The 144,179-nt window shown below is 37.6% G+C and overlaps 3 protein-coding genes, 1 long non-coding RNA gene and 1 other non-coding gene across 6 annotated transcripts; 3 read left to right on the forward strand and 2 right to left on the reverse strand.

The window, feature by feature from the left end:
• Nucleotides 1-6,278: 6,278 nt before the first annotated feature.
• Nucleotides 6,279-11,031, reverse strand: PTP4A1 (protein tyrosine phosphatase 4A1). 2 transcript variants are annotated; one of them, XM_077903513.1, is made up of 5 exons: nucleotides 10,810-11,031; nucleotides 9,680-9,772; nucleotides 9,231-9,361; nucleotides 8,183-8,257; nucleotides 6,279-7,733 (listed from the first exon to the last, which is right to left on the reverse strand). In XM_077903513.1, the coding sequence occupies exons 1-5, from the start codon at nucleotides 10,912-10,914 to the stop codon at nucleotides 7,463-7,465; spliced, it is 675 nt and encodes a 224-aa protein (XP_077759639.1). In that variant the 5' UTR covers nucleotides 10,915-11,031; the 3' UTR covers nucleotides 6,279-7,462. The 2 variants fall into 2 exon arrangements, with proteins under 2 accessions (XP_077759639.1, XP_077759638.1); XM_077903512.1 differs by having other exon boundaries at nucleotides 7,605-7,737.
• Nucleotides 11,032-11,169: 138 nt separating this feature from the next.
• Nucleotides 11,170-14,966, reverse strand: LOC144317306 (uncharacterized). The gene is made up of 2 exons (XM_077903514.1): nucleotides 14,739-14,966; nucleotides 11,170-11,357 (listed from the first exon to the last, which is right to left on the reverse strand). The coding sequence occupies exons 1-2, from the start codon at nucleotides 14,775-14,777 to the stop codon at nucleotides 11,262-11,264; spliced, it is 135 nt and encodes a 44-aa protein (XP_077759640.1). The 5' UTR covers nucleotides 14,778-14,966; the 3' UTR covers nucleotides 11,170-11,261.
• An 88-nt stretch (nucleotides 14,967-15,054) lies between these two features.
• Nucleotides 15,055-92,105, forward strand: LOC144317304 (uncharacterized). The gene is made up of 5 exons (XM_077903511.1): nucleotides 15,055-15,153; nucleotides 15,393-15,807; nucleotides 17,390-17,482; nucleotides 70,054-70,128; nucleotides 91,263-92,105. Exons 1-4 carry the CDS (start codon nucleotides 15,142-15,144, stop codon nucleotides 70,125-70,127), a joined length of 594 nt encoding a protein of 197 aa, XP_077759637.1. The 5' UTR covers nucleotides 15,055-15,141; the 3' UTR covers nucleotide 70,128; nucleotides 91,263-92,105.
• Nucleotides 92,106-98,945: 6,840 nt separating this feature from the next.
• On the forward strand, nucleotides 98,946-99,052 carry LOC144317908 (U6 spliceosomal RNA). Its single transcript, XR_013383795.1, has one exon. It is a non-coding gene; the product is annotated as a U6 spliceosomal RNA (small nuclear RNA).
• Nucleotides 99,053-129,046: 29,994 nt separating this feature from the next.
• Nucleotides 129,047-141,604, forward strand: LOC144316842 (uncharacterized). The gene is made up of 3 exons (XR_013382679.1): nucleotides 129,047-129,376; nucleotides 137,535-137,603; nucleotides 139,956-141,604. It is a non-coding gene; the product is annotated as an uncharacterized LOC144316842 (long non-coding RNA).
• The last annotated feature ends 2,575 nt before the right edge of the window (nucleotides 141,605-144,179 follow it).

A 144,179-nucleotide genomic window follows, 5' to 3' on the forward strand; every position in this document is an offset into this window, starting at 1 on the left:
TCTAGTTTGAAAACTTCTAGTAGGTTTTTGATGAACACAGACAACTGAATAAAAGAATTATAGTGAGTCGCACCTATTCAGATCTCATTAGATCAAATAGAAGGTGAACTCTTGCTTATTCCTTCAGACTAGGAGCTCTTTTTAGCTATATATTCATTATTTGAGTCTCTATGTAAATTAAGTCCCAGGGAAGCAAAATACAGTATTTTCTTTTTTCTTTTTTTTTTTTTAAAGATTTTATTTATCTATTCATGAGAGACGAGAGAGAGAGAGAGAGAGAGAGAGAGAGAGAGAGAGAGGCAGAGGGAGAAGCAGGCTCCATGCAGGGAGCCTGATGTAGGACTCTATCCCAGGACTGCAGGATCATGCCCTGGGCCAAAGGCAGATGCTCAACCACTGAACCACCCAGGTTCACCCTTTCTTTCTTTCTTTTCTTTCTTTCTTTCTTTCTTTCTTTCTTTCTTTCTTTCTTTCTTTCTTTCTTTCTTCTTTCTTTCTTTCTTTCTTCTTTCTTTCTTCTTCTTTCTTTCTTTCTTTCTTTCTTTCTTTCTTTCTTTCTTTCTTTCTTTCTTTCTTCTTTCTTTCTTTCTTTCTTTCTTCCTTCCTTCCTTCCTTCCTTTCTTTCTTTCTTTCTTTCTTTCTTTCTTTCTTTCTTTCTTTCTTTCTTTCCTTTCTTTTTTTTCTTCTTCTTCTTCTTCTCCTTCCTTCCTTCCTTCCTTCCTTCCTTCCTTCCTTCCTTCCTTCCTTCCTTCTTTCTTTCTTTCTTCTTTCTTCTTTTTTTTTTTTTTTTTTTAAAGATTTTATTTACTTGATGAAAACACAAGAAGGAGGAGCTGTAGGCAGAGGGAGAGGGGAAAGTAGGCTCACCGCTGAGCAGGGAGCCTGATGTGGGAATCCATCTCAGGACCCTGAGATCATGACCTGAACTTAAGGCAGACGCTTCACTGACTGAGCCACCCAGATGCCCCTGGGTATTTTCATTAATGAACATCCACTTATAAAATTATTCTACAAGTATTACTCCCTAATTAACAGTAGCATTGTGAATTACATTCCAACCCATTTGTTGGTCATTTTCTTGCCAGTGTAGCCAACAATACAATGTGAACATATGCAAGTGAAATTTATGTTTCAGGATTGTATGATGTCAATGAAAGTGCTTTCGGAGAATTGTTCAAATCCCACAAAAGTTATTATCACATAAGTTTCTGGTAAAGTTAAATCAATTAAAAATTGGAAAGAAGAAAATTTATATGGATGCCATGGTAGATGCCATAGTAGCTTCAAGACAAATTATCTGAATAACTGGTTAAGAAAGATCTTTGGGAACAGGTCTTGGAATATTTTTTCTAGAATGACCAACTCTGTGATCATAGTTTGTAAGCAAAAGTGAAATGGGACATTATGCTGTCCCATTTATCTTACCATTTTGTTGGAGAAATTATACTCTGCTCCCCCCAAAATTGACACTTGATTAAATTGAAATTGAATGAATGAGCTGTTTCATATTAGTGTAAATTCTTCCATTGTCACTTTTTAAAAAGTGTGCTCATATGTATTACTTCGGTTATCTATAAATGGACAATGTCAAGTTTTCTGAAAACATGTTCTGCAGAATACATAGTCCCGGGATGCCTGGGTGGCTTCAGTGGTTGAGTGTCGGCCTTCAACTCAGGTCATGATCCCAGGGTCCTGGGATCAAGTTCCACATCGGGCTCCCCGCAGGGAGCCTGCTTCTCTCTCTTTCTCATAAATAAATTAAGTCAAAAAACAAAACAAAACAACAACAAAAAACCCAAAAACTGTAGTCCCAAGCAGTCAGTCATCTGTGAAAAAAAGGAATCCACACTTGTACAGAATATTTTGTTTCCCCCTCTCTCCTAGCTAGTATCCCTTCTGCTCTGTGCTCAAATGGTCATCTTAGATTCCAGGTTCCTTTGTCCTCCTCTCTGCCTTCCTCTTGGGGTTGGGCTAAAGGGGAGGAGGGCTAAGGGAGAATGGGGAGATAAGCAGGACATTAAAGGAGATGGGGAAATGGAGATAGCTATTCATTCCTGGGTCTCTCACCTCCCTTCTGCAGGATCGCCACGAGTTAGTTGGCTGTCTTCCTACTAGAGTCACGGCTTCTGTGAAGCAGTCCTCTCTATTCAGCTGTTCTCTCCAGTGTTAACTGCTCTCCCCTCCTTTGCCTCTTATGGCCTGGAGATGGTAGCAGTACTGCATTCTCCCTTGTTGGTTTCCGTCTATTAAATGTTTCAATTGCCCACTGTGAATGTACCATCTGTTTCCTTCTGGGAGCTGACTTACTCAACAATTATACATTATATTGTATGCTTGGAAAATTTCAAAATTCACATTAACATATTAAAGGCACTAAATAATATAGCAGTAAATAATGCCTAAGTTTAGGTTAGTGTTTGCCAAACTTTTTTCATGGCACCATTTTTCTAAGAACATCCCTTGAACATTTTCTTTTTTAAGATTTTACTTATTTGTGAAAGAGAGAGAGAGAGGGAGGCAGAGACACAGGCAGAGGGAGAAGCAGGCTCCCTGCAGGGAGCCAGATGCAGGACTCATCCCAGGATCCCAGGACCACAACCTGAGCTGAAGGCAGACGCTCAACCATTGAGCCAACCAGGTACCCCAAACATTGTAATTATAAAATTTCTTGCCTTAAAACATACAAAGCCAAATGTATGGTTTGCAGCTTGATGATTCAGGGTAATCAGAAATACCTGTAATTGCTCTGTGCTCTGTGTGAAACATTGAAGGACTGAAGGTCAACGGAGCTATCTAAGCCTAAGCCTAAGGCTGTTAGTTATACCATTGGTTGTGTCCCAAATGGCTGTGCTTTTTGAATCCAGCTGTTTTCATAGTTCAAGTCTTTTAGTATCAGGTTAACAAGTAAGTATATCTTGCCCATGTGCTTCTTTCCCCATGTTCTGCATCATATCTACTACCTCTAGTCAGTCAGGAAACCAAACTACCAAAGCTGGCTAGTTAATATAAAACAAGATTAAATAGGCTTAGATAAGCACCTTTGATTCCCTAATAAGCACACACTTGGATGCCTAAACTTCATGACATCTATTTTGGTTGCTCGAAAACTTTCTCTCCCATGCTTGATATTTCAGTTATGTGGGATGTTACTGTGGATATACTATTTAAAAACAAATTTACTGTGGGGGGCACCTGGCTGGCTCAGTGGGTAGAGGATGTGAATCTTGATCTCAGGGTGCTGAGTTCAAGCCCCAGGTTGGACATAGAGCTTACCTCAAAAAAAAAAAAAAAAAAAATTATAAACTCTGATGTGGTAGCAATTACTGCTGTGTGTTTCTAGCTTTCTAGCACAATAAGATTGCATTTTTTTGTGCTGGTGACTGTGACCAGTTCTGTCCAATGTGTTATGAAGGATTTCTTAGTCAAGTTTGGCCTTTTGTCACAACTAGCACTGTTCTAGAGAGAAGATGCTCCATCAGGTGGGGTCCCTACAATGGATATGAACTTAAGGAATATCTAAATTTTCTGTTTATGCAGCATTAGCTTATCCTGCTTACTTCAAAAGGGTCTTTTTTCTATAAAAAAGGGTAAAAGTTCAATCAAAATGAAAACATTTGCAAAATCACATGGTATTTTCTTTCAAAAAAGGAGTTCCATAGACAGTTCGAAAACTCCTAAAACCTTTATTATTTTTTTAAAGATTTATTTATTCATGAGACACACACAGAGAGGCAGACTTAGGCAAAGGAGAAGCAGGCCCCCCGCAGGGAGCCTGATGTGGAACTCAATCCAGATGCTCAACCACTGAGCCACCCAGTCATCCAAAGAACTCCTAAAACCTTTAACTGATTACATAAATAAGGTCAGAGATATGTAGTCATAGCTGTGTGTAGTGTATAGTCACATGTTTGAATCCCTGCATTTTTGAAAGATTTTGAGAGTTGAGGGAGAGCAGAGGAAAACTCAAGCAGACTCCCTGTTGAGGGTAGAGCCCAAAGTGGGGCTCAATTCAACAATCCTGGGAGGATAACCTGAGCCAGACTCAAACTCAGAAGAGTCAGATGCTCAACTTGCTGAGCCACTCAGGTGCCCCAAATCCCTGCATTCTACTTATGATAGTCCCGTAAATGGAGGCTTATATCCTTTATGTATAAAATTGGGAAATACAGGATTTTAAGATATCAAATTATGAAAATTACCTGACAGTAAGATCCTTAATAAATATTAAATAATAGTAATTGGTTAACTTGGGAATATAGAATTGTAGAATTACTGTTAATCCTTCCATTTATAACTTACTGCACAAAACTGGCTTAATTCATTGAAGGCAAACATATTTTCCTTCCCGGGTTCTGGTGAGGCTAGTTACACCAAGCATGATGCAGAAACATGGTGTCAGACATTTTCAAACCAGTCTTTTAATTTTCGATTCAGGTGTAAGAATGCACCACACACACACACAATTTATTCAAAGAAATCAGGGAATGTACAGTATAAATGTGTACAGCAAATCCTACTTCATGTATTCTTTTCAAAACCTACTTTTAAAAGAACTTGTCTACATGTAAAAAAAAATACTTTATCCTGTCATTTCCCTTTGAAATTACATTGTCTTAAATTCCAATAGAAAGTGTTCTTAATTATGGAAAGGGCTGGAGTATTTATTGTAGACCAAAATCTGGTGACACCATCTTTGTTTTCTGCTGTACTTTTATGGGCCTAAAAACAGATGAATAGAATGACATTTAAAAATAAATCCCAGAGATCAAGATTCTGAAGCCAAGTTGATGGGGACATTATCATTTTGAAGTGCTCTGGCTAGAAAGGTGATGTAACCAGATGTGATCACATGCCTGGGCTGGATACTTCAAGGCATAGAGCTGTGTGAAGGTGTGGGAATAAGAGCACTGTTCTAGGAAAAAGGGGGCTTAGGAATAACAAATGGTTGCCCTGCACTGAAAAATGACCAACCTTATTTCTAGGTTTTGCTTTCAACTAAAAGACTGCATTGTGTCTTGTTATGATTCAGTACTCACTTTACTTGTCAGCATTATGGTTCCTATAAACAGACCTATTCAACTAGTTACTATTTACTACTATGATAGCAGTTACTATCATCCTACTGAGGTAAATTGTTATCCAAAGCCAAGTAACCAAGTTTTCAAACATCATCTGATAACTTCTTATATTCAAGACCTCATTATTTCTATTTTATTTCTTATTAGATATAAGGAATCTCCCAGAATGTATAATGGGTATTTCTATAAGTAGTCATATTTACAAGACACAAAATATCTGGATAAAAAGCAAATTTCATAATTTGTATACTGTACAGATGAGGTTTATAAATCGATTTTTAAGCACCATACACACACACACACACACACACAATCCAATACTGCAAACCAACAATGTTTCAAACTCGAGATGTTTCATTAATCATGATGGCATCTCCTTTCAATAAACAAATGCTGTTTTATGGGCTGTGTGATAATAGCATTATCAGTTATCAATTACACAAAATTATCAAATTACCCTCAGGGGTAGGCTCTTTAAAAAAGAACAAAACAGTAATAAAAAAACCTAGGTTAAATAACTAGCCCCGATTACAAAAGATCTAAGATTTAAGGAACTAAAGGATCCCCAAAGACCTTTTCTTATCTCTTTTGCCAGCTGTAAAGTTTCAACAATGGTGTATATTAAGTGCTAAACTGGCATAAAGAGACAGAAGCAAAAATCTTCTGTGGACTACCATTTTCTTTTGCATTTTACTCAGTTGTAACATATTAAAAATAAAAATCAGACAGACACATCTCTCCCTTTTAGATTAACATGAGCTATATGCAAAGGAAGTACTTCAGATTACCGAATGGAATTTAACAGTTATTAAGCCCTCACGTGCCAAACACTGTGTTCAAATATCAAAACCTATAAAGACATCTATTACTTGCAAATGAGAAAACAGGCTCAGAAGTTGCCCAAAATGGAGTTATTATTTGGTGGAACTGAGCTTCAAATTAAGGCCTTCCTCTACAGTTTCTCCATACAGCATAGTACATTGGTTCAAAACAATGTAAACCTTTAAGTCTATAATGGAAAGTATTTTTAATATTAAGCAGTTCTCATGACCTTAAATTGTGTAAAGAGCTTACTAAATATCAACTTCATTTAATCCTTCATTTGTTAAAAAAAAAGAGGTCATACTTCAAATGGCACTAAGTGAAGCATAATTCATTTATATCATTTTCTACAAAATAAGTTAACTTTAAGCCAAACAATTTCAATGATGATAAATGCATTTCATTATTTATTTAGATGTTTAAGCTCTCGCACTAGATTTTTACAAGCTGGTGAACACTGACAAATTATTTCTCCCACAGAACTATAACCACACATTCCCAGACAGTATAAATATATGGTTGAACTAACATTAATACACATCACCATTTTATCAATTACATAATAAAACAAATTATCAAGTATCCAAATATTAAGTTACACAGCTCAAAAGGCATATAAAATATTAGATGTCTGCTCAATTCATTAGCAGAAACCCACTTTTTTTTTTTTTGCAAGAGAGGTTGGGAAGAGAAAAAAAAAATCACACTTCAAACAAAAATAAGTTGGTAAACAACTTCAGATAAGAAAAAAAATACAAGAATTTCAGAAATTTTATGATTAAGAATTGTTTTAGCTACAATAACAAAGCATCTCTACGTTTTAAAAAAATATTTACTAAATTAAAGAGCATATTCTACATGTTCTGCACAAGACAAAGGCAACATTTACTAAAAATACTTAATAGCCCCCTCCCACTCTTTTTTCAGGCCCTCCCTGTAAGTTGCACCCCAAAGTGCAAACATTAAAATTAACTGTAAGGCTTTTTTGTCTGGAGACATTAAAGACATGTGCTTCTGTACAACGTAGATTTTCAAAATGGAGGTTTTCCATAACAGCACAAAATGAAGTTTGTAGAAAGACATGAAATAATCATTTTAAGACTTAGTAAAAATCCCCCCACCCCCAAAAAAAGGAAAAAAAAAAAAAAAAAAAGAGTTGAGCAAACCTGATGTATACTGGTATAAATGTGGGAGATGTAAACATAAAGTGAGCAGGCAAATAACCATATAGGCCCTAATTTCTATGTTTGAAATGACTGAAGGAATAAACCACATAAGGTCCAGAGTGTTCATAGTTCCTGGGATTTTAGTTCTGTCTGATACTAAAAATATACAACAAGTATTGTGCTGGGTATTTTGGCACCTAATCTTTCTAAATTTCTTATATATTGATAAGATTCTGGCATGGGAATAGATTTAAAGACATAACTCAATACTGCATGATTTCAGGAAAGGTCAATTGGTACAAGTGATAAGCACATTTTAAATGCTGTAAAGCAAGAAACTTTTGCTAAGTGTCCAAATAGTTTGATCGTAACCCAAACATAGAGGTTGCAATTCCATCAAACTTGTGGCCTGATAAAACTGCTTTCCAATACTCCTATGGAAGCTTCATTAGACTTAATCACCAAGCCAACATATTGGCTAATATGTATATATGACAAATTAGGTCCTGTTTCAAGTTCCACTTCCAAGGCAATGACATCAGGCACCCCAGTTTTATTGAATGCAACAGTTGTTTCTATGACCATTGGAGTCTTTGAAGCGCAGCCGCATTTTAGGACGATACTTCTCCAAATACAAAAGTTGCTTGCTGTTAAAAGCTCCACGCCGCTTTCTGGATGAAGAGAAACAAAAGATGAAGTTACTAAAGCAAAATCCCTCCATGTTACTGTTTACTATGCTATACACCAATTATCATCTGCCTTGGCAATTTATCTTTTATTCATATGCTGTGACTTTATGCATAATGTATAGTTTGGCACACATGTGTAAATGGAAAAAGGGTACTAAAAAAATCCCAAATTCTCGAGTGTTGGTTACAATAGTCAAAAATTTATATATCCACTTATATGAGAGCCAAGAAAAGACAAATTTATTGATTAGAATCTCTGTAATAGGAGCATTTACATGGAGTGCAAAAAGAGTAAGATCTTATTTCCTGGTTTTAATACTATCTTAAAAATGAACATAATGGATAGATAGGCTGTGGGAGAAAAAACTGGTTTCTCAATAATAAAATTCACTGACAATGCAGAAATGAAAATTCATTATATACTCACTGTCTTATGAACTGTACTGCATCTTCATATTTCATTCCACCTTCAATTAATGCTAGGGCAACAAGCACTGGAGCTCTGGTAAGGTAAGAGTTTTGATAAATCACTTTTTCAAAATCAAATCCTGAAAAATTCAATGCTCTAATAAACATTCATTCCTTAACCTAAAAGTACTATCATTTACTACCCTTCCTATGTAATACCTTATAGCAATAATGTTAAAAAACTAATAAAGCATCAGCATTTCCCTACCAAATTCAGATTTTTATCTAGGACCAAAAATGAACGATGATGCCCTTAATTGTTACAAATAATTTTAGTAATTAAGACTTGTATTATTTGAGGTCAACCTTGGGTGGGTGGGGGGGGGTAAATCTTGATAAATGCAGACAATTTTTTTCTGACTCTAAGCAGCGAAAAAAATTTTTTTTAAAGGTCATGAACTCCTTTTCCTAAAGATCTGGAAATGTCTGCTTCCTTTTTTGTTTATTATCAATGAGATTGTGACACAGTTGCATACCACCCTTTCCAGGGGCATCAATGTTCATTTTACTGTTTTTTGTTTTTTGTTTTTTTTTTTTTTTTTTTTGCTGGTGGGGATGGTGGTAGATACTCACAAATCTGGATATGGCTATTTTGGCATTACGTGGTTGAGTTCCCACTGAGTTGGAATCTCCAGGATCAAGAGTGCTATCAAAAGCAACCCATATGCAGCGCAAACTACCTTAGAAACTGTTTTTAATTTTTTCCCCCAATGAGCTTGGACAATGATTCCAATATCATTGATATAACCTAGCACACACGATTTATTCTGTGAGCAACTGTGCTCACTGAGACAAGTATAAAATTACAACTACAGCATTTGTTAGTTCCAGCTGTCCTGGAATACATTATTCTATTACATTCACCTACTTTTAAATTTAGTTTAATATGTAACCTAACAAAGCAAACTGACTCACAAAGTGATAACTGAATCTTTACTAGACCTAAAATCAAGTTTTTACTAGAATCACGACCAATAGCATTAAATAGATTTAAGAAATCGCCTTACCTCCCAAGGCCTGCAACACAATGGACAGCAATACAACAACCAGGTTCTTCACGAAACTTAATTTTTACAAGACTTAACCAGTCATCAACAATCTGGTTGGATGGTGGTGCACCATCATCAAAAGGCCAATCCTAAATCAAAAGAATGAATAAACATTTTAGATTTTTAAATATAAATGTCAACTAATAATTCTAACACTCAAGTACCTTCAAAAGCATGTTAATATGCTTAAACATGTATTTTATGAAACCCCACTGTCCATGAAATGCAAATAAATGCTGATTCTTTATAAAGATCTCATTACTTCAAAGCTTTGCTTAGCTTTCATCTTTATTTAGAAATTAAGATGCTGCACACTTTTGTAATAACTTAAAAAGAAATCAAGTTTTTTGAAGTTGGTCACTTTGTAGCACTATCTCATAAACACATAGAAACTATTAAACACTTACGAGAACATGGATGCCTTCTTTCTCCACAAGAGTAGTGTCATAAGTTGCTTCACATACTCTAACTATTGTTGTAACTCCATACTTCTTAAGTTCCTGGATAAAACATACATAAAAAACACTTAACGAAGTCTTTTATAACTACGTTATTATTGCTCACCAATTGTCCAAAAGGTATTGCTAGTTGACAGAAAATCATGGAATGAATGGTATAACCTAAATGTATGTTTTATAGGAAAGTGAAATCTTTCTATTTTTATTTATTTATTTTATTTTCATACCCACCCACATTCATGACTCAACCCTGGGAAGTTAATTTTTGTTTTAAATGACAACATTAGAATAACATAAAAGGGGAATATTAGACATATGTTTAATAAATAAGAAGTTAAAAGAAAAAAAAAATCCTGTGGCCCTTCATATATGGAAGTTGTTTATAGTCATGGTAACACTGGCTAGATGGAGATGACAGAAGCAAATCAGGGACAAAGGTAAACAGAATCCAAAGGAATCACTCATGACCACAAGTAATCTGACTTGGCTTGATTACATTAACTCTTTAAACTTTTGCTCATTCAAAGTACACACTGTAATTCAGAACCTTAAAAAGTACATCCAAAGATTCTAAAACCCTGTAAGTACAGTGAAAAAACCCCACAGCATTTAAAACTACAAGCCTTTTTAAGGTTCATAATCCATTATTACTAATTATAATTAGTAGCTAAAAGTCGGCTTTTAAGCATCAAATTGGGTCCAAGATATTAACTAACTCTGGTTACAGTATTAGTCATTAGACTACATAAATCATCTCTTAAGTGGCAGCCTTCCTCCTATAAATTTCTTGTACATGAGAATCATACTGTTATACTGCCCTTAATATAGATTAAAACAGGCAAACTGTGAGGCAAGAACTAGATGATCTTATTACAAATCCAAACTAATTCAAGTACATGTCCTTTTTGAAATGTACAGAATTATTTTCCTGTATAACTTAAAGAAGAAACTGGTATTTCATTTCTGGGACCTGAAATATAGGTATACCAGTAAAAATTTCCTAAACTGTTTAGTTTGATAAAAAGCCCCATCATAAACCGCAATCAGTTTAAGACATTAAAAAAAGTATCAAACCTTACCTCTATAAATTTGTTTAAGGTCGCATTGGTTGGATTGTGTGTAATAAGAAATCTCATGTTCTTGTATGTGACTTCCACAGGAGCTGGGCGGTTCATTCGAGCCATGTTAATTTAATTAAAAAACACTCAATAGGGTTATGAAAGAATTTAAAAAATTGAATACAGAAATGATGCAAAGAAACTGAGTCTACTTCAATATACTCCACTTGAAATTCTCAGTGCTTTGAGTATGAAGTTGGGAGTAATGGGAAATGAAATGAACCTCCTAACAAGAAGCAGCAATTCTTCAATCCAGTAATACTGAGGCAATAGAAAGGAAGTGCACTGAGGTTTACCCCATCCAGGTCAGAACTCTTGTAAAATGCTCTGTGGATTTCAATTCAACACTTCTGTGTCCAGGTTAACCACTCTTATGGGGGCTTCTTGGTGGAGTAGTAATGAATTTCTACAGTTCACTTGTCTGCATAGAGGTCGTGCTGTGCCTGGCAGTAATCTCCACTGCCCTTCAGAAACTCCATAAATGTGTGACCAAGAACACCACAGAACTGCTGTTTAAAAGAAAAAAAGAGAGAGAAGAAAAAAGTTGTTTTCCAATTCAAAGGAACACGTTATATGCTTTTGTAGTATTTAAGTGCACAATCACCTTTTCAAATTTGGGCCCAAGCCACCTTTTCAACTTTTACTTAAATCACAGAAATACAAGGGTGATTGCAAATTAAATCAATAACCATAAAACAAGCACCCACAAGTAGATTACTTTTAATTGAAATTAATGACCTAATACATAGACCCCTCGAAGAACACCGGCGTTATATTTAGACAAGATCACCTACACATACTGTTCCATTATTTATTCCTTTTAAATAGTTGGTGGCTTTACAATGTTATAAAATCTACAAACGTTCTACATTGATTTTTCCAATAAAATATTTCTACATATTGTAAACTTAATGAAAACTTTGCATAATTTACTTACACCTCTAAAGACTCAACCAATATACTTCTTTTAATTTTTAAAGTAATCTTCACATCCAATGTGGGGCTTGAACTTAACAACCCCACGTTGTACTGACTCAGCCAGCCAGGCACCCCTCAACCAATATGTTAAGAGGAAAAAAAGAAACTGGTTTTCAAAATGCTTCCACATAACACTATTATCTCATTTGATCTCTAGCAACCTATTAATTTATAATTCCCTTTTAACAGATTTTCCTTATCTGAGTCTCTGGAAGTTAATGAACTTGTGTGCGCTTAGGAGTAAAGAGAGAAGTAAGAAAAACTGATAGGTTAACAAGAGCACCAAGTGCCAGCCACTGCCCCAAACACTGTATGTACACTCAAGGGCAAATTACCAAACAAAATCTTTTAACGAAAGATTCCCTTAGTTTAAATATAAGCATTTCAAAGGCTTAAAGTTAAACTCAAACTATCTGCTATTTTCATTTTGCACCTTTAAATAGCATTTCGCACCATGCTAGTTACAGTTTCTAGAATAGTTTTGCTAGATTTCGAAGAATTCATATGGAGGTCTGGCAGATCATTGAAAAACATCAAGTCAAAAAACCACTTCATTTTTCTGTCAAAGGAACTAAATCAAGAGTCATTTCTTACAAGGTTGTCTCAGAAGAAAGAGGACTTTCCAAATTCCAAATTTGTTCAAATGAGCCCTCTGAGACTGTACCTTCATGTATTCGCGAGCTGGGTTAAAACATTAGTGACTACCATTAAGGACGTGGCTCTATTACAGACTGCAGTAATCTGGAAAGTAATTTGTTACACTTCCACCTCAAATCCTAAATACTAACTTCCTCAGAATAAATGAATTTTGGCAGCCTTTCCGGGACACACAATGAATTAAAGAAGTCATTTGTGAAGCTGTTCAGTGCAAGGACTCGTAGCTCGGTATTCTGATTCACAGATTCTATCTTTATTCAATTGAAAGCAGATGTTTGAGAAAGACAGTATTTCACATCAGGACTTCCACGCTTAATAGCTAAAATTCCTGTTACAGCTGAATTTGGCCCTCTCTATTCACAGAGGCTAGTTTCATCAGTAGGCAGGGAAAGCAACAGAAATCACTTAGTGGAGCCATCCAGTGGCCGGGGGGGAACTTCCACCGACGGAGCAGTGACCGCAACTCCCTAACATCTGTTCTGCCCCAAGCATTCATTCCCTCATTACCAATTTCCTCGCCACAGGAAAAACTATCCACAATAGGCAGCTCGGAAATACCAAGGCATTTCTTTCCCTTCCCACCTATCATTGGAGATAATCACAATAACACACGCGAGGGGGGAAACAAAGCAATTTCTGTGCAGCTTAAGTCTGGTTCTCAGACTGCAGAGTCAAAGCCCTTAATCCGTATAATCACTGTGCGCAATAGTTGGTTGGAAAGTTTGCCCCAGATCTACTTAGGGTAACGCGTCTAGCCTAGAGCATACATACAATGCTGCTTTCCTCTTGGGAACTACCTAGCTTTTTTGGTTTTCAACTGATTTACTGCCATCAAACACAATTCGTTAAAAAAAGGAAAAGAGTAACAGGAAGCATTGCCTCAGAATCTGGATCCCAGGCAGGTCGGCGGTTCCAACTACAGCGCAAATAACTTAATACTCTTGGAATGGCAGAAGGCTTCCACGGAGAGAAGATAAACCTCAGAATTCTGGCTCTGGCCGGCTACTGTTGCCACAAGCCAAAAAAGCAGGCAAACAACACATTACACCAAGGATTTCGGGACCAGCTCTAAGTCGTCCCCGATTAAAAGGCGCCGTCCAGGGCCCCCAGGATTGGCAGGCAAAGCGCACACTGGGGCCCGGCCGTGGACTCCCTCGCTTCGGTGCAACAGTAGTCCCGGCAGTTCCCAGGGCGCTCAGACCCGGACCATCTCTCTCTCCGCGACTCGCCCCAGAGAAAGGACAAGACTCGACTTGTTCCCATTATCCACGGCCCGAAGTGGGGCGTTAAATCCGGAACAGCTCGAATTACCAGGTGGAGGCTGAGGGCGCAGGGCGCAGGGCGGGGCGGGGCGGGGAGGCGGCCTCCTCACCTACAGCGGCGCCGCGCTCCAGCCCCCGCAAGGCGGCACCTCGCGGAAAGCCCCCGAAGGCCGCAGCTCCGCGCCGGGGCCCGCCCGCGGCGCCCCCTGTCCGCGCCGCAATCACGGGTTCGCGCCGCGCCTTCAGTCAGGCGCGGACGCCGAGGCCATTTTGTCTGAGGCGCCGGGCCGGGCCACGGAGCACAGGGGTGGCCGCGCCAGGCTCGCGTCCCGCGCCGGCCCCCGCCCCCGCCCCCGCCCCCGGAGCCCTCTCGGCCGAGACCGTTATCAGCCTCGCCGGCCGCCCCGGCTCCGGTGCGACCCTGCCGCCGCGCCCTCCCCGTATCCGGCTCCGCAGTGACACGCGCAACCCTCGCCCCACCCCGGGCCACGTCTCCCGCGCCCCAGGCGGGCCGCTCTCCTTCGGCCGAACAAAGGGGCCTCGGGACGCCGCGGAGCCCGCCGGGCCCGGACGGGCGCGCCAGACCGGAGGGCCAAGGGCGGAGGCGGCGGTCACAAAGCGGCTTTTGTGCCGCCCCGCCCGGCCTGCGGCGGTGGCCGAAACCGCCCCAGCCGCCGCGCAGGCCCGGCCCCGCCGCCCCCGCCGGCCCCGCCGCCCCCGCCGGCCCCGCCGCCCCCGGCTCGGCAGGGACGAGGAGGCCGGTGCCTCCGGCGGCCAACCGCCGACCCGCAGCGCCCTGGACCCCGGCGTCCGCCTCCCCGCAGCCGGCCCCGCCGTCCGGGCCCCCGCTGCCAGGGGCCGCCGGAACCGCGCGCCGGGGCGGAGGGGCGCGGACGCCGGGCTCCGAACAAAGGGGCCGGGGGGGCCGGGGGGGCCGGGGGGTGCCGGCCGCGGAGCCCCGGCCCCGGGGGCGGCGGTGCGACGGATACTCACAGGAATATGTTTACTCATTGAAGATTGTGGCCTAATCATACAGCCGGTCCCGAGGCGGCGGCGACACAGGCGGCGGCGGCGGCGGCTGCAGGGCAGGGGGTAGCGGTGGTCGTCGCGGGGCGGCGGCGGCTTCGCAGGCGGCGGCGGGGGCACCAGACTCTACCATGCAGTGAGCGGCTCCCAGAAGAGCGCGTCGCCCAGCCGGCCCGCAGCACAGGGAGCCAATACGCGCGGCGAGGCGCCCTTGCGTCACGAGCCCTCCCTTTTATAGCCGGCGCGACGTGCGAGCTCCCGGCCACCAATCAGGGCCGGGGGCCCCGGGCCGGGCGCCGACGAGCGGGGGCGGAGGCCCGTCCCCCGCGGACGTCACCGCGCGGCGGCCGCTGCCGGTGTGAACCGGTTGATGAATGGCGAAGTGCTGGAGTCGTAGCATCTCCCGGGCGGGGCGGGGCGGGGCGGGGCGGGGCAGGCGGGGGGCACCCGGGGGCGGCTGGAGCCGGGGGTGGGCGAGCGCTGGGAGCGGGGTCGGGCGGCGGGGAGCTTCCCGCCGATCGGCCGGAAACCCGGGTTGTCATAGTTAAAGCCGCCGAGGGGCGCGCACAGGTCACGTGCGCAGCTTTGAAGTTGCCTCCACTTAAAACGCAATCCCTTTAGGGCTGCAAGTGTGTCTCCGCCGCGACCCTGCTGCACTCTGCCCGGAGTCAAACCACAGTCCTCTTTGCCAGCGGTTTACCTTGGCACCTGCGCCACTGCCGTCTCCGTCATCAAACCGTATTTATGTCGCACGACCGACCGCTGGAGCCGGTGACTCAACACCGTGGATGCCGCGGCCCTAGGCTTGCGCTCGGTGAACCCTTGTCCCCGGGGGCACTTCCCAAACTTTTGCTGGGGGAGCCCGGGAGAGTCCCCGGTGAGGCGGACGAAACCCCACGCTCCCCGGAGTCTTCTTGTGGTCACGCCTCCATACTCCATACGCGGGCAACTGCAGTTGGCTCCGTCGTGGCGTTTCGAAATCCCATGCATCCTTTGTACTGCTGCTCACTTGATGTGTTGTCACAGATAATGAAAGGTTAGTCATTGCTAAAAGGAAGCGTTTTAAAACTTAAGAATCTTTGGTTATGTCAAGGACTGCTGTAATCCTTTGCGTCAAAGCTAAAGCTTTTTTTTTTTTTTTTTTTTTTTTGGTTCATTTTCAGTTCTGTGGCTCCACTGTGTTCATGATTTAGGCCCTTAAGAAGTAAAGCCTCATCGTAATTGTTTTGTGCTACACAAGGGCAATTTTGTCACTTATGATCCGGAAACCCCCTCTCTCCTCTACTTGATGGAAGGGACCAAATCGGACTTTTACCTGGCTATGAAGAACTCGGGTTTTCTACTAACACTGAGGCCTTTTGTTTGCTGTTTTCACTGAGCAGTAGATTGATTGGAAAGGGCTTCAGGGATCAGATTATTGTGTCCTCGGTCAGTGTACTGCAGCATTTTAGGACTTACTAGTACTATTATTTAGAGACGGTGCTTGGGTCGTTACTCAGCACTCTTATAAACATATACTCTGTACACAAAGTGAGCACTTTTGAAAAAAGGAATTGGGTCAGGCTTTTACAGAAGCAAAAGTAAAATCACCTTCGCTTTAAGGAAATTACTCGCTTAGGAAACTTGAATGCACCTAAATCAAGGAAAACTAAAGAGCTTGAGAAACAATGTCCTTTTACAAATAACTTTAAAGGAGTAAATATTTTAAAAGTGTTATGTCAGAAAGTTATGTGGAAAACATCTTGGGGTGGGAGGGTCCTTCCTAAGTAGGTCAGAGAAATTCAAGTCACAAAGAAAAGGGCAGATTTCATTATATAAAAATTAAAAATTTTTCATAGGACAGAGACTTTTGATAAAGTTAAAATGTTAATGGGACACCAAGAGAAAAATATTAATAGTGTGTGTCATGGGCAGAATTAACTTCATAATAAACAAAAAGCTTGACCAACGCATACGATGGTGCAGCTGAAAAACATTCAATCAGCTGCTCTCACTCCAAAAGTTGGTCAGCACAGTGATGCTAATTGGAGTGGTGAAAGTTTTTCATGTAATGACTTTTCAAAAAATGAATTTGCTGGGACAAGATATAAACTCAACAAATGGTAAGCGGAGCCAAATCAGTATTAGCCAGTTTTCTTGTAGAACTTGTGATGCAAGTTGTGAGCCTTGTGATGCACACATCTTGTAATTACCACAAGTACTGCTGACATGAAGTATCCAGTCAGCTATGCTTATCAGGCTCTAAAAGCCAGGCTCAAACTCACAAGTACATTAGTCAGCTTCCAGAGGTCTTAGTCTCTCAGATGGTGTACCCTCTTCTTCTGCTTTGAAAAGGACATAGTTCTAGGATGGAAAACTAGAGAAAGCTTTTGCTATTGAGAGAAAGAACACGCTTTAAGCGAGGTACAAATATGGTCTTGCTGACCAGTTTGCTAAATTCTCTCAGGGTAGCTCTCGGCCTATCACTCTGGCAGCTGCCATGGTGGTTCACTACAGTGCTAAGGGTGTATGGTCTTCTCAGCCTAATAGTGTAAAGATGTTGATTCTCAGCAAACAATAGTCAATCCCAATACTGGTCAGGAGACTCCTGTGGTCTGAAGATCTACTAACCTCCACAGATTTTCATTTGGAGCATCAGCACCTGCATTTATTAGCAGAAGGTCTCCAGACTGAGCCAACATGTTTGCAAATAGTGGTCCAGACATCCAGAGGTAAGAAAACCCAAAGCTGAAATCCAGTGCTTATTCTAAGCTACAGAAGAAGCCCTGAGATGGAAGACTTCTCCTACTAAATAAGATGCCCAGCTGTAAGTTACTTTTCTCAGCAAAACGTATCCAACATGTCTCATCATGGTAGGCAGGACTTTTTATCAGCATATTCAAAATGCAAAATCCAAAAGTTGAGAGATAAAAATGACTATAAGACAGTTATGAGGAAGATCCTTAGGGAAGATGAAACACTGCAGAAGACAACAAATCAGTAAATTCTGATGATAGCAAATAGAGATATCCTTACAGGGGTGGCAGATCTAGTAAACATAGAATGATTCCAGTTATAATAGACATATAAAAAGAGTGGACGATTTCATCCCTTTCAATCTCCTCAGACTGATTGACACTAGAGAATGATGATTCGGGGCTATGAGGATATCTGATTAAAAAAATTCAATATAAAAATAAATAAAAATTCAATATAGTATGTATATTACCATTGCAATGATAGAAAGATCAAATGTGATGATATCCACCCAGAAACAAACAGACTGCAAGGCATAATATGCCAACTGTACTTTGGGGCAAATACCCTAAAGGGTGTCTAGGTGTCAGACAGGCAATCTTAAGTATTCCTGTACTTAAGAAGAAGTGTCCTAAAAATTTAGGGACACAAACACAGTTCCTATCAACATTGTAAAGGTCTATTTTTCTTTTGCTGTTATAGAATACCTTATTTTATGTCTAAAATTAATCTTCTTGTGTGATTGTAAAAAATGTTTAAAAATGTAGAGTACATTTACATTTCTATGAACATATAATGGTCAGTATAAATGCTTAAAACTAATGCTCAATGTTAAAAAGTCTTCTTCCCTTAAGACATTGATTTAAAGTTTTATGAAGACCTCCCAAAAAAGTTTTATGAAGCCTTTTTTCAGATCTGTTTCTGTGTACTTATTTTACTGAGGTATAAATTATACACATCATATTAATTTCAGGTGTTCAACCTAGTGATTCAATATTTGTATACATTGTGAGATAATCACCCCAGTAAGTCTAGCTAACATCTGTCTCCATACATAGTTACATTTTTTTTCTTGTGATGAAGATATCTAGTCTTTTTAATAAGTTTGATGAATAATAAAACCAAACAGCAATGCTACATCATCATTTCTGTGGGAATTTTAAACACAGAGATCTCTAACAATTAAGCTTGTCATAACATTCCAAGGACAAAGTCCATAGGCCAATAGCTGTACTTGGGCTGCTGTGTTTTGTACAGGTCAGACATAGGAACTGCCAGTTACTGACCCAAGTGGGTGCTAAAGATGTAAATATCTTTAGATAAATGAATCCTGCGGGATCAGAAGTCAAAATTTTATTAAGCCATCAAACCCAATCATTACAAGTAATATTATCTCAGTAAAATTAAATTTTTCAAACAACCTTAAAAATATTGTCCATTTAAAAAAGTAATTCTCTCCAGTTAATATCTATTATGTCCATTTTCTGTCTCTTTACTTTCATGACAAATTTTAATCGACTTAAATATAAGCCTGGAAATTGCATAGGTAAGTCTTCAAATCAGAGGAAAATGTGTTTTCACCTTAGAAATCTTGCCACTTAATGTAATATTTACTTCTGTGGAGGTTCAGCATGCACATTACAATGTGATGGACAGATTAGTCAAAAGAATAGTTCCATTTGCATGTTGAAAAGAACTGTTTCCTTGGGACACTGAATAAAGGACTTATGAACCTATAATAATTTGCCACATTTTCATAGCATGCCGTTATTATGACTGATTCACATATTTTTACCTGGAGGAATTTAAGAAAATTCTTATTTTTAGTGAGCTTTGAAAAATTTCTTTTGCTTTTCCAAAGTCTGAATGAAAATTACTTGGGAATTGGAAATCAGACGGGTTTCCATGTAATTATTTAGAACATATTGAATTATGCCACAGTCTGGAGTGAGTAAAAAATTGCTTAGGAAAGGAGAATTTAATCTGGCCAGAGAAAGGGAATGGAGTATAAATAAATTTTAAAGGTTGGTTATGCATGCTATGGCAAAGCTGTCACTTGACAGGTTTAATTTACAGAGTTGGCATTTAGGCTGCAGATAATCCAGATAGACACTGACCTAAGCAGCATTACTGGGGTAAGCCTTACATAAGGAGAAATGTTCTTGAACAGTTCCTGACAAACATAATAACATTTATTTAACTAAAAGCTATAGTAGCCATACTTTTTTTCCTACTCTAACACAATTTTTTTTTGAACTGGCCATGTTGAACAAACATTGCTATCTTAGTACATTTCTCATTGGATGACAGCAAATAGGTGAAATAAGTAAAATCACAGAAAAATGAATACCACATGATTTCACTTCTGTGTGGAATCTAGAAAACATATAAAAGCAGAAAGAAGCAGACCCATAAATATGAAGAACAAACTAGTAGTTGCTAGAGGGGAGGGGATGCAGGGGTCGGTAAAATGGGTTTAGGGGAATGGGAGGTACAGGCTTCCAGTTATGGAATGAATAAGTCACAGGGACAAAAAGATAAAGCATGGGTAATATTGTCGGTGGTACTGTAATAGCATTGTTTGCTGACAGGTGATAGCTACACTTGTGGTGAGCACTGCATAATGCATAGAGCTGTATAATCACCATGTTATACTCCTGAAACTAATGTAACGTTGTGTGTCAACTATACCTCAATTAAAAAAAACAAGAGGTAAATTAGTATAGAAGCATTTCAAGATTTCTTTTAATTAAAGATAGTTGTCATATGGCTCATGAATCCTCAGACATATTAATAGACATATAAATGTTTGTTTGCATATGATCAGGTTACTTTCTTACCTAAAATCCTTTTGGGGGCATCTCATTCCCAGTTTTCCTAAATTTTCTTTGTAGGCTGCTTTAAAGATGGTGTTCACTAGTTTTGTCCTAAGGCCTCTTGGCCCCAGTCTGCAAGCTCCCTGGGGTTTTCACCTGCTTCCATAGCTTTTAGCTGTTGATCTTCCCCTCCTCCTCAATACTTATTTTATGCATTAAATGCCTAGCATATACTAGGCACTCTGCTATCTTATGAAGAACATAAACATTGTTTTTGCCTCCGATAGAACTTATACACAGATGAGGAAAGAGAAAATAACAAGTGACTAAGCAAAGAATATAATTATAAGTTGTAATATGTGCTGTGAAGGAGGTAAGCAGAATAGCTGGCGGGGTGACTTACTTTAGACATGAAAGTCAAGGGTGGTATCTCCCAGGAGACCCAGACCTAAATGATGAGAATAAATCATGGAAAGAGGGAGAGAGAGAGATATTCTTGGTGGAGGAAATGGTGAAGGACCTGAGAACTGCAGCAAAATAAGAGAAGAAAGCCGGGAATCAGCCTGGAGATCTGACAAGGATTAGATTACACAGGTCCTTGTAGGCCTTGGTAAGAATTTGGATTTTATTTTAAGGACTATGAGCAACGATGTATAACAGGAAATGCATGTTTTCAAGAACATAACTTTTCCTATTCTGTGGAGTATGGATTGGAAGGAGTCCTAGAATGGAATTAGTGTGATGGGGTCCAAGACTTGAGGTTTCTATCTTGCTAAATGGGGTACAACAAAAGGGTTGGCTATCATAGGACAGCAGAAATGGTCAAAAGTGGCTAGACAGAGATACGGAATTAGAACTGAGAAGACTTCAATCAAAATATGCCCATGGCTTCCAAAAAATTTTTGTTAATGTTCCAACAAGAATATAAGGCCATTATTGTAAGCCTATTTTACGCTATGATGCTGAATGGTGGAGGCACACTGACATACAGTTCCATAATTCACATGATCATTTGTATTAGCACTGTGTTTGTGAGGAAGACACTAGAAGCTTAAAAGAAATAAAGGTACTCAAAGTATGCTCGGAGAAAGGCTCTATTTCTGAAGATTTTAAAGAACAGAGTGGGAACTCCTAAAAATTATATATTTAATTTGTTTTAGAGAACAATCAAACTCCTGTTAGATAACTATAACTAAGAAAAGCTTGGGGTGCCTGGATGGTTAAGTGTCTAATTCTTGATTTTGGCTTAGGTCATAATCTCAGGATAGTGAAATTGAGCTCAACCCGGGTTCTATGCTGGGTATGGAGCCTGCTTAAGATTCTTTACCTCTGCCCATCTCATTTTTTTTTTTAATTTATTTTATTTATTTTATTTTATTTATTTTATTTATTTTTATTTATCATTATTTATTTTATTTATTTTTTTAGATCTAAAAAATAAATAAAATAAAATAAAAATAAATGAATGCAAGCTAAAATTTATTGTGCCCTTATTGCTTTCCAAGCTGTGCTAAATACACATTTGCATTTTTTTCTTGAAATTGTTAGAAAAATCAGACTGAGAGATTCTTTAAAGGAACCAATGCATAGTAGTAGTGATACCACTTGAGATATCTACATAGTGAAACATCTGCATAATGGCATATTCTTCAGATATTAAAAAAGTATCCTTTAATGACTTTAACATGGAGAAAATGCTTACTTTGTAATGTTAAATAAAAAGAAACAGAATGCAAGTTATATAATTGTATAATTACAACTATGTAAAATAGAAGTTAAAAATAGAAAAAAGATAAGCCAAATGTTAACCATGTTATAAGTGACATTTAAGTGCTTTGCAGGTGTCACTGAGAGATGGGATGGACAATTTTTTTCTTCTTTTCTATATTTTCTAATTTCTTTCCCAAAATGCCACTCTTATAATGGGAAGAGAGATCAACTGAGTGCTTAAAGGAATTTAATTACACCCAATATTATTTTTAAAAGATTTTTATTTATTTGAGAGAGAGGGGTGGGGGGAAGGGCAGAGGGAGAGGCAAACTCCCTGCTGAGCAGGGAGCTCAACAGAGGGGCTTTATCCCAGGACCTCCGGGGATCATGACCTGATCCAAAAACAGACACTTAACTGACTGAGCCACCCAGGTGCCCCTCGTATCTAATGTTCTTAATGTTTTGAGAATTTCAGGGAATATTTTCTGAAAATGAGTGTCTAGAATGTTATTTACATGGAAGCAATTTGAAACATAGTTGCACAATGATTATTTTGAAGTAGAAGTGGCTTTGTCCAAGAAAAGGTTGTTCTGATAGGTCTGAAGCCTTATAATCTCTGCAGCAGAAATGGAGGCACCAGTCAGGTAATCCTGACTCCAGCTGTCAAAACATCACAAACATTCTTGTTTTGAGTACATGTTCCAGAGAATTAATCTCATTATAATTTGCTTTTAATGTAGATTTATTTTCCATCAGATGTGGGAATGTAATGCCCAACCAGTGAGAAGCTCTCTGGGAACTTGAAAAAAAAGAAAATATGATTGCCTTTGGAGAATTAAAATAAACACTGCCATAATGAAGGTGTTTATATCCATACTGTGGTTATAAACCAAAGGATTGCCTATAAATGTGTGACTAATATTTGGAAATATCTAAAATTTGAGTCAAGGTGACTCAAATGTGATCTCAGGGAAGTAGTACTGGGATGTGTAAGCTGAAACGCAATCAATTTTTTTGTGTCTGTCCAGAGGAAGATTGTGAGAACAGAAGGAAGATGATGATTAGGTACATAGAAGAGTAAAGTCGAAAGATTTGAAGGTTGTCAGTGTTTATCTAGCTCTATCTAGGGAAGAAGTACCAAATCTGTACACCATGAACATGTTGCTTGTTATAGAGAGATCTATTATTTAGGATGGTATTAATATCAACTGACATTTATTGAATGCTTACTATGCACTGGATACTGCATTAAGCACTGTATTAATCCTTTGATAAATCCCTCCACATTGACATTACGTCCATGATAAAAATTAGGACATGGAGCCTTGGAAAGTTTCACGTCACACAAATATTGCATGATGCAGTTGGGATTCAAATCCTAGTGGCTTGAATGCAAGAGTCTCTGCCTCTACCACTCTGCCAAGCTGTTCTCCTTGCCTTGAATACTCCTTTAAGGTTATTTCCTTCCTTCCTCCTCCTCCTCCTCCCCTCTCCTCCTTCTTGTTTTTTTGTTTATTTACCTATGATCTGGTTCTTTGCTCAACAAACTTGTATTTATTTATTTTTTTAGTAATCTCTTACGTCCAAAGTGGGGCTCAAACTCACTACCTCAAGATCAAGAGTCAGGTGCTCTTCCAACTAAGCCAGCCAGGTGCCCCTCAACAAACTTTTGTTAATTTGGATTCTCACATATTCTAATCCTAGAAGGGATTATCCCATTGCAAATGAATTTGCATTCTAGTTTGTATGTCATCTTTCTAAGAGTGTAGTATGAGTGAAACATAAAGTATGATTATATAGTAAGTTACTAAAAACCTCACCTCTCATGAATATTTCAAGAGAAATTGTCCTCTAGACCAGTGCTACTCAAGACGTAGTTCGTGAACTGGTGCCAAGTAAAGAAATGATAAGTATAGAAGTCGAGAGTAAGCATTTAAAAACTTTTATAGTTAGATGCTTGGTGTGGCTCAGCGGTTGGGCGTCTGCCTTTGGCTCAGGGCGTGATCCTGGTCTGGGGATCAAGTCCCGCAAATCGGGCTCCCTGTGGGGAGCCTGCCTCTGCCTATGTCTCTCTGCCTATGTCTCTGCTTCTCCCTGTGTCTCTCAGGAATAGATATATAAAATCTTAAAAAAAAAAAACTTTTATAGTAATTTGATAGGGTAATTTTATGCCTATTTAATTTTAGAAATTAGATTTGTATTTTTACACACTTTAAAATGTTCTAACAGATGAAAACTATGGAAGTTAGTTATAAAAAGCAATACTGTGAGTATTTTCCTTAGTCTTTCATGAATGATGCCACTCCATGATGTTTTACAATATTGTTTATTCTTAGTCTATCCATCCTGGGTTGCTTTCACCAGGAAGAAAGAAACCATTTATACTCTTTCTCAGCTTCCTTCAGTAAGCTTTAAATAAGAATTATGGTTGTGGTTTTACAAATATATGAATGTATTTTTGTTACTACATCAGTGTTCAAAAGGAAACCGAAAAATTATTTACAAGAGATGACAGGAAAACTATGTCTACAACAAACTTATAGACCAATAATTACAATACTTTTTTACTGCCATTTAAGCTTTTTTTTCCTTTTATTCAATATTCATTGTGCAAAGTAAATTCAATGTTTAAAAAGTAATGGTGGAAATGGAACTCTATTGAATAGCTTTATATACTATTACTTCCCCAAATAACTCCATTTAAGTCCTTGCTGTTTACAAGAGTCATCATGATCCTTTTCATTACTTTGGAATGGCCTTAAAAATTTGTTACAAAGGAGTATTTATAGTTATAAGATTATTTGTCTTCATTAGTGTGTTATTTGTAAATATGAATTCATTTTGATGAAACTCTACTAGTTAATTCCCCACTAATAGACATTATGAATAGCAATGACTCATCTCCTGTGTTCTTTCATTTTAAAAATATTTTATTTATTTACTTCTTTGAGAAAGAGAGGAGGGAGGGGCATCGAGAGAGAGAGAGAGAGAGAGAGGGAGGGAGGGAGAGAATCAAGTGGACTCTGCTGAGCATGGAGCCTGAGACGGGACACTTATCTGACAATTCTGAGATATGACCTGAGCCAAAATCAAGAGTCAGTCACTTATCCACTGAGCCACCAGTTGACCTTCTGTGTTCTTTCTACTAAGAAAGGAATCAAAGTGAGCAAAATTATCCCCTGCACTGCCATAGAGTCTTAATGCCTTGGATATTTCCTGCCCAAAACTAATCATCCTACAATATTTATTCAGTACTTACTACATGCTGGCTTTGTGATGAACACTTGATGAGCATTATCTGACAACCTACTTGGCACATAAAGAAACTCATTTCTTATCTTTATTTCCTTCTTGAAACTCTCTTGTTTCACCGGCCTCTCTAGGGGCTCCAGAGATGGCTTCTTCCTCTACCTTCCTGCCCTACAAGTGTCGGTATTTTTAAGAATATTTATTTCTTCTCTGGCATTCTCTTAACACTTTACAGTCTCAGAGCGATTTAGAGAGGACTTCTTTGGTCTCATCTTCCAAAACATTCAATGATAATTAAAATGTGCTTCTAGTAATGACTTCTCTCTTGAGTCTTGGATATATATTTCAATGGGATATACTCCAAGTACTTCGTACTCAGTATGGTAGAGCTGAGTCAATAATCTCTTTCCTTCTGCCATGAGAGCTGTTCATCTTACTTTGTTTTAATACCAGTAAATTGCACCTCTGCCCCTTAGGTTTTAAAGCTAGAAACCTAGCAGTCATACTAGACTCCTACCTTTTCCTCCTTTCTGTCTGATTGGCTACCAGTTTCTACTGAGTCTACCTATCAGTATCTTGGAAATTGTCCCCTTCCATTTTTTTGGAAATTGTCCCCTTCCATTTTTTTACTAGGAGGTCGGTCGGCCCTCCCTCCCTCCTTCCCTCCCTCCCTCCCTCCCTCCCTCCCTCCCTCCCTCTTCCTCGCTATCTCCTTTAATTCCTTTAATAAGATTTACTAAGTTGTATTGAAATAGTTTGATTGAATAACTTCTAGTCTTGTATCTACCTAATCCATCCTGTATTTTTGTCATTCTCCTATTTAAAATCCTCCAGTGGCCCTCCATTAAGTTTTGGAGAAAGTCTAAATTTTAGCAAGATATTTGCCTTATCAGCCCTACCTTCTGCTCCACTGTTACTCTTCTTGCCTTTGAAACCAATTGTGATTTCCAAAAGAATATATATACCATGCTTTATTAAACCACCATGGTCTGTAATTCCTTTAACCTGGAAAATTCTCTTTTTACTTCCCTTAAAACCTGCATATTAATTTCTTTTTAAAAAATCTTATTTGAGAAAGAAAGAGCACAAACATGCATGAGCATGGGGAAGGGCAGAGGGAGAGGGACAAGCAGACTCCTCACTGAGCGGAGAGCCTGGCTTGGGGCTTCATCCCAGGACGTGAAATCATGACCTGAGCTGAAGTCAGATGCTTAACCAACTGAGTCACCCCAGTGCTCCTGAAAATCAATTCTTTTATGAAGTTTTCTTAACCTCCCTATCAACATAGATACTGCATCCCCTGTAGTTTCATAGTACCTTGTGCATACCTCAATTGTAGCATTTATTACATTATGGTAATCATTTTTGTAAGCTTCATCTGTCTCCCTCATATCCCATGAAGCTCTCCAAGGCAGAGGCCATGTCCTATTGATTTCCCTCTGCCTAACACAGTACTTGGCATATGGTAGGTATTTAATGAGCAACTAGTGTGTTTTGCGCTATTATTGTTTTATGCCTGATTTAAGGATGTTTGGAGGACAATGCTGATGTTTGGTAGGCACAAAAACACCGAGAAATAGGATCTGGCAGCAGACAATGAGATTAGAAGGTGAAATCAAGAAAGTGATGATGATAACAGGCTGACTTATCTTGGATAGTATCACCCAAGAGGACAGATTGTTTCCTATCTTTTTATTTTTATTTTTTCTGTATTTGAGAATTTCTCCAACAAGACTATAATTCGCTTTTACATTACTGTTTAGAATAATCTCACTTTTTATTCCTTGAAATGAATAACGAGGCAAAAGAACTGACAAATAGTATCAGTGACTCAGGAATAAATTATTGATTGAGTACAGATTCACCCAAAGTGATAGTGACATGCTGATCTCTTTGGCAGAGCCTTTGAACCGAGAATTCTAGACTTAACTTCCCCTCTAGTATCATCCTCCAATTCATACACTATAAGGCAAACAGAACGTGTGCCCTGGAGAAATTATTTAACCTGGCAAGCCTAAAGCAAGTTTACTGTAATATTTCAAAATTGTTATATTGTATTAGTGATTAAACTTTTAGATTAGGAAAAATGTGAAATGGACGACTGGACTAACTTTTTGGAATTTTATGGGAAATATTTCCTTTATCTCTATTTGTTGGTTGTACCAAAGAAATACTGATTAATATTAAAGTTTAATTGGGAAGAGTATGGCACATGTTAAGTTGGCTGTTGTGTAATGTTTATATACACTGAAATTGCTGATCAATCAGTGGTAGTGATGATTATTTAAGAAAAGATTTTACAGTATTTTTATTTTTTAAAAATTAAAACCAAATCATTTATTTATTTATTTATTTATTTATTTATTTATTTATTTATTTATTACTTCTCTATGCTCAAAATGGGGCTGAAACTCACAACTCTGACACCAAGAGTCACATGCTCTACTGACTTAGCCAGCTAGGTGCCCCCAGATTTCACAATACTTCTATTAGTTTTCCACTAATTATGCCTTTTTTGAGTGGGAAAAATCCTGGCAGGTGACTATTGCACATATAGAGATTAGTTCACAATGGCAAATATCTTGGGAGTAGTTGCATCCTATTTAGAGTTTTATCCTGAAATCATGCACAAAATGTATAATATTATGGAAATCATTAAAAATGGCCCTTTGTGGTTCTTGGTTATTTTTTATTCTTGGACCCCTGGCTTCTACATAATAACCTTTCATTTTTAAGGGGCTTTTATCTTTTCAAAGCACTCTAACTACATGGCTCAGCCTCTTTCTCTGCTTGCCATGGTCATTGTAAGGGGGGAAATGGTGAAGTGTTTATAACTGCATGCTGTTTTGGAGGCACTGAGATTCCAAAGCTGTTAGAATGATGAAAGGCAGGAAATGCAGCAAGGGGTTGGAGAATGGAGTTTTTCCAAATATAAGAAGATGAAAGAAATTTAGAGCCATGTAAAGATAGAACTGGAAAGTCCTGGAAGATAATCCAATTATACCTCAGAGAACAGACCTCTAGAGCGGATAACTGACTCATCCAAGTGCTCACAAAAAGTGGCAGTCATCTCAGAGCCAAGGGGAAGTCCTCCTAACAGGAATGTACCTTACATTTCCATGCAATTTAGCTCCCCAAATAATTTCCTTTGTATTATCTGATCACATGTCTTACCTATTCTAGCAAGGCATTGTGAGGAGAATTGGCTATCCCATCTTACATAACTCCTTACAAAACTCACATAGTAAATGAGCCCGTCAAAACTGAAAACTGATCCCAGACTCATTAATCTTTCCATAATTCCAGAATCCACACATCCCTTAAATAATGCCCAAATCTTCTCTGATCCCCTGGCTCCCAAATCTGTTATAGACACCTAGACTGATTTTGATTATTTATAAGATAGGGTCTGTGAATCTTAAAAGCTCTCTGGAGCTGCTGCTCTAAGATAGCTCACCATTGCTGGGCAGAAAGGAAGCCCACCTTTGGTAATATAAGGTAGGTATATTACTCAGAAAGACAAAGTCATACATTTCTAGTGCAGTGGGGTACACAAACTTCTTTGTGGTTTCAAAAATTGTGATTGCAGTATCAGCCACAGCAGCAGTAGTAATAGCTCTGGTAACCCAGGTACCCCCCCCCCCCCCCCCGTCACTTCTACAAATCTGCATCTAGAGACAGGAGAGGGGGGCACTGGCTGACAGAAATTTCAAGGATTTTTGCCTCCTTTTGGTCTAGATCTACTCTAAGGAGTGTGACGAGAAAACCCAATTCTTAAATGTTCTGATTTCCAGGGAACTCTTCCAAGGCCCTTGTCTGTATTCTGAAAACTCTGACTCAATCTTTAATGATGGAGATGGTTGCCATGGTGAGTCATACCTGTACCTCCACCTATCTTGACAGCCTCTAAAGTTCCTGTGGAGCCTCTTCTCTTTGCTGAGCCAACTATGTTCTCCTTGGAAGAAGGGAGGATCAGTTTAGCACTATTTCTATTACTAGAAATAAACAGCAGTTGTTCTGAGAGTGAAGAGATTAAAAGAAATGGAGGTACAAGTTTTCTAGGAATACATGGAATAATTGCTGCTTTGCTTAGCTCTGTTCTAATATCAACCACAAGTTAACATCTTCAGCACATCTTCAGCAGAAACCACACCATTTGTTTCAGAATTGCCTACACTGCCCCTAGAAATGCTTTTCTCCTTATAGGATTCTGACAATAATTTCTGTTGGTATTTACTATGCATTGGTCTAAGAAATGGGTATGCAACCACGACAAAGATGCTCTCCTCCTCAAAAGTGACCCGTATGTAAACGACTATAATACCCTGCAATAAAAGGTATACTGGATGTTTTCTGTTGTGTGCTATGGGAACCCGGTAGGGTGATGTTCTGCCTGGGGGGTTGAAATGGGGAGTAGATATGAAGTCAAGATAGTATTCCTAAGGAGGGACTAGAGACTAGAAAGAAGAGTATAAGAATTATAAGAGTATAAGAGTATAAGAATTTTCCCGCTGAGTGAAGTAAGTCAATCGGAGAAGGACAAACATATGTTTTCATTCATTTGAGGAATATAAATAATAGTGAAAGGGAATATAAGGGAAGGGAGAAGAAATGTGTGGGAAATATCAGAAAGGGAGACAGAACGTAAAGACTCCTAACTCTGGGAAACGAACTAGGGGTTGTAGAAGGGGAGGAGGGCGGGGGGTGGGGGTGAATGGGTGACGGGCACTGGGGGTTATTCTGTATGTTGGTAAATTGAACACCAATAAAAAATAAATTAAAAAAATAAACATATTTTAGGCTTTAAAAAAAAATTTTTGGTCCCAAATTTTAAACCACATACTCCCAGTATTATGGTAATTGGATAAAAAGGACATAAGTGGTTTTCATATATGTTGAGGTTTTCCAGAGGGATCAGAAACTTGACAAGAATAGAGAAAAATTCTACTGTAATGAAATGTACTTGGAAAAAAAAACCCTGCAAGACTGTATTGTAACTAAATACATTTCTGGTGAGAATTGTAAAGTCTTTTTATTGCCTCTGCTGAGAGAAGTCTGCCATCTGGTAATCTGAATATTTGTGCTTCCAGTATTCTGCTTTAAAAAAAATTAGGGGCACCTGGCTGGGTCATCTGGTAGAGCATGCAACCGTTGATCTTGCGGTTGTTAAGTTCAAGCCCCGTGTTGGGTGTAGAGATTACTTAGAAATAAAATCTTTAAAAAAATGTAAATAACCGAATTACCAAAAGAAAAAAAAAAGGAAAAAAAAAAGTATGGTCTATGGAAGTTTCTAGATTTATAACTGGAAATTTCCAGCTCTGCTTATTAGTTTCTTAAGGCCAAGGAATATGACATCACTAAATTTGATGCCCTACTATTATGCATTCTTATTTTTCTGCTTTAAACAACTGCAACCATTACTTTTTAAATATTTTGAGTTAGATAAGTTAGTTGTATCCCACTACAATTACATTCCCAAGCTGGACAATAGTTTTGCTTAGCTGCTCACACCATAATTTCTTCTTCCTTTCCCTTGTCCTACTACCCTTTGTGAATTTTAAATCATGCTTTACCTTTTCTTGCTCCTCTATACAAAAACACTGAATTCTAATCTCCTCCTGATCTAATCAGAAACAATGCAATCAATTATTCCCTAGTAAACTACACATTCTTTAGCTGTGATTCCTTAGTCGGGGCATTAAGATCTAAAATATGTGCTAAAGGCCAGAGAAGATTGACAAATCTAGCTACACTGTGGCACCAAAATAGCTGTACTACATGACAGGATTCCAAGCTGGCTGTCATTAACCTGTCTTAGCCAACAAGAACTCTATTTTTAGGTCACCCATGTAATTGGTTATTTATAAGGAGGAAGCACATTGACATTTGGTTTTCACTATGGAGCATAGAAACTAAAACTGTGTGTACAAAGCATTCAATTATCACAGTAGGTTCTACACAAACTTGAGTGACAATACCTTCTAAAATAAAACTTTGAAATCATCAAGAGGTTGCATTCACTAAGTCATAGCTCACTAATATTGGGGAGTTATGTGATTAGACAAAATACATAGTTTAAAGAAATAGTATACTTTGAGGAGAAAAATGGTTTGAACTTAATTAGTATTCTAAGATACATCTTTTCCTTACTACTTTGAACTTTGCAATCTGATAAATTTGTATGCAACTATAGAATTCTATGCGACGATTTATATTACATTTCCCAAGAGTATTCACTGAAAAGAGACCTTGGTCATGAAGCAATGTTAAGGATAATGAAGCTTATATGACATAATCTTATTTTTTTTTTAATAATCCTAGTTTTGAAACAGAGTATTTGTATGTACAGAAAAAAATTCTAGAAAGAAATATATCGAAATGCACGTAGTGACTATTTCTGAAGTTGTATAAATTATGGACATTTTATACTTTTTCCTTATTTTTCCACTTATTTATAAGGCTTATATTGCTTTCATATATAATGAGAACGCTATCAACAGTTTTTTAAAGGCCCAGGTAATTATGATTAAGTATGTTCAATTAGATTCCCAATGCAAAATTATTTTCAGGTTATAAAAATTAATTGTGGTTCACCTTTCAATTATCAGACTGATTTTTTAAATTATAAAAAAATACTAATTTTTTACATTTCCAGAGACCAGATATTACGTTATTACTTGGCACAGCTCATACTGGACCTGGTTTCTAAGTTTGATAATCCTTGAATAATCAAGGATATAAATTTTGTGATCATAGTTTCCCCAATTATCTGGGATAAATCTGATGTCACATATTTATCCTATTGACTGATCTGATTATTTGGACTGTACAATATGATCACATGTATAATTTGGCAACCAGATTACTTCCTTACAAACTGAAACTTTTTTTGATTAGAAAAATAATCATGTACACAATTCTAAAAATCAAACAATTCAGAGATATTTAGAAACAAATCCCCCCCACACACACACACACAAACACTTGTATCCCATATTTACTCCTCAGAAAGAGCCACTGTTAACAGTTTTTAAGGGCTGAGGAGCTCAGCTTTTGGACCAGTTGGTGTGGGTCCACTCACCTTCTCTCTAAGGTGTTCTCTTGGGGTCCGTTGGGTCAGTTATCAGAAAATTCCACAGTTTGTGGCTATATTGTCAGCTCTCCAAGTGGATCACCCAAGCCTCTCTCTACTCCTTTTATACTCCTCAAGGAGTGGGCAAATCTTTCCTCCTCTGTTGATTACATTATCTGTAAATACTATTGAGATTACAGATCTCACACCTCTGTTGATAGCTCTCCAGGAAGTGGCACTGAGAGCCCTTTGTTTTGAATGTATTCTGTAGATTCAAAAAGCAATCACTGTGGGTTATCTGTTTGCTGTGTGGTTCCTACTTCCCAATTTAAAAGTTTTTGTTGTTGTTGTTGTTTTTTTAGGCCTTCACATCTTGTCAACATTTGTCTCTAGTTGCTGGAGGGAAGAGGAGGGGGTGGTGGTCAAGGGATAGGCAATATGGGTAAAATGGAGTGGAAGATCCAGTTCCAGTTGTGGAATGAATAAGTCTGAGACTGAAAGATACAGCATAAGGAGTAAGGACAATGATAGTATAATAGTGTCGTATGACAACGAGTAGCTATACTTGCGGTGAGCATAGCAGAACATAGAAGTTGAATCATTATGTTGTATATCTGGAACTAATGCCACATTGTGTGTCAATTATACTTGATATCTATAAAAGGTCAGTTCTCAAAAGTTTTTGACAGAAAAATCAATGAAGGTCAGTTAGTACCACTTTAATTCAAAACTTTTAAAAACTTATTCCTGGGAATATCTTTTTGAATGATTTTTCTTTAATCACTATCTCAATCCATTTACCTTATGAGTCTTTTTCTAATTTAAAGATTTTATTTATTTATTTGAGAGCGAGAGCCCGAGCTCATATGAGTGGGGTGGGGGAGGGGCTGAGGGAGAAGCAGACTCCCAGCTGAGTGCAGAGCCACTTGCAGCCTGGGCTGGACACCCGGCTAGACACTGGGCTGGACCCGAGAACACTGAGATCATGACCTGAGCCAAAGTCAGACGATTAACCTACTGACCCATCCAGGCACCCCAATGCTTATGAGTCTTAAAAAACAATTTGGATGGGGCGCCTGGATGGCTCAGTTGGATGGGCATCCAGCTCTTGATTTCTTTTTTAAGATTTTATTTATTCATGAGAGACACAGAGAGAGAGAGTAGTAGAGAGAGAGAGAAGTAGAGTTATAGGCAGAGGGAAAAGCAGGCTCCTCACAGGGAGTTCGATGTGGGACTCGATCCCCATACTCTAGGATCACAACCTGAGCCAAAGGTAGACACTCAACCTTTGAGCCACCAGGCGTTTCCCATCCAGCTCTTGATTTCAGTTCAGGTCATAATCTCCAGTCATGAGATTGACCCCCAGGTCGGGCTCCATGCTCAATGCAGAGTCCGCTTGTCTCTCTCTCTCTGCTCCTCCCCCTATTCTCAAATAAATAAATAAATGAAATCTTAAAAATTTTTTAAAATTTGGATCACTTATTAAATAAATCATTATCAAGAATCAGATGCATGAATCTTGTGACAGCAGGGGAAACAGGGTTATATGGGACCATCTCCTGATTCAGGGAGCCTAGATAGATGTCATTCCTTACTCAAGAACACTTCTCAAAGACAAAAAACTCTAAATAAATACTGAACTATAGTCAGAAGCCTTGGTTATCTGAGTACTCTGAAATTACTTTTTGAATATTCTTTAAGAAAATAAGTAAATATATTTTGTATAATTGAACAAGGATTTTCATTTCCAGAAAAGAGGAGTTATAAATGTGGAACATGGGAAGGCTGGGATATTGGATTGGATTTCAAGCACACCTAATGTCCAGATTTTGGTTTCTGAAAAGCATTCTCCTCTAAAAGGAAACATGTCTCCTTGGAGAAATGAATGGTTCCTGGGCTGAGTCTGGGAAAATACAAAATGAGTCTGGAACATCTTGAGCTAGAAATTTAACAAGTGCTCAAAGATGAAAGGAAATATATAAACAGGAGTTAGAAACCAGCTTGAAAGGGGCTCCTACTGGCCAGATCTGGGACAATTTGGTATTAAAATAAGGATAATAACAGATTATAATCCATTGAATATAATAAGAATCCATGAGTCCATACTTAAATAAATATCTGAAGGAGTAGGGAAAGATTTCTTATTGCACAATGCAGTTAGTACATGTGGAAGAAACGGAAATCACCATTAGCAAATGACCATTTGGCAACTATCATAATAATAATTCAGGAAATAGTCATCAATGGATGCTAAAACTAGTGAGCGAATGTTTGATATGTAATTGGATATTTATATAGTTTCAAAGTATCCTACCAGAGATACTTATTAATTCCAAAGGAAAATATGGTTACCTTAGCGAGGGAAACCTGGTAGTTGCCACCTTAACAAAATGAGCCAAATTAGTATCATCAGTAATGGGAAAATCTGACATCAACTGCCTTCTGATAGAGTACACAGAGAAGAAAACAACATCACTTCATGGGTATTCTTGCCAAATATGCATAACCCAAATCTAATCATGAGAAAACATTAGACAAACCCAAACTGAGGCATATCCTAAAAACAACTGCTTGTACAGTAGTCCCCTCTTATCTGTGGGAGTATGGTCCGAGACCCACAGTTGATGCATGAAACTGCATATAGTGCTGAACCTTATGTACACTGTTTTTCCTATACATAATATATCTATGATATAATTTAATTTATAAATTTGGCACGGTAAGAAGGTAAAAACAATAATAAAATAGAACAATTATAATAATATACTGTAATAAAAATTATGTGAAGGTGATCTCTCAGAATATCTTATTGTGCTGTACTCACTCTTGGGATAATGTGAAATGATAAAATGTCTATGTGATGAGATGAAATGAAGTGAATGACATAGGCATTGTGATGTGAGGTTAGGCTACTGCTGACCTTCTGACAGTACATCAGAAGGAGTATCATCTGCTTCTGGAATGCAGTTGAATGCCAGACACTGAAACCCCAGAAAGTGAAATTGTGGATAAGTGAGAACTACAGTATTCATCAAAGGTCCTGAATGAAGTACTGTCAGGATTAAAGCAAGCATGACATGACAACTGAATACAGTCTATAACCTAGGATTTTTTTGTTGTTGTTGTAAACATTATTGGGACTGTTAGAAAAAATATGAATGTGTGTGAATTAGCTACTATTATTGTGTCAGTGCTAATTTCCTGATTTTGCAATGATGTAAGAAAATATTCTATTTCTCATTTTCAGGACTCTGGGGTTTAGGGCAATAAGGGATGGAGGGCATCATGTCTGCAGTTTACTCTCAGTTTAGAGAATAAAATAATATGCATACATACATATGAAATTTGATAGAAATCTCATTTTGTGTCTTTTAAAAAACCAAAACTAGGTTTTAAGATTTATCTGTGTTTCTATGTGTACATGTAGTCTTCTGTTTCTTCTAATTGCAGGAGGGTAGTTCAAGGAGTAATTGCTTCTACACATTTTGTTTATCTACACCCCCTCCTGCCTCCCCAATCATGGACACTAGATTGTCTCTGACTTTTATCACAATCTTCAAACAAGTCTCTTTTCTTAGGAAATGATAGTCAGGACCTCAATTGCAGGGGGCACAGCGTATACCAATACTGATTTGACCAAGAAACTAGATTGTTTTTTCGAAGTCTGCACCCATAGGCATAGAACTCCTGTCTCCCTCTGCACCTCAAACCCTCCAACACTTGGCATTACGCAGCTTCCTAATTCTTGCCCATTAAATGGATGTAAAGTGGGATGCCTGGGTGACTCAGTGGTCGAGCATCTGCCTTTGACTCAGGTTGTGATCCCGGGGTCCTGGGATTGAGTCCCACATCAGGCTCCCTACAAGGAGCCTGCTTCTCCCTCTGCCTATGTCTCCACCTCTCTCTATATGTCTCTCATGTATAAATAAAATCTTTTAAAAAATGGATGTAAAGTATTATTTCATAGTTCTTGAAAATCCTGTGTTCCTCTGACTTTAGTAAGTTTCAACATGACCTAATAATATATTTACTTATCATCAACTGGTAATCATCATCTTTTGAGTTTCTTCAGAAAGTAGCCTATTTATATTCTTCATCTTTAAAACAAACCTTTCCTGTTCCTTATTGATTTGCAGTTCTTTGAAGACCATAAAGAATCATGATTAAACATGAAGGATAATGATTACCCCTACATAAGTTGGAAGAGGAAAGAATCCAGGAAAGATACATAGGGGAACTCAACTGTAATGTTTAATTTCTTAGGTAGTAGGTCAAGTATATGTATTGACTTATGCTTTATCTCTTTGTAAATCTTATGTGTTATATAATTGTAAACAAATTGAAAATGCTAGAATTTAATCAGTATTCTAAATCAGTGCTTCTCAAAGTGTGTTCTCAGAGCAGTAGCACAGCATCACGAGAGAACTTAAAAATGCGAAATATACCTGCACTCCTGAACTCTGAACTCAGAAACTCTGGAGGCAAGGCCCAGCAATCTGTTTTTTCAAGGTTCCCAGATGATTCTGGGGCAGTTAAAGTTTTTGAACTATTGTAGGGAAAACCTAAGGCACATTTTGATGCTATCTTAAAAATAAGAAATTATAGTCTTGAGACCCCCAACTGTTCTTTTTCTATTTTTATTTTTTGAATACCATTTCTTGGTATCTTCAGTATTTTATATGCCTGGACCATATTTCAAAAAAAATTAAGTTATGTATTGCTTATTTAATGCCACAGCTTAAATACTAGGACATGTAACTTCATCACTAAGTGTCTTCAACTGAAAGTTAAACCAATTAGGGGCACCTGGGTGGCTTAGTTGATTAAGTGTCTGCCTTCAGCTCAGGTCATGATCTAAGGATCCTGGGATCAAGCCCCATGTTGAGTTCCCTAAGCAGGAGGTCTGCTTCTCCCTCTCCTTTTGCCCCTCTTCTTGATTGTATCCTCTCTCTCAAAGAAATAAATAACATTTTAAAAAAATAAAAAAATAAACCAATCGAATTTCTAATTTCTTTAACTCAGAATATTCAACACTCACCTTTTATAATTTAATCAATAAGTTATTGTCTCAGCTTTTGTATGTCTATTCTTTTTTATGAAAAATGGAGATCCTTCTAGCAATGTTTGCTAAACTTTCAGGATAATTTCTGGAAATCTTGGTGCTAGAGAAACTAGTAGAACAGGCCTGGGCCTGGGAGTTTCTATTTCTCTCCCTTGATTCCTGCTTCCAACTGGAAACTCAGGAAACACCATCTCTCTCTGTCTTTTTTAAAAAGATTTTATTTATTTATTCATGAGAGACAGAGAGAGAGAGAGAGAGAGAGAGAGGTAGAGACACAGGCAGAGGGAGAAGCAGTCTCCATGCAGGGAGCCCAACGCAGGACTCAATCCCGGATCTCCAGCCAGGATCCCTGGGCTGAAGGCGGCGCCAAACTGCTGAGCCACCTGGGCTGCCCTCTCTCTGTCTTTTTGAAGATTTTATCCATTTCTTAGAGAGAGAGAGAGAGAGAGACCGCATAGTAGGGGTGCAGGGGAGAGGGCAGAGGGATAGGGAGAAGCAGATTACCTGCTGAGAGGGGAGCCCGACATGGGGCTCAATCCCAGGACTCTGGGATCATGACCTGAACTGAATGAAGGCAGATACTTAACTGACTGAGCCACCCAGGCACCTGGTAAACAGCATCTCTTGAAAAACCCATCATTTCTTTAGTAAACATCCCAGCTCCTATTCTGAGGAACCTTCCTTGGGAATGATTGGGCACAGTCCCGCTGAGATAGTGCCTGGAATTTACATGTACATTTAATGTCAGGAAATTTTTAAAAGTTTCCCCACTATTCGCAAGATAATTTCAGAGATAATTTATCTTTGTATCTGACTAATCTCCATTTGGCTGTACAAGGTTAGCCTCAGGTAAACTGATTGACGCTGATGAGATTTGTCTGTGACACCATATCCGCTTTTTATTCTTTTAATTCCCTGTCTGGGCCTGCTTGTACTCCTATAGGAGGACTCTCCTATCTTCCCCTCCACTAGGGCTGTGGCCCTTTCTCCAGATTCTTGGCTTGTTGAGGTGTCCTCACTGCACCTCATGGGTCAGGATGGTTCTCTTCTCTTCTTTTCATCAAATGAAGGTGTAGTGTCCTTATTGCCTTGGGGTTAGGAGCTACTGATGAAGATGTTCATGGATTTCAATAGAATGAATCAATCCTGACTATGCTCAGCCTGTGGTTTTCAAATTTAAGAATATCTGTCATTGGAAAAGAGGTAAACGGGTTCAAGATTCAGCTAATTCTGTTGAAGGAGTGTTTTGGAGCTCAGCCATTTGGCTTCTTTCTCTAGGGTTGAAGAAGGGCTAAGGCAGATTCTCTGCCCAACAATCAGAAGCACCTGGGGACTGTTGAAAACTATATTGGTGCCAAGGCCCCATCCCTGAAGATTCTGATATAATTGGTCTGAGATGGGGCCTGGGTAATGTTTTAAAAGCTCTCAGGTGTTACTAATATGGTTCTCCACCTTTATCATGCATAGAATCACCTCCAGAGCTTTGTTAAAACTTGATTACTGGTGTGCTTGCTTCGGCAGCACATATACTAAAAAACTTGATTACTGGGCTCCACCCTTTAGTTGCTGGTTCAGTAGGTCAGGGACGGGGCCTGATAATTTACTATTCTAACAAGTTTCCAGGGGATACTGATTTGGCTTGTCCTGGGACCACATTCTGAGAACCACTGCTCTAGTGAGTGAAAAGTTGAAAATCATTGTTAGGTGACTTCTGTCCTGTCCATGAAATACTGTCCCTCTCCCTTTAAAAAAATACTTTTTATTTTTTTATTATTTTTATTTTTTAATAATAAATTTATTTCTTATTGGTGTTCAATTTGCCAACATACAGGACAACACCCAGTGCTCATCCTGTCAAGTGCCCCCCTCAGTGCCCGTCACCCATTCACCCCCACCCCCACCCCCCTCCCCTTCCACCACCCAGAGTTAGGAGTCTTCATGTTCTGTCTCCCTTTCTGACATTTCCGGCCCATTTCTTCTCCCTTCCCTTCTATTCCCTTTCACTATTATTTATATTCCCCAAATGAATGAGACCATATCATGTTTGTCCTTCTCCGATTGACTTATTTCACTCAGCATAATACCCTCCAGTTCCATCCACATCGAAGCAAATGGTGGGTATTTGTCATTTCTAAGGGCTGAGTAATATTCCATTGTATACATAAACCACATCTTCTTTATCCATTCATCTTTCGATGGACACCGAGGCTCCTTCCACAGTTTGGCTATTGTGGCCATTGCTGCTATAAACATCGGGGTGCAGGTGTCCCGGCGTTTCACTGCATCTGTATCTTTGGGGTAAATCCCCAGCAGTGCAATTGCTGGGTCGTAGGGCAGGTCTATTTTTAACTCTTTGAGGAACCTCCACACAGTTTTCCAGAGTGGCTGCACCAGTTCACATTCCCACCAACAGTGCAAGAGGGTTCCCCTTTCTCCACATCCTCTCCAACATTTGTGGTTTCCTGCCTTGCTAATTTGCCCCATTCTCACTGGTGTGAGGTGGTATCTCATTGTGGTTTTGATTTATATTTCCCCGATGACAAGTGATGCAGAGCATTTTCTCATGTGTGTGTTGGCCATGTCTATGTCTTCCTCTGTGAGATTTCTGTTCATGTCTTTTACCCATTCATGATTGGATTGTTTGTTTCTTTGGTGTTGAGTTTAATAAGTTCTTTATAGATCTTGGAAAAATACTTTTTAAACTTTAGAATGATTATAAACATTATTCTTCATACTTCCTTCCATTTTATAATCATCAGTCCATGAAAGCTCCTCTCATTTTAGTTTTTAAACTTCTTACCTTAATTTACAATTCTTACTCCCATTCCTTCATCCTTCACCGAAGGCACTCCATCTAACTTATTGATAATAATAACCTTTTGTAATAATGCAGAAATACAATCATTAAAAATGCTATTTGAGGGACACCTGAGTGGCTCAGCAGTTGAGCGCCTGCCTTTGGCTCAGGGCGTCATCCCGGAGACCCGGGATCAAGTCCCACATCAGGCTCCCTGTATGGAGCCTGCTTCTCCCTTTGCCTGTGTCTCTGCCCCCCGCCCCCCATGAATAAATAAATAAATAAATCTTTAAAAAATGCCATTTGAAGTAGTAACAGTAATCCTGAGAGTTACAGTCACAGAGTTTGCTCAAAGGAGAATTTAAAATCTGGAATGCTTTGGTGGGGAACTTCAAGTTACAGAAGAGCACTATAATAGCTAAGACTGTTAAAAACTGTACACCCAAACTTTAAATTTATTATTACTTTTAAAAGGCATATAAATAATATATAAAAACTACAGTTGCTTTTTCTTGATGCTTATTTTTTAGAGAGTAGAAAATTTCTTTAGAACATTTATTATTCTTGAGGATAAAACACAGTAACCATATATGCTACAGTGGGGAACACTGTAAATCATTTATAGCTTAAAACTGGATAAAATGATGTGAATAAAATATAAACAGTGATCTGTTTCCTGTGGGGTTCCCAAGTTCAGATATTTTCTAATTCACTGTTTTAAACCAAAATTTTTTGTGTATTTCACTCTTTCAGCAAAGTTAATGAGACATCCTTAAGCTCTTGTGACTGGCTTTCAAATACCAGCAAAGCAGAGTAATAAAATGACTTATGAAAAAAATAAACATATATTGATTTTTAACTCTGCCATAATGTTTTGGGGGCTGTCAGCTGTCTGATCCTTTGATATGTGTGGGGCACAGTCCTTGTGACTGACTCATCAAAGCTACTCTAAGTGTGTTTGCGATGTTGCTCTAGGTATCAGGCTTATTTTTATAAATATTTCTATATTTATTTGTATTAACATCTAATTTACCTCAGGAGATTAATCTTGGAGAAATCATAATGACAGATATAATTGACAAATGCCACCAATTTGAATTATGGAATAAACAAAATTTATTTACTATTTAGTTAAGGAAGAAAATGTGTATTATCATTGTGTTTTTAATCCTTTCAAATTCTCCTTTGCCCACAGACACCATGCCCTATTTATCTTATTGTATCTAGTACTTGATACAGTGTTATATATAAATGTTTTGAACAGACCCCAATTTTAGGCCCCTTTGACACTACTCTGACATTCCTTCCACTCAGGGGAGAAATCTAACATGTGCAAAATCTCTGTAGTCAAATACCCTTAGGAAATAATTTTCTCCTGAATTAAAGTAAACCTTGATCCATGAGATATTGCATGGTACCAGACGTAATGGGAAAATATATTATTTTCTGTTTCCTTCCAATTACACTGTTGTTAAACCACCTCCAAAATGAAGCATTTAAAAAACGTAATTGCTGTACTTACTGATGTGTATTCAATTTGTGATGAATAGTGGTTTCTGCATTTAAAAAATGTTTGTTCAAGAAATTGGTACATTTGTTTGTGTAGTTAAAAAAATCATAAGTGTACTTCCTCACACATTTCTCAACACAATTGCTCATCAGTCTATTTATATGACTCCTTTTCCAGCTTTGCAAGGTCATTTAGAATTCTGATCCTGTCCTCCAAAGTAATAACTACTTAGTCCAATTTGCTATTATCTGTAAATTTAATCATCATGTGCTCTAGTCCATCAACCACACAAGTGATGAAAATGTTAAATAGCTTTGAATCCAAGATGAAACAGGCACACTAAAAGTTGGGTAGACACTATTCCTTCCACAACATCAGTGTGAATCTCCAACCAAACTCATTTTCAAATAGTATCATGTCCTTTATTTTTTCATGTAATTAACGTGTATAACATAAAATCAAGATGTTCATAATGTCAACATATATTCATTTTATTGTTTCTTTTTAATCTATCAAGTATTTTAAAGCAGAAAATAAATGTCTATACATTTTGTTGCCCTTGTCGGGTCACTAGTTCTTCAAAATCAAGGCCTGGTGATAGATTTCTTTTTTTTTTTTTTTTTATAAATTTTTTTAAATTTATTTATGATAGTCTCACAGAGAGAGAGAGAGAGAGAGAGAGAGAGGCAGAGACACAGGCAGAGGGAGAAGCAGGCTCCATGCACCGGGAGCCCGACGTGGGATTCGATCCCGGGTCTCCAGGATCGCGCCCTGGGCCAAAGGCAGGCGCCAAACCGCTGCGCCACCCAGGGATCCCTGGTGATAGATTTCTATGTCTGTCTCCTCCTCTCTCATGCCATTGAACGTGGGATCACATCAGGAATGTGACACATTAACTACTTATTAACTAGTTAACTAAGATGCATCTATAAGTTAATCATTACAACAAAAAAATGTATTGGGCACTATTTTTTTCCTAGATGATATTTTTGGTCACTTCTCAAATTGATTGTATTGTTATTGGACCTGGATACTGATTTAACATGGCCATGTTAACTCACATTGATTAGGACTGACTTTTGATTCACTCTTCAATCTCCCCTGCATCACACTTGCCCTTCAGGTGGGTGACATGCAGTGGTCTAGGGCATTTTTGAGATCCAACCAAGGGTATGGTGAATATAGAATATATTTGTTTGGGTTTAACAGGACATATTTACCTGGTTTGGAATTCTCCCCTGTGCAGTTAGCTGCCTTGGAATAAAAATGGCTTCCAGAAATCACCCATTATGTTGTACCAACAAAGGCATAGGATGTATATATGGAACCATGAGCAGGTCCTGTAATGCCTGGTGCTGGCAGTATGTGGGTAGTGGAGGAGATTTAAAATTTGAGAGGTATGCATCTGGGATCTAGACTGTGAAAGATTCTTTCAAATTTTAAAGCCATATATGAAAAAAAGAATTTGATAAAAGCCTACCTAAATTTGATAACATTCCTGAAAACGTATATAACATCACTGATAACTAACTGTAATGCTAAAAGAAAATTATTGAAATTATCAATATGAAAAGAATTTCAAATTCTATATGCCAGGGGCAAGATTGAATTTCATTTCTATTTTTTCTTTATGAACTATTTCACAATTGTCATAGGAAGAGGCAAAGAGTATGTGGCCAAAAAACTGTAGAAAAGGTGTAATGGAAATGTGTCAGGAAGTTAATGAAAAAATTATGTTTTCTAGATTTTGTGATGTCCATGACACCTTGCATTTTAAAAAACTTACACTTTGGTTTTCTATTCCAAAAAATGTTCATTTTCATAATGAATTTGTATTTTTAACTTGTTTTACTGAAAGAGAGTGTATGAATTCTAACCCTCACAAAACATGTATTTATCCTTGATTCTAATCATTCCCCTTGGTGTAGCAGTGATAGGGTAAATCCTGATTTATCTAAACTAATCCCCTCCTCTTGGCTGTCATTGGTTTAGGGGTGGACAGTCTTTCTTTCCATTGGCTGTGAACCTGGAATCAAGTGGTTCTAGCTGCTGGAGGAGGTTTGAGGTCTAAACTGAAGCCAACCCAGAGGTAAACAGCATTGGGAGAACCCTGGAGCTGAGGGAACATTGCTGGAAACTTTTCATTTTGTATATACAGCTCTTTGTATTTATAATAAAATCAGGGCTTTCAAAAGAAAAGATAACACTTAAATTTTATTGAATAGTTTAAAATGCAAAACTAGTTAAAATATAAACACATGTAGAAAAATAGTGCCTAGTTTTTCTAAAGGATTTTACCTCCTTGTAGAAACCATTCTAATCTTTACAGCTTTGACACTTTATAACATTGAAACTATAAATAGTGTCAATTTGGCTCTTTTAAACTACTAATATTAAATGCTGTTAACTGATTAAAAAGCTGCTAATTTAGTTAATGGAAAAATAAAGAAAATTAGGAATAAGGAAAAGTGAATTCAAGCATACTTCCAGAAACTTTATTATTTTGATATAGTTTCTGGTCATTTTTTCTATGTATATGTTTTATTTGAAAAAAAAAAAAAAGTCACTATCATGCTTTATTTTTAAGTAATCTCTACCCCCAATGTCAGGCTTGAACTCACAGTTTGAACTCAGGGCTATGAGTTCAAGAGTCACACTTTCCACCAAATGAGCCAGCCCGGTGCCCCTCTTGCCAAATTTTATGTATGATTTTATATCCTGCTTTTTTCTCTTATTCTGTATGACTCCAACAGGTTAGCACAGAAGGGCCTCCACATCTCACAGATTCAGGGGGCTCCTTTCACATTGTAGTCTCTGTGAATGGCGCCCCCTGGCATTGTGCAGTGAACAGCCTGTGTGCCCATGTGAAGCAATCTTGTGCCTGAGTGCCTGTCTTCAAGGTAACCGTAGTATCTTCTTGGGCCAATCATTTAAGCTATAGACTTTGCAAGGCAAACCTTTCCTGGCTGCCTTCCAGTAACACCATATAAATTCAATATTTAGCCTTTGTGCCCTTTTTCTCAGGCTGGCTTTGTCTGTAGCTATGTCCCACAGCTCTCGTCTTACAAGATTACACCTATATCTTTTCTTCATCTTGGGATAATCTGCTGACTCCCAGGGACAGAAAAGAGTGTTAAGTAAATTAACCTCACGGCTACCTTAATGATTGCACTTCATTGTTACTTCATTTTGCATGGTTCCAATTTGACTTCCTTCTGCCAGTTTAGATGGATTTTCTATCTGTTCATTTTCAGGAATCTATACTGTTATTATCTTTGTCCAATCTCTAGCAACAGTTAATCTTCATGATTCTAATTTTCTCTTTGTCAGAAAATGAAATATTGCTTATAATCCCATAAAGGCATCTAGATGGTGAAAAGCCAAAGTACATAATTATTTATAATGGTAAAATATAATATTTCTCTAGTAGTGGAAATACTAACTTATTGGTAATTGCAAACATATTTTTACACTTAATTTATAATTTTTAGCCCTCTCATAGTTCCTGCCAACTCCCCTGAAGCACATATTTTACCAATATAGGTTGTGTGTGGATGAGGGATTATTCAGTAAAACCAGACCTAGTTCTCTGCTGATGGCATGATCTCAGGGACAATGGGCTATGCGGGAACATTCATAACTCACCCTTCTACCCTTGGGTCACAAAACTTAGTTTTTTAACTTTTATTTTCTGCAAACAGGACTGGCTGCTTAGATAAGCTTGAGGCAAAGTGCAGCAAACAAAGCAATTTCTTTAAAGTTAAGTCCCTACTCCACAAAATGAAAGAAAATGGGGGAGAATTAGAAGGGACAGAAGTAGAAAGAGAAGACTGGGTGGTTAGGAAAAGGGTCAGGAGAGGCAAGAGCAGGTTAAAGAGGGGCAGAGGAAAGAAAGGTTAAACCATTGGGGCAGTTGACATTTAGAAGTTTGAGAGACATTGCCCACCTGAACTGATGATGTAGGAAATTAAGTTTTATTTGGTTTGATCTTCGTTCTAATCTAATATTTGTCTTGCAATAAGACCATCTTATATATCAAATATTCTATAGAAGATAAGTAGATACAGATTATAATATTTCTTTGAGACTCTAGGGAACCTGAGTGGGTACCTTTTGAAATTATCTGAAAGCTCTGTAAAGTTATTAACACATATTTTTATAAAACATGTTCTTTATTACAAGTCCTCTATTGAGAGTGCCACCAAAGGTATATACTAACCTTATTTTTCAGAGAGCTCAACAGGAGAAAAAAATATATTCAGTGTGTACTATCTGCACTATGCCCCTCTATGTTGCTAGTGTGTTTGAAATTTTTGAGCCAGTAAGAATTTCAGTAGCTCACTAGACTTTATGAAACAATACACAGGACTGGGTTACCCAGCAACTGCTCTAGTTTAAGATGGGAAGGAGGAGGACATGGGAAGCCACACTTACCTTTCTGTTGCCTGCCTTCCTCCTCCCATAGCCATGCTCCTGGCTGGGGTGAAGAGGTGGATGGGGATCCTCCAAGATCCGCAGTACTATCACCAGCCCATTGTGTTCCTTTCATAAACACATAGATACTTTTCTAAATCCAGCAGAAATCTGACTCCCTGGCCTGATCATTACACTTGTGGTCAGAATCCTAGCACATGAACTGGCACTGCTGCCGGGAACTGTGAGTCATTCCTTTCAAGTTGTTCCTGGTGTTGAAGGCGAGTCTCTGCAGAGGAAGAAGAGCAATCTGTCAGGTGAGCTCATCACCACCATCATCATCATCTGAGCACCAACTTTCCGAGGGACCATATCATATGTGTGAAAAGAGCCCTTGTCAAATTCCAGGAATATCACTGTCTCATTATGTGACCTTGGACAAGGTCACTTAAGTTCTTAGAGCCTTAGTTTCCTTGATTAAAACAGAAAATAGTTCCACAGAAGTGGCACCAGAATTTTAAGCAGTTAATATGTGGAGAGTGTTATGAAGACTTAGACAAATGAAAACAATTATTTTATAACACTGTGGACATAGTGTAAGACATATCGATATTGTCTGTATCCTCTCCATTTGTAAAATAATTTGAAATAGCTATAATATAGTATAAGAGAAATGGTTGACTTCTAAAAAATGTAGATGACTATCATTAGGTCATTTATTCACTCAACAAATTTTATCAGTCACTATTCGATGCAAGGTCATTGGAGGCATTGTGAGGATACATGGCTACAGGATATATGGCTTGTTCTTAAAGAATTGATAGGTTGGATGTGTCTACAAGCAATTCAAAAAATAACCTTTGCTATGTATAAAATGTACTGCCATGGCAGTTCAAAACAGAATAATCCTGAGGAAGGCTTAATGTAGAAAGAAGTCAGTGAAAGCCATTTCCAACATGTGTTGAGTTCCCATTATGTATCCTGATCTAGATATCTGCATATTCAGTGAGGACTCCCAGGCAGAGAAAACTGCTTGAGCCAATGTAGCAGGGAGGCAGGACTCCAAACATAAGGTGTGTCATGGAACAGCTAGCTCAGGAGGAAGCAACACCATAATAAAGATGATTAAAATGAGTTTCAAGAATTTTGTAGGCATAACTTCATGAATGGCTTTAAATATAAAGTCACAGTTTGGCCTTTGTCTTGCAGATAATGAAAGTAAAGCTTCCAATGAAAGCCCTTAGGCAGAATGAATATTTCTTTTGATAAAATTTTTTGTCCTGCTCCCAGACTCATAAGTGGGCTACTCCTATATAAAAGCAGATTAGCTCTGAATCTGGGAAAGCTTATGTGAGAAATTTTCATTTTGAATTAGGAAGTTTCTGGAACTTATGTGCTTATGTGCTTATCTGGAACCCAAAGCTTCTGGAAATTTCTTAAGGCAATAGCATGTAGTAGTTGAAGCTCTTGGTACCAGTCTTTTATTTATTGCTCTCAAAATAGGAGTTTGAACAATTGATAAGTGAACAATCTCTTGGGTAAGAGATATGTTGTTGCCTCCTTAATCCTTCAAGTCACTAGAACTCAAGTTTTGTGTGTGTGTTTAAGTTTTTACTTGAACCTCTAGTTAGTTAACTAACATATAGTGTAACATTGGTTTCAGGAGTAGACTTTAGTGAGTCATCTCTTACATATGACACCCAGTGCTCATCACAAGTGCCCTCCCTAATACCAATCACCCATCTAGCCCATCCCCCACCCACCTCTCCTCCAGCAACTGTCAGTTTGTTCTCTATCGTTAAGAGTCTCATGATTTGCCTCCCTTTCCTTTTTCCCTTCCACATCTGTTTCGTTTTTTAAATTTCACATATGAGTGAGCTCATATGATATTTGTCTTTCTCTGTTTGATTTATTTTACTTAGCATAATACACTGTAGCTCCATCCTTGTTGTTGCAAATGGCAAGATTTCATTCTTTTGGATGGCTGAGTAATATTTCATTGTGTATATATACCACATATTCCTTATCCATTCATCAGTCAATGGACATTGGGCTCTTTCCATAGTTTGACTATTGTTAATAATGCTGCTGTCAACACTGGGGTGCATGTGCCCCTTCAGATCAGTATGTTTATATCCTTTGGGTTAATACCTATTTAATGCAATTGCTAGGTCTAGGATAGAACACAAATTTTAATATCTGTATCAATCAGGGTCCAACTCAGGAAAAAAAACCCTACCAATTTTTCAGAGAATTTATAGAGGGAATTGGTTATATAGGTATCAGAGGTCGAAAAGGAACAAACTTAACACAGGGAAATTGCAAGAAGTAGTTGCAATTAGGCTGGGAGGTGGGGGAGCAAGGGGAAAAAGTTGGGTTGCTAGGACTTAGAAGCTTGGAGGAAGAATCCAGACTTCTGAGGTGAGGAAGCTGCGTGGATGGTGGTGGTGCCTCAGGAACTCAGAGGAGAGCCCAGTGGAGCTGGAACCCAGACTTCAGAAGATGCTGATGCTCAAAATGAGCACCACCAGCCTGGTTCTGTGAGATGGAAATGAAGTGGAAAATGGAACCAACTGCTACTAGAAACAATGAGCACTATTGGGGTGAAGGCTGTGACTGAGTGACACTGACAGGAACAATGAGCAAACTAGGAGCATGGCACATCTCCTTCCACCCAGCATCTTTGCTCCCTTCCTACTGGCAGAACCTAACAGCGAGCAGGTTGCAAGGAAGAAATTTGGTTACGAAGACTTAGTCGCAGCATCACAAAGCCAAAAAGAGAAGGGTGGGTTTGATCCTGATAGATGTTTAATAACCAAACACCACAAGTATACAATTCACCCAGGAAGACTTACTTACAATTGAGATTCCTGAATTTCTGATTTTGTAATGGAGTGTAGGCCAGAAATCTTAACATTTGAAAAAGAACCTGGAATAGTCTGATTCAGGGGATCTTCAAATCACACTTTCAGAAATGCTTCTCTAGTTTTTCCAAGCTAAATCCTTGAATCAAGTTAGGACAAGAGATTGTGAAACACTAAATTCCACTAATTTAGTTCTCTGAGATGATTATATTCATAAATGACTTTCTCTTTCTTGACTTTTTCCACTTCAAGAAATGCTAATATGAAAAGTGCCTGTAACAACTGCAGTTGAGTTTTGTCCATTATAATATTCATCATCTGTTATTTTGGCATTTACATGTAATTCTTGCTCTGATTTAATACCAGGAGAAGACAAATGTATCTTTTCACATGAATTTGTATACTTTCTTTTACCAGACAAAAGGAAGGAAAGAAAACAACACCTCGAATTTCTTGCTTTGCTGCTGGGAATCTCAGAGTCATTAGAGCATAATCGACTCTAGGGCTTTGCTTAATAATTTTGTTTTTCTATTTCTTGAAGTTATGAGTTACCTCACCTATTTTTCTCTTGTGATAGGTTGGACATATATAAATATAATAAAAATGATAACTGTTACATCTTTCAAAATACTTTTACATATAGTAACTTAAACTTCCCCACTGAATAACTCAGGGTGAAACAAAAGCCACAGTTGATATCCTTTTAGAGGAAATGTGTCTGCTGTGGCAGTTTTCAGAAGGTATTGGGTTTGAATATGAAATCATTTTTCATATGAATGTACATCATTAAGGCCTCTGTGTACTTTATAAACCAAAACTAAAAATCTATTGGTAAAATTCTACCTTTTCTGTATTTAGTTTCTTTATACTATTTTTATAGTTGTATCTTGAAAACCTGGGAATGACAACAAAACATTTTTATGCTAGAAGTGGACGATCTCTAAAAATTCAGAAGAATGCTCTAGGCGGATAAGTTGTCTTGCCCTGTCTTGAGGGGGCTTATTGCAGATTGATATGGGATTTTACTTATAAAGATTGTATTGTTTAGAATACCTAAGAAAGCACATAATCAACAATGAAATAAAGTCACCATGGACCCTTATTTTATGGCTATTTCTTGATGATTCTTTTTTTAAAAGATTTTTATTTATTCATTTATTCTCATGAATTTGAATAAATTATTCATTTATTCTTCATGAATTCTCATGAATTTATTTATTCATGAGAGACACCACACAGAGAGGCGCAGAGACACAGGCAGAGGGAGAAGCAGGGAGCCATGCAGAGTCTGACTTGGGACACGATCCCGGGTCTCCAGGATAACGCCCTGGGCTGAAGGTGGCGCTAAACCGCCGAGCCACCCGGGCTGCCCTTTCTTGATGATTCTTGAAGTTGATTATCTCTTCTAAAGGAGATCACATAACTACCTTTATGTCAGAACCTCCTTATGTGGCAACTGAAGCAGACCCATTGCACTGAATCTTCTACTACAGCAAACAGTATCATGGTATTGCTCCCACTGTCCAAGGAACAGCAACTCTGAATACATATATGAGCAAATACTTGTTTCCTGCCAATTATACTATTTTATTTTATAGTACCATTGTGTTCTTCTAACTAATACAAGTAGTACAATTTGGTAGACACTCAATTTATAGAGTCTTTTTTGTAGAAAAAGAGAAAACACTTCCCGCTGTTCTCTTTGCTTATCAGAAGCCTGTCTTGGAAGCAGTTTTGGTGAGAGTGACAAAGAACTCTGACATATGACAACACCTCACATTATCTCATCCAAGTTATATCTAGGTTCTCCTAATGAGCATGATCTACTCTACAGATAGTTAATTTGTTGTTTATCGTTTTTCTCTCTCACTAGCAGCATTATTTACAAATTGCCAAGATATAGAAGCAATGTAAGTGTCCATAAGAAGATGAATGGATAGGAGGATGTGGTATATATGCATAATGGAATATTACTCAGCCTTAAAGAGGAATGAAATCTTGCCATTTGCAACAGCATAGATAGATCTAGAAGGTCTTATGCTAAGTGAAATAAGTCAGAGAAAGAAAAATACCATATGATTTCACTTTTATGTGTAATCCAAAAAACAAAACAAGACAAATGAACAAACAAAACAGAAAGAGACTTATAAATACATAGAACACACTGGTGGTTGCCAGAGGGAAGTGGGGGTGGGGAAAATAGGTGAATGGGATTAACTTCCACTTATAAAATAAGTAAGTTGTGAGAATGTAAAACACAGCACAGGGAATATAGTCAATAATATTGCAATAACTTTCTATGGTGACAGATAACTAGACTTATTGTGGGGATCATTTAATAATGTATATAAATGTTGAATCACTATATTTTACACCTGAAACTACTCCAATATTATGTGTCAACTGTTCTTCGATGAAAACAATTTTTTAGCAGATAGGTTGTGGTGTTTCTACTTATATCATGGATATGGTTTTTGAACCTCTTATCCTACTCATAATTATGTAAATTATTCAGCTAAATTCAAATAAATAATAAAAACAATAAATTTGTAGCATAGCTTTTGAAATGCTTTGGATAAAATGTGATATAAAACCTCATAAAATGGGCAGCCCGGGTGGCTCAGCAGTTTAGCGCCACCTTCAGCCCAGGGCCTGATCCAGGTGACCCGAGATCGAGTCCTATGTTGGGCTCCCTACGTGCAGCCTGCTTCTCCCTCTGCCTGTGTCTCTACCTCTCTCTGTGTCTCTCATGGATAAATAAATAAAATATTAAAAAAACCTCATAAAATGAAAAAAGTGTAATTATAGGATTGAGATGAAGAAATTGAAGAGCCTTATGGAAGACAAAGACTTAGCTGCCTCTTTGACAAAAGGTCTACGCACCTGTTGTGGTCCTATATGAAACATGATCTAAGGGAGCCTGTGGGAAAGAGCACTGGAGAGGGAGTTGGATGACTTTTTGACCAAACCACTACTTTTTGGCCACCACTCTATTTTATCTAAATAATCAGAGAATTGGATTAATACATTTTATTATAAGATTGCCATTGGCTCTCTCTAAGTGCTCCACAAAATAACCCATGTAGATAAATTTTAAAGTGACATATTTGGTGAAGGTTATTTGGAATTCATTCTGTATTTGGATACTGGAAGAAGCAAACAAAAGGCTTGGTGGAGCCAGAAAGTGGGTGAACATAATTGAAACTGTTAATGAGTTACTGTAGGGGAGGCAATGAAAGGACAGGCACGTTCTGCTTATTTTTCAATTTATATAGGTCAAGGGGCACCTTATAAAATATGTGCTATTGTTTCCAAACTATGTTCCCTTAGGAAAGAAATGATTTTGGTGGTTAACGTGTTAATGGTAATATTTGTAGAATTTAGTTATCGCATTTAGCCATCTGTCTTTTACCCCTTTTACGGGTTGTTTATATGTCTTTTCTGTTTTTCATGTAATTAGCTACTTTTGTGCATTTTTACACAGGAGGGTAGCTGCCTCTTCCTGATGCTACATGAGCTTCTGTAATAAAGAATTAGATTGGGGAAAAAATTGAATTGAGAACTGATTAAAAAAAAGATTTGTTTTATGTTAGGATATGACAAGCCAGAAATTACTTTCTAGGCAATAATTGAGAAATTACTTTCTATTTTTTTTTCTTTTCTTGCTCAATATTTTTTTTTACTTTTTTTATATTCTTATTCAGTTTTAAAATGAATTGTGCATGCAACATATTCCCTGCAGCACATATCTAATTATGTGGTCTCTTTACTATCTGTTTACAAGGCAAAAAATCAAAAAGAGTAGTAGCCATTGTCACATTGACAATGATGCCATAAAGCACAGGCCACAAGTTTATTAAGGGAAATAATTATGCCAAAATAATTTTTAGATGTCTATGTCCATTTTTAGTATTTTACTATTTTTCCTAGTTCTTAGCAATATTAATTGGTAAGTCTCCTGAAGATCAAGGCCAACATATTTCAACACTTGAAAATAAAAATTCTACAAATATCTAATGGGAAAATAGTCTCAGTTGTAGAATCAAGGAAGACTGAAGATCAAAAGAGACACAGACCAGGAGGGAGAAATATCAATGCAATCCCAGAGAATAACGAAGTAAGACAGTTAGTGGTTAATTTTTTTGGTGACTACATGCTATGTGCAAATTTATCTGTAGTTTTAGAATATGTTGGATCCAGGTATAGAGGCTCCTCAACAAATGACAGATGATAACATGTTAAATCACTCCACAGGTTTACACAGGTACAGGGTAGAAATGATTGTTTGCTGAATTTTATTTTATGTATTTAGTTTTTTAAATCAACTCTTTATTTTTATTTTTTCGAGATTTTAATTTTAAGTCACCTCTACACCCAATGTGGGGCTTGAATTTACAATCTGGAGATCAAGAGTTTCATGCTCTACCAACTGCCAGCCAGGCACCCTGTTTGCTGAATTTTAATGTGCCGAATGTTTATTTCAAATCCAACTGTCAAAGGATGATAACAAATGTCTTTAATCTGAACAGAGATAGACCTTATTGGTACATTAATGATTGAATTTCAGGGACTAATAATCTATTTATAGTACTTCCTGATTTTCTCCATTGTTTATTTGCAAGTTAAGGGTAAAACTTGGAAGTTAAGTATAGTTTTAGCATTGAATTAGAACAGTCACACATTGAATTACTTAATAGCTTATCTGGATTTTAGTAGACTGACCTGTATTTCATTTTCATGGCCTACTTTTAAATTCAATTGAGTCACATAATAGACTGTAACTGAGTCACAAAACAGGAAACAAGCTTGTGCCAAATATATGGTACAAACTTGGCATATGTGGTGTCTTCATTCTGTTCCTGGAAAGACAATTCTGATAATCAGTTTGTCATGAGTATTTCCCTCACCTGGTGAGACAGGACATAGTATAGGTCCATGTCCCTTACCTGTAATTATGAAATCCAAAAAGCTATGAAAAGAGGAAGTATTTTAGGAACTTGAAGCTTGACCAGACCTGAACTCATTGAGCAATGAAAACTACTGAACTAACATGTGACTTTTATAGCTTTTATATATGCCACTTAGTGTGAATATTCATATGATTTACCACAGAAATATTAATGTGTTTGATAATGGGGTGCTATCTAGATCCTACTGGAAGTGTAACATAATATATGGTATATGTACCCTTTTTTTCTTTCTAAAATCTGAAAGATACTGAATTCCAAAACATATCTGGCTTCAAGAGTACCTTTTCTTTGATCCAAAATCTCTTAATTAATATTTCTCAATGTTGAGTCACTTTAAAAAAAAAAGATTTTATTTATTTATTTGAGAGAGAGAGAGAGAGAGAGAGCACGATCAGGAGGAAGGGCAGAGGGAGAGGGAGAAGCAGAGCATGGAGCCCCATGTGGGGCTTGATCCCAGGACTCCCGAATCATGACCCAAGCCGAAGTCAGACACCTAACTGACTGAGCCCCGTGAGTGCCCCTTGAGTCACTTAAAAAAAATATTTTCTGCAACTTCCCAAGTACATTCGTAATTATTGCATTACTATTCCAAATATTAAAGTCAAAATCCTGCTTTTTATCCTCTCTGTCCTTAGTATATTGTGGAGGCTGAATGGCTTGCTGAAAAGAGCCCTCACTATAGAGTTAAGTAAAATCAAATCTTGGTTTGGAGGCTCACAAACAAGCTGTGTGACCTTGGTCAAGTTATTAAGCATCTCTGAGCATTACATTTGTTTACTTGAAAAATTGTGATGCTAATACCTGTATCGCCTCCCAACTTCTTTTTTGTCTCAATCTCAAAAAAGTATGAATGGTACTGAGGTGAGAATGGTCCTTATCCTTTACCACTTTCAGATTCCATTGTTAGTTCTTTGCAATGGGGATGCCTAAGATGCTAATTGTATACAGAACAATTATAAAATTTACTTTTGCTTTTTCTGCCAGGGCCTCAAGATGCCTAGGCTATGAGTTTAGATACAAGTAACTAGAAAAGTAAATAAAATCAACAGAATTAGTATTGCAATTCCTAGGGAAAGTAAAATAATCAATCTAAAGTGTGTTCTGGAAGCAGTAGAATTATGGGAAAGAGGTAAAAATCATGTCAATGAATGCTTTGAAAAACTATTGTGTTGCATTAGAAACCTTTTTATGACATTATTTGGGACACAGTCTATGACTAGAGGTGGAGGGAGGGAGGCAGCTCCTAAATCTTCAAATTCTCCATCAGTATCTCTGATACATATGTAATTTCAGAGGATTCTTGACAAATTCTGATGCAGAAATCATATACATATATTTATATTACTTATTTATTATATATATTTTCCTAGTAATATTCCTTTTTTGAGCTTTTAGGGTTTATTTCTCTTTTCAAAATTGTTTCTTTTTTGCAAGGTGCTATTGTTGACAAATGAGGTTACCATTAGGAGGAGATCCATCACCAGTCAGAGGGTTTTGCTTTATAGCAAACTACATGTACATACCTTTATTTTTCATATTAAATTTCTCATTAAAATTCAGGATCCTTCAGACTGGGAATACTAGACAACACTTGGTATAAGAAAACATTGTTACCATGGAGATTGGGAGCTATTAACCTCTTTTCTTTATTGTAGGTAATTTATTCCAATAGCATCAAAAGTTGCTTTCCAGGATAGAATTTACCATTTGATAGATGTCTTTATAATTCCTTAGTGCCATTGGTCTGAAAGGTAAGCTTTTATAGATATATTTTTTTCTTTTGAATATTTAGCCCATAATATTATCTTTGAATAATAACATTAAGCATCATTTATTGTGCACTTACTATGTAGCTAACTCATGATCTCATTTAATTCTTAAGATCTTTTTCTTTTTTTAAAGGATTTTATTTATTTGAGAGAGAAAGAGCTAGTAAGAGTGAGAGAGCAAGAGTGGTGGTGGGGAAGTGGCAGAAGGAGAGGAAGAAGCAGACTCCCCACTGAGCAGGGAGCCCAACACAGGGCTCAATCCCAGGACCCTAGGATCATGAACTGAGCCAAAGACAGACACTTAGCTTGCTGAGCCACCCAGGTGTCCCTACCTTTCTTTGTGGTAGTATTATCAGTTAGGATTAGGGTTGACAGAGATAATTATATACCCTCAAATGATGACTTTAGTAGGTGGTTTATTTCTCTTTCCTGCTCAGGTATCCCAGAAATAGTCCAGGGCTGATATGACATAGTGGCAGGGATTCAATCTCTGTTTTATGCCTCTGTCATATGTAGCTTTCATTCACAAGATTGCCTCATGGACAAAGCAAGTGGTTAGAGCCCCAGCCATCATGTCCATATTCCAACTGTAGGAAGAAGGAAGGGTGAGAAGGTCACACCCTCTTTCCTTGAAGACACTTCCCAGAAGCAGCATATACTGTTTCCACATATATCCCAGAACTTAGACTAATAACCACACCTAGTTGTTAAAGAGATTTTTACAGTTATTTATGTGTCTAGCTAAAAATTAAGATTCTATTGCTAAGGAAGAAGGAGAGAATGGGTATTGGGAGACAGCCAACAGTCTCTGCTGCATTTGAGCTATTATCCTCATCTTACAAATGGAGAAATTGAGTCATAGGGAAGTTAAACTACGATCTCACATTGGCAGAGCCAAGATTCAAACCCAGATCTATCAAATGTTAGAGCCCTTAAGCACTACTTTGAAGTTCCTCAACCTTAAAACAGTTATTTGACTTTATTCTGTCTCTTCATCTAAATTAGTATAAAGAACACCTTTCTGACTAAGTCGCTAGGTCAACCCATTGAAACAATGGAATTCTTTATTTTACCAAGCGTTCTTGGCAGAGGACATAGTACTGGTATCAACTTGTGCAATGAAACCTTTACTTCTGCTGACCTTTTGGATAGGTGGATTCACAGAATTTAGTGACAGGGTTAGAAAATTGCCTAGCTGACAGATTAAAGTCTTATTGCCAGTCTCCTACTTGTTCAGGGTTGCAACAGGTTTAAATGTCATTAAAATATGCTTTGCTATCTTATTGATGGTTTAGATTTTAGATTTTAAACAAGGTAATAGAAACCAAGATTTCCAATAAGATTAATAAGAATAAATAGAAAAAAATATTTACCATAGGAAAAAAATTACTGTATTTTTATGATTTATTCTTCAAAGATAAATTTTTAAGTCAATGACAGCACATTCTAGAATAAATTGGACCATACTTCTAAGTTATTTGAAAATTACTAACCACTGAGGTGGTTAACCAGTGATTTTCTAATATCTTACCTGAGTAAAAATCTAAATCATATAACACATTATGAATAAGGGTCTCTTCCTTCCTTCCTTCCTTCCTTCCTTCCTTCCTTCCTTCCTTCCTTCCTTCCTTCCATTTCATAGAGCTTTATTTTTTTATTTTTTTAGCTCCAGTTTTATTCAGATCCTTGTTTCTGGCTAGTTTGTGAGGGTTTTTAATCTTTCTTATGTCTTCCCATCTCTCTGCTTTTGTAGCACCAAGAGAGAACATGTGAATGTGAATGAATAAATGAATAAATCAACAAACAAGGAAATATTTGTTTTATAAGTCGCAACTGAAATGTTGCTTTGTTGCTTAAACTTTCTAACATTTTATAGAATCTTTGTGTGTTTATCAAAACTTTTCAAGAATGTTATTAAAATTTATATATATATATATATATACACACATATATATATATATATATATATATATATATATCAGTTATTCAACAGAAGTCCTTTACTTAACCAGTTACAACAACACTATGGAGGCTGAGTGACTAATCACAAGCTAATGATTCAATGGTGTGCCTACAAGTAAAGAGACATTTTCACTGCTGTGACTATTTGCAGAAAAGGCATTTCAATGTGAAGAAACAAAATTTGGGTTCAAAATGGTAATGTAGGAAAACCCTGCACTCCCCTCCTTCATGGGCATACCAGATCAATACCTGTGAATAGAGCAATTCTTCCTGAAGAAGTGAGAGCTGAGTGAACAACTTCTGTACAACAATGGGTGGTGGGACCACATAGAGAATGGCAAGAGACAGAGACATGGAATGCATGGGAATCCCACCCCAGATGCTGTGACCTATAATGGAGATGGAGAGTACTGAGGGACCAAAAGCAGATTTATCCTCCTTGGGGCACAGAAAAAAAACCAAAAACCAAAACCAAAACCCAAAAACCAAAACAACCATGGTTTAAAATGGCACTTAGAATTTAAAGATCTCACTAGCCCCTCAGTGTCTACCAAATGATGGGGGGGTGTCATATGGGGTGCTCTTGAGCGTCAGAAGGACTGGTGAGCACCATTGTTTTTGCTCACCATTCATCTTGATAGCATAGACAGCAGCAGGGTCTGGGTACCCTAGCCAGCCTGCCACTTTAGTAAGTCTGGGCCCCTAGCCCCATACCAGCCCCAGTGTGACCCCCAGGGTAGCCCCCCCCACACACACCTGCCCAAGCTCCAGCCATACCACTAAGGTGGCCTTAGCACAGCACACACCAGAACACACCTGGACAGTAGCCTGCAGTTCCAGCTGTCTGGCTGAGACAACACAGGTGCCAAGCTCCCTGGGACAAAACTGGCCTATAGCTGTTTCAGCTCCAAATGACTCATCAGGGCACCCTCTGCATAGAGTCCCCTGAGACTGCCAGCACCAACCCACTTCAGGTCCAGCTATCCTGCCAGTCCCTCATGTGGAGCATTCTGAGACCTTCTGGCCCATGCCCATCTCAGCTCCAGCTATCCTGCAAGGCTGCTTCCTCCTTGGAGCACCCTGGACTACCCAGTCTGCACCCATTTCAGCTCTAGCCATCCATTTGCATGGAACACCCTGAGAATATCCTCCCCTAGCCTCCTGTCCTCCTCAGCCTGCACCTACTTCAGCTTCAGTTGTCTGGCATCTCTGTGTAGAGTGCCCTGTGACTCCCCAATCTATGCCTGCTATAGCTCAAGCCCGCCAGCCAAAGCCACCAGACACATACAATCTACCCAGAGATGTTCCTACAGAACACCATTCCTTTGAGACTGACTGGAAGAAGTGCTTTACTATTTAATTCATAGAAACATGGTTAATCAAAATGAGGAGACAGGGCAGCTCGGGTGGCTCAGCGGTTTAGCACCACCTTTAGCCCAGGGTGTGATCATGGAGACCCAGGATAGAGTCCCACGTCGGGCTCTCTGCATGGAGCCTGCTTCTCCCTCTGCCTGTGTCTCTGTCTCTGTCTCTCTCTCTCTGTGTCTCTTATTAATAAATAAAATCTTTAAAAAAATGAAGAGACAGAGGAATATGCCCCAAATGAAAGAAAAAGACAAAACTCTAGAAAGGGAACTAAGCAAAACAAAGATAAGCACTCTACCTGAGAAAGAGTTCAAAGCAATGGTCATTGAACTTGAGAGAAGGTAGATGAACTCAGTGAAAAGTTCAACAATAATATAGAACCAATCAGGCTGAAGAATACAATAACTGAAATGAAAAACACACTAGAGGAAATCAAAAGCAGATTAGAGGATGCAGAACAGATCAGTTGCTTTGAAAGATAGGGTATTGGAAAGCAACCAAGCTGAACAGCAAAAAGAAAAAAGAATTAAGAAAATAAGGATACATTAAAGGATCTCTGGGACAAAATCAAGTGTACTAACATTCTCAGTATAGGGGTTCCAGAAGGAAAAGAGAGAGAGAAAGGAGTAGAACTTATTTGAAGAAATAATAGCTAAAAACTTTCCTAATCTGGGGAAATCAAATAGAATCCAGATTCAGGTAGTGCAGAGAGCCTCAAACAAACAAGCAAACAGACAAAAACAAAAAACAAACCCATAGAGATCCAGACCAAGACACATAATAATTAAAATGTAAAAGTTTAAAAAAAAAAAAAAAGGTAAAAGATTCAAGATAAAGACAGAATCTGAAGAGCAGCAAGAGAAAATCAACTGTTAAGTACAAGAGGCTATCAGCTGATTTTTTAGCACAAACTTCGCAGGTCAGAAGAGAGTGGCATGATGTAGTTAATGCCCTAACAAGACAAACCTATAGCCAAGAACACTATTTCCAGCAAAGTGATTATTCAGAATTGAAGTTGAGAGATAATTTTCCAGACAAACGTTAAAGGAATTTATCACCACTAAACCAACCTTACAAGGAATGTTAAAGGGATTTCTACAAGTGGAAAAGAAAAGATGGAAAAGATCTTATCTTTTTGTAGTTACCTACAAGGAAAAAAATATGAAAGGAAAAATTTTCACAAGTGAAAGCAAACGCACAATAAAGGTACTAGACCAATCACTTATAAAGCTGGTATGAAGATTAAAAGACAAAAGTAGTAAAATCAAGTCTATCTAAGAATTAGTTAAGAGACTCACAAAATAAAAAGATGTAAAATACAACATCGTATACTTAAAATTAATTGGCTTTAGACTCTGTCTCCCTTTCTCTTTGCCCACCCCCCTGCTCTCTAAAATAAATAAATAAATCCTTTAAAAGATAAGGAGGAGGAATAAAAATATAGTACTTTTAGAATGTGTTTCAACTTAAGTGACCATCAACTTCATAAAGACTGCTATATATTTAGGATGTTATATACAAGCCTTTATGGTAACCACAAACCAAAAACCTATAATAGATATACAAAAAAGATAAAGAGAAAGATACCCAAGAATAACACTAAAGAAAGTCCTTAATCAAGGAAAGAGACAAGAGAAGAGAAAAAGGAACAGAGAAGAACTATAAAAACAATCAGAAAACAGTGAACAATATGTCAATAAGGACATATCTATCAGTAATTACTTTAAATGTGGAACATCTGGATAGTGCAGTTGGTTCAACGCTCAACTCTTGGTTTTGGGCACGTGGGATCAAGCTTCCAAGTCATTCTATGAGATCAGCATTACCCTGATACCCAAACCAGACAACACTACAAAAAAAGAAAACTACAGGTCAATAACTCATGAGCACAGATGGAGAAACCCTCAACAACAGGTAAGCAAGCTGAATCAGTATGTTCAAGGGATCATTAACCATGATCAACTGGGATTTATTCCAGGAATGCAAGGATGGCTTAAAATCTGCAAAGCTTTTGACAAAATTCAAGATTCATTCATGATAAAAACGATCAACAAAGTGGGTTTAGAGGGAAAGTACCTCAACATAATAAAGGTCATATATAACAAACCCACAGCTAACGTGATACTGGATGGTAAAAAACGGAAAGCTTTCCCTTTAAGATCAGGAAAAACAATGCTGTCCACTCCCACTGCTTTTATTCACCATGGTACTGGAAGTCCTAGCTGCACAATCAGAAAAGAAAGAGAAATGAATGGCATCCATACTGGAAAGGAAAAAGTGAAATAGTCACTATAACATGGTAAATACACATATGCAATGGAATATTAGTCATAAAAAAGAATGAGGTCTTGCCATTTGCAACAAGGATGGACCTAGAGTATAGGATGCTAAGTGCAATAAGGCAGACAGAGAAAGACCAAATACCATACGATTTTATTTATATGTGGAATTTAAAAAACAAAATAAAAATAGTAGAAAACAAACCCATAAATACAGGGAACAAACTGGTGATTGCCAGAGAGGAAGGGTGTGGAGGAAGGGGTGAAATAGGTGAAGGGGATTAAGAGGTACAAACTTCCAGTTATAAAATAAATAAATGGAATAAATAAGTTATAAAATAAGATTAATAAGTGCCTGGCCGCTTAGTTGGTAGAGCATGAGACTTTTGATATTGGGGTTGTGAGTTTGAGCCTGGCATTAGCTGTGGAGTTCACTTAAAAAAAGAAAATCTTTAAATATAAATGAATGAATGAATGAATAAATAAGTCAGTCACAGAGATGAAAAGTACAGCATAGGGAACTTAGTCAATACTACTGTAATAATGTATGGTGACAGGTAGTGACTACACTTGTGGTGAGCACTGAGTAATGTACAGAATTGTCAGATCTCTATGTTGTGCTCCTAAAACTAGTATACCATTGTATGTTAACTATACGTCAATAATAAAAATTAAAAAGAAATGAAGAAAGATAATAAGGTGATACGATAAGAAATGCGAGAGAATTCATAGAAGAGATCAAGAGTCCGAACTCAGCAGAGGTTTTTACTTGTTTGCTGGATGGATATCTCTGGTCTGGTTCTTTGCAAACTTTAAGCAGGTAGAGGACCAGTTTCCAGATGATGTGGACGAAAGAGCACAGATTATTAGTATTTAATAGATTTTCCACTAATCCTTTATTATTAACTTATATTTAAATAAGTAATACATTAATGCATATTCCTTGTTAAATTTTAAAAGTTCCATTTGAATAAAGGCAAAATCTTCATTTTCCAGTGTTGTTTTTTTTTTTTTTTTTTTTTTTTTTTAACAGCAATACCTTTATCATATGGCAAGGAGTCTGGAGATAGCTTGGGTTCAACCATGTCATTAAGAACCAAAGCTCTTTTCATTTCTCCATGCTCCCATTCTTGATGTGGTGGCTTAGTCCTCAAGCTCCACCCTTCATTTTGGCAAGGTGGCTGCTGCAGATCCTGACATCACATGAAACACTGAGAAGAGGATTATTTCCTTCTGTGGACCACCTTATCTTTCTTCAAAATCCCCAGCAGAATTAGCCCTACTGGCCCCAATTATCTCTCATGCCCAGGCATAAGTCCCTCAAACAAGACGGATTTTCCTGGGGCCGAGGAAGGGTCTGTCCTCCTTTGGATAATGTGTTGAAAGATAAAAAAAAATCTGGGGTTTTATTAGCAAGGAAAAAGCAATGTAAGGCAAACAAAATTTGCATTGCACATTGTATTTTCAGAGAAATTATACTCAAAATAAAAATTCCATATAAAATAAGTACAAAATCTTTACCACCCACAACTATAGGTATGATGCTTAGTATCTAATCTAAGATCCATTCATTCTTTATTCTTTCAACAAGTATTCCTCAACCACTTACTACATGTCAGCCACTGTTCTCAGTATTAAAATTAGAGAGATAAACAAGTTAGACATTTATCTGTATTAGGGTTGCCTCTAGCAGCAAGTAGCATGATAGTTCAAAGTGGCTTAAACCATAGAGATATGTAATATTTACATAACAGAAATTGAGGACAGGCAGTTCATAGTCCAGTCCCGTCTAAAATGTTACCAAGGATACAGGCTCTTTCTTCTCTGTGTCTTTAGCATACTAGCTTGGGTCTTTATTCTTGTCACCTCACTGCTCCATGGTTGCCATAGCTCCAAACATCTCATCTGATTTCAAATCCGAAAAAAGTGGTAAAGGAAGCTCTTTTCTTATTGTTGTTTTTACAAGCACTGAAAAACTCTCAGAAGCCTCTTAGCAGATTTCCATGAAATCTCATTGGCAGAACTGTGCTACCCTGTTATGCTCAACAGCAAAGGAGTCTGGAATGGTAATTATCTCACAAAGTACTATGGGCTGTACACATCATTGCCTCTAATGAAATCAAGATTCTGTTTATAAGGACACATGGATAATGATTAGTCTATTACAGTGCCTTCCATAGTCCCCTTTTTCATGGAATTAGCTCTCTGGTCACTTTATGGAAAGGTAGAGATAAAACATGAGAGTCTTTTTATACTCTAGTCTTTGAAATTATATGTGAGGAATTTACATAGTGTCTTTTTAAATAGTAGTGTTTGTTTTGCACATTCAGATAGAAAAATTATTCACTTATATAAGCTTGACATGACCAGGGGATTGGAATCTGTTGGGCTTCACTTGGTTTCCTCTTGTGGATCTAAGATGGTATAAAGAGGGATAGAAATGTAGAAACAGACACTTGTGTTAAGTATTAGTTGATGGTTATTCCTGGGGTAAAAAGTGCCATGGGCAGAGCATTCACTGGTTTCCATATAGTACCACCCCCAGCTTATTGCCATCATCAGCTTATTTGTCTGGCTGCCTCACTAGATAATGAGCTTCTGGAGGGAAGAGACTTATTTATTTCTGCCTTCCTAACCCTGCCCTGTGGATGGTGTCTGCACATAGTATGTACTCAGTGAAGGGTTGGAGGTTAGAGATTATCTTTTAGAAAGTAAAATGTGGAGAGGAAAGTTTGAACAGTGCATATTAAGAGCTAAAACTTGTAGTGTTTAGAAAACTAATTTAAAAAATGAAAAATAGGCAAGTGTTAGAAACAGGTTTGGCGGCAACTAGGACTTAGGAGTAATTTGTCTCTTATTTTTTATTTTTTTCTTTCTCTCTGGGAGGTATAGTTGAGGTCATGTGGTGTTTGTGCAAACTGCTTGGGTCTACATGGCAGAGAAGTGGGGCTAAAGTACGAAGGAGGTGGAACTCAGAAACAGTCTGTCAAAACAAGAGTGACTGAAAGCAGTTGCCCTGTATGTTGCATCATTTTTACTGCAATAAAAGCAGTAATGATGGACTTTATATTGCAGTCACAAGCTACCATTACTAAGTCAGATAAGTGAATTCAAGCAGGTCTTCTAGAAGTCGAGAGGCCTGTTGTCCTTTCTTTCTTTAAAAAATTCAAAAATAAAATTGCTCCAAAGATACTTTTTAACATTTGCTGTCTTGAACTGTTATTGCATTACAGATTTACATTTTATTGGTGATATTGCTCAATTATGCTCACAATACTCATGTTTTGAAAAGTCAGTAAAACTTTCCTTAAAGAGCAAGGCTTTGTGTTCATCTTCCATGCATGGCATACATCAGAGTAAGAGGGACATGAGAACCTTTCACTGAACTGTGCCCTGTCCGAGGTCCAAGACTAACTAATCCTGGACATTGGCCAAGTCAGTTAGCCTATCTGCTGTTTGGTTTCTACATCTGTGAAATAGAGGTGTGTGAGAAGATGATTTCATGATTTTTTTTCTAGCTCTAAGATTTTATGATTATAACATATTAAATGCCTACATTGACAGGAACTGAAGAGAGTTCAGGGTTAATACAAGTACTTGCCCCACAAATTAGGTTTATCACCTATCTTTTGTAAATCATCTTACAAATTATTATATTGGACATTTAAGGAAATATGGCAACTATATAAAATAATTAGAAAACTAAATACAAATAACACTCGGCATATTTATTTTAATGCCTATTTCTACAAATATCCAATGTACATATGCATAACTGGAATCATACTGTATACAGAATTGATGTCTGCCTTTTTCCTGCTGAATTTTATATTGTGAGCACTTTCCCATGCCACTAAAAAAATCCTTAAAAAACCCAATAGTTTTCTTTAATTTTTTTGTATTTTAAATATAACACAGATACAGAAAACTGTATAAATGAATTGTTGTAAGATAAGCACTAGGATAGCCACCACTTGTCTCAGCCACCCCAGAAACACTCTTCTAACATGAACCACCTCCTGCTGAAATTCATTGCCTTAATGACTTTCACGGTAATAATATCCTTACTTTTATTTTTATTTTTACCACCCAATGTACATCCCTAAATGTTATCATTTAGTGTTGCCTAAAAACGTAATTTTTAGTGAATATTTATTATTCCATCATATAAAAATACATCAATACATGCACATACAGCTTATTGGATTATTTACTTCATTTTTGGACAGTTGATTGTTTTATCTTATTTTTTGATTTGATATCTGTTCATGTAATGCAAAAGTTTGAAGGCTTACAGGAATGTGGTGAAAAGTGTTCCTCCCACTTCTGTTCTCTAGCAACCTGGCTATCTCTATGACAAGTTGCCAGGAAGTTGTTTTTGAGAAAAAAAGAGCCTAAGAATGGTATTGTTATGTTTTCAGTTTTAATGTCCAAAGTAGTCTAAGTAGGTACAAAAAATGTAATTCTTTCTAAAGCGTGAAAAATCCCTGTAATTGATTCTTTTCTATAATATCAACAGAGTTTCTGGAGTGGATATGTAGTTTCACTCCTAGGTTAAATTCATAACATTGAATGTTGTATGAATTGGATGTGAAATAACTGCAGAAGGAAGTCTAGGATCAAATGAGATGTAAATAGTATTGTGGTGTTTTACTTTGCTTTACTATAGCAAAGTAAAACAGTATAGGTGTTTATAGTATAGGTGAGAGACTCAAGTGGCTTCGGGTCTTTGGCACAATGGGAAACTCAGTTTCTTACATTTTGCTCTGGCAGATCAAGAAATAATGTCATCAAGATAATTATGCTAATGCAAAAATACATAATTCAGAATGAAGGAATCAACTATATAACTATCTAATCTGACCTGTACACAATTTTTATGCACTAGGGTTTTTTGGTTGCAAGAAACAAAAGCAGACTGCTTAACTGAAATAAAAGGAATTTGTCAGATTTGTCAGAAGCGTTCAGGTACTCATTGACAGAAAGGCTGGAGAACCAGACTTTGAAATGGACAGGGCCAATACAACTTAAGAGGTCCAGGAATTGGCGATGACAACAATGGTTTCAAATGGTATTAAATTGGTTTTGGATATTTTATTAGATTCTGGTAGAAACTGTGTGCCTGATAAGGGAACATCAGGTGACTACACAACCAGAACTGTCCATCATGATATTATCAGATACAATGTTAGTGCTAAGTTTGGGTAGATATATCAGCAGACTTATGATAGAAATGAAACATTGGGATCCAGCCTGAATATGTCCAGAAGGCATGAATATATTACATGTACATGTAATTTGAACTCCCACGTCACCTGCCACTGCTGCACCAATGGACCTCTCTCAACATACCTGGGATCTCATGGGGTGGAGGAGAGAGAATAGGTGATCCCCTATGACCAAGTGAGAGAAGAAAAGACAATTTAGGCCCAATTTACATGTGAATATTCACCATGCATTAGTGCTAGCAGAAAACGGATTGCCACCACATTACAGTCCTACCCAGCGATGGAAGGATAGTCTTGAAAGGAAATTCTCTCTGTAGGCAGTGTTATGAGTAGTACAAATGGCCATTGACTTAGTATAGAGAGAGAAAAATGTACTGAGATGTAGATATACAGAGGCTCTGGGACAGGTGGGAATGGCTTGACTGCTTTGTCAGGGTCTTGGAAGAAACAAAACTGGAAGATTCTCCTGGTAAGTCATCCTCATATTGGAGCTTTTATTTTTCTTTCCTCACTCTTCTCTTCTGTCACTCCCATTTCCCTGGGATTGTGGAAATACTAATAAAGGTAGTATGACATAAACTTTTGCCTCAGCCATGAGGGCAACTAGACTCTTGAAAAGTTCAGTGAAATATTTGTGGGCAATTCAGACTCCCAGACCAAATTATACAGGCTCTGCCCAAGCAGTGATATGTATCTAGTGATGGCTCAAAGTATTCTTAAGACTATTTCCATTATCTGAGAAAGAAAATGAAGAGAAGTTTGTCCAAATTATTTCTGATAACTTTCAAGTATACTCAAGTATAAGTCTCTGAAAATCTCTCTAACTTAACCATTTATGAAATAATTGGCCTAGCAATCAGAGATAGAAATCTGTTTGTGAACAAAATGGATAAGAAAATTATCTCATCAACAAAACAAGAAGCTATGTCATTCTCCTTATCCTAAGAAAAATCGATATGTAATCAAAATTTTTATTTTTTTCTTGGAACTACTCCACAGGTTGAATTTGACTATTTCTCAATACTGTCAACTCTGCCAAAACCTAAGCAAAGAATGTAATTACCTTTTAAAGTATTTCTCCCGCTCTGCTCCTTGAGGAGTCTGAAAATGTTAAACGACTGGCAACTGTTCTCCTTAGGTTAGCACTTGGCATATCTCCCTTCTAAGGACATCTGAGATCCCCTGTATTCCACTAAAAATAAAGGATGGAAGGTAGAGAAGTGGGACACCTAGCTGGCTCAGTCGGTAGAGCATGTGACTCTTGATTGCAGAGTTGTGAGTTCAAGCCCCACGTTGGGTGCGGAGCCTACTTTAAAAAAAAAAAAAAAAGAAAAAGAAAAAACATAGTAACATAGTTCCTTTGCCTCATTTCATAATGTTTGGTTGGGGATAGATATTAATAAAGTGCAGAAAGTTTCCAGCAGGAGTAAGGAAGCAACGGAGAGTCAAAATGTGGGATGAGGTGGGTGTTCTGGATAACATGGCACAGCAAAGGAGAAGGAAGGTCATGTCTGTTGTGTTGACTGACCAGTCACATATGGTGATGTGAAAGAGAAATGAAGCACAGCCGATCATATTATTTTGGGTGACATCATTCATACTTTTTAAAAAATATTTTATTTAAATTCGATATGCCAACATATGATATAGCATCCAGTGCTCATCTCATCAGGTGCCCTCCTTACACCTTTCATGCTCAGTATGGTGTGACAAGCCACTTCCTCATCAAATCAGCTGATTGTGTCACCACTCAGCAATGGGGACTAAACTCCGTTAGTGAACTGACTATATCATGAACCCTAGAGCTTTCCACGACTCATAACTCCACCTTGAATAAAATCTACTTAGCTTCTCTTGTACTGCAATGACTGAGGTCATTAAGCAAATGATAAGGAGCTTCCTGGGTTTTCAGAATGGCTCAAAGAATTATTTTAATTTAACCATGAGTTGAAAATAGGTAAGGCAATTTACAGAAAATGGTTAAGGATGGTGTATCAGGCATCTTAAATTTATGACTGCCCAGCATTCGTTTCCCCCTCTTACTACCACATTTCTTCTAAAGAAATTATAATTGTATTATTATTATTATTAATATTATTACTATACTATTATTATTAGTTCAGCCTGATGGGATTGTACTCCAGGATGCCTACCTATACTTTCTTAACCAAAGTTTGAGTATATGATTGAAATTAGATCAATCAAACAATCATCCCCCGGAATTTAAATCTTGGGTAGAAGATTAAAGACAGAGAAAATGGTAGGAATTCATCTAACCCAGGAGTAAGGTCCTTAGATGTTTGCCACCATGACATCCTGTCATCCCTAGAACCTGGGCCTAGGGATACCTTGGCTCTGTACATTTTCCAGTCTGGTTCTTTAACCTTCTTGCCTGATAATGAGGCCTGGTATCTTTTAATAAGTTTTCTTTGTATAAAATAACTGGAGCCTATTTATTTCTGTTATCTACATCTGTAGAACTTTGGCTCATTCAGAAAGTGTACCTTAGCAATTAGGTAGGTTAAAGAAAAGTTGAATTTATTGCTATAAGATAAGTGGTATGGGACTGTAGCCAGAAGTAATACTATACTTAATTATTTAAACAACAATTTTTAAAAAATTTAAAATTTAAAAGACTTTAGAAAATATTTACTAATCATAATCACAAAAATTTTATAGAGAAAAAGACTAGAAAAAATATGCAATGTTGAACAAAAGCTAGGAAATATATTTTTGATAATTATGGTAAAAATATAAAAGAGATGACAATAGGTTTTTAAAAATGTCTGACATTGATTCCTTGATTGCCATTGACAGATGAGAGCATAGGTCTTATTCTAGCTGGAGTTATTTCTGATTACCACACTATTCCTCATTATTTAAATCCTACAGACATTTTCTGGCTAGGTCTATATTATTAGGTATAGAGGTATAAAATTTCAGGGCAATGGAACTTGATTTGACTCAAATCCTCCTAGAAGTGAGAATTGAATAGTGAGTTTAGTCAGATGGGATTTAATATGATCCAACATTCGGGATTTATTTATTTTTCCCTTTGAAGGTTCAGTAACACTGATGATTTGTGTGGGAAGAACGTCTTGATGTATCATATTAAAAAAAAGTGCAGGCCTGATTGCTTGTCACATTCCATCTGTATCATTATTATTAAGGGTCACCAGGTATAATCCTCTTTATCAACAGACTTAATATATTTTATTACCTTTCTTTGTTTTCCATGTGCTTTTTTTTGGCAATGGAAATGAAAGCTTATTTTTATCCTATGTCTGAATTTCATTCTCACAGAAATTATGTAAAATAGAACAGAATGAGCCATAGAATATCAAATATCATGACTTTTTTTTATTACAGAAGGACTTTGAGAATTATTGCCCTAAATAGATAACTGGTTAGCATAAAGAAAAGACTGAATGGGGTCTGATGTCACAGTTCCAAGACTTAACTCTCTGCTTTTTCTTACAGAAGCTAACACTTCTGCAACAGATACTATCTATTTAAGGAGAAAAGGTTCTGAAGTCTTTGCTGTCAAGGCCTAAGGTGATAAGTCTCCCTTTATCTGATAAGTCTGTGTGATTAAGAATTTGTGACAAACTGTACTCAGCACAGAAAATTTACAGTAATGTTTATTTATTTATTTTTATTTATGTGAGAAAGACCATGAGAGCATGGTGAGGAGGGGATGGGCAGAGGGAGAGGGAGTCTTAAGCAGACTCCAAGTTGAGTGTGAAGCAGGAGGCAGGGCTCAAGCTCACGACCCTGAGCCAAAAGCAAAAGACAGACACTTTAACTGACTGTGCCACCCAAGTGCTCCTACAGTAATGTTTAGTTAGTAGTCTAAGCTTTCATATAGCACTGACATCTTCTTTTTTTTTTTTTTTAAAGATTTTATTTATTTATTCATGAGAGGCACAGAGAGAGAGAGAGAGAGAGGCAGAGACACAGGCAGAAGGAGAAGCAGAGGCTCCATGCAGGGAGCTCAATGGTTCTGGGTCTCCAGGATCACGCCCTGGGCCAAAGGCGGCGCTAAACCGCTGGGCCACTGGGGCTGCCCTTACAGATTCCTTAAGCAGCAGGAACTTCCTTAAGAATGATCTTCTTTGGGGAATCCCTGGGTGGCTCAGCAGTTTAGCGCTGCCTTCAGCCCAAGGTGTGATCCTGGAGTCCTGGGATTGAGTCCCACGTCACGTTCCCTGCATGGAGCCTGTTTCTCTCTCTGCCTCTCTCTCTCTCTCTCTGTCTCTCACAAATAAATAAATAAAATCTTAAAAAAATGATCTTTGAAATTTGATTATGCTACTACTTTACTATATCAGGAATGTTTTCAGCTGCAAGTAATAGAAAAATCTACCAATTACTTAAAAAAATAGCACTTTATTTTTCTCACATTAGATAAAGTCTGGCAGCAGACTTCAAGGCTGTATAACAGCTTAATAAAGTCATCAAAGATACATCTCATTTGTATTTTTTTTACTCAGCCACACATTGCATATTTTCTTGTTGCTTCATAATCTTAAAATAGTTGCCAAAACTCCATATATCACATCTACATTGGAGGCAAGAAGAGTAAGGAGGTGGTGACAGTGAGCTCTCCTCTCTAGTTTTCTCCTTTTAAAAAGAAGCAAAGCTCTTCGCGAAGCCTTCTACCATACTCATCTGCCAGAATATAGTCTCACACCCAACCCTAAAAGCAATCACTGGTGAAGGAACATAGCATTACCGTGATTGGTTAAAACCGACTCTTATTCATGTCATGGGTAGGAGGAAGGAGGTTCCAGGGGCGTCAGCATTTCCTACCTAAAGGCATGTGTGCTAATTACCAAGACACAGAATCTGGTTCCTTCTCACTTTTTAAGTTTCTCTTTAAATGCCTGTCTTCAAAAAACCCTTTTGTAACCACATAATCTGAAGTAGGTCTCCTGACTATTTTTGATCACAGAAAACTGCCTATAGCATTCCTCTCAATTAGTAATTATGTGTTTTTAAAATTTATTGTCTCTTTTTTGCTCCCATTGCCCCAAGGATGATGCCCCTTTGAGGAAAAAGCAATGTAATAGAACCATGGTTTGCAGAGCAAAATGACATTCCTATTCCAGGGGCACCTGGGTGACAGAGTCATTTAAGTATCTGCCTCTTGGTTTTGGCTCAGGTCACTATCTCAGGTCATGAGATCAAGCCCCAGGTCAGGCTCCACACTCAGCAGGGAGTCTGCTTGAGTTCCTCTCTTCCTCTCTTTCTGCCCCTTCCCGCTGTTCTTGTATGTTTTTTCTCTCTCAAATAAATAAATCTTTAAAAAACCCCATTCCATTATTGGGGGACACAATTAATACAGACCTTAACCAATCTACATAATAATAAAATTTGTCTTTCTTTTGGGCAGAGGACAGATTGGCTAATTAAAGGGCAAAAATGATTTTTCTTCAATCTCTGTATTTCAGACAAAATCGGAGATCTGGATTTAGGGGAAGAGAAATGACAGTAATATCACAGGAGGTAAATTAATCCCTAGAGCATGTTGACAGGCTGAGTGCGAAACAGGCACAAATAGTAGTGATAATGATAACAGCAACAACAACAACAATAATAGTAAACAGTTTCTGAGTGCCTACTACACATCAGGAAGAAGTCTAAGTAATATTTAAGGTGACTCAGTTAGTTTTCAAGATATTTTTGTGTGGTAGTTATCCTCTGAAATACCTAGATTTTAAATAAGCTGTCACAGCTCACTCTTTCATCCAGGTTATTTCTTGAGTCATGCTCTCAACCACATGCTCTCAACCACTGCCTCCTTTGGATCAGGAATGGTTACTTAATAGAATTATGTTCTTCTTTTTTCATTATAATTTCCCTTTATATCTTCAAGTCTTCAGTAAGTTTTGTTAAATGCTATCACTTAATTTTAGCTGTGCTTCTTGAGCTTAGGAAGGGGCTTCTGTTAACATATAACAGGAGAATTTAGGTAGGCAATACTGGCTTATTAAAGTGACCTGCATGATGTGGAGCAGAATGATTGTCTAAAGCAATGAGGCACAACCAGCAGAGCCGCGAGGATTTGAGGAATATACCTTCCACAGAGATGGATGCCCAAGAATTTGAAGAAGGGATGTATCCTTGCTAAAGTATAGAATTATATGGAAGCTTAAATTATCACTACCTAGATTTGTTAATATCTACTCAGAAGACCAAAAACTTGGACATCTGGTTGCATGAGTCTCTGACATCTGGTTTCTAGTCCCCGGACTTTACATAAATTAGATATATGAACATAACCAAATCCCTTCTTTCTGCTAAATCCAAATACAACCCTCCATTCTACTCTACCTCCTGGCGTCCATGAAGAGGAGGTTGAATTGGTCAGGTGCATAGAGCCTAAAGGTGTCCTAGTAGTGGAAGGCTTTAAACAACATAAAGGATGTGACTACATGTCTCATAGGCAGGGTACAGAGAGAAACCCAATATCTGGAGGAAATTCTGAACTGGAAATTTTAGCGGCAGTTATGAAGATCTTTGATGCACCTGACTCAGGAGAGAACTCTCTTTTGTTCAAATGCCGTGAAAAGAGAGGGCTGCTTCTCTATAATCCAAAGACTACACTGTAAAGAAGTAGGAGAGATTGAAAGGCTCTTAAAACTGCATTCACAGCACCTGGATAGCTTTTTAGGGATCTAATGTTATATGATAAGATAGCTAAATTTTGAGCTATTATTATTTGCCAGACATGGTTTATTTGATTCTCACGACTCTATAAATTAGGGATTATTCTACTCTCCATTTCATAGACTCCAGTACAGCATTTCTTGTCTGACATAGCACAGCTTCTCAGTGGTAGAACTGGGAGAGCTGGTACAGAACCCACTGACCATGTTCTATTTTTTTCTTGCATTCTTTTTGGCTTTTATGTAAATTACCAATGTTCTCTTCCAATGGGAGGAAAATTATGCATGTGAAAATTATGATTCAAATGTATAAAGGAAAATTCTGCGCATTGTGGATATATACAGGGCATGGACAGATCATTAAGCAAGCAAACCAGAACTGATTTATCTTTGGATGTGGCAGGGAAAATTCCAGAACCAATATGTACGCAAAATAGATTCACTTGATTTTTACAGATTAAAAAATTCCTAAAAGAATATAGGATGTAGCAAAGAAACTCTAAGGATGTTATATTTAATGGGGATTTTTTGATAAAGCACTTGTTTTAGGTAGGAGCTGATAATAGTTCATTTAATTTATTAATGTAAACTCAGTGTGGACTCAGATAGATAAGTACCAAATGACCTTTTGGTATACTGATGCTCTCCCATTTGCTTTCTACATCTCCGTTACCCTACAATCTTCCTGGCATTACTCAATCCAAAATCACTTTTCACTGTTGGGCAGAGTTTCCCATAAAGTCCCCCAATTAATTCCTGTTTTCTTTCATTCCCTGCCCACATTAACTCTTGTAAATGAGCAGTTATCTCCTAGCCAGAACAGTGGGAGGGGGAGGAACCACAGGAATGCATTGCTCCGCTGTCCTGCACTTTTTCAACCAACATGTCCTTTGTCCGTGATGAGACTACAGGCTTTGGAGATTTAGGTTTCGTTCATTTCTGCAACAAACCTTGAGTGAATACCTACTGCTATAAGGTGAAGATTAGAGAATGAGACTGACCCCAGACTCTGCTTTCTTAGAGCTTATATTCCAGGGGGAGCAAATAGAAAATAAGTACAATGTAGAGATATGCCATAGGAGGGATAAGCACTCTGTTGCCAAAGACAATACGAGATGAGGTAAAGAGTGATGGAGTTGGGGTGACTTCAGTTTGTGTTGCCAGGTAGGGAAGGCTGCTCTGACTGGGTTTCTTTTAAACTGAAGTCTACATGATGAGCCAGATCAAGCTTTGTCCTGCTTGGACACCTATTCAGGGGAGAAACCACTGGCAAGTCCCTAAAACTCTGAGTCTCAGTTTTTTCCTCTCCTAACCAGGGAACATAACAACTTCTAAAAAACTGTGAAGAACAATGAAATAATTTGTCATATAACTTCATATATGGGTAGAGACTTACTATATTCAGTCACTGAATTCAGAATGTATGTTAATTACCTGGACTTAACAATATTCCCACAAAAGTATAAAGGGCTATATAAAGGCCTGTTGCTGTAGTTCTTTTTATTATTATTAAACTTCCTCCCCCTTCCTCCAGGTCAGGCTCCTTTCCCCAGATGCCTTCCAGGGAGTGTTCTGAAGCCTACTTAAGCCGAATGTGGAAAAAAATAGCACAACTGCTCATTTTTCCTTTTTTGCTTTTCCCATCTCAACTTTCTCTCAGTGTTAGGTAATGCTAGAACTTTCTGACATTCCACTCAAGAATCTTTGTCATAACCTTTGAATCATTGTTCTGGTAGCCATGTTGATGCTCAAAGTGCTCTCAGATCCTCTGTTTGGGCAAGGACAGAACAAAACTCCATGAGTTCTTGCGGCAATGAGTTCTCTCCTGGGTGATGTTAAAATATTTACCTCTTTGTGTTTCATCTATAAAGTGGGAATAAGGATAGTACCTACCTCACAGGATTGTTGTTATAAAGCATAAATGGCTTATTACCTCTATAGCACTTCAAACAGTAAGTTCTCCATAAATGTTGTTTATTTTATAACCCACTCATTGACTCCATCCATTCTTTTTCACTCGTCTTATCCAGGCCTTTGCCATCTCACTTCAGCTACTACCACTCCACACAGCCACATGCAAAATTGTCTTACTTGCCCATAATTCCTTCACTCCTTCCTTAATTCCACAAATGCTTGTAAGGCACTTACTGTGTGTATGTCTTTGTATTAGGTCCTATGGCAGGTTCCTAAAATAGAAAACACAGTTCTTCATTGGTAAGGTCAGAATCCAGCTGAAGAAAGGATTCATATACATGGAAAATCCCAAACAACAATATGGGTTAAATAGCCATGAGATTAATACAAGAACAGTCACATGACATTACCTGAGTTTCCCACTTTGCAAGCATGCAGGCATTCCTTTACTGTTTTAATAATTTGCACTCATGTTTTCAGGTGTATGTAGTATTATATTTTTCCTTTGGTCCCTATACTAATTCTCTCAGTAGACTGAATACCTTTGACAAGAGGGAGCGGATCTATACCAGAGTTGTTAGTACATAGGCTCCAGGGGCAGAAGAATCTCTCCTCTGCTGCTAACTGTGAGATGTTGGGCAAGTTGCCCAGCTTCTTTGAACCACCTCATTTCGTCTTCATAAAATGGGGATAAAATAGTACTTTCTGGGTTAACATGAAAATTGAATAATATAATCCATGTAAATTCTTAATGCAAAGCCTGGCATTTGTATGTGCACAATAAAAACAAGCTATATTCATAATTGGTTTTTATAGACTTGTTATAAGTGAAAGTCAATATATTTCACAAGGTGTCTAGTATGGTGCTTTGTAAATAGTAGATAATGAATTAACTTTGTTATTATATAGGTTATCAACCATGAAAACTCTCTTATCTTCACCCTCAAAAGCTTAAAATGTATATTTTAATATTTACTAAAATAAGACAAACTTATGAATGTAGGAATTGTTGATATTGAAATGAGTAGCTAATGTTCTTTTTTTTTTATTTTAAAGATTTTATTTATTTATTCATGAGACAGAGAGAGAGAGAGAGGCAGAGACATAGGCAGAGGGAGAAGCAGGCTCCATGTACGGAGCCCAACGCTGGCCTCGATCTTGGGTCTCCAGGATCATGTCCTGGGCTGAAGGCAGTGCCAAACCGCTGAGCCACCCGGGTTGCCCAAGTAGCTAATGTTCTTCCAGCACAAGGTAAAAGTTTTTGCCTATAACAATCTTCTCTTTAAAAGTAGAGCAGAGAATTCAAAAACTCTCAAATACTATTTCTCTTTAGAAATTAGATGATGAGCCTTTCAGTAATTGGTGGGATGTCAATTCTCAAATAGCTTCAACTATGGATCTATAACTAAAATCAGAATTTTGATTTACTCCTCTATTGCTTCCATGTACACATTCTACTTACTCTACATATTTTACATTGAGACTTAGTGAATACATAGAATTTGTAATGATAAATTGCTATAGGCTACTGCTTCTGAAAAAATATGAGGATCCAAGGAACCATGGGATGGATTCGTTCACTCTCCCTACTCCAAAGGAGCCTGAAATATAATGACTCACCTTTTCCATTGTTGGAAATTCAACCTGTCCCTGAAAAACAATTTTAGCTTTATAAAGCCATAGTTTATAGAACTTCGGAAACCATTCCGAGGGACCACTTGAAAATGAGTCATCAAAGAACTGATACCTGAATCAGAAGGAAAGATCATTCGTGGGGCTTAGGCATGTGAGGCCAGCAGGCTCATGATTTTGCTTTACAAGAGGCAGGGCAGAAAGAGATGGCTGAGGAGTCCATGTTGTTGTATAGGCAAGGGTGAAGGCTCCCCCTCGAGAGACGATGGAGTTGCCTTCCGCAAGAGAGACCTGAGATCTGAAGTACAGAATGACTTAGCATCATAGGGGATGGTCTGAATGTTTCCACACTAGGATTAAATATCAGAAACCAAGTTATCAGACTGAAAGCAGAGGAGAGGGTCTTTTAAAAAAATTATTTATTTATTCATGAGAGACACAGAGAGAGAGAGGCAGAGACACAGGCAGAGGGAGAAGCAGGCTCCCTGTGGGGAGTCTGATGCGGGACTCCATCCCAGGACCCTGAGATTACGACCTGAGTCAAAGGCAGATGCTCAATGACTGAGCCACCCAGGCACCCCCAGAGGAGAGGTTCTTATAGACGTGCCCACACCAAAGTATCAGGGTTGAAATCTAAGGAATATTTCTCCCATCCAACTTGAGGAGTTGTGGAAAAAAGGTGGAGGAAAAAGGGCTTTGCAGCTGAATCAGACTGCTGATTGCATTTTATTAAACTTGGGTAAGAAATCTATGTTTTGTAAAATCTTTGCTTTCTACACTTTTGCATTTCCTTTACTTCTCCTTAGTTTTATAATGAAAACAATTTTTATTTCAAATTCACAGGAAGTCTTTGTGACTTCACTTTTCTAAGACTAATTTCTGTGGAAGGAACCAACCAAAGCAGCTATACAGAAAAAAAAATATGATGACAAAATATACCAAGTTTCTCATCAAACCTGGAGAAGTTGAAAAGGAGTTTGGGGAGAAGAAATAAAAGCCCATGAGACACTGGAGAAAAGTTAATTAAGAGCACTTCATAAACATAACCCAAAGCAGATATTCTGTAAAACGTGATGTTTTAGAATCAAGTCAAATCAGCACTTCAGGCAAAAATGATACTTCTTTTGTGGCTTTATGAGACAGAATCCTAAAGGTCACACATACCTTCAAATATCTTTAAAAGTGCAGTCATTTCTCACAAGTAGTTGGTCTGAAGTGTGATTTTAAAGTTGTATTTAGATGTAAAACTCAAGTCATTAAACCTGTGTGTTTACTGAACTTTTTATAGATGTCTATTTACTGGGCAACCATTGATATTGTCTTCGGTGAGTACACACTGTTCTGTGCCTGGAAAAGGTTTGCTGCCTCTGTGTGGTTGTCTTAAATGTCAAGGCTGCTGCTGCTGTAACAGCCCCTCCTACCTCCTCCTGGCTCTGTGCAAACCCACTAGCATGAAACAAGAAGCAAAGTTCTGGGGAAACAAAGTTAGGATAGTAAAATGTCCTTTTATGTACAAACCCTGTCAGAACTCTGTCTGTCTGGGTGCTGAGCTTGCTAATAGCTTCAAACATGTAACACCAGTTAATCACCCAATTGTTGGGAGCTGCAAAGTCACTGTATAATTACTGAGGTTTTCAAAGGAATTAGCATGTAGTTACTATGAAAAACATGTTCTATTTTGTGGAAACTATGCAATTAAATTGTCTTAGGCTAATAAATTAAGTATAGCATAAGCTCATATAACAGCTGGTTGAAAGGAGGGGCTGGATGGCGATGCATTTATTGAGATCACTTTGAACTCACTAGCCTCTATACTCAATGCAGAGATAGGCGTGTCCTGCTTTAGGGAAGTTATACACAAGCCCACATTTACTCCATAGATATTTTAGGAGGTTTGAACATACTTGGTTAGGGGATAGAAGGTGAGATAGAATGTAGCAGGAGGAAAAAGTAGTGAAAATGATGTTAAATTCTTAGACACTAATTTGGAGTTGAGATGGAATGGCAACATGACATATATGAACTGTCCTGCAAATCCACTCTTGCACATGACACTGCAGGAATTCAGTTTAAAGGAAGTTTATCATGAACATGTCTATTGCAATTGGAAATCCTTGTACCATGCTCAGGAAGTTCTTGCTTATTTACAATGGGTTAAAAAACATTGTAACTCTTCTTTTATGTCTTCTGCCCATTCAGATTTGATAATAACACTTGGCTTAGATTTGTTTGAAAAAGAAGAAAAAGTCCTCAAGTTTATTTTTCAGTGGAGGGTTGGAGAGGGTTCTGAAGGAATTTATTGATCACTTTAGGACCTCTTTTAGAATTCAGCTTTGGTGTATTTTCAGGAAAAGATCTAGTATAAGAATTGCTGGAACTTGAGGGCTGACTTCATGGTACCCAGATTTGAAAAGTCCAGGGCTAGAACTCTGAGCTCCCAGCCTCTAGACAGGGGTACTCTGCTGGTGTTGCTAATGTCAGAGAGGAGAAGGACCCCTCTGCCATGTGACAAAGTTCCTAACTCTGGTTGGGTTATGATTGAAGGTTAGGCAACAACTGGGCGGAAGAATGTTCTTTCCCTGTATCTTTCCTTGACTGGAAATCCTAAGATTGTATACCTTATCTCAACATCTGCCAGCAATCTCTCTAAGAAATGATTGTGGAGGTAGGTATCATACATTCTTATTTAGAAACTGCCCCTCCTTAACTTTCCTACAATTGCCCATCCACTCTCAACCTTACACAGATCACTAGTGAGAACATATGGGAAAAAGGTAAGACTGTTTCTAATCACCAGTGAGACCAAGTATTTTTACTTTTGATTGAACCTTCTGCACATATGTTGGAGTATTTTCTTATGTAACAGTATATGCCATAAAGTGTCATATCATATTTTTTCTACTAAAAAAAAAGTTATTTATTTGAGCAAGCGAGAGAGAGCATGAGTGCATGAGTGGGTGGAGGGGCAGAGGGAGAGAGAGAGAGTCCTCAAGCAGACTCCCCATTAAGCACAGAGCCTGAGGAGGCACTCAATCCTGTGATCCCAAACTGAGAGAAAGGGTCACTCAGCCTCCTGAGCCATTCAGGTGCCACTCATGGTTTTTCACTTAAGTAAAACTCAGTGGTCAGTCCAACAACAAAAGAAACAGATGGCATCTTCTTGATTATTTTTATATTTTAAAAGTAAAATATAGACTTAGTTTTTGAATTAAAAAGAACTCTTATTCCTGGCTAGTTAGACATAGTGGAATCCTAACCTGTATAAAGATGGCAAATAAAGCTCTTAGATCTTTTTTTTTAGAGATTTTTTTTTTTTTAAATTTTTAGGGAACCTCTGTATGCAACATGGGTCTCGAACTCACAATCCTGAGATCAAGGGTGGCATGCTCCAGTGTCTGAGCCAGCCAGATGCTCCAAAGCTCATATGTCTTTAGCAAAATGTAATTATTGAATATATTCCATGAAATATTAATTTTGTAGAGCAAGAATATTCATTTAGGTTAAACTATTCTATGAATTGACTTTATAATCCATTTTCATGACTTTGTTATTCAGGTGTCCCCTCTGCTTTTTGAACATTTGTCTTACACCTCTTCACTTTCATGGAATACCTATATTAATACTGGTTTTTGCTAACTGAAAGAAATCTAAAGAGGATTTTCACTTTTACAAGAAAAGATGCAAAAAAAAAAAAAAGATGCAAAGTGAAAATTGCATTTAGCATTTGTTTTGCAACGAGGAGTTATAGAGGCAGAAGACACCCCAACAGCGAGAATGGCCCTGCTAAGCTCTTTCCCTTGAGCCACACCCAGCATCTTAGCGTCAAGCTGCCATATCTCTGAACTGTGTTGGTGAGCATCTGTGCTTTATCTCGATTTATTGTGTGCATCCTCTAATAAGATGGTGTCCCAAAGTATCAGAAAAGCCTAAGAGATTATTTTTTGTGTCTGGGAACACTTGAAAAATTTTCCGTATGAATTAATGGCAAATTCTTCACTTTATGCCATTTCAGCTTACAAAAGTTTTCACCAGCAAGCCCTTTCAAATACTGGGGGAAACCTGTATTTTCAAAATGATTCAAAGATATACATTTTTGTTCAGTAGTATATCAACACTATTTTAATTACTCTTAGCAAAAAATTAAATATAAAATTTAACCTCTCTGGTGTCTGTTACATTTATTTGCTATCTTTTGTCAGTTCAAAACTGAAAGAGAATTTTTCTTCAAGTGACTTCTTGAAGAGTTTTTGTCATAAACATAAAAATAAGAATTACTTAATCTGTTCAAAGTTCTGTCAAGATTTAATACTTTGAATTTCTACCAGTTAATTCGCTTTCTTTATTGCAGAAGAGTCTTTTTGAATGAGAAAAAGGGAAATTCATGCCTCAAGTCACATATATTCTCATATTTCTTCAGACATTATTGAGAAAAGAAAGATGCAAGGAACTTATTGTTCAGAGAAGCTGAAAAGAGACAAATTTCCCTCTATGGTGAAAGCTAAAAGGATAATTGAGTAAAGAGGTGCTGGCAATGGCCTCTTGCTCCTTAAGCAGGGAACAGAGTTTTGAGGAGCCCAGGAATGGAAGTAGACAGAACTCAACTCTGCTTCCTGCTTCTTGTAGCATGTTGGGCAATTAGCCAGCAGCCCTGATCCATCCTTTTCTTACTTGAGACAGAAGATAGTACTCATCAAGTAGGTATGAAAATTAAGTTAAATGATGTAAAATATCTAGAGGACCTCTTAGATCTTACCATTTTTGATAAAAGGTAAATATGATCAAAAGCAAGCTTTTAAACCTTCCCTAAGAAGAAATTATTTTCTGTTTAGGTTACTTAACGATTATCAGTTTATCTTATTAGAAAAGCAGCTGGATGTTATTAATATGGATAAGCCTTCCTGATGCAGTTTGGTTAGCTGATTGGAAAGTTTAAGGATGATAAGAGTATTTAGAGTTTATAGGATTCAGTGCCTTCAAAGTCAGTAGTTTAAAAAAAAAAGTGTCCCTCAAGCGTTTCCATTTTCTCCAATGCAAAGAATTATTGCACATACTCTTGACAACTCTCTTAGGCAGAAAAAGTCAACTAGCAGAAAACATCACAGAAGCACATCACACCCTGTTAGGGCACATGTGTGCAAATTTTGCAACTGTAAAAATTATATAATTTATATTTAGGTAATACTTGCTTCCATTTTATCCCTCCTTTGGGATCATGTTTTATTCACTTTTGTCTACTAACAATATGATCTGATATTTAGTAGGTTATCAGTATTAATATTCTTGCTGAATAAAGTAACTGAGTAATTAGGTATGTGGGTGCAGCAGTGAGTACAATCCTCTAAGGCTACCCTTAGAGGCGTTTCCTATTACCAGAGACTAAACTATTTGCCTCTACACTTTAGTGACTAATTCAAACTACCAGCTTTCCCCTGTCTCCACTAATGTCAGTAAGCACGGTTTTTCATTTATTCATACCTGTGTGGTCCCCTTCTTTCATTGCCATAACCTACCAACCTGCTCAGAGGGGCTAGTGGTTATAAAACATCAATCACTATTTCAGTACAGTGATGGTTTTCACCTCTGTTTTATGGAGTATGAGGTTTTGAGGATGCTCAGGTGCTAAATGGGGCCAGAATCTAATGCAGGGAATGTAAAGGTAAGGGTCTGAGGAGAAGCTCCGGCTCATGATGGCATCACCTCCACAACTCTGAGAGAGCAGGTCTGCTTTGATGTGTTTTACATGTTGAGGCTGTATGCAAGATTCTGCTTGAGATTAGGATACATCCCTTAAAAAGTTTGAAGCCTGAGTTCATGATTATACAAAATATTAAACAGAAAGATCTATCTTCTGAAGTCAATGAAAGAAGGCAGGCTTGCGTTCTTCTAGCACTCAGGCGAAATTTGAGTCATCAAAGCAAGGTAAATTAAAAGGTAGTGTTGAGAGATAATTCCAGCACTTCTGGATGGCTTCTAAGCAAAGAGAATCGACAATTTTGTCCAAGGCTTTTTGCAAAGTTGCTCCAGGCAGGGAGCAGGTTTGCTTATTCTCCAGGATAATGAAGCTAGTTTCCCACCCTCCCGGGAGACAGTCCGGGTTGATAAGGATACTATCTCCCTCTGAATCAGTAGGCAGATTTGTTTCCTGATCAGCATAGTAAAGATAACGTCTCTCTCTGTAGGGTGGATAAACAGGTTTACCAGGAGCTTCTTTTAGAAACTGGGGTTTCTCTTAAGCTCAGGGTTCCTTACTATGATCCAAACTCACCTTGTGTCTGTCTGGGCCTAACTCTTCTTGGATGCCATGGAATTTGGGATATGAAAGCAACCAATGTGAACATGGAGCTCATGCTATCTTCTGTGCCACATGTAATAAGCTGTGCAAATCCATGTGGGCTCATCACCTCCTCACTGCTGAATCCAGGAAGTTTGGCAAATTGACCTAGCAGTTGCCGTGGTGGCTGCTGTTCAGGATCTGCTTGGCTGCTTGACAGGTAGGACCTTTGCCTTTTTTTAAAATCTTGACCAGGCATACCTTACTTGGAAGATAAATTTCCATTCTTACCTATGATTTTCACTTCCTATGAAAGCCCTTAGTCATGTGATAGACTTCGGTAAGAGTATTCATAATGACATTTGGGTTAATGTGTGCCCTATGTACAACTGTGTTCAAAACAAATATTAACAAAATGTTAATATTTATTTTCCTGCTATCCCTAAGGAGCAACCCCATCTATCCACCAAAGTAAATGTTTTGGGTATGAGATCTTGATCAACTCCTAAAAACAATACTCCTCAAGTGTGTGTTTTTTAAAATTTTTATTTTTAAGTAGGCTCTGCACCCAGTGTGGAACCCAGTGTGGGGCTTTAACTCGTAATCCTGAGATCAAGATCTGAGCTGAGATCGAGTCAGATACTTGGCTGGTTGAGCCATCCAGATGCCCCAGAGTACTTCAAGTTTTATTATACATAAGAATCATCTGAAGAACTTGTTACAAAAGCAGACTACTGGGTCCCATCCCCAGGGAATCACCTTATGTGGGTCTGGAGATCCACACCGTCTGCTAATAATAAGAACCCAGGTGATTCTGATTTTGCTGAAAAGGCTTAAATTTTAAGAAACAAGATTTTAAAATACCCCTAATATCTTTTTATAAATAAAAGGTGGATAAAATTCTCAACTTCTTTCAAATCCTGAAGGGTTGATTGGCGAGGCAGATGGGGAGAAACAGTGTGCTCACAAGCTGGTGAGTTATAACTCAACACTTTACCCCTACTTCTAACATACTGAAAACACTTCAGTGTTTCCTTTGCAAAGAGCCCACTACTTTTTTCAACAGTAATACCATATATTACTGATACAACTGGCCCAGAAGTTATTCACCTGGGCCAAGTCATTCTATAATATAATTAATGTCTTAGATCATCTTTTAATATGTGTGTTGGTGTCGAATGTAGGTTTGAGGTGTCAATTTGAAAGTAAACTAAGCCTGTCCACTTGCCAAAAAAACTGAAAACATACCTGTAAGGCTCTCTAGTTCCTTTACTTACATGTTGTCAATTAGCTTTTTTATCTGGGCAGTCTTCTGGGATTTTCTATGTGGGCTGATGCTCATTTATTTTAGGGTGGGTGTTTAGTGCCTGAATTACTTTTAAGATCTATTTTGTTGTTAACCCTACTTGGTTTGTAGAAACCTAGTTGGTTGTGTGCTATGCACTGCATTGTTTCCTGCCCTCCTCCCAAGATCATGTTGAAGCCCGAACCCCTAGTACCTCAGAATGTGACTGTATTTGGAGACAAAGTCTTTCAAGAGGTAATTAAATTAAAATGAGGTCATCAGGGTGGGCTGTCATCCAATATGACTGGTGTCCTTATAAGAGGAAATTTGGGCACAGACATATCAGAAGACCATGTGAAGACAGAGAGAAGACAAGCATCTACAAGCCAAGGAGAAGCCTCAGAAAAAATCCACACTGTGTACACCCTTTTTCTAGACTTCAGAACTGTTGAGAAAATTAATTTCTGTTGTTTAAGCCACCACTCTCTGGTGCTTTATTGCTAAAGCCCTAGCAACTGAATACATTGATTTCCTTTACGTGGCTTTCAGGGCAGGTCCCTCATCCATTAGAAAAAGTTTGCTTGGATTCCTTCTATCAGTGTTAGAGGGCATCTTCAGTAGGTCAAACCTTTAGACAATACCCACGTTACATTAATGTTCTTGTTTTACTCTGGTCACTAAGTCTTTTTTGGATAATTTCTAATAATCCTAGCCTTAGCAACAGAATTATTAGATTGTTTCAGTGGTATTTCCCTCAAATAAGGGATCTAGGTGGCAGCCAGATTTGGTATATGTAATTCAATAAATATTTTTTGGCTGCCTACCATGTGATAAGAATTATTGTATGTTATAGGTACTGGGGACCTAGCAATTTGAATTAAACAAAGTTCAGGCTTTCGTGAAACCTACAGTTAGCATGTGGAGTGTGTGTGTGTGTCTGTAATGTGTAGAAAATATACACTTAAATAGATATATAGTATGTTCAGTGGAAATAAAACAGGGTATGGGAGAAAGAAGGCTAGGATTTTATTTGGGGGGTAGAAATGGAAATATTTTACAAAAGATGGTCAGAAGAGCTTCTCTGAGGAGGTAAGCTATATGCAGAGTCTGCATGAAGTGGGAAATGTGTAGATGCAGAGAGGGGCCACCCAGATTGCCCTTCAAGGAAGAATTTCTGCCCCAGTTGCTGGTGAGCTGTTACCAGACAGCTTTCAATGTCAGAACTTTCAGGGTTTGCTTCAGCTTCAAAATGCCTCTTTCTTAAGGGCACATCCTTTCTGTGGGTGGCCCACATCTAATGACTAATCAAGGTGAGGGTATTAAAACTCAAACAAGACCTACCTGATGGGCAATTTCTGCTTCAGTGTCTCCCCCCTGGGGCAATTGAGTATGTTGAGCCCACATAGCCCATGCAGCATCCATTCCTCCCTTTCCACAGTTGATTCTAAGAATATCCCCTCACAAACATCTGAAGTGCAGAGATCTGTTTCAGAGTGAGCTTTCTGGGGAACACAATGTGACGGGGAGGCATCCATGTGGTCATCTGAGGAAGAACATTTCCTTGCAGAAGAAACAATAAGTGCAAAAATCATCAAACTGTTATCCATATGGTAATGACATGGCTATACAAGGAAGGGACAGAACAAATCTACTTTGCTTTGTGGGGTCATCCCAGAGGGACCTGAATGGGACAGAGATGGCCAAGGGAAGGGATTAGGGAGCAACTTCTTTTTGGGGGTAGTAAAAATCTTCCTGCGGAGAAGGAAGTAAAAAGGAGACACAGAAATGGAGGTGATTTTGATTTTGAATTAAAATGTTAATCCAACAGGCTTCTTTGGGACTTCTAAGACTCTGAGGCCTGTGGTTTCCCCCACCCCTGTATGGTCAGGGTTCTCCCCAATCCCAGGGATATGCTGTATTATTTTCAAGCCCAAATCCCATGTCTTCACTCCAACTCTCTACACACTTCCTCCTCCTCATTCTCTTCCTTCTCCTATTACCTACTGCTTCTTTTCCTCTTTGATTACAATCTTCTCACACATCTCTATTTTTCACATTCGAGGTTTTCAGAGGGGAAGGAAACAGCTTTGTCTAGCCTAGGACACTAATCAACCTATTAGAGCTTCAAAAATGCTGTTGTTGTAAAGAGATTATGGAAGCTAACTGTAGAAAACAAACAATAGTCCCTTTACCTCATACCTTCTGTCCCCAAGACAAAATAAAGCACAATGCCTTGAAACGAGATCAAGGAAAAGGTGGTTAAAGAACCAAATTTTCTTTACAAAGGGAAATAATTCCAAAATCATCTCTTTATTTATATAGGACGTAGGGAAGAGGTTTGCATGAAAATTGGGACAGTTTGATTTTTATATGAGTAAACAAAAACCACACAGTATGTGTTCTGATTTTCAAAGCATTATTACTATTCTTTTCTGCTTATGTCTGTATCAGGGTGTCCAGCTCATAGACAAATAAACACCTTGTTTACTCAAGATTGTGTTAATTCTTGCAATTCCTTTTGCGGGAATAAGTTTGAATTCTTGAATATTTAGAGCAGAATGAACTATGATCATACATGGGACTGGTATGAGCCACACGTGGGGGTGGTGAGGTGGCACTTTCAGCTTGGGATTATTTTTGGCTCTTTGTTCCTCAGACAATTCTTTCCTTTTTGCTTATCTCTGACAAACCCACCAGGATGGTGCAACACAACCTATTTAGAATCAATGATTGGAAATGTAGGATTTCTTCAGATCAGAACAAATCCTAGGGCCCATAGGAGTATTAGGGAAACCAATACACAAAGAGTTGAACTTCATTACCAGAACATTTTCCTCACCCCAAGAAGAAATCCTGACCCATTAACAATCATTCCCCATTGTCCTTCCTCCAGTCCCTGACAATCACTTATCTATTTTCTGTCACTATGGATTTTACCTCTCACCTACTATATATTTTAAATCTCTTTTAGCCTAATACTCTACCAACCATTTAAAATCTTCTCTCATTGCTTTAAATAGTTTTTTTTTTTTAGTTGAATTTAAATGACTGTCTACTACTAACTCGAAACTCTTCTAATTTAGGGACGTTTAGTGAAGAGCCATAGATTTGATTCCACAAATCCTTGCAGTGAAAGTTATACAAAGCTTCATGTTTAGTTTTTCCCCTTTTATTGATTTTCTTCATTTCCCTTTAATATAAATCAAATTCAAGGGCACAGAATGTTTAAAAAAAAGGGAAAAGAAATTTGAGAAGCATATAGAGAAGGAAATGCAGAAGAGAAAGAGGAGGGGGAGAAGGAATATGACAGTATCATAGAAGAAAAGAAATTATATTGAAGAAACTAAAGGAGAAACAACCACTGACTGATTCTAAAAAAAAAAAAAAAACTTCTACTACCCCAAGTCTGTCAACAAAAAGGGATGAAGAAACAGAACCAGATCATACATGATGGAGAACATTTTTAAGTTTCACAGTCTAGGATCTGGGCCCCAAGGCAAGTTTGAAAGGAAGCCTCCATTTCCATGTTAAGCTCTAATTCCTTTCAATAAGGCATCTGATTTGGGGTGTGGATTCTAAGTGCTTTGTTAGCCACGAGGAAAGAAGATACAGCAATTTCGTCATTATGGGAAAAATAAGAACATCCTTTTACTCTTTGAGAGTTTTAGAGATCAGAAACATCTTTTTACATGGGAACAAAAGACAATTTGATTAAAAGTGATATTATAAGCCTTTATTGTATAAAGGTAATTTGAGATTAACTAGGAACAGACTACATAACACCAAGTGTACTAGAACAGCATGTAACAAAGACAAGTCTACTGCCTGTCTTTCCTGATTCTCAAGCTTAAGAAACTTTGTTTTGTATTATTTCTTCAAGGGAGATTAGCTGAAATTCTATACATTAAATTTAACTCAAAAATAACATTCCTGTCACAAACTGTGCACGAGAAATGTTGCTTCTCAAAGTTTTGGTACTGTAAAAGCAGTAAATTGAATGTTAGAAACAAATGAAACATAGAGAACATGCTTTCCGTACCTGCAGGCTTGACTTTAGAGTAAAGGATTTGAATTTCCAAACTTAGATGTGAATGAGTAACATAAGGTAGGTAGAAAAAGCAATTATGGAAAATTTATGGAAAGGCATTTATGGTGGATTAAAGATGGTAGCAAATTCTTTGATACTCCTTTTGTAGACTAATGGGATACATTGAATCCAGGCTAGTCTTAGTGATTTCCTCAACCAACAGAGTTCAGTGCCCATGACTTAAAAGCTGAATGACTTTTAAGGTCAAGTCAGTAGTCTTGCAGCTTCTTCCTTGGTCTCTGGGAATGCTTGCTCTCTGCACTCTTCAGACTCTTCCTCTTTAGATACTGCCTCTTTAAAACCGGTGGGTCTGCAGTGAGAAGAGCCAGCCACACTGAGAGACGGGATGTAGGGGCTCTCAGCTGGTAGCCTGAAGGAACTATTGGTTGTCTTGGACATCCCATCCAGCTGGCTTTCAAATTATTGTAGAGGCCAGCCAGTATCTGGACTGCAACTGTCTGAGGGTCTCTAAGGAGAACTACTCAATTGAACCCTTCTTGCATTGCTGACACCTAACACTGTAAACAAATAAATGATTGTTTTGAGCTGCTAAATTTGGGGGTACTTTATTATGCCACAAGAATTAACCAGAACTGTCCTGGTTTTGTCAGACTACTCTAGCAACTTCTGTGACATCAGGCTTTACATGATGAGGTTGTTGGATTTCCAAGAATAGCAGAACTCAATTTGAAAACTTGCAACAAACAAGTCCTATAATTATGAAGTAATACTCCTAACACCAAAGTGAACTTTTAATGATTTTATTGTTAGGTGAAGTGTTTCCTTAAGCCTCTATGTCTTATGTCTTCATTACATCTAACAGGAAAAAAAAACCCTAAATTAATACTGCCCATCATCTTCACTCTTTTCTTTATCTGAATGATGTTAGACTGAGTTAGTGCTCTACCTACTTGAACTTTGCTCCAGACCACCTGTTCTCTCCCTCTTCAGAGAAGGATTGCCTTTGATTACAGCACTCCCTGGGCCTGCCAGGATTTCAGCAACCCTGCTCACAGTTGGTTCCAGGGCAGACTGTCCTGAGCATGACCTGCTGGCATCACAATGCTGTGTGTGACTACATGCTGATCTACTCAAAATATTTTCTGACTTTCTTCCAGGCTGCCTACACTGCCACTGACTCTTCCTCCTCCGTATTGCCTAATCAGTGCTTACAGGATTTATTTAACTACCATTAGCCCAAATTTCAGAAATGTGTTCCTGCCATATCAACCAGCCTTTGTCTATATTCTATATCAAGTCTGAAATACTGCATATCAAGCTTGAAGCATATGCCAGTTCTTATTTCCATATAGCTCTGTACTGGTCTAGGACAGGAGATAAAACTTACCACCAATCTATATGAAATATCTAGTTGTATAATGTCTCAAATTTTGTTTCACCATTAAGTCACCGAGTTTTCCTATGCATCTCAAAGTATACACATATCTGTTCTTCATGATTTACAATCGTTATTAACCAGAAAAATACCATTTTGTTATGGTATTCTTAGATGAGAGGTGTGTTTGGTCCATGTGAGTTAATAGGCAGTTGGGTATCACTTCTTTTTATAGATTTTTTTTTTAGAGCAGAAGTTGCAAACTCAAAAGCGAGTGGGGTAGATCGGGGATAAAGGTAGGAGGTTAGGGTGTAGGGAGCTGTATGATGAGGTACATGAGTGAAGACAGCCAGTTTTGTAAATGCATTTCATAGCATATTACATTCCCAAACAACCCTGGCATCTCAGTTCCTTTTATTATTATTCATTTTTATGTCATCATACTTGTTTTTTTCCTTGTAGTTCTTTTTTTTAAAAAATATTATTTATTTATTTATTCATGGGAGACACACGCAGAGAGAGAGAGAGAGGCAGAGACACAGGCAGAGGGAGAAGCAGGCCCCATGCAGGGAGCCCAATGTGGGACTCGATCCTGGGACTCCAGAACCATGCCTTGGGCCAAAGGCAGGCACTAAACTGCTGAGCCACCCAGGGATCCCTTCCTTATAGTTCTTATAGTGGTTTGTTTTATAATGATGTCTTAAGTTGAATGCTTTCAGCTTAAAATATGCTTTATATTAAACCTGTAAGGATATATTTTTTGCTCCTAACAAAGAATATACTCATCTCATTTTTGCAAAATCTGTTTCATTTTTCCACCTTTGATGTAGGCATAAATGCAAAGACATATTTCTGTGTTCCAAGAATATCAGCAGTGCAAGAATAAATGATAAATGGCAGTTCACACTTGGTTTGTGTGTTAGAGAGAAAACAGAAAGTGGTGATTACTGGATTGAATTGGAGAAAGGAAGCAGCATCTAAAGGAGGCATTGCCACTTAGCTCCAGATGTGTCACGTGGGAATGTCAGAATATGGGCCAAGCTTTGCCGTATCTTCCGATTTTTCATGAAAAGTTGGATATTTGAATAAAAATCTTTTTAAAAGATTTTATTTATTTATTAGAGAGAGAGTGAGAGAGAAAGAGATCATGAGCAGAGAGAGGGATAGAGGAAGAAGGAGAAACAGGCTCCTTGCTGAGCAGGGAGCCCAATACAGGATTTGCTCCTAGGACCCTGGGATCATGGCCTGAGCTGACGGCAGAGACACTTAACCAACTGCGTCACCCAGGTACCCACTGAATAAAAATCTTCTGATTTCCAAGTATGGGTTATCAGTAAACAAATGTGTGAGTCAAACAAAGCACAGTGCCAACAATATATGGCTTGAGGATCTTGGCTTAGAGCGTGCATCTATATCTAAATCTGGAAGGTTATGAAATAGAATTTTAGTTCCTGGCTTTTCTGCATAATTATGATGCATATTGTTATTTTCAGGTAACACTGAGTGATTATAACCAAGGACAATTTTCTGGAGTTGGAATGAGACTCAAATAGAGAAGTGACATCCTAAAGACTTATGGGAAACAAATCCATGTGGCATATACAGAGGACTAAATGGAAGGAGAAGGACCTGGACCCTGGGCTGGAAGACAGCAGAGACTCCTCTCACCCACATTGACGAATGATCTTTTCATCTGTCTTATAGTGATGAGGAACTAAAAATTGATATAAAATCTGTTGTGACCTGTTTCTCCCAATTATGTATGTGTGGGTATGTGGTAGGAGCAAGAGAGTAGAGTTGGTAGAGCTGAGATGTTAGCCCGGGACAGAACTTAAGCATGAGCTGGAGTTGGGAGTGTATCAGTTAGAGACCTTCTAATGGAAGGTCTAATGTGGCCTTCCTTGAATTGAGTCCAGGACACTGTGTCATACTTCCTTTCCTGGAGTACAGGAAAGTATTTGCTAGACTTGGCTAAACTGTAAGATCCTACCCTTTACCATATCTTGATTGGTAGAAATGCCAGCACTTGGAAAATATAGCCTAGAATTGAACATAATTTTCATGGAAAGAACTTCCCATTTGCCTCTGCTGGTTGGTGGAATAAGAGGCTTCTCCCAAAATAATGGGTTGTAGATATATACATATATGTAGTCTTGATTAGTATCTATGGGTATTTTATAGACTGATTCTTGAAACTCTCTGGGGACCTGGCAGAGGTAAGAGATTCTGTTGATACATGCAGGTGGTAGTTTTGAAAGTCTCTGTTAAGCACCCAGTGCTGCAGTGGTTCAGGCATCAATAAAATCCAGTTCATTTTGTCCTGAGGAACTTTGAAATCTTGATGCATTTCCCTACTTGCTCCCCATCCCCCATTTCTATTTTTGAATAAATTTTCAGCCAAGAAGGGGCCACGTCTGATTGAGTCAATTGTGAACTAATGGGCTAGAGTTCGGGATGGATTGCTTTGGACTGGGAACTAGAATATGGCTTCTCACTGGACACAAGAATTGATAAGACTGTGCACCATCAAAACCCATAAAAGAGTACAAAGAAGAGGTGAATTAGAAAGATGGCTAAATCTGTGGCTGCAGTGGCAGGAAGTTAGAAGTTGAGGATTAGAGATAGAGAAACAGAAATAATCCTGGATCACATTAAGGTGTGATTAGGTGGGAGAATAAGAGTGATTCTGATCAATTGCTTAAGAGTGACCAAATCTGTCAGTGCGCATCACAGGAAAATCTGCTGGAAAAACCTAGGAAGGTTCTAGGAGCACTTTCCTAGAATGTCCATTGTGCTTAAGGATAGTCTAAATTACATTACTTCCTACATCACAGAATCAAATGCAAATTTTGCATGAATTTTTAAGATAAAACCTAAGACTTCAAAGACAATTTACTCTTGTGTGGCTGCTAAAGCCACCGGGGTTGCATGCATAGTCTCTCTCCTTTGCTGTTATAAAGGATACTTCAGCGGCTGAGAAGCAATGGAGAGGAACATCAAAGAGTGGCCTGGGCTTGCTCTGATGGGCGGTAGATGCATGGTCACATGGATGGATGGGTCAACTGACTTTAAAGGACAAGAGATGAAACTTTTGGTATATTCTTTATAATTATTGCTTCATTGCATCAGTCTGTGCCTACATCAACTATTGAGCATGATCTTCAAAAGTGGTACTTTTTAGGAGTGCCTTTGGCTCAGTTGATTAAGGATCTGCCTTCAGCTCAGGTCAGGATCTCAGGGTCCTAGGATTCAGCCCCATGTTGGGCTCCTTGCTCACTGGGGAGTCTGCCCCTCCCCCATGGCTCATTCTCTCTCCCTCTCTTGCTCTCTCCCTGTCTGAAATAAATAAATAAATAAAACCTTAAAAAAACTTTTTTAGAAAAGTATTTTTTCTTTATTTTTAAAAAGATTTTACTTAATTATTCATGAGAGACAAGAGAGGCAGAGATAGGCAGAGGGAGAAGCAGGCTCCTTGAGGGGAGCCCGATGTGGGGCTTGATCTCAGGACCCTGGGACCCAGGAACCACACCCTGAGCCAAAGGCAGATGCTCAACCACTGAGCCACCCAGGTGTCCCTAAAAATTGGTATTTAAAAAAAATATTTTATTTATTATTTGGCAGAGAGAGGGGGTAGGGAACATATGTAGGGGGAGGGGCAGAGGGAGAAGGAGAAGCAGACTACCCGCTGAGCAGGGAGCCCAATGCAGGGCTCAATCCTAGGACCCTAGGATCACCATCTGAACTGAAGGCAGATGCTTAACTGACTGAGCTACCCAGGTGCCCCAAAAGTCATATTTTTTAAACAGTGAGTTACAGTGGTTTAACAGAGCATGAAAATGTTTAGTGGGATTGTTACTCATGTTAAAAAAGAGAGAAATAGAAAAAAATCACATTTTTAGCATTATTTTGTGAAGATTTCATTATATTTAGGTGAGTTCGATGTAAAATATATTCACTGTGGGTTGTTCTAAAAGATTAAGTCAGTATTCTAAAATTTTTTGGTTTATCAAGATATTAGTAGGTTATTTCATTAAAAAAAAGTATTCCTTGGTTAAGTAAATTTGACCCTTCAAACAAATTTTAAGTCTTTTAAAAAATTTAACTAAAGTACTTTTTTTAAAGCTTCTTCTTTTTTTTTTTTTAAGATTTTATTTATTTATTCATGGGAGACACAGAGAGAGAGAGAGAGGCAGAGACACAGGCAGAGGGAGAAGCAGGCCCCATGCCGGGAGCCCGATGTGGGACTCGATCCTGGGACTCCAGGACCATGCCCTAGGCCGAAGGCAGGCGCTAAACCGCTGAGACACCCAGGGGTCCCCACTAAAGTACTTTTTCAGAACAATAAATATGCTACTGAAAATTAGAAACAAACAAGCTCTTTTTTATTTTTAAGGTTTACTGCTTATTAGAGCAAGGAAACTAGTGGAAATAAAAATGCCCTAGTAAAGCATGAGAAGTCACAAGTCTCTAGCATCTTTATGCATTAATTTTTTTGGGTTAAAATAAAAATATGTATTATATATCTCCTAAAGAATAAAGGAGTCATGTTTTCAACAGATAATTTTCTTAATACATTTTGTGACTTCCCATCGTATCTGAAATTCTAGTGGTCCTGCTCCACAGATTTTTTTTCTGGTTCTTTGATTTTTACTTTTATTTCTAACAGTGAGGCTTGCAGCATTACCTCCCAGCATCTGGTTTAGCTTTTGGTAAGGATTATGTAGAATTTTTCCTTCCTGATTACCCTTCTTCTCAGTATCAAAGCCTAAAGATGCAATCAAAGCAGAATAGCAGCAGCCTTTATTTCTTGGAGAGGACATTTGCACTTCTGAAGACAGCACACTGGTGCATACCAAGTGCCCATCTCCTCTGCTCAACTCAGGAACGTTCCTTCCGGACACTTTCACTCACGTGCATTCCATATTATCATTAAAAAGTAATTTTAGGGCAAACCAAACATTCTATAATAATATTGACTTAAAGAGGATGAATATAACATTTACAGTATACAGTCTTACTTGAGAATTTTTTTTTCAAATGCTGTTAATAAAAACTGTCACTGATCCTTACAGACTCAATTGTGTCCCCTGCCCCCAGTCCCCCCAAATTCATGTGTTGAATTCCTAACCTCCAACATGACTGTATTTGAAGATAGGAACTTAAAAAAGGTGATTAAGATTAATGAAGTCATAAGTGTGAGGTTCTAACCCAATAGGAATGCTCCTTAAGAGAAGGAGACACTCCAGGGTTGCTCATGCACAGAGAAGTCATTTGAGGACACAGGGAGAGGGTGGCAGTCTGCAAGCCAAGGCAGGAGGTTTCAGGAAAAATCAAACCTGCTGACATCTTGATCTTGGACTTCCAGCCTCCAGAACTGTGAGAAAATGTGTTCATCTTGTTGAAGGCACGCAATTTGTGGTATTTGCTTACGGCAGCCCTAGCAAACTAATACACAATTAATTGTGTTTCCTTTTTTGCTGTGAGTTCTAAAAAACTCAGAACCGAACACGGAGTTCATAGAAACCATATTATTATTTCTCATTGTTCACATGTTTTTAGTCTTTCTTTTGCGACACACACTTTTTCTATTTAAATTTTATTAGCTTATTATTTGTTTTCATTGCTTACCACCTCAAAGCTTTTGTAGGAAAGAACCAGGGTACAGAGAAATAACAATTTAAATGAATTCTTTGTTTATAGTTTCTTCTCCTATTTCACAAGCTTACCTTCTCAGTTTCCTGTGCTGGTCCTTTTTCATTTTCAGGACTCTTTAATGTTGGAGTGCTGCAAACTTAACTCTGTCCTGAGTAAACTTGCTCTGGGTAGGATCTCAGTCTCATGCCTTTAAACACCAGCTATATATACATTTAGCCTAAACTTTCCCCCTGAACTCCTCATACAAATAGTCAACTGTCTATTTGGTATCTTCACTTGGGCATCTAATAGGCTTCTCATATTTAAAATTTTTAAAAGATTTTATTGATTTTTTTCATGAGACACACACACACATACACACACACAGAGGCAGAGACACAGGCAGAAGGAGAAGTAGGCTCCATGCAGGGAGCCTGACATGGGACTTGATCCTGGGACTCCAGGATCAGGCCCTGGGCCAAAGGCAGGCACCAAACCACCGAGCCACCCAGGCATCCCTCATATTTAATTTGTCCAAAGGCAAGCCAAGCTCCAAATTCTTCCCACTCCTTTCTGTGGTGTTGATAAACATCTCAGTAAACCAACTCCATCCTTCCACTTGTCTAGGCCTAAAACCTTGGAGTCACCTTTGCCTTTCCTTTCTCTCATCACCAATTTCCCATCTTACAGCAAGTCCTGTTGGCTTTTCCATCAAAATGTATCTAAAAGTTGACCATTTTTTACGTCTCTTTTACTACCAAAGTAAAAAACACCATCATCTTGCCTCCCAATGATGTTTCTGCTTCTGTATTTCCTTCTGGTATTCTCCACAGCAGTGAGAGCATCCTATTAATATATAAGTCAGAACAGGTTACTTTATTGCTCATAACTTCCAGGGGTTTTCCATTTCTTCCAGATTAAAAGGCAGTCCTTATAAGGCACCAAAAGAGTTGGTTTTCTTTCCCTCTGACTTGCATTTTCTCCTGACTCCCCTGGTTGCAGCCCCTCTGGCCTACACTTGCTGCTGCTTCTGCCTAGAACACTCTTCTGCAGGATATTAGCAAGACTCAGTTTTATCTCCAAGTCTCTTGATCACTTTATTAATCAACTACTACCTTATTAGAGAAACTTACCCTGTAGTATGCTGGTAAAGGTTTAATAACTGGCTTTCTGAGGAAAAATGTGTGCTTATATTTACATTATAACACAATTTTAAGTTTCATCTGCATTGTTGACATTTTATTCATCATTTCTGAAGTTTAGGGTGACCATCAAACAATAAACCAAGCCTGATTTCATGCATTCATCAAATTTCCTGGTGTAAATATTCCCACCATGGTCAATTTCAGGCTTCTACAATGCTATTATTTAAGGTGGCATTGGGAATCGATGTGTAGTAGTAGCACTCCTTTACATAGCATTTCTGCCATACAGACGCAATAGACATGAATAACCTCAAAAGAATGGATAATAGTAAAACGTAGCAAAATAGGACGTGATTAGTTTTAAGTACTTACTATCTTTGTTTTTATAAAACTTGTTTAATCATAAGCTGATAGAATTTAATATTTAGTCATGACTGTTTTTCAACTGGCTTATAGAATTCCTGCAAACTTAATTGCTTTTGTGAGCTGGCAAGAGTAGGTTCTGGTATAGTACTGACTATTTTGCTTATTCTATATCAAGTGGCTATCCCCTTCCAGTCACTCTTTATCCCTCTCATCCTGTTATATTTTTCTCCATTAGCATTTAAGACATACACATACACTTTTTTTCCTTGCCACCGGAATTTAGGTGAAGTAAAGCCAGGTAATTTGCTTATTTTGTTTTCTTATATTCCCAGTGCTTAGAACATATCTTGCACATCCTTTAGGTGCTTATTTATTGAAATAATGGGTGAGTCTATAAACATATTGTTCAAAATGGGTATTAGCTTGTTATGGAAAAAGCAAACAACTGGGGTTCAGGATACTACTCTGTGCAATCGCTGCCTACAATAGTTCCTTGCAGTTCGTCTGATTCTCACCACTTCCTTAGAAAGGAAGTACTCTTACTGTTACCATTGGGCACAGCTTTGCCCAGTGATAGCAGATAAAGAATACAGCCAGGATTCACACTCTGACATTTTGGTTGCAGAGACAATACTATAAAAGAGAGGGTTTTCATAATTGTTGAAAATTTAAAACATGTACAGAAGTAGATGGAATAAAATAATACACCCCAGGGTGGCCTGGGTGGCTCAGCGGTTTAGCGCCGCCTTCGGTCCAGGGCCTGATCTGGAGACCTGGGATCAAGTCCCATGTCGGGCTCCCTGCATGGAACCTGCTTCTCCCTCTGTCTGTGTCTCTGCCTCTCTCTCTTTGTGTCTTTCCTTAATAAATAAATAAATAAATAAATAAATAAATAAATAAATAAATAAATAAATCCTAAAAAAAACAAAAGATAATACACTCCAAATGTCCATCATCCAACTTCAACATTTATAAACTGGCCAGTTTTTTTTTTTTTTTTTCATCTATGCTTCTTTTCCCAATTAGATTATTTTGAAGGAAACCCAAACCATTATTTTATTAATATGTCAACGCTTATTTCAAAAAGATAAATACTAAATCACATTCTGGTTGGAAATTTGGTATTACCCATTTTTGGCCTAGTGGTTTGTGGGTGTTATTTAATTTTTCTGAAATGAGGTTCCTTATCTGCAAAATGGATACACTATTTTTTCTCAGATTCTTTTGAATGTTAATTAAAACAATATATATAAAATACTTTGTTAAACTACAAAGTATTATATAAAGGATGGGTTTACAACTCATATGTCATTACCCACATTGTGCTATTGATATAGTTAAAGGCTCTACATCAAAGCCTAGCTTGGCTGAGTACAGACAAGCATGACCTGCTTTTTCCCAGCAACGTGGTTTCCCAAATAACAACATGCCTCATAAATACACCAGAGTTCTTATAGAGAGTCAGCAGTTACCTGGCACATATAAGTCCCTGCAAGACTGTAAAGCCTTAAGAGAAAACAATAAAGTATTACTTTTATATTGTAGTAAAGAGGAGCTGTTGAGTATCATAAATATTTAAAGACTATCACAATGTGCTTCCAAATAGGTGTATGAATGCTTCTAGACATAAGTAACATTGTACAAAGGTAAGAGAGGGAATAAGACCTGAGGACAAGATCCCTGTGGCACATCTTCATGGAGCCTCACTTGTTCTCTATCGTAAATGATTTAAAACGTTCTTTTAAGTAATAGTAACAATCATATCACCATACACTTATATAGTTCTTGATATGTGTCAGGCACCGTTTCAAATGCTTAACCTGTATTGACTCATTTAATCCTCACAACTTCATGAGGTAAGTGCAGTTATTATCTCCTTCTGGAACTGGGCAAACAGAGGCACAAAAAGGTTAAGAAATTTGCCAACATCACATAGCTAGCAGTGGGGAAGCTGTGACTTCAACCTAGCTGTCTGGTTTCAGAGTCTGTGCTTCTGCCTGTATGCTATCTGTCCTATCAAAAGAAAAAGCAGTGCTCCCTTTGGCAGCACATACACTAAAATTGGAACAATACAGAGAAGATTAGCATGGCCCCCATGCAGCGAGCGCTCAGAAGTTCGTGAAGCATTTCATTTGTTTCCGGATTGATACGAGGTTCAGGGTATTTGTGGTAGTAATAATGCCCTGTGGTTTTAAAAAGTAATTATTAGAATTAAGTCAGAAGATTGGGTGGGAGGTCCTGTGCTATGGTTTACTAAATAAATAACTTGGGTAAATTTAAAAAAAAGAAAAAGAAAAAAGAAGAGAAAGGAATGAATAAAGCAATATCTTCCAAATGTCTGGATAGTCAAGTACTCCCTTTATATTTCCTATTTGTAAAAAAACATCCATGAAATCAACAGACTGGTCAGCTGTTCACATTTTGATCTACGACACACTTGAAGATAAATTCATATTTACAAAAATAAAAAAAAAAAAACAGGCGACCCTTGAACAAGGTGAGGGTTTGGGGCATCAGTTTCCACGCAGTTGAAAATCTGTGTATTACTTCTGATTCTCCAAAACTAATAGCCTACTGTTGACCAGAAGCCTTACTGATAACATAACCAGTAAGTTAACACATATTTTGTATGATCTATGTATGATATACTGTATTCTTACAATAAAATAAGCTACAGAAAAGAAAATGCTATTGAGAAAGTCATAAGGAGAGAAAATATATATTTATTACTATAAAATATCTGCATGTAAGTGAGCCCTTTCAGTTCAAACCTGTTATTCCAGGGTCAATGGTTCACTTGTCTGTATTTCATTCCAGATGATCTTGTCTATCACGATCTTGGACATATTGGATTATGGAGTAGACTGTGGCAAAATTGAAACAAATTGATAATCAAAATGTCAAAATTTGAACTTATGGCAAGTATGTTGTATACAGTTAGGCCTTCTGGACACATTCTTCTACTGTCAGAGATGTGCAGGTGGAAGTATGAAATGAACTGCTGAGAGATGGAGGCTTAGAAAACAAAACAAAATCTAGGGATACGTATCTGTAAACAGTGGGGATTTATCATGGGGTTTCTCAGGAGTTCTTATTCCTGACACTAGGGATATTCCCTGAATAACAATCCTCATTTTCAAGTACCTCCAAGCCTACTGGGCAAGACAGATGTGTAGATATTGTAAAGCAATGTGATAGGGACTTTGAGACAATTTTTTTTTTTGACAAGTTTGAAAAAGATAGTAAGTTTACAGGGTAAAAAGTGTTCATGTTCTGTCTGGGAGAATTGGAAATGGCTTATTCATGACTTTGAGAAAAAAATCTAGAAAAGAAAGAAAGACTTTGAGGCTTGCAGAAAAGAAGGAAGGGAGAAGCCTGACAGTGCCAGGCCCTTTTCAATCCTGGGAAATAGTTATTAGTTGATTGTATGGAGAAGGAAAACTGATACTCAGGGATGTATGCCGGTATGCAGGACATGTGTTTGTCCATCCTTACTCTATGTCCACAGCTCCAACTCCTTTGACTTCTACACATAAGAACTGGAGTTGGAACTAGAATTGTATTTGCTTCAGGATTTATTGTGTCTGGGCACATCTTATGAAGAAGTGACGTGAGACCACCAATATTTTCTGACACGGATGCAGCATAATATGATGCTTAGGTAACTGCATATTTGGTATACAAATTACTAGAAAATAGAGAAGTCTGCATACTATATACTTCAAGATTGTGGGTACAGAGATCAGATTTAATTCTGAGTTCTATATCTTGTCAACTATATGATGTGGGGTAATTAATTTCTTGATGCCTCTGTTTTTTAATCTGTAAAACTGGTGGCACCAGGGAGGGGGTGTTCATCAAGATTAAATTAGATCATGTATCTGTAGAAACATTCTGGCAACAAAGAACTTCATGGAAAATAGCTTGTTTTGTGGAAAGAGAAAGTTCACAATATTGGTGAGAATAGTTTTGGTTTGAGAACAGTCAGCCAGTGTTTTGGGTGAGGAATTATCATCTGGTTTAGGATCCATGAATTTGGGTCTAAATCTCAGGATAAGGGAATACAAATGGAGAACAAGTGGAAATCAAAAGAGCAGAGATATCTAAAGCTCATGGTGGCAATGGCAATGGTACCAGTAGTTACCAAAGTTAAAGCTCTCTTGAGGCACACTCGGCCCCCTCAATACCAGGCATTCAGTGTAGACTTCAGTGGGCCACAGCAGTGTGCTTGCTTTTGTGTTACAGTAGAGACCTCTTCAGTAAACATCATTCTGGCTATTGCACTGGATGTCAAGGGCTATAGGAGACATCACTTCAGTAAGCTAGAACAGAAGACTACAGCCAATGGAATGAATATTCAGAAGAACACATTCTTAAGTTTTTGGGTGGCTGGCTCAGTTTTCTACAGAACATGCTAGGACAGAACCAAAAAAATCCTGATGCCTAATTACCATTGTGATGATTTTTTTCCCTTGGGCTGGCATGTTCTGGGAAACAGTTTCCACTTAAGTAATAGTGGAAGGAAAGGAAGTAAGGAAATTTCTCCTAATAATAGAAATGGATGAGAAAGTAACAAGTAATATTCAGTATAGGACTGGTCAGAAGCCAGCAATGAATATTAGAAAGTGTGATTTCAAGATAAAGGATTCTGAGATGTCAATTTGAATTCAAGGGTAGATTTTGATTATTTTGTAGTAAAATAACACATTGGGTATTATTTTAATACAAGTGAAATATTAGATATTATTAGGAAAGTTATTATCATGATAAAAGAAAGCATAGTTTTCTTACTCAAAAAAACGTGGTGTGTTTTAGGCAACATACCCATAGAAGACAATAGAGCTAAAAATAAATAAAGGTAATTGCCATTGGTAGAAGGTAATCAAAATTAGGGAATGGAAAACTTCCACGTAGAAGCAGATTTGAAAGCCTGGAATGTGATGTGGAAAAGGCCCAGAAGGAGATAGAATCAAAGTCCGTTGCTCAATAAAGGGTGTGGAGGGGGAGAGTGGACTTGGTCATCAAATCTCTAAATTCCAGCATTATTAGGTAATCATTCAAACTTCAAAAAAGTTAATTTAGGACAAATAGACAGTAGATCTACTTTAAAAAAAATGCATGATATACATATGGAATTCATCCTGAACAGGTTGAAAACTTAAATATTAAATTTAAAATTTAGAAGAGCAAGATAATCAATTTGTAATGAACTTCCGTAAACGTTTAGGCAGCTTGGGTGTTTTCAAGGCTTTCCTTAAGTCATGGGGAACAATGAAAAAGGTCTCTACCTATCCACAGACAGACTTGGGGTACTTGGTTGAATGGCAGTTTTTTCCCATCTTTTGAGAGAATTGAAATGGTTTGTCATTTTATGATCTCATAAGGCAGTGGCTGCGTTAAAAATATAAACTATATATATATATATATATATACCCTGACATCGGACTTCCATTTTAGGACACCTTAAGGAACAGTGTCTATAATTCATGAGAACACTGTTGATATTTTGAATTATAACCATTAACAATATAAACAAGAGATTTTTTTTAAAGGTAATATCACCATCTTACACAAAGCAAAGCACTCTATTCTTAGGCAAATCATAAGCCTCTTAGTCTGAGAGCCACTTGCTAAATAATTCTCAAGGTGATATTTTAGTCTATGAATAAACAGAAGGCTTCACATATCATTATTGCTCTAGTATGAACTTTATGTAATAGTAACAAAAAACCCGAGTCTAATTAGTCTCTTCCAGTAAAAGTATTTGAGAAATTTTCCATTGCCCAATCCCTTCCCATAATGGAAAATACACTGCATGGGAGGTATGTGTAAATATTTGATTCGTGTTTTACTGATTTCAGTGTCACAACCTATCAATCATTAACACTTCAAAGAATATATACCTGGTTGGTTGTTTCCAAAGTACATTCTTTCTCTGAAGGATTTTTAGACTCTTAGAGAGGTCCCTGGTGAACACCTAGTCTAATTTTTTAATGTCACAGGTGCTGAAAATGAGACCTAAGAATGTTGAAGTGACTTTCACAGAGTCCTCCATCCAACCTCAACTGGCTCCTAAGGACCAAGACCTTCAGGCTCCCAACTAAGGGCTCTTCTTAAGATACTAAGGAGGACTTCTGTTCACCTTTTGTTCTGAAAGAAGGTGTATGGAAATACGTAACATTCTCATAGTTGTAGGAAACGAAGTGAAGAAATTTAGAAACTTGTAGGCCCTGGCATTTATTTCCAATGCTATGAGGTGGTCACTTAATACAATAAAGCAATAGAGTTGATAGAATTGTGAGAATGTCAGCTTGACAATTTACTACTATGAGGTTAAGATTCCCAACCTAGTGCCTAGCATACGGTCTGCTTGTAAAAGTGTTAATTAAGTCTGATTGGGCAACAATACGCTGGGCCTGACCTTGTGGCAAAGTAACTTTTTCTTCCCTTCTCTGCTTGATAAAAGGGCTTCTACATATCAGTTTCCAAACCTCTGTTCTTTGGCCAGTGCCAGAGTTAATGGCTCAACATCATATTTTCAGTTTCTTAGGAGCAGAGGCAATGGGGCATGGCAGATTAGAACCCAAGCTCCAAGGAGCTGCTGCCGGATGAGGATGTTCTGCTGAGTTTGTGGGGCAGTGTGGCATATCCTCACACTACTTGCAGTGTCACTTTCTTTTGAGACAAACTAATAACTGGGATCCAGATGGTGCTATGGGTGGGGATGCTTTGGCTTAGTTTCTTAAATAAAATAACTATAAAAACTTCTACTTTAGATCTTGGTCTTAGGTTTATTATCTGTCAATAAATAACTTGTTAGTAACTGAAATAGAAATTAGTTGCAGTAAGGAAAACTTAACACTTTCTTCCCCCAGAACCAATTCAGGGAAATAAAAATATTTCAATCTATGTTTTTATTTTCCTCATGCACAGAGGTAATAACCTTACAGGGTTACAGAGTTCCATGATGATAGTTAAAAAAAGGTACACATTTGCATATTTTATTTATGTTGAAATGTAAGTGAAAATAATATGATATAGACATATTTGAGAAGTCACATCAGGAGAAGACAACTAGGTGCTTTGGAAACAGGCTTAGTGGAGAAACAGTGCAGGGTAGTCTTGAATATCTTAACTTTGTCACATGAGAATAGCAATAGTACCTAATTCATAGTTTTTTTTTTTTTTGAAGATTTTACTTATTTATTCATGAGAGACACAGAGAGAGAGGCAGAGACACAGGCAGAGGGAGAGGCAGGCTCTCTGTGGGCTCTCTGCAGAGAGCCTGATGTAGGACTCCATAGATCCCAGAACTCTGGGACCACGCCCTGAGCCGAAGGCAGCCACTCAACAGCTGAGCCACCCAGGTGTCCCTTCATAGAGTTATTTTGGATGTTAAATGTACTGACATATGTTAGTTAAAAATAAAAGGATAGAAAACAATATACAATGCAAACACTAACAAAACAAAGCAAAGCAAAAAATAACTGCGGTGGTTATGTTAATAACAGGTAAAGTAGATGTTATGGTAAAGGATATTACTAGGGACAAAGAAAGGTATTATACAATGATAAAGGGGTTAAATCATTAAGAAGACCTAATAGTCCTAAATGTATATGCACCTAAAAACAGAGTTTTAAAATATCTGATGCAAACCACTGATAGAACTGAAATGAGAAATTATTAATTCACAATCCTAATTGGACATTTTAACCCTCTCTCTTAGTAGTTAATAGAACAAATAGATAGGAAGTCAAGATAGAAGACTTCAACAACATAATCAACCAATTTGACCTATTCATTATTTATGGGAAACACCATGCAGCAGCAGAATATATACTTCTTTCAAGTGCACATGTAACACAAACCAAGACAGACCACATTCTAGTCCATAACACAGATCTTAATTAATTCAACTGGATTGAAATAAAATAGTACAAATTATGTTCTCTCACTACGAAGAAATCAAAATAGAAATCAATGACAGAAATATATGGAAAATCTTCAAATACTTGAAAATTAAACAACGTACTCTAAAACATGGGTCAAACAAATATCACAATTGAGTTCATAAAACAATTTGGACTGAATTAAATGAAAATATAACATATCAAGATTTGTGGGTGAATCTAAACTAATTGTCAGAAAGTTTTTGCATTAAATTCTTTTTTTTTTAGAAAAAGATATTGTTCATTCATTTGAGAAAGAAAGTGAGTGTGTGAGAGAGCATAAGCTTGGGGAGGGGCAGAGGGAGAGCAAGAAGCAGAATCCCTGCTGAGCTGGGGGAGGGGACGGAGTGATGGGGATGGGGGGGGATCGGGAGCCTGACTCAGGGCTCCATCCTGGGACTCCAGGATAATGACCTGAACTGAAGGTCATGAATTGACTGAGCCATCCAGGCACCCCACATTAAATTCTTATATTCAAAAAGAAGAAAGATCTTAAATCAGTGATAGAAGCTTCAATCTTAAGAAACTTAAAAAAAATCAAATTAAGTCCAAAGTAAGTCTAAGGAAATGATAAAAATAAGGAATTAGTGAAATAGAAAGCAGAAAAATATAAAGAAAGATCAATGGAATGTAACACTTGTTTACAATGGTCAATAAAAGTGATAAATTTGCAGCCAGATTGACAGAGTAAAAAAAAGAGAGAGAAAAAATTGCTTACCAATATTAGGAATGAAATAAGAGACACCATTACAGTTCCCACAGACACTTTAAAAAGACTAATAAGTATTATGACTAAATTTGTGCCAATAAATTTGGAAAGTTAGATGAGCTAGGCCAATTCTCTTGAAATCAGAAACTGCCAAAGTTCATGTAAAAAGAAACAGAAAACCTAAATAGTTCTATTATGTATTAAAAACCATAGATGTTACAGTGAAAAACTGTTCTATGAAGGAAACCCTAGGCTCAGGTGGCTTAATTGGTGAATTCTACTAATTAATTGATTTAAGGTTGGAGCAATACCAATTCTACACAAGCTCTTCCAGAAAATGAAAAAGGAGAGAGCACATCTCAATTCATTTCATGATGCCAGCATTACTTTAATAAAGACATTGAAAGAAAAGAAAACTAAACTCCAATATCCCTCATGAACATAGACGCAATGTAAAAATCCTTGACAAAGTGTTAGAAATAGAATTCAGTGATATATAAAACATAATACATCATGATCAAATGAGTTTATCCCAGGGATTCCAGTTTAGTTCAAAGTGCGAAAATCAATCAGTATAATATAACTTATCAACAGCCTAGAAATCATATAATAATTTCAATTGATGCCTAAAATACATTTATTTCACTTTATGTTGCTCTTTTCACTTAGCTTTGCTTTTTTTAAAAATTTTAATCTATTTTAACTAATGAATACTTTTCAAATGGTATTATCAAACTCTTATAAAAAGGCAGTCCTCTGTCCCTTTTGATTTTTTTTTCACTTTTGGTTTTTTATTTCTTGAAACAATCACTTTCTTCTTTTTTTTAAGATAAACTTTTTTTTTTTTAAAGATTTTTAATTTATTTATTCATAGAGACGGGGGGGGGGGGTGGGGGGGGTGGGAGCAGAGACACAGGCAGAGGGAGAAGCAGGCGCCAGACAGGGAGCCCTGCATGGGACTCCATCCCGGGTCTCCAGGATCACACCCCCAGCCGCAGGCGGCGCTAAACCACTGCGCCACCGGGGCTGCCCAAACAATCACTTTCAAATACTTTAGCTCTTTATTTTGGTATTTACCTTGATGTTTGTAGCTAACATGCTTCTTAAGGTTTTTATTTTTAGACATTATCTATTGCTTTTCTGAGGAAGATGATAATTTTGTTCTCTCACACACAGATACATACTTCTTCATATATCACAACCCTTAAGAATGTAGTATTGTTTTTTTAAGTTCAATCAATGATAGAGTTTATTTATTTATTTGTTTGAGAGAGAGAGAGAGCACGAACAAGAGAGCACCAGCAGGAGGAGCAGCAGAGGGAGAGGGAGAAGCAGATTCTCCACTGAGCAGGGAGACCAGTGTGGGGCTTAATCTCAGGACCCCGAGATCATGACCTGAGCAGAAGGCAGCCACTTAATGGACTGAGTCACCCAGGAGCTCCAATCTGTGTTTGTATTATTATGTAACAATTATTTGTAGTTAAGTCACATAGTGTACTATGCTTATACCTCTTGTTCAACTTCTTGTATTTTCTGAAGTTGGTACTGCTCAGAGTTAGTGCTTTGTTTCTGTTGCTTTCAACCACTAATTCAACCACTAATTCAACCCCAAATTCTACCTATGTACTTAAAAAAATCTCTTCGATTAGCTCACACATCATATATTAATTTTTTCCTGGATGATACCCTTTCTTTTGTCTCTTTCATCCAATTTGGGCTGGTTGCTTTCTAGGAATTTTGAACAACTGTAATCTTGGGGTTCCTATTCATTATTATAGATGTTTTTCCCCCACCTCTCTCTCTTTTTGTCCTTCTAGTTACTGCCTTCCCAGTTATCTTATTTTGGATCTCCTGTTTACTGCTGTCTCTGTGGATTTATCCACTTAAAATTTTGTAACTGTTGTTGTATAGGTACTTGGGTCAAAGCTGAAGATAAAAATATGAGTTCAATATGTAACTGGATAAAGTTGTTAACTTTCCATAGATTTGGCTCAAAATATCTCAGAAAGTTGTTCCTTTGACTCATGCATAAAGATATTTAATCTTCCATAAAACATTCAGAACATTCAGTGAAGTCATGGGAGATTTAGGTATATGTTAATTTTTAGTTTTCGAACAAATAGAAATTGCCGATTCTTTGATAAAGGAATTTAAGGTATCTAGATCTCCTATTTATACTTTCTAAGTTTTATTTATTTTTTCTTTGTACAACAAAAAAGTATTTAGGACATTGTGAAATAGCATAGTGAGATAGTAATGTTCTATATTTGCGCAGCGCCTTTTATCCTGAAGGTTTGCCAAGTACTTTATAACTTGAAGAAGAGATTGTTTTGTTCTCAATTTAAAAGCACCTCATTCTGTGATGAAATATTATTATGTCATGAGGTACAGCTATATAAAATAACATTTTAATGAAAGAAACGTATCTTTTGGGGAAATATAAGAATTGGATGACCTTTGCTGACAAGAATTTTCAATGGTTATAGCTCACCAGGCCCTTTCAATTTCTGTAGGATGGCATCTAAATTCTACTGGGGAACTTAGTTAGATTTCTTGTTTTGAATTAGGGATAAATGCAATCCATCATTTAGTTATTGGTAATATGCCTTATAGCATTCTATTACTAGAAGTCAGCATCTCCAAACTAACTCAAAAAGAATGTTCCGTTAAGACTGCCCAATGGTTAGAGGCATAAATAAATAAAAAGTTTTGATTATTTTATAATACTTATAGTTTCCAAAGTAGTAGTAATCCTAAGGTTTTACCAAGAATGTTCATATATATATATATATATATATATATATATATATATGTCTCAAATTTTTAATATCCCAAAGGAATCCTATGATTATAGAGCCATGAAGATGGCAAAACCAGATATTCTTTTTTTTATTTTAAAGAGTTTACTTATTTATTCATCACACACACACACACACACACACACACACACACACACACAGGCAGAGACACAGGCAGAGGGAGAAGCAGACTCCATGCTGGGAGCCCGACATGGGACTCCATCCCTGGTCTCCAGGATCATGCCCTGGGCTGAAGGTGGCGCTAAACCGGTGAGCCACCGGGCTATCCAAAACCAGATATTCTATTTTGTAGACTAGTATTTAAATTCTACAATGACACTGCTTACTTAGTAGTCAGACTTTTGGCAACCTCAAACCAAACCTGGAGCTGAGAACTTGCACATAAATATAAAAAGCATCTGAATGGTCACAATAGATGTCCAAAAAGCTGGCACTTTATTTGTAGTAGAGACATGTCAGCCCTCACATTTAGCAGATATTCCATTCCACAACTGTTTATAAAAAAGGAAAGGCTGCTATCGGTAGGTACACAGACAGCAGAGTCTATACTATTTTTAAAAGATTTCCAAAGATGAACAAACAAATCTGTTTTGCTAACTACTATTAAACAAAATAGTGATTCTTGTTGGACTGCACTTTCTCCGACCATACTGAAATTTTCTTGCATCAAATAAAATCCCCAACCGACATCAACTTAAAACTCAGTATTAGCTAAAAAGCTTGGGGTTATGTTCAAAATGCATCAGAACTCTTGGTATAGGGATGCCTGGGTGGCTCAGCAGTTTAGCTGGGGAAGAAATGTAGTCCTGAGACGGGAAGTACCTGTCATGTTCATTTTTAGACCATCTTCAGAACTCTTGCTTTTACTTGGAGAGAAATGAGGGGGTCGTGGTGGGTTTTGAGATAATATGACATACTTTAGAAGGATCCTTATGGCTGCTGTGTGGAGAATAGGTAATAGGAGGTTTTGAGTAGAAAGAACAATGTAGGCAGGCAACTGCAATAATTCAGGCGAGAGTTTATACAACTTCCACATACATTAAGTATTTTATTAAAACATAATTCTGCCATGGACACAGGACTTGTCCAGGGAAACTATTTATGCCCAGGGTTTGCAGTAGCTCCCTCCCTTCCTCCAGCCTTCTGTGGGTTGACTGGCTAGGGAATTGGCCCAAGGGCAGCCATCTGTAGCCTGCTAGTCTTCCAAGAGTGGGCCTGGGACAGGTAGGTTAACGGTGGAATGGTAGAGTAAAGAACTGTTATGAAGTCCTGCTCTTCAGATCCACAGAGAAGATTAGGAATCAGAAAGAACTTCTAGTTTCTGGCCCTATGTGGTTGATTCTACATTGTTCCTGCTTTTTTCGGGTTTCGACATATGTTTGAACTTATATTCCCATCCCTCCTCATCCCTTACACTGTTTCAGGTAAATTGAAAAAAAAATCTCTATTTCGTACAAATAAATGAGCCTAACAGAAATTATAACCACTAGTGTATCAGAATTCTTGCACTCATGAACATATATAAATCAGTTTAGGCTATGAAATCTCAAAAAAGATGTTCGCTTTCTATGTCCTTAAGATGTAGGGGATAAGAACATAGATTTAGCAGCCAGAATGCCTGAGTTCCAGCTCCATCCCTTACCACCTAGGTGATTTTGGGCAAGTGATGTAACCAGCTTTTCTCAGTTTCCACATCTATAAAAAAGAGTTAACAATATCTCTTGGTGGTGTTGAGACTCTTAAATGTGTAAATATGGAAAGCCTTCAGACAATAACCCAGTATGTAGTGAGGACTCCATAGGCATCATGTCCTGATGATGAAATAAACTATTATTCCAAGGTGTTAAAAAAAATACTCCAGGTGACTGCTATTGTTTGTGAATTAACTGCTGTTACTAAGATAGTGGTATTTACTATTAGATTCTTCAAATAGTTAGACAATGTCTACACTCTATCTGGCATGTTTCAGCTAACAAACCTTTGTTAATGGCAGAGCAACAGTTGTCTATGGGACAGAGGGACCAGGCAGGCACAGCTCAATGCAGGAAGGATCCTATATTTGGTGCCGGGGAAAGTGATACTGATGCTCAAGGAACTTAATTTAAAACTTACTCATGACTAGAATCCAAGCTCCATGAGAACTTAGAGGACTTTGTTTTCTGTTTTTTTTTTTTTTTTCTGTAACTGCTACATACCAGCACCTGGAATATAGTAGCAGTCAATAAGTCTTTTTCGAATGAGTAAGTAAACATTGAATAAATGAAAAGTAATCACAATGAATAAGAAGGCAATCAGAAGATTTTGAAGTTAGGAGAGAGTTATAAATAAAGGGTTATAAAAACACAGAGGGAAGGATAATAAATTCTGACCAGGGTGTCAGACCACCACGTTGGACCACGTATATGGGAATGGAAGATTCAGCATCTGAATTGGACCTTGATGACTGGAGTTTTGCCAAGTGGCCCAGTGGGCTGGAGCTCAAAGGGAAAGTCTTCTCACCTGAGAGAATTCCAAGGGATCAGAGATGTGAAAGTATATATTCAATCTGGAGAACAGAAAGTGGTCTGGGGTGGTTGGAACTGAGAAAAGCTGGTGGAGGACAAGAGCAGTCCAAAGGATATGACTAAAGATGAGACTGAGAAGGTTGTTTGGAACCAGAACGTAAAATGACCTCCTATCTCATAGGTTGGATTTTATCATATAGGTGTGAAATTAAAACCAAAAGAGTTTCTATTGAATTTCATACGTATAGTTCACAATATTTAAACAGTATCAAATATTCACTAGGACAAAAGAGACCTAATAATCTCTAAGAATTTATTTTATTTTTTCTTATTTATTTATTTATTTATTTATTTAAAACAATATTTTATTTATTTAATCATGAGAGACGCAGAGAGAGAGGGCAAGACACAGACAGAGGGAGAAGCAGGCTCCCTGCAGAGAGCCGGATGGGGGGGGCAGGGACACTTGATCCCAGGACCCCAGGGTCACGACTTCAGCCAAAGGCAGATGCTCAACCACTGAGCCACCCAAGTGCCCCATCCCTGAGATTTTAAAAGGCAATCAATTCTCATGGTAACATGGGCAGAGACTAGAGTAGAGAGAGGCTAGATTTGGAGGGACAGTTGGTTATTGCACTAAATCTTCTAAGAGAAAAATGTGTTTTTGGATTTCTGGAATTTCAACAAACTCCAATTAACTCCATTAATCATTTTCAGTTTCTGCCACAGTTTCTAAAATTAATAGTGCTTTTGAACTCCTTTTCTTCATTAGAGAGTGAATTCAAGAAATATATATTGTGGTTCTATTTAAGCATTGTGTACTTTGGAGCAGGCAGACTAAGAAGCTCCCCATCTAGTGGAAGACAGATCTCAGGCTCAGGCTTAAAGAGTGAGTTATCAAATGTTTAGATCTTTGATAATCTGATTGGTCAAAAAAAAAAAGATATTTCAATTTTAACTTCTTTTCTCTTCTTGAGAAAATGGCTATCCTTTCATATTCCAAGAGTTATCTTCTGAGAACTCTCTTCTAGGTATAGTCTATTTTGTCCATTTGGATTGTTGATCTTTTCTCACTGGTTATATATTAAGGGACATAGTTGCTCATATTATGAATTGCAATATTTTCCCCATTCTCTCACTGGCCTTTGTTTTGCAGCTTTTTAAATTTAGAATCTTTAAACATAGTCAGATATATCCACTTTTTCTTTTATGGCTTCTGAGTTTAGTGTTATATTTAGAGTGGCATTTCACAGTTATAAAATGCTTCTATGTTTTGGTATTTTTATAATTGTATTAATTCATTTAGAGTTTATTTTGGTTTAACTTTTATTTTTTCCCCCAGTGGTGACCCAGTTATCTCAACACGGTTTATCAAATAATCTATAATCTATCTTTCCTGCACTGATTTGAAATTCCATCTTTGGTCTGGTCTATATAATTCTTATGGTTTTAGATTTATTTATGCTATTTGTAATATACATTTTAATGAATGTTACTCCCTCTTATTTCTTATCAATCCTCCTAATCTTTCCCCGTTTTTTTATTAGTATCAACTCTGAATTCTTCCCTTGATGATTATTAATTTTTTTTTAATCATAGATCCTCTCTTTTAAGAAACATATTGGCATTTTCATTGTTTTAAAACAATGCTAAAACATGTATTTGGACTGAGTGCATATTTGATCTGGAGTCTGCTATTTCTCTGATCCTTTCTTCACCAGACTCTAGCCATCCTAGTCTTTTTCATTTTTCTCAAACACTCCAAGCTTGTTTCTGCTTCAGAGCCTTTGTATCTGCTATTCCTGTTGCCAGATTTCTTTTCTAGATCTTTGCATGGTTGATTCCTTTTCATTACTCAGCTGAGATATCACTAGTCTGACAAGCCTTCCATGATCTTCCTGGTTAAAGTAACTCCCACGCCACCCACTCTCATTCCCAGGTGCTTCATTTTATTTTTTTGCATGGGGCTTATCGCTATCTAATAGAATTCTTTTTTATTTGTGGCTTCCTTATTTATTTCCCTTATCTTTCCACTAGAGCATAAGTTTTATGAAGGCTGATACCTTGTCAATCTTGCTCACCATTTTATCCTCAGGAATAAGAGCTGTGAATGGCATATATTAGGCCACTAATATTTGGCAAATACACATTTGTTGAATGAATGAATTAATAAGCCCTTGCTTTTTCTAAGAATATCGTCTTATTCTTCAAAACTCTGTGGAGTTGCTGGGCCTCCAATCCCAATCAGCATGCTCTGGGCCAGTCTTCTTCTGCCTTTCTTGTTAATCCTCAGTCTTGACGTAGGGAGTGGTGGTCATTGCTTGCTTCCTTTTAAGAACAGGCAGGGGGACAGCCCTGGTGGCTCAGTGGTTTAGTGCCGCCTTCACCCCAGGGCCTGATCCTGGAGACCTGGGATCAAGTCCCACATCAGGCTACCTGCATGGAGCCTGCTTCTACGTCTGTCTATGTCTCTGCCTCTCTCTCTCTTTCTCTCTCTCTCTCTCATCTCTCGTGAATAAATAAAATCTTAAAAAAAAAAAAAAAAAAAGAACAGGCAGGGTCCCAAGAAGACCAATCTGCTGAAGGAGCAGCAAAACCTAGAGTTAGAGGGTCCTTAGTCACAGGGGCTAGCATACTTGCAAATGGAGTGGACCAATTCACTTATTCACTTATTTTGAAAACAATTGGTTTTAATGTAACTTCTTATTAATAACCCATGCTGTATGTTTGCTTTAAGAAATAAACATTATTTATTTATTTATTTTTATATTTTTAAAAGATTTTATTTATTTATTTGACAGAAAGAGGGAGAAAGAGAGACAAGCAGACGCAGTGGCAGCCAGATGGAGAGGAAGAAGCAGGCTCTCCCCAGAGCTGAGAGCCTGAAGTGGGGCTCGATCCCAGGACCCCAGGATCATGACCTGAGCCAAAGGCATACACTTAACCAACAAAGCCACACAGGTGCCCCAAGAAAGAAACATTTTTTAATATATATAAGTGATGAATCACTAAATTCTACTCCTGATACCAAAATTACAGTATATATTAACTAACTAGAATTTAAATAAAAATTCGAAAAAAATGAAAAAAAATTTTATAGGTAAACTTTAAAAAGAAAGAAATAACCTTTTCTTCTGTCTCTTAAGACTTGCAACAAATTGCATATACTATGAAATTAATTGTTTTCTGGTTGATGTGTTATTAAAAATTGCCACATGCTTAATCAGTGTAACTAACTGGATTTCTGAAGTGAAAATGTTGGAATAAAGTTGGATTTTTGAACAAGGTAGGCTGAGGTAAGAGTCCAAGAATTCTAAGAGTTGAAGCTTGGCACTAAAGATCTGAGATAATTGAGGGTTCTTGCTGGTCACAGAGGACGCTTTAGCTGGTTTTGGCCTTTGAAGTAGTATGCTAAGGTCTGTAGAAAGTTCTTCTCAGCATCTCTTTAAGCCCTCAGTCTAGGCAGGTTAAGGCAGATACTCATTCTACTCTCTTCTCCAGACTACCACCCGGCTGGAGCCTCACCTGCCAACAATCTCCCTTGATGTTGCTAGCAGTAGGTGGAGTCCTAGAGGCAGCAGTGAGACAGGTGTGCATATATGTGTGTGTATTTGGGGTGGAGAAGAGAGCTGTACAGCAGGGGATGGTGAGAAGCAAGGTGGTTCCTCGAGAAGGAAACTGGGTCCTTTGTTAGTTCCAGGGTCCTATTTACATATCATTTTTTTCAAGTCCATCCCTTTACTTCATTCTTTTCTCCATCTATCCATTTATGCATCCAATAGATTCACTGACAATTTTTTGAGCCCCTATTATTCTAGGCATGGGGATAGTGTGGTGAACACAATGAAGTCCTTATTCTCATAGAGTTTAATTCTAGTAAGGAGACAGATAAAACAGACAAACAAATATGTGTTTCATTTGTTAATAAAAGTCTTGGAGAAAATTAAGTAGGGTAAAGAAAAAGAGAGTGAAGATGTTGGTGGGTTACTTTATATATGGTGGTCTAGAAAGTTCTCCCTGGATATGTAACATTTGAATTCAAAAACAATAAAGGGTGGCCTACTCATGGTTTTCTGGGCAAATTTATTTCACGACCCATTAATGAGCTGCGATGCATGGTCTGGAAAATTCTGATAAGACTTTGAGAATTTGGCAAGGTTGGAATTTTATTGTAAATGAAATGGGAAAGCATTAAGAATTTAAAGCAGAAAAATAACATGATCTGACTTAATATTTCAAAAGAATTGCTTTTGTATGGATAATAAATAGACACTGTGGGTGGGTAGGTTGGGGGAATGTAAAGTTGGGACACCTGTCCACTCAGTCCTTGCTATAATTTTATTTACTTCTCATCATTAGAATTTGTCAAACTTCCTTTATCAGATATGCTAAAAATCGGTCAATAACAGCCAGCTTTTAAATAGAACTTTCAAAATTTGTGTTTTTGGATGAAACGATGCATGTGAAACCTGACAGAATTGGTGCTCAGTAAACTTCAATTTTCTCTATCTATCCTGCAGTATTCATTGAATCTTCTCCTTGGCTGAACAAGACTGATCTGGAACACAGTCCAGTTTCTCTACAAATCTCATTTAGTTGTTGCATCTTGGTTGGCCTCAGGCAGGCTTCCTTTGATGCCACCCTTATTCTCGGGATCTCCACCTGCACAGCCAAAGTCTTCTGACTCAGCTGGTGTATCTCCACGGTGGATCGGAGCTTTCTGTCCTTCATGAATGGTTCAAGGCACACGATAACTTTGCTCTTGCTGCTGATTGTGGAGAAGCTCTTTTTTTTTTAATTTTTATTTATTTATGATAGTCACAGAGAGAGAGAGAGAGAGAGGCAGAGACATAGGCAGAGGGAGAAGCAGGCTCCATGCGCCGGGAGCCCAATGTGGGATTCGATCCCGGGTCTCCAGGATCGGGCCCTGGGCCAAAGGCAGGCGCCAAACCGCTGCGCCACCCAGGGATCCCTGGAGAAGCTCTTAATTGTGTATATCTTGCCCTTTACCATGAGTAGCTAATGAATGAGAAACTGCCTTTTTTTTTTTTTTTTTTTTTTTAAGAATTCCTTTGCAAAGAACAGATAGTGGGAGCTCTTTTATCCCAGAATATACTTGATATTTCTTGTTTCTTTCTCCTTATTGGTTTTTTACATCCTACTTTAGTCTGCTTTGTGTCCCAGGAGGCTGACTTTTATGGATGGCAGCAAAGGCTCCCTCCCTCTCTGGTTTCAAGTTGGGTCTGGCAAACTGGAAACATCAGTGAAATCTGAAACTGAGAGGGGAATGGGTTTGAAGTATGTATTCTTTCAGCTTCTTTATGCCAGATGGCCACTGATGGTTTTGTCCCTCTGATAAAGGTCATACTTCCTGAGGGCAGCTCTCTGCTACAACCATAGGCATACCTTAGAGATATTGTGAATTTTGTTTCAGACTACTGCAAAAAAAAAAAAAAAAAAAAGCGAGTCAAGTGAATTTTTTGTTTTCCCAGTGCGTATAAAAGTTATGTTTACACTATCCTGTAGTCTATGAAGTGCACAATAGCATTATGTCTAAAAAAATGCATATACCTTAATTAAAAAACATTTTATTACTAAAAATGTTAGCCCTCATCAAAGCTTTCAGAGAGTCATAATCACAGATCACAGATCACCCTAACAAATATAATAATAATGAAAAAGTTTGAAATATTGTGAGAATTACCAAAATGTGGCACAGAGATGTGAAGTGAACAAATGTTGATGGAAAAGTGGCACCACCAAATTGTGCCGATAGACTTGTTTCAGGCCGGGTTGCCACAAACCTTCTAAGTTGTAAAAAAAAAAAAAAAATCACGATTTCTGCAAAGCAGAATAAAGTGAAGAGCAATAAAAAGAAATAGGCCTGTATAACTTCTCTCTATGATTTCTAGTAGCTCTCTCTAACCCTTCAGAGCAAAGGCGGGTAATGGCTCCTGATAGTTCCTAGTACCAGGAGCTGCACCAGCCTCTGTGGATTTCTCTGAACACTGCCTGCTCCCCTGTAAATAATCTCTTCAGTTGTCCTGTTTCCTGTTAGTCCCACAGATGGATACACAGAGGTTTCTCTGTAGGAGTAGCTGAGTTGGCAAGTACAAACTTTTGTACAGAAAAATACTCAAAACTATTCAGATATCAGAGACAATTTTATCTTACTGTGATACAAAATTAGCCTATCAGTTAGCCTATGGGCATCAACACACTTACACTTATGGCTGGTGTGTGGTCCATTCAGAGAATTGGCATGGGGGCACCTGGCTGGTTCTGTCAGCGGAGCCTGTGACTCTTGATCTTGAGGTCATGAGTTCTAGCCCCATGTTGAGGGTAGCGGTTACTAAAAACAAAACAAAGCAGAGAGGAATTGGCAGAATTTTTTCAAGGGCCAAGTGTTTTATATTAAGCATTCAACAGCTACTTGTATACTTTCAAGAGCCACAAAGACAGGGCAGAAGGACAATTTCTTTATAAAGTTCTTGTCCAGGGCAGCCTGGGTGGCTCAGCGGTTTAGGGCGTGATCCTGGAGACCCAGGATTGAGTCCCTCGTCAAGCTCCCTGCATGGAGCCTGCTTCTCCCTCTGCCTGTGTTTCTGCCTCTCTCTCTCTCTCTCATGAATAAATAAGTAAAATCTTTTAAAAAAAAATAAAGTTCTTGTCCACTGGGAGAGAAAGTAACTGGATATGAATTAATAAGAGCTTTCTAGTGGTGAGACACAGTGAATACTGGTTCAATAGGAATCATGAATATTCAGTGAGAAAGGTTATTGGTTAGAGGAAGGATGGCATGGCATTTTAGAGCACAGAAAGTTGTCCTTTCTGGGTTCAAATCCTGCCTCTGCTATTTACTAGTTGGGAGGCTTTGGACACATTACTTGGTATCTCTGTGCCTCGGTGTCCCATGTTAACAACGGAAAAATAGGAGAACCTAACTTATAGTATTGTTATGAGGAATGAGTGAGTCCATTTATGTCAAGCACTTAAGAGAGTGCCTGGTGAGAAATGTTTAATAATTCTATTTATCTATATTATCCTGAAAGTAGACATGAAGTTGCTGGGATAGGGACTGATTATTATTATTATATATATTTTTTACAAAAACAACCTTATTTCTTGCCTCCCCCCCGCCCCCCACCAATTACTCCTGCTTATGGGATGATGCAATGAGAACTAACGGATAGGCCTGTACATGGAGGTGTATGTTGTACTTAGGACAGGAATCCCCAAAATATGAACCTGGAACATATATAGAAGGATGGCTGAGATACTTTTCCTCCCTACTGTAAACAAAGTCTCCTTGGAAAGAGAAGGGGAAGGATCCTGGGTTTTTATTCTCTGGAATGTAAATAAATGTCTTCTGGGGAAGATGAGACAAGTGTTTTTAGGTTTACAAACTGTGGAATGTCTCTATGGCTTGGGGTCTCATCTGTCCCTAAGTGTAGACATGTATCTCTGTGGAGGGGAATTGTTTGTTATCTATTCAATAATATTTTAGATCTCAAAGCTTGTCTTTTAACCTAAGTCCCAGTAAAAATTTCCCAAAAAGCTGTAACTGTTAGACACATTAAAAATTTACTTCCTGACACCTGGCACATAGCAAACCTAGGTCACTGTCTGCTATCAGGATCTTGCGAATAGTTTGAAGCCATGGAGCTGTGTGGTAACTTTAGAGATTTATTCCTAGTAAGGGTTGTTTGATAAATCTATCAGCATTAATGTAGAAGTACAGAGAAAGCAGTTTCTTTTTTATTTTTTTTATTTTTTGAGAAAGCAGTTTCTTAATGAAAGGTAAAAAGTACATAGAATCCAAATTATTTATAATCATGATGATTATGAATGTGGGATGTCACATTTATTGAGTTAAAGCTAATCACTTTACAAAAATGATCTCATTTAGGCCTGATGGCAATACTGTAAGATGAGTACTTAATGTTTGCATTTTATAGAATAGGAAAATAAAGCTCACGAAGCATAAGTAACTTGCCCCAAAGTCATAAAACTAGTAAGCGGTAGAGCCAGGATTCCAATGCATGTTTATATGACTTCAAAACTCATGCTTTTTACTGATTCAATTGGAAGCTGCATCTGTATTTTTCAAGATAAACTGAGTTCTCTATTCTCTCTGCTAAACTGCATCTGAGAATCAGAGAAGCTGTGATTCTCTGATTCCTCTTTCTCTTCCGCACCACCTCACCCAACATTTGGGTTTAGTTTTGTGCCCTAAATCCATAGCCAGACACACTGCCTAAGGCTTAGCTCTGGAACCCCGATTTTGGAATTCAAACAAACAAACAAACACCTCACTTTGCTTTAGAGTTCCACTACTTACTAACTGTGTGACCCAACACAAAATGGTCACTCTCTCTGAACTTCTGATAAGTCATCTAGAAAATGAGGATAAAAATGTCTGTCTTACCTTACTCACAGGGTTATTTTTGAGGATCGAATGGGGTAATGTATGTGGAGGCACATCGTATACTGCAAAGCTTTCTATAAGAGTAAGGAATTCTCACAAGTAGACATGTATTTTGTCAGACACTGAGTTAGTTGAAGAAAATAAATGAAAAAGATACTATTACTCAGGTTGCTTTTAAAATTATCTCTAATTAGAGATCATATGGTGTAGATAATGTTAGGTACCTATCAAATTGCCATAGCCCTGTTTTTTGTTTTTCATTTTTTGTTTTTAACTTAATTAAACATTTCAGGGTGCCCTGGGCCTGATCCCTGCTGCTTTTCCAGCCTCCTTTGCAGTTAAAGATTTATCTATGTACCTCAATTGGAGTCCTGGCTCAGAATATAATTTTACTCAGATGGTCAACTAAAAATGTTTCAATGATGGGTTTATTTACAGACATGGGGGCAAGGTTAAAGATATAACAAGGAACCCAGATAATCAGCTACAGTGACAGGCTGTTACCACCCCATGGCCTGAAAAGGCAAGAGGTGAAGTGTTGCCAGAGCCTAGACAGACCTAGAGCCATGGAGGAGTGTGCCCAGCAGGAGCTGTAGTTATGGGAGGATATGCCAGAAATGCAGTGCTGAAAATGGACAAGGGGAAGAAGAGGGAAGAAATTCCCTGACCTCTCTCAACTCACCCTCTCAGGGCTTTGCTTACATCTCTTACTTGTCCAAGCCTCATCAGGATTCAGAAGGCAAATGAGGTCATCATGTGACTTCATTCTGTTCAATAAGATGTATGTAATAGGAAGTCTGTTATAGTCATTTTCAGGAAATTGTGACTTTCCTGATAGAAAGGGTCGGGCATGGATGGCAGTTTCCCCTTATTTCTCCTTTCCTTCCTTGAATAGAAGACATGATGGCCAGAGGGCAGCAATTCATCTTGCAATCATGAGGCATCAAGCATGAAGGTGAAGGACAACAGGCTCAGAGTAGGAGCAGAATGATAGGAGGAGCATGGCATTGTTAAGCAGTTGAATAAGCTTCTATAATCACTGTCGTCAGACTTCTTTTGTAAATATATTTGGGTCTCTTTACTTCCATCTGGTCCAAGTCCTTTGCAATATACTGTATAACTTTCATGGTTGGTCTGAGGAGAGACAATAAAATCTGTCCTATTGAAAAACAGCCCAAAGTAGTGAGGATAAAGCATTCTCATGATTGAGGAAGTAAAACTATGGCATCTGGGTTCATATAGTCCCAAAATTTAAAAAGTGAAACTCCTATCCAATGGCACATTTTTTATTTTGTTTTTATTTTTATTTTTTAAAAATTTATTTAAATTCAATTAATTAACTTGTGTCATTGGTTTCAGAGGTAAGGTCAGTGATTCATCAGTCAAAACACTCAGTGCTCATTACATCACGTGTGCTCCTTAATGCCCATTACCCAGTTACCCCATCCTCCCACTGTCCTCCCTTCCAGCCACACTCAGTTTTTTTCTTATGATTAAGAGTCTCTTACAGTTTGCCTCTCTAATTTTGTCTTGTTTTATTTTTCCCTCTTCTCCTATGATCCTCTGTTTTGTTTTTTAATTTCCATATATGAGTGAGATCATACAGTTGTCTCTGACTTATTTTGCTTAGCATGATACCCTCTAGTTCCATCCATGTCATTGCAAATGGCAAGATTTCATTTGTTGATGGCTGAGCAGTAGTCCTCCAAAAAAACATTGTCACTACTACATTTTTGTTATGCCTCCCACTCTGTAATACATACCTGCTTGAAAGTTGCCTTTGGTTGGACTATAGGTTCTGTGCTGCTGGGGCCCTGCCTGTCATGCTGGCCACCCATTTCTAAGGCCTCCTGCACTGCCTAACAAAGAGCATGCTCCCAATAGCTGGTTATTGACTTAAACCCAAAGTGTCCAGAGCCGTTCAAGTCAAACATTGACTTTTCTCTGCTTTTCTCAACCTTTGCTGAGGTCAAGAACTTGCTATAATTTTCTTGGATTAAAAATTCTCTGAGTCCCAACTTCTCAAGCAAAATTTTATCTAGTAAGAGCCGAGACATCAGAGACTCTGATTTTCTCTACCAGTCATTAATAGTTGAAGGTATTCCCTTGACTGTGAGTGAATGAATAGGAACAGCAATTTATAGATAGTTTTGGGTCACAGGATTGAGTTTCTAGAAGCTGTTGTGCAGGCTGTGCTGGAATCTCTTCCTTATTTAAAAGAATTATGCCCCTATTTGTTTGTACAGCCCTGTAGACAAATACCTCAGATCCAAGCCACAAAACTAAAGGCAGATTTACTTAAGGAGGAGGATGAAAACTAGAAGACAAGCTGCATTTTCTTGGGGAAGAAGGTGGGTGGGGACCTGCTTTATTGTGAAAACATATTTTTATTTTGAGGTGTTATTAATAGAATTTGTTTTTTTTTTAAATAGAATTTGGTTACCAAAAAAAAAAAAAAAAAAAAAAAACCCAAAAAACAAAACACCTAGTGTAACTGGAATGCTGGTCTAAGTATGGGGGAAAAGTCACATAAATAATTTATTTTTTTAATGGCTTCCTTTTATGAAAATGACATAATCTAAATGCTATAATTTAAGTTCTGTTAAATGGCTACAATTACACATGAAGTTAAAAATGATTATACTAGTATTTATGTGCTATCTTGTTAAATACTAGAGATATAGAGATAATTAGATGCATGATATATCTTTTCAAATCAATAACTTGAAGAAAACAGGCCTCTAGTGTAGGCTATAATTTATTCGAGCTACTCATTATATCTCTAGTTTATTTTAGATAGGAGCAGAATTTTGAGGGAGCAAGAGTATTTTTAACAGGTAATTTGATTATTGGTAACAGTTCTCCATGATCTGGTCACAAGAAGACAGTGTTCCTTTTCATAATCTTATTTTAACCAAGCTATCCACAAAGAGAAAAACAAATTTATAATAATTTAGTAACTAAAAAAAACTCTGAATTGCAAGGAAAAGGATTAGAGAGTGTAAAATTGAAGGGAACTGATTTGACTGGCAAGTGACTAAACTCTGAACTGTTTTCCTGCTCAGCCTGTTTATTTTCCAAACAGTTCAGATTAGCACATAAAACAATCGAGAATCTGTGCTGAGGCACTTTACATTGTGAAGGCAGATCAGAAATAGCTGGTTTTCCTTTCTCTAATCTTTCTCTGTTTATAGTTTTAGTTTTCTACACCTGTGTGAGAAAAAAAAAAAACAGTTTGTAGAAGAACAATGACCATGGTATTTACTATCTTGGGAGAGAAAGGGTAAAGAGATAATTGCAATAAAAAGGAAAGGTCTGGAAATTCCCAAGTGTCCGTCCTTTTAGTTAACTGTTAGGAGCATTGGGCTCCTTATCTGAATATGACAGAACAGTGTCCACAAACTATGAGAGGGCATCTGGGTGGCTCAGTGGTTGAGCATCTGCCTTCAGCTCTGGTTGTGATCCAGGGGCCCTGGGATCAAGTCCCACATTGGGCTCCCGCAGGGAGTCTGCTTCTCCCTCTGCTTATGTCTTTGCCTCTCTCTGTGTGTCTCTCATGAATAAGTAAATAAAACCTTAAAAAAATTATGAGATGCAAAAACGCAGCATGTTGGTTTCATGAGTTATTTTATGTTGTAGTAATTCAGAAAGTCAAGATAATGATTTGTTCCTGGCTTATACTTAACGAAGGAGAATTTAAAATCAATATCTTAATGCAGCCTGTGGTTACCTGGAATACACTCCCAGTACATGCATAAAAGAAAAGCACTTTGTGTGTGTGTGTGTGAAGGAGGGGGAGGGCTAGGAGGAGGTTGAGAGTTGAATAGTTCTAATATCAATTTTACAGCATCTCTTTATGACTATAATTGCTTTTATGGGGTTTAGCAACTCCCAGTTGGATCAGCTTAAATTCAATTTGCATTAGAATTGCAAAATTTGGTAAGGGAAACCAAATCCCTGTGGATCATAAACAATTGGATGCTAGGGAGTTAATACATCTTATGAAATACTGGGTGAAACAACCATATTTTGAGAAAAAGCAGGGTATCATGGTCCATTACCTGAAGGAGCTGCCACCTTCTTTCCAAGTAGCCTCTTATCATGTTGATTGGCTGAGAACTGTGGTCTTTTCCCTTGCATTAAAAAATATTTTTTTTATGTTTTAAATTTTTTATTTTGGGTAATTGTAGACTTACATGCAGTTGTAAGGAATAATAGAGAGATCTTGCTTACATTTTACCCAGTTTCCTCCCCTGGTAATATCATGCAAAATTGTAGTACACATCAAAACCAAGAGATTGACATAGCTACAGTCAAGATACAGAACATTTCTATCACAACCAGAATCCCTCATGTTGCCTTTTATAGCCACATCCACTCCCCTCCCACACTCTATCTCCTTTTTAACTTCTGATAACTACTAATCTGCTCCCCATCTCTCTAATTTTATCATTTCAAGAATGTTATATAAATGGAATTGGTATGTAACCTTTTGGGATTGGGCTTTTTTCCTCCCCACAAAGTATTATTATCTAGAGATTTATCCAAATTGTGGCATGCACCAAAGGTTCAAGTCTTTTTATTACAGAATAGCATTCCATGATACAGATATACTACAGTTTGTTTTATCATTTACCACTGATAGATATCTGGGCTGTTTCCAGTTTGGGGCTATTATGAATAAAGCTGCTATAAACATTCATGTATAAGTTTTTGTGTGAACATAGTCTTCATTTCTCTGGGATAAATGCCTACGAGTGCAATTGCTGGATTGTTGTAGTAATTGCATGTTTAGCTTTTAAAGAAAATGCCAGTCTGTTTTCTAGAGTGGCTGTACCATTTTATATTTCTACCAGCAGTGAGTGAGACCCAGTTTCTCCATATCCTTGCTAGCATTTAGTGTCACTATTTTTATTGTACCCATTCTGGTAGGTATGTAGTGATACCTCACTGTGATTTTAATTTGCAATTCTGATTGCTAATCATGTTGAACATCTTTTCATGTGCCCATTGCCATCAATAAAATGTCTCTTCATATCTTTTGCCAATTTTCTAATTGGATTGTTTATTTTTTTACTGATGAGTTCTGAGAGTTATTTTTATGTTTTAGGTAATAATCCTTTGTTGCATATGTGGCCTGCAAATATGGATTTATTACTTTCTTTTCTTTTTTTTTTTTGTACTGTGTGTGGCTGGTGTTGGTATCATGGTAAAAGTAGCTTTATAAAATGAATTGGGAAATGTTTCTTGCTCTGTTCCTTTCTGAAAGAGGTTATATAGCATTAGTGTTAATTCTTTAAATATTTGGTAGAATTTTCCAGTAAAGCCATTTGGCCTGGAGATTTCATTTTTAAGAATTTTAAAATTATAAATTCAATTTCAATGGTTATGAGGATATGCAAATGATCTATTTCATACTGGATGAGTTATGGTAGTTTGTGAGGCTTTTTTTTTTTTTTTAAAGATATTATTTATTTATTCAAGAAAGAGAGAAAGAGTGCACAAGCAGGGTGAGTGGCAGGTAGAAGGGTTAGCAGGCTCCCTGCTTAGCAGGGAGCCCAAGGGGGGTCTCCATTCCAGGACCCTGAGATTGTGACCTGAGCCAAAGGTAGACACTTAACCGACTGAGCCACCCAGGCACTCATTTTTTTAATTAGTCCATTTTATCTAAGTTTTTGAATTTATGTGAATAAGCTGTCCTAGTAATCTCTATTATCCTTTTGATATCTTCAGGGTCTGTCTCCTGGTTGATCTAAAAAGAAATAAACCAAAACAAGCTCAAAATTGTCAAAACAATGAGCTTATTTGGGGATAACAGAAATTATAATTCAGGACACACAAACCGATTAAGTTATAGGTAAGTCCATTGAGGGTTTGGGGTAGGTTGTATTTATAGGCAGGAAGTGTAAAGAGGAGAAAGTTCAGTGAGAGTCTGTGAAAATCAAAAACAAATGGAGACCAGCTTTGAAAATTCCCTGAGTAGGCAAAAACAGTCCAATCATACAAATAAGGCTTAATTCAGTTTATTTTGTGAGATCAACCTGACTTGGGTCATTTCTTGCTTATGTCTCTGAAAACTATAAGCAAAAATTTCCTAAGATTAATATGAGGTAACCCTGACCAGCTCCCTGGCATTTAAGAACAATCTAACATTATCAGTTTTCTATAAATCAAACATTTGTGGAAAATCAGTCTCTCAGTCTTTAAGTTTTGCTTTTTTGAGGGCACATGTGTGAGATTTTCTATTTTATATCCTCCAGTTCCTTAATTGATTAATGAATTTTTTAATTTATAGGTTTATTCATTTTAGAAAGAGACAACGAGCAAGCACATGCCAGGTGAGGGGCAGAGGAAGAGAAATTCAAGCAGACTCGAAACTGAACCTGAGCTCTCTCTCAGACCCTGAGATCAGGCCCTGAGCTGAGGTCAAGAGCCAATGGCTCAACCAACTGAGCCACACAGGTGCCCCTTTTCCTCTTTTATTCTCTCCCTTTTATTTTTCTTCTCTTTTCCTTTTATTCTCTCATGAATAAATAAATAAAATCTTAAAAAAAAAAAGAAAAAGAAAAGAAGGTGTGTTCTTCTGTTGCTGGGTAGAAGGTTTTGTTTTGTTTACTTTTTAAAGATTTTATTTACTTATGAGAGACACAGAGAGAGGCAGAGGGAGAAGCAGGCCCCATGCAGAGAGCCCAATGTGGGACCCGATCCTGGGTCTCCAGGATCACGCCCGGAGCTGAAGGCCGCGCTAAACCGCTGAGCCACCCAGGCTGCCACCCCAGAAGGTTTTGTAAATATGGATTAGATCCTACTGATCAGTGATGTTGAATTCCTTAATATCTTTGTTGATTTCCTGTTTAGTTGTTCTATTAATTATTTAAAGAGAAGCACTGAAGTTTCCAACTATAATTATAAATTTCTTTGTTTTTCCTTTCAGTTCTATGAATTTGTTTCATATATTTTGCACATCTGTTGTCTGGTGTAGTCATATCCTGCACTAAATGTTAGGATCATTATTATTTTTTTGGTGGATTACTCTTTCATTGTTATATAAAGTCCCTCTCTTTGATTATTTATCATTTCTTGCTCTGAAGTCTACTTTCATTGATAATAGTTTTGCCCATTCCTGTTCTCTTTTAATTAATGCTTACATTATACATCTCTTTTCTATTCTTTTACTTTCAAACTGTCTATTTGAAGTGAATTTCTTCTAGATGGCATATAGTTGGGTCATGTTTTCTTAATTCATTCTGTCAATCTCTGGCTTTTAATTAGTGTATTTAGACAAAGTACATTAATATAGTTATTGATGCATTAGGGGGGCATCTGGGTGGCTGAGTCAGTTAAGCACCCAACTCTTGATCTCAGCTCAGGTCTTGATCTCAGGGTCATGAGTACAAACATACTTAAGAAAAATATCTATATCTATATCATCTATATCTATATATATAATAATCGATACATTAGGGCTTAAGTTTGTCATTTATTTTTTTGTTCTTTTTGTATTTTCTTCTATTTTCTTTACCCTATCTTTCCGAAGGTTATTTGCATATTTCTTAGAATTCTATTTTATCTATAGTATTTTTGAGTGTGTCTCTTCATATAGATAGACCTTTGAGGAATTATGATATATATGTATATATATATTTAGGCATATAAATATATATAGTTAGGCATTATGATATATAATATTTATATGTTTATTTGGTTTTATGGTATGCATATGTTTGATATATATGTTATATATTTATATATTTACTTATTATGTCATAATAAAACTTATCACTGTTCATTATTTATTTGAGAGAGAGAAAAAGCACAAGCGGAGGAGTGGGGGAAAGACAGAGAAAGAGGGAGAAGCAGACCCCCCACTGAGCAGGATACTGGACATGGGGCTAGATCCCAAGACCCTGAGATCATGACCTGAGCTGAAGGCAGCTGCTTAATCAGCTGAGCCACATAGATGCCTGTAATCTTCCTGTTTAGAAACACATTAGACAATGTTATAATTTTTGCTTCAACCCTCAAACAATTCAGAAAACCCAAAAGAAGGAAAATCTGTTGTATTGACTTATGTTTTCTTTTTTCCTGATATTACAAGAATACATTTTAATTGTCTTCTTTCTTTTAGAGAATTTCTGTTAGCCATCCTTTAGGGTAGGTCTGCTGGCAACAAATTCTGGCATTCTTCATCTGAAAACATCTTGCTTTCCTTTTATTTTTAGAGTGTATTTTCACTGTATATAGAATTCTGGATCCATAGTACTTTTTTTCCAGCAAGTGAAAAATGTTATTCTACTACTTTCTGACTTTATGGTTTTTTTTTTCCAATGAGGAATCCATTCTCATTCAAATTGTTTATCCTTATATATAAGGTGGCATTTTTCTCTCATTTTTAAAATATATTTTATTTTTAAGGGCAGTTTTAGGTTCACAGCAAAACTGAGCCTAAAGTATAGAGATCTTGGAATACCTGGGTGGCTTGTTGGGTCAAATGTCTGATTCTTGATTTTGGCTCAGGTCATGATCTCAGGGTGGTAAGATCAAGCACTATATCAGGCTCCAAGCTCAGTGGGGGAGTCTGCTTCTTTTCCTCTGCCCTTGCCCCTGCTTGTGCTCTCTCTTTCTCTATCTCTCTCTCTAAAATAAATAAATAAATCTTTAAAAAGAAAAGTACAGAGATCCCATATACGCCTTATTCCTATATACCCCATACATATAGACATAGCCTCCCTCAGTTTCAGTATCATGCATCAGAGTAGTACATGTGAGACACCTCTTGCTGTTTTTAAAAGTTTTTCTTTGTCAGGGGCTCCTGGGTGGCTCAGTGGTTGAGCAACTGCCTTTGGCTCATGGGGTCCTGCATCAGGCTCCCTGCAAGAGGCCTGCTTCTCTCTCTGCTTGTGTCTCTGCCTCTCTCTCTCTGTGTCTCTCATGAATAAATAAAGAAAATCTTAAAAAAAAAGAGTTTTTCTTTGTCTTTAATTTTCAGAAGTTTGACTATGATGTGTGCTTGCTATGTATTTCTTTGGTTTATACTATGTGGAATTCACTCAGCTTCTTGAATCTGTTGGTTTAAGTCTTTTGTCAAATTTGGGAACTTTTCAGGTATTATTTCCTCAAGTACTTTGGTCAGTCCCATCATGTTTCTCCTCTTGCTTTCTGGGACTCTGATAACAAGAATGTTGGAACTTTTGTGATTATCTCACAACGGATCTGTAAACTTTTGATTCAGCCTATTTTCTCTCTGATGTTCAGGATGAATAATTTCTATTGTTTTATGATCTAGTTCACTGATTCTATTTCCTCCACTCTGCAGTTGAATCTACCCACTGAGCTTTTTATTTATTATTATATTTTTAAATTTAAACTTTTCATTTGATTTTTCTTTATATCTTGCATTTCTTTGCTGAGATTTTCTCTTTTTAAAATTGTGTCAAGTGTGTTCATAATTGCTTGTTGAAAAATTTTTGTGATGACTGCTTTACATCATTGATCACCAGGGAAATGCAAACCCAAACCACAATGAGATATCACCTCACACCCTTTGGGATGGCTGATATCAAAAAGAAAAAAAATAAGTGTTCATGAAGATGTAATATAAAAGAAACTCTCACGCACTGTTGGTGGGAATGTAATTGGTAAATTAAAAATTTTTATGATGACTGCTTTGTCAGGTAATTCTATTCTCTCTGATATATTTTTTTTCTTTCAGTTTGAGATCTTCCTGGTTTTTGGTATGATGAATGATTTTTGATGGAAACTTGGACGTTTGGCTATAAGACTCTAGATTTTTTTTTTAAAGATTTTATTTGTTTATTCACCAGAGATAGAGAGACAGAAACATAGGCAGAGGGAGAAGCAGGCTCCTTGCAGGGAGCCTAATGTGGGACTTGATTCCAGGACCCCAGGATCACAACCTGAGCCAAAGGCAGACACTCAACCACTGAGCCACCCAGGTATCCCAAGACTCTATATTTTATCTAAACTTGTTCTGGCTGGCTTTCTCTAATTCCAGTCCATCAGGGGAAGAGGACACTACTTTGCTACTGCCAGGTGAGTGTGGAAGTTCTGACTCCCTACAAGGCCATCAGTGATATCTCACCCATGGAAGGGGTACTTGCTAATCCACGGGAGGTGAGCTGCTAGGTATCAGAGTAGCCCATTAAAATAACAAGCCAAATAACAAACCTTTAATCATTTACTGTGATAGTATAAGCAAAAATCTAAACTGGGAAGAAAGTTGGCTCCCCCCTTTTCTGTTTTACCCCATGGAGTAGGGAGCCAATTGAGGGTCAGGTTGATCAACACAGATATGGGGGCCTGGGTATAATATCACTGCTGAGTGAGCCTTGAAGAAAAGGCTACTACTGTTTTAAGGATCCAAAAGTCAGGAGGAAAGGAATGGGGGAAAGAACTAGGAGTAGAAAAATATTAAGTCCTCAGTCAGAGTAGAGAAAATATCTTCAGGTTTCCCAAGTATGGAAACTACCAAAATATGGAAACTTCCAATGGAAGGGCCCTGGGCTAAGGATGCAGCTAAGCATAAGAACAAGACCAGCCAGGTGGGCCTGAGTCCCTGACTCCCTTTAGAGTCTGCAGTGCATTGACTGGGCACCAAGTCTGGTGTAGGGAGGGCAGCTTTCCCTGCTGAGGCCTGCTCAGTAAAGCATTTTTAATTTCCTACAATCAGGTCTGAAAAATCACAATAAGATTTTGGCTGGGAGCCAGAATCCTCAGTTCCTTTCTCATGCTCTCTATGTAGTTTCAGCTGACACCATAGGGTAGGAGGTGGGGTGGGTAGAGGGTGTCCTCATTATCTCTGCTTGGTGGAGAAAGTCCTGACTCTTCTGGTAACCACCTCAGTGAGTAAGAGGAATGATGCTCCATTACTGCTGGGGGGTGGGGTGGGGTGGGCAGTGAAAGTTCTGATTCCCCACATGTTCTTCACTGTCACTGCTGGGGCTGGCTGGGGGTAGGCTACAGCCGTTTCTGTTGTGTTTGGCTGGAGAAGAGCAGCTATTGTCTATAAGTTTTCTGTCTTGCAAGGTTGACCCTCTCCTCTCCTGATTCTTTGGCTAGAAAGAGTGGACTTTTGTTGAGGTTTTTTTTTTCATCTGTGCTTATTGATGTTTCCTAGTAGCTGGCTTCTTCACTTCTATGTCTGGAATATATGAGGCATTAAAAAGACCCAGGAATCTCATCAGGGTGTTGTTCCTTGGGTCCTGAGGTTCCTACCCAGTCTACCCTCTCCCTACCTTCTCCAGTTTTCTTATGTTTGTCTTAGACACATTTGTTTTTAATTGTAATTAGTGGGAGAAATAGGGAAAAGTAGGATACTCCATTATTACAGAAGTGAAAGTCCTTTTCCCTGCATTTTTAAAATGCAAATTTGAACAGGTTAATAAAATATTAAAAATAGAATGGGAACACTTATGAGAAGGACAACTATGCTTTGTCCCGCTCCAGCACATCTCCAGTATTGTCCCTCAGAGATAAACATCTTAATCACTTGTATCTAATTTTGGGGGGTTCATCTTTATGTAGGTAAATAATGTGCTTATTCTATGACTTTTTATTGATCATTTCTAAACATCATTCTGCTCTGTTATAATATAATTTAATTTGCTTACACTTTATCTTCCATCTTCTCTTCATTCTGTTGTCATATGTCACTGGCCCTAGTTCTTCTACTGGTCACCTATACAACTTCAAATTATACTAATACTTATGCTACCATGGACAGTATTTCTTATCTTCCCACTTTGTCAGAAGAAATATTAGCCCTCCCTTCCTTTTCTTTACTATTTTTTCTCCTCACTCCATCCTACAATCTCTAACAATTACACACTTATTTTACCTTTTTTCATGTTTCATTTTACATAAAATTTTATTTTAAAGTTTATTTATTTACTTATTTATTTATTGAGAGAGAGAATGCAAGTGGGGGGAGGGGCAGAGAGAAAGAGAGAGAGGGAGAGAGAATCATCATTCCTGATTCTTAAGGAATGAGACTTGAGAAGTCTCAAGCCTACTCCTTGCTGAGTACAGAGACTAAGGTAGGCTCCATCTCATGACACAGATCATGAAATCATGATCTGAAATCAAGAGGCGGTTGTTTATGGACTGAGCCACCCAGGTGCCCCCATACAGTTTTATTTCAAAACTATCTCAGTGTACTTAGTTTATATATTACCACTTTATATATGTTAAATTGTATCTTAGTCAAGGTCCAGACAGGGGACAGAAATCACACCTGATACCTAAACAGAGAAAATTTGAAGAATTGTTAACTAAATATCAATTTGTTGACCAGGTAACTAAAAGAGTAAAAAGTGAACTTTAGGGGAACCTGGGAGGCTCAGTCAGTTAAGCATTGGACTCTCGATTTTGGCTCTGGTTCATGAGCTCAGGGTTGTGGGATCGAGCCCCTCATTGAGCTCCACACTCAGCAGGGAGCCTGCTTGTGAGTCTCTCCTTCTTCCTCTGCTCCCTCTACCCCCTTCCCCACTGTCTGTATCTCTCTAAAATAAAGAAATAGATATTTTTTAAAAAGTGAATTCTAGTCATCAAGGAAGTAACAGCTAGAGAAAGCAGCTGTTCATAGGATTGAGAGAACAGTGAAGACATTAGAATTACAAAAACTCAGAAACTCAGAGGACAGTTCCTGCAACGCTGCAACTCAGACTTGAGTTGCTCAGCTAGCTGGTGCTGATGCTTTGTGGTGGAAGGATGTGCTGAGGCTGGTTCTGAGACTCTCGGAAAACCTGCAAACCATCAGCTGCATCCATGGGAAGAAACTCTTGCTCCCAAGATGAAGAAGCTTTAATGGGGTGATGCTCACAGGAATGGAAAACAGACAGGAAGAAGCACCTTCTTTCTTCTTCCTCTTGCCTTGTAGTCTCCTTCTACTCCCTCTAAGAATCAGCTGAAAAAGAAGATGTGGGGTCTCCAGAGTCCTAGATCCAGTGTCACAAAGCAGAGAACAGAGGGTGGTTTGGAGCCAAGAGACAGTAACTTAATAACTGGCACTAGATGTACTTGAGAATTATTTTAGTGTTGTTTGATAGAAGCTTTTCACAAAGACTAGGCTTTTCATTTTTTTAATATAAGTTCAACTTTCCTTTAAAGTATATACTCATCTCAGAAATGATGGGTACAAAATACTGAAACTACTCTATAAGGAGACTCAGTTCACTTTAAGCCATATTCAGCTATTAAAAGAATTTTCAATTTCATTTGTTAGTGGCAGCCTGGAGGGAGTAAGGAGAGGTATAAAGCAGGAGTGAGTGACTTGAGAGAGGACAGGATACAGTATATCAAAAATATATATTCATTACTTCTCAGTTTGGCCCTCAATGTCATTTCATAGGTTTCCTTGGGCTATTGATTGTTCATCTGTACTCTAGGGAATGCTAAATTCCTTTAATATAAACATGTATTCCAGTGTAGAAGTTCTCTATCTTAGGAGCATCTGAGACAGTGGTAATGAATCCTGCTGCCTTGTGGTAATTTTTTTCAAAGATGAGGCATGGAAGACAACCCTAACTAAATCCTGCTCCATTTTTTTCCCCCTTCTTCTTTCTTTCTTTAATTGCATCATCTTTGGAAATGGAAGAAGAGATGAAATGTGAGATACGAATAAAATGACCTTGGCATAAAAACTTTCTTCTTTCCTTATTGCCAACAAAACAGGAAATGAGGATAATTTGTTTCATCTTGAATTTTTAATCTCATTTTTTAGAGCAAATAAATGGCCTCACCTCTCACCCTAACATATACATTCTTCATGTATTTGATGAAAGTGGATGAAAGGATAAAAAATGCCTAGGTGAAACTAAAGAGAGTTCACACAACACTGTTTATCCAACATCTAGGGTAGGAAGTAAAATCTATTGACAATTTAGAACTTCATGAAGTAAAGGCATAAAATACCAGAAAACTCTTTTGACTTCTAGGTGTAGGAGCCCTCTAGCTATCTCAAGAAATGGAGAGATATTTATGTGTTATATATTATATGTATAACAACAAAAGTATCAAAGGTCTCACAAAATTTCTTGAAAGAATATAAAACTTGACATTTTTTGAGCACTTCATGTGCATCAGGTCCTGTGCCAGTTTATATCTATTAACAAACTTAACCTTCCTAAAAGAGAACAAAACAAAATGAGATAGTATTATTTTCTGCATTTCCTAAAGGCTAGAGTTGTACCTTGACCACGGTTACTATAGAGGCAGTGAAGGGTTTGTGATTCCAATGCCCACTCTTCTTAATTGCCCCCTTCTTATACTTATTACAGTCACCAAGACTAATAACAGCCACAAGACTAGCAAATCCTCTTACTTGTAATATTTAAGATAATTGTGATCATTTAGTTGGATATAAATGAATTACATGTACACACATGAAAGTTACTGTATATTTTTATAAGAATTACTATCTTTAAATAATAATCAAAACTATTCTTTTTGAGCTTATGATCTTATTCTATTAAAGTTAAATCATTACAATTATTAAATATGACACTAATATAAACATAATTTTATGCTACTTTACTTTTATTTGGAGTAACTCATATTATTTAGATAAAGGAAGATAATCATATAACAGCTCTTATGCAATATATCCTGTAGATAGAAAATGTTTTAGTTTTGATTATGATGATTTGAGATTCTTGCTAAGAAGGTTGCCTAAGGTCACAGAACTACTCAGAGCTAGAAATACAGCACAGGAATCTCTATTTCTAGTCCAGTGATCCACTTAGTTAAAACAGGGCTCATGCTATTCATAAAGCAATGTCATTTGTCACAGATAAATCTGGTTAAGTAAGAAGAGAGCAAGAATTAGATGTTAGGATAAACAATGATTTATGTAATAAATGCCAACTAATCTTATTTTGAACTCATTTTATAATATCATCTATCCATTTCTTAGAAGAAAGGTTTTATAGATTTAGGAAAAGTATATAACTATTCTTATTATCATCTGCCCTTGGTGAGATGCAGAAGTTGTATTGAGAGTTCAGTTTGTAAAGACCAAGGATGTCTTGTAGGATTAGATGCCAAAGAATTGAAGATTATTACTAATTTACAGATCTCCATGCTAATGAGTAACCTCTGTGATGTATGGTGTTGCTTTATATTTTATTAATCAGGGTGTTCAACATTGATACTTTAATTCAGAAACTGTCTATTTTAGAGTTTTTGTAATGAGTTTTAGGGATTACAGTGCTCTCTAATATTTTCTACTCTCACTCCATATACTTAAACCAGAAAATAATCTTCTAATCAATACCTCTTGCCCCTAGTTTACCCTCATTTATTGTCTCTAAAAACAATCCTGAAAAATCACTATTTTTAGGTTTTCTCTTGGCCTTTACTATTAGGTTATAATAAAAACTCCATATATTCTTATGTGTTTTGTTTGTTTATCTTACCTGTGTTTCTACATAAAATATTTTCTTTTGGAGTTTTTAAATTCCAAATATTCATTGAGTACTAGAACATTTAATTATGCCTGATAAGTATTTTAACAGTACTGAGCATCTTATAAAGCCTCAATAAAAGATCATTTTATTATTCTTAGAACCATTAATAGCATAAACAATGCAATAGAACTTTAGATCAAGGGCCCTGTCCTCAACAAATCTAGAAATTCAACAATAGAGGAGTTATAGCATTTAGAAAGGAGATAACACACAAAACAAACTATGTCCTGATACATCTCATCTTTGATGCCCTTGCCTACGTTCTTTTTACTTACTATTTCCTTACTTGATATCTAACTTGAAACTGAAAACAATGGGGAGAGTGCCAGTGTCAGTGTCAGCTCATGCCATAATTCCTGGTGCTTGGGGAAATTCTCAATCAGATTTAAATCAAGAAAGTTTTGGAGATCCTTGGGGCAGTGGATATTATTCCTTGGAGAGTTGGTCAGATTTTTTGATAGATTTCAGGAAGTCCTCCCTGGAGTCTTGAGGCCATTCAGAGATATATTATAGTTGTGCATCCCGAGAAACACTCTGGATAGCACAAGGCAACAGCTACTTGTTAGCACATGGGGTTACTCTAAGATTGCCTTAGATCCTTTTGTGCCACTCAGTCCTAACAATATTTACTCAATGCTCACTAAGTGGCCAATACTATACTAGATATTTGGTAAGATATGCGTCATAAGGTTCTTGTCCTTGAGTAGCTTACAGTTTCAAAGGAGTGGGTTTTAAGCTGTTTGTTGCACTTTTTTGTTTAAAGGAGACTTCCGGAGCCACCATAGGGTTGCTACAATTTTAGAAGTGTACCTGGCACGTGACAGGTGCCCACTAAATGCAGCCTTAGGAGCTTATGATTAGAATGAGAAACTTCCCTTTTATTTGCTTTATATATTTGAAATTATCTATCTATCTATCTATCTATCTATCTATCTATCTATCTAGTCTTCCAAGAGGAATTTTATTTGAAAAAAAAAAAAAAAAGGTCTACTGCTGAAGAAAGTTTAAAAAATTAATGGTCTCAGGTGCCTCATATTTCAAGATCATATTAAATATTCACATATTGATTCAATCAAGGCTACTCGATTTTATATTATAAAGTGATTAAATGACTGTCTAGAAAAAATAAAAACATTTTGACAAATATGTATTATGTACTGAGTTTTGGAATGGCCTAATTATAGATAATAGTTACAAATAGTTATAGCCTCCAACATTATGAAACATTGTATGTGTTAGGCATATATCAGCCTGTCCCAATGTTACAAAGGCTAATATTTATTGCATGCTCAGTACTAATATAAAATCATTTTATATATTTTATGTCACTTAATCTTTTTAAAGAAAATTTGTTATTGAGGCATAGTTGACACATGGTGTTATTTTAGTTTCAGGTGCACAATTATGTCATTTAATCTTAACCGCATTATGAGGTAGGTATTATTATTATCCTGTTTTACAGATGAGGTAATACTAAGACCAGAAATATTACTTAACATGCCCCAAATTATATAGTAAGAAAGTGGCAGAGCTGACACAAAATACTCTGTTTTCCAGAGCCATTAAGTATTATTATCCCAATTTTATAAATCAGGAAATTAAGGTACAAGGTATTAGAATTTTTGTCTTAGGTTATCCAACTATTAATGGTCATGCCAGAATTTAAAATAAGGTCATCTGTACTAAAGCCCAGTGGTTAAGAACTACCATAATAATTGGAAATAGTTCAAACTTAGCAAAAGATAAATTGGTTGTTTCTGACAGTTATATAAAATGATATGTGATCGTGAATATTAGACACATGTAAAACAATTTTAAAAAGCCTGAGAGACTGAGCAGGTAACATTTGATGGCCATTAATGTTATCTAAGGAAAGATTTTATCAGTCTACAGAGACATTTAGTATTATTTTGTCAGATATACCCAACCTAAGTATTCAATACTTTTCATATTATAAAAGATACTTTAAAAAGTTCCAGTTCCTGATTACTTATTGCAAGTATATGGAAATTCAATAGATTCTTTGTATATTGGTCATATAGTCTGAAATCTTGCTAAGCTTACATATTAGTTCTAGAATCTTCTTTGCAGATTCCATATTTTACCTATTTCTTCTTGGGTGAGATTGGGTAAGTTGTATTTTTCAAAAAAAAATGACAGTTTTATCTAAGTCATCAAATTCATGAGTATAGACTCATTCATTGTTATATTAATTATCTGTTGCTATGTAGCAAATGATCACAAACTCTGTGACTTAAAAGACACATTGATTGTATCACAGTTTCTGAGGATCAGAAGTCTGGGTCTTTTGTAGGGTCCTCTGCTTAGGGTCTTTCAAGGCTCTAGTCAGGATATAGACTGGGGCTGAGTTCTCATCAGAAGCTTGGTCAGGGGAGGATTTGCATCCAAGCTTTATCAGATTGTGGGCAGAATTCACTTCCTTGTGGTTGTAGGATTTATGGCAGCTTTTTTTTTTTTTTAAAGCCAGTAATGAAGGAAGAGACACTCCAGCAATATAGTCAGGATACTCTTATATAATCATATCCATGAAATCATGTACATCCATTGCCTCCACTACATTCCATTGGTTAAAAGTAAATCACACAGCCTGTTCACACTCAAGGGGACAGGATTATATAAAGTCATGAACAGCAAGATGTGAAGATCATGGGGCACATCTTGAAGTTTGTCCACCACAATAATATTCCCCTATTTACTATCTGCAGAATCCATATAATGTTGCAAATGAGTCCAGGCTGCTCTGCTCACTGCACAACAGGCCAATGAGTTGAGAGGTAAGATGTGGGGTGCAAAAAATGACTTTATTTGGAAAGTCAGCAAACCAAGGAGGTGGCAGACTATTTTCCTAAAGAACTACCCCTCCCCCAACATGAAATACAAGCTTCTTTTGTGGTAGCAAAAGGGGGCCATAAAGAGGGGTTTGGGTCAAAAGGTGACAGACATCTGTAGACATATGAGGTCTACATTTGAGGGTCATGTAAGTTCTTTGTCTTTAGTCAGTTGATCTTTGTGCACAGGAGTCTGGTCATATCATTCCTTTAATTTTTTTTTAATATTTTATTTATTTATCCATGAGAGACACAGAGAGAGGCAGAGACACAGGCAGAGGGAGAAGCAGACTCCATGCAGAGACCCCGATGCGGGACTTGATCCCAGGACCCCAGGATCCCCACCTGAGCCAAAGGCAGATGCTCAACCACTGAGCCACCCAGGTGCCCCCATTATTAATTTATTAGTATATATTAATGTATCTTAAACATAGTCATTTTTCTACATATTTCCTTATCTCCTTGGGTAAGGCAGATTTTGGGTAAAAAGCAGTTTCTGCAAGTCTTAGCTGTAACCTGCCTATGTGCAAGGCTAAGCAGAAGTTTCTAAGTGACAAGTCACAGCAGCAAGGGAAATAGAAACAGCATACAGTATATGTGCTAAGTTTCTCCCTCTTCTGTTGTCAGCTCCCTCATTTCAGATATCGCTGATTTGTGCCTTCCAGCTTTTTATCCAATCAGTCTGGAGAGGGTTTAATTGACTTTACTGATCTTCCCGATCAGCTTTTTATGTCATAAATGTTTCCTATTGTCCTATTGTTTTTGTTTTCTATTCATCAATTGATGCTTGGATTTTATTATTTCCCTTTTATATTTACTTTGGATTTCAATTGATCTTTATTTTCCTAAATTCTTAAGGTGAAAAGCTGTGGTCATTGTGTTAAGACTTTCATTATTTTTTAATTTAGGCATTTAGTACCATAAGCTCCCTCCTAAATTCTTCTTCTATGTCATCTCACAGATTTGATGTATAGTATATGTCTCCTTACTCTTTTCTGTCTCAAAAATAATCTGTATTGCATCCTTAGTATAATATCCACCTGACCTCAATCCCACCTTCCCAAGTATGTCATGGCTGTCAGCCCCAATGGCAAACTTTAAGGGTAATATCCATTTTTATTACCTATATTAGTCAGCATTCTCTAAAGAAACAGAAGGAATAGGACCTGTATAGACACATATACACACATAGAATGAATATATGTATACATTCTAAAAAACTAATCCTAATAGAGCTAATAGAATGATTCTGTGTAAAAATCCTATAAAATCTTATAAATCCTATAGCCAGAGAATGCAAACAACTCTGAATGTATGCCTGTGCATAATCAGGACATTATTATAGAATAATTATAGAATAATTTATTGAATTTACCTGTGACCAGGTGGATACAAACATCCAGTTATGTTTACATATTCACATATTCACTGTGCACTTTAATTATGGCTTCATCAAATATTTAATATTGAATATTTTATTTCACATAGTATTAATTTTTCAGGATTGGATGACCAATAATGCCAGTGTAATGGAATCTCCATATGAAATTCCCCAGGACACAATGTCATTCTCTAGAAAGGTTACTAGAAATACATATGTATTTTCATTATAATGTTTGCAGAAATGGTATTTGTAAGAACAAGTCATGAATATGTTCATGTGGAACAGTTGACTGTATTTCATCTTATATTAAGATAGGAGGATGTCCACTACTGTTTAGCAAGATAGCTTGCTCATTAAAGGTCCTGGATGTCTACTTTTCCACTTTTTTGGTAGAGACTCTGCTATACTCCTACTCTTTCTGCCCCTCTCTCATTCCTAAAACCCTGAAGAAGTTAGCTGCTTATGAGGAAACGCTCTTGTCTCTCCATTAACAGTGCACTTGCCCAATAGACTTGATGCCCAGGACTCCTGCTCTTGCCAAACAGCTTTTCTCACTGTTCAGGCTTGAAGCTGAGACCCTCCTTAGTAAAATCAACCCAAATATTTTTGACATTATTGATTTGTTTCATGGATTTTATTTGATTAAACTTTTATTTAACACCTTCTATATGCCAGGCACTCTACAAGATGCTGGGCATTAAGAAGTAAACAAGATAAGGGCAAATTTTGGAATATGAAATCTATATAAAAATTATGTAGAAATATATTATCAGAAAACGTCTACATTGAGAGCAAGAAAATCCTGAAAATAATTAAGTAACCACCACTTTTGTGTTAGAGAATGAAAACAGCGTTGTTGTTTATATAAGTTTTAAAAAGTGAATACCATTGATTTTTTTTTTTTTTTTTTAAAGAAGGCATATATGCTGGAGAAGAGACCATGCTGCCCTGGGTGCCTACAATACCTAAGATCCTCTTCTGAGAGGTTGCCATGTTCATAGCCTCATTCTGTGAAACAAAACAAAAGAAAAAACCAGCTAGCTCATCAGACAACCATGCTTTTGTGTCACTTGACTCCTGATATTATGGGTCAGTTGACTTAATTGAACGGATTAACCTTTGCAGCAATATGGAGAGTGTAAGTCCTGGCCATTAGCCCATGGAATGACCTGTTACTAAACTGTGCCCAATAATGGTGGTCAATATTGGGTGGTGACTAGCTCTCTTTGGAGAAAAACTTAAGGGGGCAGAAAGCTAGAGACCCACTTGAGGCTTCAGAAGTCATAGGATAATAAAAGCCTTAAGACAGTTACCCTGAGGCAAGAGAGGTTTAGAGGAGAGACCAAGGATAGGCAGAAATAGTGGTTGATCTTAATGATCAACTCAATCACAAGCTGAGGTAGAGTCCTTGTCACAGGAAGCAACAAAAATTTGCTACTGGACAGACTTCTGTAGGTATTCCTGTTGGTTGTTAAAAGCTGCTGTTGGTCCTCCACAGATATTGTAGGTCCTGAATGAATCACAGTTTAGTGGCCTGGCTGAGCAGTTGATAAGATGCAACTTCTTGCTCCTTTCTTCCCATATGTATCTTTAAACCTACACCAACTAAGATAACTTGAAAATATGGTTTCTAGAACTCAAAGAAGATTGACCACTAAGAGCACCGCCATGTTGAAAATAAATCATGCAAGACAAATATGTCTGACAGTATTTAGTGAATCTATTTGTCTATTTAACTGAAGCTATCAATTTATTTCGGATTACTTCTAATCCAAAGTGAAAGTAAAAGTAGTGCATATTCTCCAACTCACATTGTTAGGATTCAAATACCTGAAAGGGAATTAAGAAAATGAAAAGATATGATTTGAACTCATTCAATTCTGATTTTCAATAAAACAATTTCAATTTGTCTGTAATATGTTCCCTACTTAATAAAAAAGCATAAGTGACATCGAGTGGCAAATTTGTCAGTAAATCATGTATCTTAAGGAGGTAACAGTTAAACCAAATCTACAGAATCTTTTTTGCCCTTTTTTCAACTATTCTAAATCTGTTTTTTTTTTTTTTAACTTTAGATTTTTCTGCTTCTCTTTTAAAAGAATCCACCTGCAGCAAACACACTTGGGAGCTCAATAAATAATATGTAACAAAGTCTAAAGAGGCTTATTCACAAAGAAGGGGCCCAAATCCCTGAGCTTTAGAATTATTCTTTATCTTTATGCAGTTTCTGAGACCCTGAGGGTCTTTCCCTTCCTTTTCCCACAGTCTCCCTACTTAGCATTCACAGAAGGTATCTCTCCTTTAGGCTAGATTAATTTCAACATAAAAAAAAAATTTCACTTTTTTTTTTGGCAGGGTGGAGGAGATAAGAAAAGGAGTTAAACTTGGAAGCGTGTACTTATCACTAATGCACTTTATTGCCAGAGAGCAATATTTTTTATTGCCAAAAATAATGTTAAAATAATTACACTTTATGATCTTAACAATTTATTTCTGTATCCATCAACTTTGAGTATTCGTGTATTGAAGTAATAGTACTGACATGATCTTTTCCATTAATAAAAGTAGCCTCACAAAATATTGTTGTTTATTCACTGGTTTACATACTTACTATTGCAATGCAACTGTGTAGCAGTTTCCCAGCACATAGTAGCAAGCAAGAGTTCTCTACACAAATAAGATTTGAGGGAACCACAAAGAATCATTGTTCAAAACATAAGCCATGCTTTCATGAAGGTTAAACCACACAGTTCATTCAAATTTTCCTATTCCTTTCTCTCCCCCTATTATATCAGATTGTGTTTATTTTGCAATGGGGTCAAGGGTACAAGCAGAAGAAGACAATGGGTTGTTTTGCTGGAATAGGCCTGGCATGTTCTAAATCTAGTGTGTGTTACATTTGCTTATTTAAAAATGAACACAGAGAAATACAAGAAGATAAGAAATGAATCAGCCAATATCCTTCCCTCTCTATCTTGAAATGTAAAGCAAGATTAGGTTCTTTTCTATTCTGTTAGTAACAAAATGTGAGAGTAGTACTGGGAAATAAAGGGTTTTATTTTTATTCTGTATTTTTTGTGATTTTTTTTCCCTTTATGGATCTATTATTTATTCTAGCTCTTCCACTTATTGTGCAACTCTAGGCAATTTGCTTAATCTCTCCATGATACGGTTTCCCCCTTTGCAAACTGGGGACAATAATATTAAATTTAGTTACTCATAGGGTGGTTCTAGAAAGGGGGTTAATGCTGGTAAGGTTAACTCTTTCCTAGCCCTGACTCCTCCTTCTTTCCTTTTTCTTCTTCATTTTCTTTATATTTTATCCTTGTGGGCCAAGCAAGAGTTACCACTTCCTGTGCATTTTGCTTAAATATGTGCTTTCGAAGATGACTTTTGAGTGAGTATACATAGTTTATACCAAGGATAAGAACATTTTCTACTCTGCTTTCAACTCATTGCCTTAAGCTGCTCAATGACTGACGGCATTTTGTCTGTTAGAACCACATTAGACTGATCATATGACGGCTATTAGCATGACATCAGCACAAATGGGAATGCTTTGACCAGGTATCCAAGAGCAACAGGAACCCACTTAAATGCATTATTGTCATGTTCCAATTTGGAAAGTTTCATTCACTTCTCAGATGAAGATCCCTACATTTTGGCAGGCCACCTCTAGAATCTGATGGTTGAGACTCATTACCAGGCTGCCAGTTTCTCTCTTTTCTGAACCCTGTATCTCCAGACCATTATTTATACTATTTACGTCTAGTTCTAGACCTGTATACTTTGTAGGGGCTGCCACAGACTGAGCGGCTTGCTTCAGAAGTGTATCTTCTCACAGTTCAGGAGGCTAGAAGTCTGAGATTCAGGTGTCACCAGGGTTGGAGTCCTGAGAGGCCCCAGTCCTTGGCTTGTAGATGGCTGTCTGCTCCCTGTGTGTTTACATGGTCTTCCTCTTGTACATGTCTGTGTCCTAACACTTCTTATGAGGACATCAGTCACCCTAAGTGACCTCATTTTAAGTTAATTACTGCTTTAAAGACTCCATCTTCAAACATTCTGAGGTACTGGGACTAAGGTTTTACTATATAAATTTTGGGGGGATATAATTTAGCTCATAATAGGAACTTACCTTGCTTACTAAGAAGCTCATATTTTAATTTTCTGAGCAACTTCTGAAACTTGTGAAATTTCTTAAATTTTTCCCTTGGGGTGTTTGGGTAGCTCAATTGGTTAAGCATCTGGCTCTTGGTTTTAGCTCAAGTCATGATCTCATTAGTCATGGGATCAAGCCCCATGATGGGCTCCATGATCAGCAGGGAGTCTGCTTGAAGATTCTCTCCCTCCCCCTTCCCTTGCTCATGTGCATGTGTGCTCTGTCTCCCAAAATAAATAATAAATCTTAAAAAGAAACCTTTTATAACTGAATACACAGAAGAGTCATTTTCAAATTATAGTCTGTACTCCTATTCTTAAAATTATTGATTAAAGTTAATCACAATGCTGATCTTTGTGGCACCTCCCCCATTAGTTGTCTTTCTCTATTGTTATGTTCTAATTTTTGGAACCAGGGCATTTCTTTATCCATGGTAAAATAATTTCTGTGAGATATTTGGTATAGAGAATTTAGGCTAACTAGTCATGGTTAGAAAAAGGGAAATCAATATCTCGTTGTGGATGCACAAATTAGGAAATGAGTTTGGAAATATGTAAGAATGTTGCCAAAATAGGGTCATGAAATAAGATGAGGAGTCAGTCAAAGCAAACAAATAAAAGCAAAATACAAAACCCTCTAGAAGTCACTGATATTTATTCCCAAATGGCTTAGATTAGAGTCAGTATGTTTGCCATCTAAGTAAGCTACAAAAAGGAAAAAGTTTTGCCATGATATATCTTTTCTGACTTAATTTTGACTTATAGGTTAAGCTTCATGTGTCCAATCTTCCCAGACTTACAAAGAATCTGTCATAGAGTCTTTTTGAAAGATTCCATCAAACTTCCAGCTAAGGAGGTAGGAGTCTATAATTCCAATGTGTCTTATTTATTTATTTATTTATTTATTTATTTATTTATTTATTTATTTATTTATGAGAGACACAGAGAGAGGGGCAGAGACATAGACAGAGGGAGAAGCA

This window comes from Canis aureus, chromosome 7, assembly GCF_053574225.1.
Source record: "Canis aureus isolate CA01 chromosome 7, VMU_Caureus_v.1.0, whole genome shotgun sequence".
Classification (NCBI taxonomy): domain Eukaryota; kingdom Metazoa; phylum Chordata; class Mammalia; order Carnivora; family Canidae; genus Canis; species Canis aureus.

Excerpts from the sequence above, each read along its gene's own strand:
- PTP4A1 (XM_077903513.1), bottom strand. The coding sequence starts at position 10,914 with ATGGCTCGAATGAACCGCCCAGCTCCTGTGGAAGTCACATACAAGAAC. Across the intron at positions 9,773-10,809 it reads CCTTAAACAAATTTATAGAG|GAACTTAAGAAGTATGGAGT; the intron begins GTAAGGTTTGAT and ends TGTTTTATCCAG. Across the intron at positions 8,258-9,230 it reads TGTGTTGCAGGCCTTGGGAG|AGCTCCAGTGCTTGTTGCCC; the intron begins GTAAGGCGATTT and ends TTACCTTACCAG.
- LOC144317306 (XM_077903514.1), bottom strand. The coding sequence starts at position 14,777 with ATGATTAGGCCACAATCTTCAATGAGTAAACATATTCCT. Across the intron at positions 11,358-14,738 it reads CAATGAGTAAACATATTCCT|CAGTTCTGTGGTGTTCTTGG; the intron begins GTGAGTATCCGT and ends TCTTTTAAACAG.
- LOC144317304 (XM_077903511.1), top strand. Across the intron at positions 15,808-17,389 it reads GTTGTCACAGATAATGAAAG|ATTTTCATTTGGAGCATCAG; the intron begins GTTAGTCATTGC and ends TAACCTCCACAG. Across the intron at positions 17,483-70,053 it reads AGTGGTCCAGACATCCAGAG|AAGCTAACACTTCTGCAACA; the intron begins GTAAGAAAACCC and ends TTTTTCTTACAG.